Here is a 128,768-nt window from a genome sequence, read left to right on the forward strand (position 1 = left end):
GCGGGGGCGGAGCCTTGCTCAGGAACACATTTGTCACATACTTCAAAGACTCCTTTTGCGTTGTTTTGGGCACCTCTGTGCCTGAATTTTCAAAAGTGCCCCTGAACTCAACTGTCCAGAGTTTGAGGTAGAACTTTTCTACACATGGACGGCTCTAGGCAAGAACAGCCCCGTAACTTGGTTTACCTCTTCTTCTAATCCCATCACTCACCAAATTTACTGAGGGCGGCCCACGCCTAGTTTTCCGTCCACACACACCTGTCCTGGGCATTGGCCCACTGCAGTCAGCGCCCGAGTCCACCTGCCGGTGCGCACCTTTCTTGAGCACAGACGGGGACAGCACAGACCCGCCTTGGCTTGGGGCGCCGGAAGTCAGGCTACGCGCGGACTACTTTTCGCGGACCCTCGGAAGGCGGGCGGAGGGATCCCGCGCACTCTCACGCGGAAGGGGTACGTGCGGCGAGGCCCAGGCAATGCGCCTGCGCGGCGGCCGCCGCTACCTCTGTTGCCGCTGACTCCCGTCAGTGGGTCGGCGCGTCTGCCTGTCCGCGGGAGTGTCCGCACGAGGGGAGCTGTCGCTTTCCACTCCTCTGCTCCGCGTCCGCCATGGCGCAGATCCTCCCCATCCGTTTCCAGGAGCACCTCCAGGTGAGGACCGAGCTCCCGCACCGAGGGAGCGGCGGGCGGGCTCCAGGGCGGGTCGCGCGCTCGGTCCTGTCAGCCGCGCCCCCGACCTTCCGCGGGACCCGGCGGCGCAGCTGACCGGCCGGCGGCCCCCGACCGACTCCAGTGGCCCGGGCGGGTGGGTGTCGGGCGCGGTGGCCGCGTGTGCGGACCTCCAGCCGTGCTGGTCCGGGAAACCGTTATCCCGCAGCGACGGTCGGCTCTGGGGGTGCGGTCTGGGTGGCCCTTCTCGGGCGACTCAGACCTCGGGAAAGCTCAGAGTGCCGAGTGATGGAAACCATAAACTGCCGAAACCTGTCGTAGTGCCTTTGAAAAGCTTTCACTGACTAGCGGTGCGCATGCATTCAAACCCCAAGCTTTGTAACTCCAAAATCTGTGTCCAGTCCTAAAATTTCCCTTTTTGCATCTCGTGATCCTTACGCCGGAGTTCGCGTCTGTTGACTTGCAGAGTCACTAGTGTGGCCTCGTGGGAGAGGATCTTCAAATTGTGGGACCAAAGAAGAAAATTAATCATAGTGTTTTTTCAGAAGATCCTTTCAATACGATAATAATACCCTCGAAGTTTAGCTTTTTAACGAGGTCCCACTTTCTTCCATCTATAACTCTCCTGATATAGTTGTGCCTGAGGAAAAGAAAGATTGGCTGCCTGTGTTTGAACGAGGTTCGGTACAGGCACGGGGCACAGTGCTCCGCTCACACACACTCAGGTGTCATACCTGTGAAGGGTAATACGATTCTCACTTTACAGGTGAGGAGATGGGGCTAGATGAATAGTAGCTACCAGCTCTTTCTTAAGTGCTCTATGTTAAATCATTACACTTCATAAAATACGCATTATTTCCCCTGTTTTCTAAAGAAGGAAACTGAGCTGTTAAATAAGTAACTTGTGTTCAGTCATACATTGAACAAGAGCAGGATTCAGACTCGGGTCTTTTTGACTACACAGCTAGACAGCAAGGAATTTGGTGGATTGAAAGGTCATGTTTTCACCACACAGTGCACTTTTAACACTATATCCAAATGAGAAAGGCCCTGGGAGTCTATAGTGACTGTTCAAGTCCACCCCATCCCGCAGATTGAAACCTTGATACCTGAGTATCCTGCCAGGGTTACTTGGTTAGTGATATAGCTGTGGTTGTGTGGAGGTGGAAGTCTCCCAAACACCCATCTCCTTTCTGGGCTCCATTCTACCACTAAGCTGAGCCTGTTGCCAGTTATGTAGAACAGCAAAATACTACTGCTGCTGTTATAATAATAATAGTGATCATTTATTGAGCTGTTTCTCTTGCCAGTCACTATACTGTATACTTTAGAACTCTCATTTAATTTAACTCACGATAACTGAGGCACAAAGAACTTAAGTAATTCAGGTAAAATTACACAGCTGGTAAGTGACAGCGCTTGGATTCTAACCAGGTCTCTGACTCCAAAGCCTGTGCTTTAGCCACTGTCAAAATATGTTCTTTTCAAAGGGTAGGGAAGCACTAAGGCATTTTAAATACCCATCAAAGTTCATAATGTCTTGCAGGGATATATTCTATTATCTGGAAAATATGTGTGGCTTGTAGCATACAGGCCATGTGAATAGAAATCTGTGGTTTGTGGTTTCTGGCACTAACCAGCGTGAAGGCTGCTTTGCACTCCTTGTTTATTATCTAGCCTGCACACTCTCCCTTCACGGCAGACATTTCAGAACTTCCACCTTTTCCTTAAATCCCTGATCCTGCCACTCCCTCTCACTGCCAGCAGGTAATTAGAGAAACACAAGGCATAAGCTGGTATGTTCCTCACCTTCATGCGTGCAGCCTTACAAGCTTGTATGCGATCTCCCTTTCCTGCCTTCCTGTTACCTCCAAAGTGGGGTTCTTTTTCTTGTCTATGTAATGGGGCCTTGCTCAGTAGCATCTTGTCTTTCCCATATTTTCATCCATTTCCTCTTGGTGGGTTCTTCCTGTTTGTGCTCAACCAGGCCCATATTGCTTCCATCTTTACAGCAAACTTCTCCCTCCCATGTCCTCCTGAAGCTCATATTTCACAGCCAGACATCATGAAAGAATGGCCCTATCCCTTCTTCACTTCCCTTACGTTCCTCAATAACCTGCAGTCTGGTTTTTGTCCCCCTTGCCAAAGTCACATGTCATTATGCAGACTTTTTTGGTAAAGGACCAGAGAGTATATATATTCAGCTTTGAGGGCCACATATTGTCTCTTGTCACAAATTCTTCCTTTTTTCTTTAACCTTCTAAAAAATGTAAAACCCATTTTAAGTTGGGCCATACCAAAACAGGTTATGGTTTGCCAGTCCCTGCTGTAAAACATAAACTCTGTCACGGGGATGTAAAGTACATCACAGGAGATATAGTCAATAATATTGAAGTAACTATGTGTGATATCAGATGGATACTAGACTTATCGGGGTGATCACTTCATAAGTTATATGATGTCTAATCACTATTTTGTACACCTGAAACTAATATAATATTGTATGTCAACTGTAATTGAAAAATAAAACATTATTTAAAAAAATGAAAACAAACTCTTAGCATCACAAACATCTTCCATGACTTTCCAGCTGCATTTGACACTGCACTTTATTGCCTCCCCTGGACCTTTCTCGGCTGCTTTTGATGGTACCACAGTCTCCCAGGATTTCTCCTACCTCTTTGCTCATACCCCAGTTTCCTTTATAGGTGTCTCTTATGCATGAGCCTGGGGTTTGTCTTAAGCCCCTTTGTCTTTGTAGTATGCTCTACTCTGTGATTTGTGTGTATGCTCCTGTACTCATTATTCCCAGGGAGGTTGCATATTTTTGCTGAGCCTCGGAGCTGCATGTAGGAGAGGCAATTGCAGGCTCTGGTTAGAGTAGAGACTGAGGCCAAGTGGAAGGGTTTGAATCTGGACTCAGGCATTTACTGATCATGTGAATTTGGGCAACTTGTGTAACCTTTTTGTGCCTCCATCTCTACATCTGTCAAATAGAGATAAAAGGTATAATTCTTACCTCGTAGAGTTATTGAGGTTTTGCAGTAATAAATGTGGTAAATGTAAAGTGTCAGTGACTGGTCTGTAATAAAACACTACGTTCTTGTCAGCTGTTATTGCCATTACGACAGCTATCTGTTGAACAAAGCCATTGGATGACCCATAGTTTCCTCAGATACATCATGTTCAGAAATAGGGTTCTTCTTCCTCCCCAAACATGTATCTTCTCCAGTTGCCTGTCAGGAATCTAAGAGACAGCCATGAGTGCTCCCTAGCCTGTTGGTTCTTCCTCCAATTTATTTTTGGCATTGTTCTGCCACTGTCATCATGACCACACTGCCCTCGAGTATGCCATATTCGTCACCTAGATGGTCGTACTGTGTCTCTGGTCATTTGCCTCCCGTCTTGCCCTCCCCCGTCCATTCTCTAGCACATAGGCAAAGAGACCTTCTCAAAGGATGAACAGCTGCTTAGTCTGTCAGTGAATGGTTCTCTGTTGCCTCCAAGATGAAAATGCCAGACTCCCACGTGCTCTGTAAAGCCCTGCCTAATCCAGCACCTGCTTAGTCTCGCTGCTCCCCTTCTTGTCCTCCAGGACCTTCTCTGGAGCCTGACACCTTTGCTCATGGGCTTTTGCACATATTGTTGCCTCTTTCCAGAACCCATTCTTCCCTTCACCACTCTCATTACCCAACCAAGTCCTACTTAGCCATCTGGTATCTGCTTAAATGACACTGTCTGGAAGCTGTCCCTGACTTGTCAGAGCCCTTCCTTTGTGCCCCTGTGGCCTTTGGGACTTCTCTTATGATGGCCCTCATCCCACAGTGTTATAGTTGTTCATTTGCCCTGCTGGCCTGCCAGCTCAGAGAGGTCAGGGTTTCCTCTTATTTGCAATTGTATTTCTGCGGCTTGGTACATAATAGGCTCTCAGACCTCTGAAACCAATTTCATAATAAAATGTTTGTGTAATTAGTGACTGATCAGTTATAATGTAAATTGTCTAGTGACGAGGTTTGCTCACCTGTGACTGTTTACTGTAAGTCTGCTTTATTAAAAGTGCTTGTTTGTCTCACTGACTTTGCTTTGTTTCTGCCTCACCCCTGTCCACCTGATCACTCCCCCAAACCAAAAATTCCTTGAGAAAAGAAGGTTCTCCAGTTTTACAATATTAGGAAGGGGGAAATGTAGACTAGTGACTGATAAAACTTAGTTCATTTAAACTTAGTTTTTTCTCTGAATCTTAGTTTTCATGTCATGCATAGAGAAATAATTCTAGACGCTTTACGTTTGTGAATCTTACTATAAGAATATTAATTTTTTTGTGTTTTTAATTTTGGTTTGTTTCATGTGAAAATTCTCAGACCAGATTTTTCCCAGAGGAAAAACAGTAGCTTTATAATGGTCAGTAGGAAAATAGAAATCAGTATTTGGAAACTTTTATTCTACAATCAACTTTTCAGGGATGCACCCAGAGCAGAAGGTGCACTTTTATATGTCGTGCATTGTAATACAGCATTCCTTCTACTTCACCGTAAGATCATAGAGATTTACTTAGTTTTACTTATCCTGTCGCATTGGTTTTGAGAGGACTGGTCCTGCAGAAATATTTTTCTTTTTTTATATGTACTATTTGAACTTTTAAAATGCAGATATCTGGGTTGTAAGGTTGTTGCTGTTTGTGATATCTGAGAATGGAGAAAAGCTAAAGGGCTAAGAACTGATGACACCTTAATTCATAAGAGGAATGGCTGAACCATTCTGTGGCCTAGAAATTTATCATGAGCCCTAGGTAATTTTCTCCCAGCTGGATCAAAAAGCAGCTGCTCGTTTGTAAGAGTTTTGAAATGTGGCACAGCTCAATACACTGAGAACTTACAAACATGTTCTCTCAAGTATTTGATTATGTAGGCTATCTCTTAGGTTATGGTCTTAATAGATGCAGAGTCTGCAAAGGCGATTTGTGTAAATTATAGGAGCAAGGTGGTCACTAGTCTTAATCAGTGCTTCTCAGCCCAGGCTGGACTTTCAAAACACCTAGCCAGTGCCCATAAATCAGAATCTCGAAGAGGTGAGGGTGGGACTTTGGCATTTCTTCCCAAATGAGTTACACGCAGCAGGGTTGAATCAATCTTTTAGATGTTGGTCATAATTCATAATTAAAGAAAAAGGTTGGTCTTTGAAGCCTTTTGTATGTGAGTAAGGAAGGCAGAACTCTAAGGAGTATACTGAGCTTGAGAGAACTATGAGCATGTGTCTTCTGGAGAGGCCCCTGGGAAGTCACTGAAAGGAGACATGTACCCACAGCCTAGTACATGTTTGGTTTATATTACTATTACGTAGCCATCTCGTTTTGTGAAGTGGTTTTTGATATACTAAGACAAACAATAGTAGGCTCATTATGTGCTAAAATTGTTGTACACCTATGTAAAACTTTTTTTTTAAGGTCTTTTGTAAGCTGTTAAATTTTGCCTTTTGGCAGACTTATGATCCTTGTGCTAGAAATAGATACTGGGCCAGTCATTTACCTTCTGACTTTTCTTATTTACAAAGTGAGGAAAGTAACCACCTGCTCACCCAGGGTGTGTGGGAAGGTGAGCCTTTGTGAGCGTGCCCACAACAGTGGGTGGTGAGGGACCAAATGTTAAATGAATCTGAATAGGGCTTCTTTGGAAAAACTGATCATCACTGTCTAACACATTCAAATGCTCAAAATCCCTAAACTGCACAAGCTTTCCAGTACTTTTTGAGTTTATTGGGTTGAAAGAGTTATCAAGTCCTAGGAGGATCTTAGTCAATGTTCCTCCCCACCAGGTTCTTGGGCGTTTGGAACTAGGGCAAAAGTCTATGTGGAACAAGCTTTACAAACAAAGTAATACATATCCATGGGAGAGGAGCCCCATACAAAAACTATAAATTAAAATTAAAGCCTTTCTGTTCAACCACTGGGTTTCTCTCCCCAGAAGAAACCACTGTTTTACAAGAAATGGTTAAAAGAACATTCTCTATAAATATTCTCCAGCCCTTTGCATTTGTAACTTACTACAGTTTGAAGATCTTTCTTTTAAGATCACATACAGATCACAGCATCTGTTTGACAGTTTTGTTCACTAATATCTCCCTGGGTGGTAGTAGTTGGCACCCTGTCACCCCATCCTGTACGTATTTCTTTGCTTTCCCTTGATCTTCCTGATTTTTTTCCCCTTGCTGCTTCGCCGAATCTGCTGCTTTTATTCTCTTCTCCAACGTTTTCTTCTCTTGTTTGAGACCTGCTGGTGGCCTCCATGCCAGAGAGAGGTTACCATGACTCTTGGCTGGCTACAGAAGGATGCCACAGAGCTGGGACAGCAAAGTTCAGTGACAAAATTAGAATCCAAACAGATCTCGACAGGCAGGAATCCAACTAGTTGACATTTAACAGGGATAAATATAGGGTCTCATGCATTGGTTTTAAAATACAGAAAACCTGCAGTGGTGTAATTCGAGACAGGTTCTACAAAGCACTATGCAACTGTACTTTTTAAACTAACCTAGTCCTAGAATTTTAGGTAAGTTCTAGAAAAGACCTTAGTATCATCATAGGCCCTCATTTACAACTGTCCCTCTTTGAGCTAGGAAAAGCTTGCTCATAAGTTTAAAATATAAAATATGTTTTCTTAAATGTATTTGCAGATGAACTAAATCTGACTGCCTAAAACAAGTAACTTCTTTACTAGTTAGTTATTTAACATACACATACTGGGCACTGGATAAAGCTGTGAATGAGCCTGGGAAAGAGGCAGATACAGAAGGAAAAAGGACTAGCCATCTTCAAAGGCACAGAGGCGTGAACACATGGGGGATGTTCAGTGCAACTAGAATGTTCTGGCTCTGATACAGGTAATTGGTGTTTTCACCGACAGTCTGTATAAACACAGCTGTAACCCTCGCAGTCAGACTGCTGCTCCTATGCCCCTTAAATATAGCGACCACAGGACTGTCAAATGAGCGGTTTATTTTTACGTTTTCCCGCGTGTCAGATTTGAATTTGGATTTGTTTAATTACAAGTCTTGAGAACTGAAAAAAAAATCATTTGGTAGTATTTTGTCTACTTTTGATTAACTCTTATAAAGGCTATTTTAAATGTGTAGCTAGGTTAATTATACAGAATAATTATATCAGAATAATTATACAAGGAATAATATTATACAAGGAATAATTATATCAGAATAATACAAGGAATATTGTATTATTCCTTATTATTACAAGGAATAATATTATACAAGGAATAATTATATCAGAATAATTATACAAGGAATAATATTAACTAAACAGTCCTTAGTTTTTTCTACTAACTAATGAAAAATACTGGTTGGGGGCACATTATTTCTCTGGGACTCTGTAAAACACAATGGTATTTGGTATTTTAGATGTAAAAGTTCTTTTTGTGGGATTGTCCTGTGTTTAGCATACCTGGCTCCAGCCCAGTAAATGCTAGTAGTGGTCTCTAGTTGTTGTGCAAATAAAATAAACCAGCATATTTGTGGGCAAATAATTTTCGACAAAGGAGCCAAGGAGAAAAGAAAGCCTCTTCAATAAATGATGCTGAGCAAATTGGAGAACCACATGCAAAAGAATGAAACTGGATTTCTGTTTGTCCCCATACACAAAAATTAGCTCAAGGGTGGACTGGTGGCTCAGTTGGTCAGAGCATGAGCTCTGGGCAACAAGGCTGCCGGTTCAGTTCCCACATGGGCCAGCGGGCTGCGCCCTCCGCAACTAGAATGAAGACAATGAGCTGCAGTTTAGCTGCCGCTGAGCTCCCAGATGGCTCAGTTGGTTGGAGTGCGTGCTCTCAACGAGGTTGCTGGTTCAACTCCCCCAAGGGATGGTGGGCTGCGCCTCCGGCAACTAAGATTGAACAACAGCGACTGGACTTGGAGCTGAACGGTACCCTCCACAACTAAGATTGAAAGGACAACAACTTGACTTGGAGCTGATGGGTCCTTGGTAAAACACTGTTCCCCAATAAAGTCCTAAAAAAAAAAAAAAGTTAACTCAAAATGGATCAAAGATCTAAATATACGACCTGAAACAATAAATTGCATAGAAGAAAAAATAAGCACTAAACTTACGGACCTTGGTCTTAAAGAGGATTTTATTAATTTAACCTGAAAGGCAAGGGAAGTAAAAGCAAAAATAAATGAATGGGACTATATCAAACTATAAAGCTCTGCACAACAAAATAAACTATCAACAAAGAGGTCACCAACCAAACGGGAGAAGATACTTGCAAACAACACCTCTGATAAGGGGCTAATATCCAAAATATATGAAGAACTCATACAATTCAACAACAACACAAAAATAAACAATCAAATTTAAAAATGGGTGGAGGACCCGAACAGACACTTCTTCCAAGAAGACAAACGGCCAACAGGTATATGAAAAGATGCTTAATTTCACTATTATGGAAATGCAAACCAAAACCACAGTGAGATACCACCTCACACCTATTAGAATGGCTATTATCAGCAAGACAAGAGCAAGTATTGGAGCCGTTGTGGAGAAAAAGGAACCCTGGGAAACTGCGGGTGAATGTAAGTTGGTACAACCACTATGGAAAAGAGTATGGAGTTTCCTCAGAAAACTAATAAAATTACCATATGACCCAGCAATCCCTCTTCTATTTATCTACTTGAAAAATCTGAAAACATTCATTCATAAAGATATACACGTATGTGCCTTTATGTTTATTGCAGTATTATTCACGGTGGCCAAGACATGAAACAACCAAAGTGTCCTTCAATAGATGAATGGATAAAGAAGATGTGGTACATATATGCAATGGAGTATTACTCTGCCATAAGGAAAGATGAAATACTGCCATTTGTGACAAAATGAATGGATACTGAGATTATCATGTTAAATGAAATAAGTCAGGCAGGAAAAGTCAAGACCCATATGATTTCATTCATATATGGGATATAAAACTGAAAGCAACAAACAAGACAAACAAAAACTCAGACAACAGTTTAGTGGGTTCCAGAGGGAAAGGCAGGGGGAGGGTGGTAGAAAAGGGTAAAGGAGGTCAAATATGTGCTGATGGAAGGAGATTTGACTTTGGGCGGTGAATACACAATGCAATATACAGATGATGTAATTACAGAATTGTACACTTGAAACCTATATAATTTTATTAACCACTGTCACCCCAGTAAATTAAAAAGAATTTCCTGTCTGTTTCCAAAGACTGCAGGATTCCACCCCTGGCTGAGAAACCAGTCTTCATTTCTTCTGCTTCTAATAAGCTCTGACTTATTTATGGATCCACTGTTCTCAGATGTTAGAACTCTGTCTTATGTTTGTGAGATACTTCTGCCGTTTTCAAATGCCATAAATGTGTATATATGCTCTTATGTGAGGAACTGTATTCATTTAAGAACCTACTGTACTCAGGAGATTGGGTACCAGTTCTGCAGGGGTACGTATTCTTGATGAAATTTGGAGTTGAAATCGCAATGTCTCCGTATTAACCCAACATTGATCTCCAAATTAAGAATAAAGTGACAGTTTAGAAAACCTAGGCCCACTTAAGTGTGTGACTCTGTCTAAAGATCTTCTAGTCCTATTCTACTAAAGCCTGAAAAATCTGGATCGGTTAAGGAGAACAAGAATGGTTGCTTAAGACTGGTACAGCCGTTATGGAAGGCGGTGTGGAGGTTCCTCAAAAAATTACGAATAGAATTGCCGTATGACCCAGCAATCCCTCTCCTGGGTATCTACCCAAAAAATCTGAAAACATTTAGAGATAAAGACACGTGTGCTTCAATGTTCATTGCAGCTTTGTTTACGGTGGCCAAGACATGGAAACAACCAAAATGTCCTTCGATAGATGAATGGATGAAGAAGTTGTGGTATGTCGGAGCCTGCCGATGAGACGAACGGTTCCTGAAGTGGGGAGTGAGGATTGAGAAAAAAAATAGACAAGAGACAAAGATGGGATTGGGAGGGCGAGCAGTTCTGACTAGACTGCTGCGCCTGTTTTATTTTCCAGCTTTCTTTTATACACACAGAAACAAGAAGTTACATAGAGCGGCTGAGGCAGCAAGTACAGATTAGTTACGTTTTTTCAAAGTTTGACCCTGACTGTTCTTAGACCTTTTGATATTTTCCCATTCCCAGGGCAGCAGGTGTCTGTTTGTTCTTTATGCTTATCAGAGTTCCCCTTAGCGATCCTCCCAAACTCTGCTTGAAGTTACATTTTCTTAACCCTTAATGCTCCAGCTCCCTACAGTGGTATATATACACAATGGAATACTATTCGGCAGGAAGAAAAGATGATATAGGAACATTTGTGACAACATGGATGGATCTTGAGAGTGTAATGCTGAGCGAAATAAGTCAGACAGAAAAAGCAGAGAACCATGTGATTTCACTGATATGTGGTGTATAAACCAAAAGCAACAAAAGAACAAGACAAACAAATGAGAAACAGAAACTCAGAGACACAGACAATGGTTTGGTGGTTGCCAGAGGGTAAGGGGGGTTGGGGGTGGGGGGTGGGAGATGAGGGTAAGGGGGATCGAATATATGGTGATGGAAGGAGAACTGACTCTGGGTGGTGAACACACAATGGGATTTATAGATGATGTAATACAGAATTGTACACCTGAAATCTATGTAATTTTACTAACAATTGTCACCTCAATAAATTTAATTAAAAAAAAAAAAAAAAGAATGGTTGCTTACCAACATGTGGCCAATTTTATTTTATGTCCCCATTCACTGCAAAATTATTTTGACGCTAATTCCAGAATTTTTATTCTTAAATGCTTTCTCCAGAAGAGCTCTGTTTTTTTCCAATTCTATTATTGTGGGAAAATATGCATAACATGAAATTTACCGTCTTAACCATTTTTAAGGGTACAGTTCAGTGGTTTCAAGTACATTCATATTGTTGTGCAGCTATTACCACCATCCATCTCCAGAACTCTCTTCATCTTGTAAAATTGAAATTCTATACCCATTAAACAATGACTCCCCATTTCCCTCCCCCCAGCTCCTGACAACCACCATTTTCCTTTCTGTCTCTATGAATATGACTACTCTAAGTACTTCATATAAGTAGAATAAGACAGTATTTGTCTTTTTTTGTGGTTGTATTATATCATTAAGCATAATGTCCTCAAGGTTCATTCATGGTGTAGCTTGTATCAGAATGTCCTTCCTTTTTAAGGCTGAATAATCTGTTTTGTGTATACGCCACCTTTTGCTTTTCCTTTCATCTGTTGATAAACACCAAGAGCTCTTTATTTTTAAAAATACTCTAATAACATCACACTTAAAAATCAATATTTCCTCAATATCAAATACCTTGTCAATGTTAAATTTCTTTATATGTACCAAGTGTTTTATACATTTGGTTTGTTTGAATCAGCATCCAAAGAATGCCCACACGTTGCATTTGATCAGTATTTTATATCTTAGAGCTTTTTGAGCAAATCTTTGATCCCATTTTTTTATATTTAACACAAATATAGTATTTTGTTTTGTTTACATCTGTTTAATTTTATAGTCCTTTCAAATCTACTAAGATTATATTCTGATTATTACCCAAGTACACTGACAAATTAAAAAAGCAGACCCTTAGCAGATAATAGAAACATCCTTGTCTGTGGCTTCAACTGGAGTAATTGCTCAAAATATTGACTAGCAGGTGTTTAAGGTCAGAGCTCTGCGTCTAGCACTGGGGGACAGTGGCCCATACGGCCAGTATCCGTGCAGTATGGTTCAGCTGTGCACCTGCTTATATACAGGCTCATGGCAGGCTTTTCCATCTCATTCCAAAAATCTTTTGTTTCATGTGTTGTTTGGGCTTTTATGTGCTGGATGTTTTGATGGATTCAAAATGAGGAGACACTGAATTTGACTCCAATAATAAACAAGAAATAAGGTACATGTTAATAACAAATACAAAGCAAAGTTCTATATGCCATAAAAATGCCATAGAGAAAAGTCTGGGGATTGGAGGGTGGGGGGTTACTGGATGTGGAAGTGACATCCAGCTCCCTTAGCAGAGCTAAGCCAGATGCTTTGCTGAGATGAGTTACTCTACCACATTTGCTTGGCTTCAAAAAAATGAGGTTGGCTTGGCATGACTTCTTAGTGAGCCCATGTTGACTCCAGGTATTCGTGATTTTCTTTTCAAAGGGCTCTCAAATCATCTGATGGATAATGTAGAATCTCAAATGCAGCAGTCTTATCTTCTAGAATCCCACTGCCCTCTGTTTTAAATATTGTACTACTTAAGACATTGAGATCATTCCATTTTCTGGGATTTTCCTGCAGACAGTAAATAAAACTAATGTGTTCCACATTCTCCGGGGATTTGTGATCTTAGACATTGTCCTGTAAGCCAGCAGGGACTAAGGGAGAAGAGAACGTCGGGGTTTGAGTGTGGCTCCTACATGAGAAAGTGGGTAAAACTGGGAGGTTTTCTGGTGATACTGTGGAATAGTTTCACGGGTTACTAAGCATTGGTGGAGGTTGCCTTGTGGGACTTCCGTTATTTATCATTCTTGGCTTATTTAAATATGCTATCTTAAATTATGTTCATCCCTGTGGGCTGCTGTTCCGCCTCCCTTCCAAGTCTTGGTTGCTCCCTAGGGTTTGTGCCGTGGGGTCCATGCCCATCATTCTCACACCTCACATCTCCTTTGGTGATTTCATCCAGTCTCATGGCTTCACCTACCACCTATACATAGATGACCCCATATTTTTTTATATTCCAATAAATTCATTATTCAGTTTATTTTCACTAATATAAACATCATTTCTCTAGAGAAATTTAAAATATGCATTAAATGTAGCCAAGTTCTATTCTTTTTATAATTTTTGTTTTTCAATTACAGTTGATACTCAATTTTATATTAGTTTCAGGTGTATAGCATAGTGATTAGACATTCAGATAAGTCACAGAGTGATTCCCCCAATAGGTCTAGTACCAAACTGGCACCACACATAGTTATTACAGTATTATTGACTGTATTCCTTATGGTGTACTTAACATCCCCATGACTATTTTGTAACTGCCAATTTGTACTTCTTAACCCTTTCACCTTTTTCACCCAGCCCCGCAACCCCCCTCTCATCTGGCAACTCAGTTTTTTTCTCTGTATCTATGAGTCTCTTTCTGTTTTGTTTGTTCATTTATTTATTTATTTAGATTCCATATATAAGTGAGATCAGATTTTTTTGTTCATCTCTGTATGACTTATTTCACTGAACATAATATCCCTCTAGGCCCATTCATGTTGTCATAAATTCAAAATTACGAATTTCAAAAAAAAAATTTCATTCTTTTTATGGTCGAGTAATACTCCATTGTATAAATGTACCACATCTTCTTTATCCAGTCATCTACCAATGGACACTTAGGTTGCTTCCATATGTTCACTGTTGTAAATAATGTTTCAGTGAACACACAAACAAAAGATGCATACATCTTTTCGAATTAGTGTTCTGGATTTCTTCAGGTAAATACCCAGAAGTGGAATTGCTGTGACCCCCATATTTTTATTTTGGGGCCTGAAATTTTCCTTTAGATTTAAACAAAAAGTTAAGTAATATAATATCTAAGAAAATTCTGAATGTAAACAGTGCTAAGGAGGGCAAACCTTACCAGATGTTTAAAAACTATGTAAAGGTTTAATAAATAAAACAGTGTGATGCTTATACATAGATAGATAAAAGGAACTGACCAGAGAGTCAAAAATAGATACACACAAGTAGACACAAATACATTTGGGAATTTAGTGTGAGATGAGGATAGCATTTCAAATTAGCAGTGAAAAGATTATTAACAGATGGTACTAAGAAAACTGAATAGCCACTTAGAAAAAGGTAGAAGCTGGAACCTTAATGCCAAAATAAATTCCCAGTAGATCTGGAACTCAAACATAAAAAAGAAAGCATAGTTTTAGAAGAAAATGTGGGAAAGATCTTTCTAAGTGTGACACAAAATCCAGAACATACACGTGTACTTGCACAAGATTAATGAATTAGACTACATAAAATCTTTGCATAAACATACTCAAAAGTTTGCAGCTCATTTCAGAGAGCTAACTTTATTAATACGAGTATATAGAAAGCTCCTTCCAAGTTTCAGAGACTTTAATATTTAATAGTCAAGCAGAAAAATGGGCAAGAATATTTAGAGACATTTTTTGGCAAAAGATATACAAATGGCTTTTGAACATGAAAAGGTGTTCCGACTTTACTGGTGAGAAATGTAAATTAAAGTTTTTTATCTGTTGACGCATCACATACCAAGCTGTTTGATAACGTGGCTGGCAAGGATATAGAAAATGGTATACCCTTTTGGTGCTAGTTTTGAAATATATGCCTTGTCCCATACAATTCTACTTCCAGAAATTTATTCTGTGGATATTTTAGTTTATGTGCCAATTTCAGTATATATTGCAGAGTTCAGTGATAATAGCAAAACATTGGAATAAGCCAACTAGCACTGGAAAGTGGGTTAAATTATGCTACATCAATACAACGAAATATTGAGTGAGAACAGCCAGGTGCAAAGTAGTGTATATAGTAGGCTATCAGTTAGGGCAGTGTATATAGTAATACTAGAGAAATCTAAGCAAATCCAGATAAGAGATGTTTTAGGCTTTATGGGCTGTAGGGATCCTGTAGACTCTGCATCTTTTTTTTTTTTAATCTACGGTGTAGTAGACCTCTTTCCAAGTCACTACATATTCATCAGATTCACTGTTTTAATTAGTTACAAAGTATTCCAATTATTGGTGAAGCTGCAGAGAATATCTTAGTCATAAGCCATATTCTGCTAAAGTGGGTGAAATCTTTATGCACTCATGCTAGTGTGTATTTTTGTAGGGTATAAGTTAAATGTCTGGGTTCTAGGCTATTTATTTAAAGTTGATACTGTATGGCTTACGAAATACTCTCTTCAACTCCGTATGGATACCCATTGCCCACACTGTGCCATCATTAGCTATTAATCCATTAAAAACATTTTCCCCAAGTTGATGAGAGAAAAATGATTGTGTGTGCTTATTTTAATTGGCATTTCTTTATTAATGAGAATGATTTTTTGTTGTCTTTTCATTATCTGTAATGTTTTATTTATAATAAAGTTCAAGTAAGTTAGCAAAATGTAAAGATTTGGCAAAGTTGGGTGTTCGATGCTCAAGTGTGAGGACGCTCTTCAAGTGTTACTACATGCCTGTAATATTCCATAATAAACAGGAAGACTGTAGGTCTCCTGAACACTTTCTTCTACCTGTTCCCCCTGCCCCCCGACAATGTAACTTGTCCTTGTCCCCTAGTCACATGTCTCTTCTGTCAGCAACTTCATATGCTCTGGGTGCGCTGGAAGGTGTGACTACGTATATATCTTACTATTCTGATGGTTCGAGCTCAGTGGATAGTGGGTAGGATGTGTCCAGTACTTATTTATGAAATGAATGGATAAAAATTACTCGCTTTGAAAAAGTCTGAGCTTTCATTTACTACATTACTGCATTTATTTAACCTGTTACTTCAGATGACTTTCTGATAATTCTGAAACACTGGCATAAATACAAGCAGAGCAAACTTTGTGGAGAAAAAAAAGGATACTATCAGGAAGGTTATAATCAATATGTTAAATGTATTATAAGTTATCACCCTGAATATGAGAAATGGTTTAGACTCCTTCACGTCCTTTTATTATATCTACAATAGCTTTGTTCCCCTGGGACTCTTACTTCACTATATTTGTTTTGTCGTAGCAATGATCTCAGTTTATAATAAGCTTGTTGGTTTCCTTTCTTAGAAGGTGAGCTGGGCAGAACCTTGTCTGCCTTATTGTCCATTAGGCCAAAAACCTAGCACATAGTGGGCACTTGATATTTATTTGTTGAAAGAAAATCAGTTTGTGCTTTTTCTAGCTAGATTCTTCACTTAATTTGTTATTTTAATTTTAAAAATTCATATTGAGTCATTTCTGCCCAATTAACAATAATATACAAGTATGTGGATGTTCTTTGTGATGGAGAAAGGGATGTTGGGGTGACAAACAGGCAGGGTGTTTATAGAAAATGAAGACTTGTTATAAAAAGCTCAGTGTGTTTAAAATGCCCGGTGGTTGAATGTATTTTCCCTGATTGTGTGTGATTGATTTTAGTCTTTAGCCCAACCTCATCACAGCCAGTGTATATATAATTAACTTTTTAAATCTTCCCTTAATTTATTTATTTTTTGGTGTGGTAAAATACACCAAATATAAAAGTTGCCATTTTAGCCATTTCTAAGTGTACAGCAGTTCAATGGCCTTAAGTACATTTCCATTGCTGTGCAACCATCACCATCTACAGAACTCTTTCATCTTCCCAAACTGGAACTCTGTCCCCATTAAATACTAACTCTCTATCCTCCCTTAATCTTGACTAAAAGGTTCAACTTTTTCATTGATAAGTAGCTAAATCCACTAGAAAGAATATTATTTTTTGTGTGTCTTCTTACATATTACAAGAGAATTACAAATAATCATGTATTTATTCAGACAACATAGATGGTCTCACATAAGCAGTGAAAAGTGGAGGTGTTCCCATGCCCTAGAAAGAACCAATGGTAAGTCTGGTATGTAGTCTTCCAAACTTGGAAAAGTATAAAAATTATAAAATTGTGTTTTTCAGAATTGCGAATAAAGATGACCTCTTCAGAGTAACTGAAAAGAACAGTAGAACTCGGGGGATGCACCCAAAGAACTGGGTGGGAGATGCCACGTTCTTGAGCAGAAACGTCCTTTCTGTCATATCAGCATCTGGCCTACTGCTTTTGACTTCTTTGTGGAAGAAGTCTCTAAAGCTCATTGTTTGTGTCTCTGGGGTACAATTAATATAAATTGAAGGTTGAAGGCCTAATGGTTGGATATTCCTTTAGAAGGGAGAAGACTTCTTTTTGACCTAATTTCAGCCGAAATTACTTTTTTATGCAGAAGTTCTTATCTCCTACAGGAGGTACCTTCCTTTACTTAATACTCTAGGGTCAGAGTTTCCCTCTGGCAAGTCCCTGGAGTAGTACTCCAGCGCGGGAGAGCCTGGCCTGCCCTGGCCATGGCCGGAGACACTGGCACGTGTGCCCCTCTGAGCACTGCCCGCTGTTAGCGTTATTTTCTGTCCTGTAACCCGAGGCTGGAATGAGAAGGGACTTTTCTTGTGTTAATGGCATTATTCATGGGTAGGTTTTTGTTTTCGTTTTTTAATGCTTTCACTACAATTATGAAGTAGTGTTTTGCTTTGTTGCTGTTATGTATGTTTTGGTCTGTTTTGGTGGACTTACTTGGGAAGGTAATTACCACTTAGTTCATCCCTTCTGTGTTAAAATGAAATACGAATTTCAAACAACTCAGTATCATAGTTCAGTGCTCAGGCTCATTCACATTAGCTCCATCATTAATGAGCTTTGTGGCTTTGGAAAGATTTCTTTCTTTTTTATTTTTTTAAAGATTTTATTGGGGAAGGGGAACAGGATTTTATTGGGGAACAGTGTGCGCTTTCAGGACTTTTCTCCAAGTCAAGTTGTTGTCCTTTCAATCTTAGTTGTGGAGAGTGCTGTTCAGCTTCAAGTTGTTGTTCTTTCAGTCTTAGTTGTGGAGGGCGCAGCTCAGCTCCAGGTCCAGTTGCCGTTGCTAGTTGCAGGGGGCACAGCCCACCATCCCTTGCGGGAGTCGAACCGGCAACCTTGTGGTTGAGAGGACGCGCTCCAACCAACAACTGAGCCATCCGGGAGGCAGCTCAGCTCAAGGTGCCGTGTTCAATCTTAGTTGCAGGGGGCAGAGCCCACCATCCCTTGCGGGACTCAAGGAATTGAACTGGCAACCTTGTGGTTGAGAGCCCACTGGCCCATGTGGGAATCGAACCGGCAGCCTTCGGAGTTAGGAGCACGGAGCTCTAACCGCCTGAGCCACCGGGCCGGCCCTGGAAAAGATTTCTTAACCTAAAAGCCTTGTTTTGTACAAGTGTAAATTGTGCCTAGCATAATCAGATAGGTGATCTATTTATTATCCTGCAGCCTGTTCCACTCAGCCACTGGAATATCCAATATGTGCCAGACTCTGTACTACAAAAGACAAATAAGATACAATCCCCACTTTTGAAGAGTTCATGTCTAGAATGAGGGGAAAACAATAGAATAAAGAATTATACTAGCAGAATGAATTATACTAACGGCCTCATTTACGCTCCTTCCAAAGAGAATTGGTTATTTTTAACAAGTGGTCTCTGATCTCTGTTGCAAGTGTAAACCTATACAAGGTAACAGATGTTAAAGGTTCAACTCAATGCAGTTGGTTTTGGACTGAGCAAAATAATGTTTAGAAATAAAGGTACCTTGTAGGTAGGCTGGTGTAGGGGAATTTTGTAGAAATAAACATGGTTCCTCATAGAGGTGATATAAATTTCTTGAGTGTGTGTTTTCCCAGAGTTTTTCATTGAAGCTTACCTCATTAATAGGTCTTTATTGAAGCCAGGTACTATGTACAAAATGGGCTTTGGAGAAAGGCGCCTGATTTCAGATTACACAAGCAGAAGCAATCCATACAAAGATATATCAGACCTGTTGACTTTTTATTAACCTTGGACTTGCCAAAAAGTATTCAAACTGACTTAGAAATTCATTTATATCATATTTAGACAGACTTTATGATGTGTAAGGAAATACTTTAAGCAAAAACTCTTGTCTAGTTCTTTGTTATTGCCTGTTTTTGGAGAAGCCAGTTTTGTGTTTCCTTGTTTCCCCATTTTGTCCCCACCTTCACCCTCCAAGACCTCCTTCTTGCTGAGGCGCTTCTCAGCTGTGGGCTTATCTGTGAGGTGTTCTTTTGTAGGATCTGCCACCCCCTCCCAGCTGGTCTCTTCCTGCCTGTGTCACTCATGGCATCCTTACTTCTCTCTGGTATTATCTTTATTTTTGTGATAAGAGTTGATCAGCCCTGAGGGATTGTAAACTCCTTGGGAACTGACTCACAGCCCACTGTGGATGCATTGTCTGTACCTGTTAAAAATACAGAAAGGCAAGTCAGCAACTGCCTTGAATATTCACTTAATGTTAACTTCTTTTCTAAACTTGTTTAAATTTTTCTCCTTCTTCTGCTAGACTTAGCTAAATAATGTGTTAGATCTAATCTATTTCTGAGAGGAAAAACTTACTGTAATCAAATGTTTCTTTTCTGTTTAGCTCCAAAACCTGGGAATTAATCCAGCCAACATTGGATTCAGCACACTGACCATGGAATCTGACAAGTTTATCTGTGTCCGAGAGAAAGTTGGCGAGCAGGTGCAGGTCGTGATTATTGACCTGAGCAATCCAATGGCGCCGATCAGACGGCCCATCTCCGCAGAAAGCGCGATCATGAACCCAGCCTCTAAAGTGATAGCTCTGAAAGGTAATTTTAGAAAGGAATTTCAAATCACTTTACATGCTTTTTACTTTAAATATTGGACAAGTGTCAGTAAACTTACAGAAAAGTATCAATATTATTAAACTTAATTCCAAACATTTTAGCAAAAGCTAAAATTAATACTCTGAGGGACCAGCAAACTGCCTGTTTTTATATAACTCTAGCATATAAGGATGGTTTTTATATTTTTAAAGAGTCATAAAAACAGAACAGGCAAATAATGTGACAGAGATCTTATATGTGCTTTTACAGAAAAAGTTTGCTGACTGCTTGCATTACTGGCCCAAGTATGATATTCCTATTTTTATTGTGAAACATTGCCCTTTGAGTAGTCATGTGTGTTTCTTTTACAAACATTATCTTTTCCCCTTTATTTTTAGAGATAGATTGAGTGTAGGCTAATGCAGTGCCAGCCTAGCTGTTCTTGGCTTAGGTGGGGAAGGGAGAGGTGGTGGGATGGCGCCCCCTTGTGGTGACATACTGTTCACCTTGCAGATTTGAATCTGACCTGAGGTTGATTGCCTCAGGAGATTGGACCTTTTTTTCAGTTTTTTATTTTTGTGAGGCTAAGTATTTTGTGCATCATGTAAAACAAGTTATTTTTAACCAATCTAAGGACAACTTGACAATTTTCAAGCTAGAGGAAATTTCCTCTGTGACCCCAGGCTATAGTTCAACTTCTGGTTCAGTCTTTTTTTCTTTCTTTACTACTTTATTCAGGAAAATTTACATGCCATAAAATCCACCATTCTAAGTGTACAGTTCAATGATTTTTAGTAAATTTATCGAGTTGTGAAACCATCACCATGCTCTCTGGTTTTAGAATATTTCTACTACCCCAAAAAGTTCCTTTATTCCTGTTTGCAGTCATGCCCCCATTCCCACCACTAGCCCTAGGCATCTACTAATATTCTTTTGACCTCTATAGATTTGCTTTTTCTGGACATTTCAAATAAACGGAATCATACAATATATAGTCCTTTACTATTGAATTCTTTCACGTAGCGTAGTGTTTGAGGTTCATCCACATTGTAGCTTGTATCAGTAGTTAGTTCCTTTTTATTGTTTTTTTGTTTGTTTTTTAATTCCTTTTTATTGTTGAGTAATATTCCATTGTATGGCTCTATGACTATCACATTTTGTTTCTCCATTCACCAGTTGATGGACATTTGGATTGGTTCCAGTTTTTGGCTATTATAAGTAATGCTGCTATGAACACTTGCCTATATAAGCATTTGTGTGGATATGTATTTTCATTTTGGGGGAGTAAATACCTAGGAGTAAAATTGCTGGATCATATGGTAAATCTGTTTAACTTTTTAGGACACTACCAAACTGTTTTTCAAAGTGGCTGTACCATTTTACATTCCCACCAGTGATGTTTAAGGATTCTGGTTTTTCCACCTCCGCTTAATGTTGTCAACACTTGATATTATTATAGCAATTCCAGTGGTTATATACTAGTATCTCATTGTGATTTTAATTGTATTTCTCTAATGCCTAATGATCTAGATCTGGGTTAGGTATCTTTGCATTTACTTGTTAGCCATTCATATATCTTTTTGGAGACGTGTCTATTTAAATTTGTTGTTCATTTCTTAATTGGCTTATTTGCCTTATTATGGAATTTTAAGAGTTCTTTATATATTTTGGATATAAATCATTTATCAGTTATGTGATTTACATATATTTTCTCCCAGTTAGTAGCTTGTCTTTTTATTTTCGTAATGGTATCTTTTGAAGGGCAAAAAAAATTTAATTTTGATTAAGTCCAATTTGTCAATTTTGTTCTTTAATGGATCATACTTCTGGAGTCCTATATAAGAGCACTTAGCCTAACCCAAGGTCATGCTAATTTTCTATATTTTCTTCCAGTGGTTTTATAGTTTTAATTCTCACATTTAGGTCTGTGGTCCATTTTGAATTAATTTTTGTGTATGATGTGAGGAAAGGGCAGAAGGTTTTTTCTCACTTTCTCTCTTTATCGTTTTCTTGCTTTATTTCTCTCTTTGTCTCTCTCTTTTTATTCCTCCCTCTCTCCTCTCTCTTTCTTTTGAAACTATTTTAAACTACGTCATTTAAATTTCCACATACATTTTAGGATCAATTTGTCAATTTCTACAAAAAGACTTTTGGAATTTTGGTAGGGATTGTATTGAATTTATCAATCAATTTGGTAAGAATTTCCATCTTGCCATTATTGAGTCTTCTAGTTATTCAACATGGAATGTCTTTCCATTTGTGAAATTCTTTAATTTGTTTCTGTGATGTTTTATACTTTCAATGTACAAGTCCTGAACTTCTTTTGTTAAATTTATTCCCAAGTCTTTTATTATATTTTGATACTATTATGTACAGAATTGTTTTACTGATTTCATTTTTGGATTGTTTGTTGCCAGTATATAGAAATATAATTGGTTTTTATATATTTGTATCCTATACACTTGCTAAACTTATTAGTTCTTAGACTTTTTCGTGGATTTTTTATATACTGTATGTCATGGATATCTGCATATACACAGTTTTACATTTTTTCTAATCTGTATTCTGTTTGCTTCAACATTGCATTGGATAGAATATCCAGTAAGTTGTTGAGTAGAAGTGGCCAGAATGGACATCTTGACTTGTTTCTGATCTTAAGGGAAAGAATTTCATCCTTCACCATTGAATGGGATGTTAGCTGTGGGTTTGGGGTAGATGAATTATTAAGTTGAGTAAGTTCCCTTATATTTCTATTTTGTTTAGAATTTTTATCATGAAAAGGTGTTGGATTTTGTCAAATGCTTTTTCTGCATTTATTGAGACTACCACATGGTTTTTGTCTTTTTAAACATAATACATTGCATGAACGGATTTTTGGGTATGAAACTAAGCTTACATTTCTGGGATGAATCCTTCTTGGACATGAGTATAATTGTTTTTCTATGTTGTTGGATTTAGTTCACTAATATTTAAAGAAGTTGTCTAATTTTTATGATATGGTTTCTTTCTCGTGATGTGTTTGTCTGACTTTGTAAGTAGATTAATAGAATATTAATAGAATGAGGTGGGAAGTGGTCTTCTATTTTCTGAAAGAGTCTGTGAAATATTTTTTATTTCTATCTTCTTTATGTATTTCATAGAATTCAACAGTGAAAGCCTCCTGGGCTTGGACTTTTCTTTGTGGGAAGATTTTGAATTAACGAATTCAACATCTTTACATGCTACGAATCTTCATAATTTCTGTTTCTTGTTGTGTCAGTTTCGGTAATTTACCTTTCTAGGACTTTATCCCAGTCATATAAGTCTTCTAACATGTTTGTATAAAATTGTTCATAATATTCACCCATAAGCCTTTTAACTTCTTTAAGGTCACCAATGATTTCCTCGTTTCCATTCCCGATTTTGGTAATTTGTATCTTCTCTTATTTGTGATCAGTCTAATTAAGGTTTGTAAATTTCCTTGATTGTTTCAAAAAGCCAACTTTTTGTTTCATTTATTTTTCTCTATTATTTTTCTGTTATTTTCCTTGGTTTTTGCTCGACTCGATTGATATGTTTTTGTTGCTTTGGGTTTGGTATGCTCTTATTTTTCTAGTTTCTTAAGGCAGAAATGGACAAGTTCTTAGAAATATATAACCTTCATAGACTGAATCACGAAGAACTGGCAAATCTAAATGGACCAATCAATAGTAAGGAAATTGAAATAATCATCAAAAACCTCCCAAAAAATAAAAGTCCAGGACCAGATGGCTTCACTAGGGAATTATACCAAACATTCAAAGATGACTTAATACCTGTCCTCTCAAACCCTTCCAAAAAATTGAAGTAGAGGCAGTACTTCCCAACTCATTTTATGATGCCACATTACCCTAATACCAAAATCTGGTAAGGATAACAAAAAAGAAAACTACACACCACTATCTCTGATAAATACAGATGCAGAAACCCTAAACAAACTACTAGCAAATTGAATACATTAAAAAGATTATACATCACGATCAAGTGGGGTTCATTCCAGGAGCACAAGGATGGTTCAACATACACAAAGCAATCAATGTGATATACCACATAAACAAAGTAAAGGGTAAAATTCATATGATCATATAAATAGATGCAGAAAAAGCAATTGACAAGATACAGCATTCATTTATGATTAAAACACTTATTAAAATGGGTATAGAAGGAAAGTACCTCAACATAATAAAGGCCATATGTGACAAACCCCCAGCCTCAGCTAAAAAGCTTTTCTTCTAAGATCAGAAACACGACAAGGATGCCCCTCTCACCACTGTTATTCAACATAGTGTTGGAAGTCCTTGCCAGAGCAATCAGTCAATAGAAAGAAGTAAAAGTCATCCAAATTGGAAATGAAGAAGTCAAATTGTCACTTTTTGCAGATGACATGATTCTTTATATAGAAAACCCTAAAGGCTCCACCAAAGAACTATTAGAAAAATAAACAAATACAGTAAAGTTGCAGGGTACAAAATCAATGTACAAAAATCCATTGCGTTCCTATATATTAATAATGACATTTCAGAAAAAGAACTGAAAAAAATTCCTTTTGCAACAAAAAGAGTAAAATACCTAGGAATAAACTTACCAAAGGATGTTAAGGACATATACACTGAAAACTACAAGACATTATTAAAAGAAATTGAAAACACAAAGAAATGGAAAGATATTCTGTGTTCAGGGATTGGAAGAATCAACAGAGTTAAAAAGGCCATATTACCCAAAGCAATATACAGATTTAATGCAATCCCCTGGAATCAAAATCCCATAGGCATTTTTTAAAGAAGTAGAACAAAAAAATCATCAGATTTTTTGTATGGAATCACAAAAGACCCCACATAGTCAAAGCAATCCAGAGAAAAAAAGAACAAAACCAGAGGTATCACACTCCCTGACTTCAAATTATTCTACAAAGTGACAATAATTAAAACAGCGTGGTATTGGCAGAAAAAAACAGACACACAGGCCAATGGACAGAATTGAGAAGCCTAGAAATAAGCCCACATATATGTGGGCAAACAGTTTTCGACAATGGAGCCAAAAGCATACAATGAAAAAAAGACAGCCTCTTCAGTAAATGGTGCTGAGAAAATTGGAAAGCCATGTGCAAAAGAATGAAACTAGACTGCTGTTTGTCACCATACACACTAACTCAAAATAGATCAAAGACGTACATATAAGACCTGAAACAATAAATTGCATAGAAGAAAACATAGGTACTTAAACTTATGGAACTTGATCTTAGAGAGGTTTTTATGAATTTGATCTCAAAGGCAAGGGAAATAAAAGCAAAAATAAATGAATGGGATTATATCAAACCAAAAATTTTATGCAAGGGGTGGCCGGTTAGCTCAGTTGGTTCGAGCGTGGTGCTGATAAAAATCTTCTGCAAAGCAAAAGAAACTTTTGGCAAAACAAAGAGGCAACCAACCAAATGGGAGAAGGTATTTGCAAACAACACCACTGATAAAGGGCTAATACTCAAAATATGTAAAGAACTCATACAACTCAACAACAACAAAAATAAACAGCCCAATTGAAAAATGGGCAGAGAACCTTCACAGGTACTTCTCCCAAGAAGACATACAAACAGCCAACGGATATATGAAAAGAAGCTTAACTTCATTAGCTATTAGGGAAATGCAAATCAAAACAACAGTGAGATACCACCTCACACCTGTTAGAATGGCTATTATCAACAAGGCAATAGCAAATGTTGGAGAGGTTGTGGAGAAAAAGGAACCCTTATACACTGTTGGTGGGAATGTAAATTGTACAGCCACTATGGAAAACAGTATGGAAGTGCCTCAAAAAATTAAGAATAGAATTACCATATGACCCAGCAATCCCTCTTCTGGTTATCTACCAAAAAAAATTATCTGAAAACATTTATTCATAAAGATATGTATACCCCTATGTTCATTGCAGCATTATTCACGGTGACCAAGACATGGAAACAACCAAAGTGTCCTTCAGTAGATCATTGGATAAAGAAGATGTGGTACATATATGCTATGGACTGTTACTCGGCCATAAGAAAAGATTAAATACTGCCATTTGTGACAAAATAATCTTGAGATTATCATGCTAAGCGAAATAAGTCAGACAGGGAAAGTCAAGAACCATATTATTTCACTCATGTAGGATATAAAATTGAAAGCAACAAACAAACAAGACGTACAAGCAAAAACTCATAGACACAGATAACAATTTAGTGGTTACCAGAGGGAGAGAGGGGAGGGGGGAGGTAGAGAAGAGTAAAAAGGGGGTCAAATATATTATTACAGAAGGTGATTTGACTTTGCCTGGTAAACACAGTGCAGTGTACAGATGATGTATTATCAAATCGAAACTTGAAACCTATATAATTAATTTAACCAATATCACCCCATTAAATTTAATTTAAAAATAATAATGAAAATAATTTAAAAAGAAAAATGTCTGGAACTATTTCCACAGAAATTCTCTGATCTCACATCATCTTCTCTCCTTTCCCACCGCCTACTCTATGCCACAGGACCCCACTAGATGCACATGGCAATATACCAAGACTGTATTATTTTTAAAAAGAAAAACAAGATTAACTTCTGTTGTTAAAGAAAGAGAAAAGATTTGGAAGCTCCTTTTATATTTTTTAAATTTTATGTGTGCCTGGAATCTACTCCACCACTACCTCCAAGATTCTGATGAATCTTTACTTTTCTTGCCTTGTTGCAGCAATAGGGAGGATGTTAGAGACATTCTGGCAGTGGGGAAGGTTGGCTTCGGACAATTCTGACATAACTCTCAGGTGGGCAAAGGCATATACAGGGATTACAGGTGAGGGTAAAAGGTAGCACATGTCCTTTGAAAAATCAACGCAGGTTAGTTTGCCTGTGGGACTTAGATATTTCCTTTTTAATACCCTCACATCACTTTGAAATAACTCTATTTTAGTGTTTATCATAATGTATCATTGTCTCTCCCTCTCTAGATTAAAATCCTTAAAGATACAACTGTATCTTACACATTGTTCTCTCCACAATTCCTGGCATACTGCCTTTCACATAGTGTGTGTTTTCATAGATATGTATAGGATGAATGTTTGTAATAAAACTTTAGAAAGGCTATTATAGAAGTTTTTATAAATAAAAGAAATTGTGAGGTGAAATGAATTTATTGGAACAGTCACATTGGTTAACAACACATTTTTTTAAAAAATTTTATTGGGGACTGTTGAGGAACAGTGTGTTTTCCCAGGATCCATTAGTTCCATGTCAAGTCGTTGTTTTCAGTCTAGTTGTAGGGGGGCGAAGCTCAGCTCCAATCAAGTCGTTTTTCAATCTAGTTGTGGGAGGCGAAGCTCAGCTCCAAGTCAAGTCGTTGTTTTTCAATCTAGTTGTGGAGGGCACAGCTCACAGTGGCCCATGTGGGGATCGAATCGGCAACCTTGTTGTTAAGAACACTGCTCTCTAACCAACTGAGCTATCTGGCCAACCAATAAAGACAGTTTTACTTCTCTTTTTGGTCTTTATGCCTTTTACTTTTCTTGCCTTATTGCATTGGCTAGGATATCCAGTACAATGCCAAATAGAAGTGGTCAGAGGAATAATCCTTGCCTTGGTCCTGACCTTAGGGGGAAGCTGTATTTCACTTTAGCTCTAAGGTTTGTATAGATGCCAAGATCAGAACTCAGCTTTTTATCAAAGGTGAAAACAATATGAGTTTCTTCCTAGATGATTAATGTCAAAGCCTTTTGTCTACTAGGCACTAGCCACATGAGGCTGTTTAAATAAAGTTAAATAAAAGTACAAATTCAATTCCTGAAATGTATCTTAATGGATACATTTCAAATGCTTAAAAGCCACATGTAGCTAGTGTCTACTGTAACGAACAGTGCAAATACAGACCATATCCAGCGTTGTAGAAAATTCTATTTGACAGCATTGATCTAGAACTTTAGACAAAATAACCCTGTTATGTGAAGAAGTTAGTTTAATTTGGAGGGATGGTTGTATTCTTTTCTGAAAGTTGGAGACACCAAACAGTGGAAGAATGTCTTATGTTTTTGCTGACTTATCCAGAAAATTTTTTTTATTTCTTTTATTCGTTTCAGGTGTACAAGACAGTGTAATAGTTAGACATTTACACCCCTCACAAAGCAGAAAAGTATTTTAAAACTGGAAGAAATCAATCTAAAACTGATTATCTTGATAATTGCTTCAATAGAACTAATTTCTGATTTTATTCATATAGCCTATAAACACTCACTTTTACGTTCTTCTAAAGAAGGACCTAATGCATAGGAAGCTCTTCTCTATATTCAGACATCAAAGTGTGGTTAATTACTTGATCAGATTAGCTATAAGTAGTAAAATTCAAAGTAATATTAAAAGGATTCAGAATTAAGAGGGTAAGAATTTGTCTAGCAGATTTTTAATTTATCTTTCTCTAATCTTCATCACATCAAATACTAGCTGGGAAGACGCTTCAAATCTTTAATATTGAGATGAAGAGTAAAATGAAATCTCATACGATGGCAGAAGAGGTGATTTTCTGGAAATGGGTCTCTGTGAATACTGTTGCTCTGGTAACTGAGACCACCGTCTACCACTGGAGCATGGAAGGTGACTCCCAACCCGTGAAGATGTTTGAGCGACATGCCAGTCTGGCAGGGTGCCAGATGATCCAGTACCGAACTGATGAGAACCAGAAGTGGCTGCTCCTCATTGGCATCTCAGCTCAGGTAAGCTTTTGGCTGCCTTCAGGGGCTGGTCTGATGGAGCATAGAGGCCTAATGTTAGAGTTGGTGTAGGTTGTAAGGCAGAAGGCATAGGCCCAGGACTGAAAGAAACAGCGGTTACAAAGAAATCCAAACTTTTAATCATAGAAGAATTTTAATTCAACTTCTGCCCATTAACTGCTATATTCCATCAGGTTACTGATACCCATTTTTGAAACTATTTCTGACACAGTTTTGAGAAGTGAGGAATTTTGTAGAGCCACTTAGAACCCACAGGACTAAGGAAGGTGTTTTGGAGCCGTATTCTGAGGGCTTTAATGGAATGTTACTGACTCATGTCCTTTTATAACGAAAGCAGTAATTTTCTGCCACGCTTCCTTTTTTCATTCCTGGTGGCTAATCCAGTCACCAGGTACTTGAGGACTACAGGATGTTTGGCTTTAGATCTTTGTTAACTTATCCTGGCTGTTGAATGGTTTTTCCATAGCCTGTTGGGGAAGGTGTGACTGCCGGATTCTAGTACTTAGAGAATTGTCAAATGTTTGAAAACAATACCTTAAGTCGGGGAAGGCCCACAATAGAGGGGGCCTCTAAATTGCATTATGCCAGCTATAAAAGTAAACTTTGGAAGGAAATTGTGCAAAGCAGTGGAAATGGAAGAGAATGGCTCTTTCTGGGTGTCTGGTACCTGTAGAAGGCATAAGAGGCAGGTAGGGGCAAGACTGAGCCGCAGGCTCTGTTCTGCAGGCAATGGGAGTTCTGCAGCAGATTTTAAAGTGAGAATGATACAATTCATTTGCTTCTCAGCAGTGTGGTGGGGTAGAAATAATGCTATCAGTGATGTTGAGGATGGACCACCACAAAGACTGCAGGCTGGGAGGCTGGTTGACAGACAGATACAGGAATAAAGCCATATAGTGTGTTCTGGAGTAAAGACATGTATGAGAAAGGTGAAGCATGAGCAAATATGGAAGGAGGACTTCTTTCTACTTTGGGAGTCTCTCACACTCTGCAACACCCAGGAGAAGTGAACCGTATGTGATTTAGATGGAGGCAGTGGCATTGGAGAGGAAGAGAAGAGGCAAGACTTCAGATTTTAGAGGTGAAATAGCTAGAACTTGGTGATGGACTGCATCTGTCTGGGAGAGGAGAGTTAGATGATAATGGCATTTGTCTCAGGATGGGACGTAGATGAGGGAGAGTTGAAGTAGCGTCAGCTTCTGTAATGTACCAACAAGTTTGTCTTCCCAGGTGACCTGGGAATTCTTTAATGTAATTGAAGGGACTTGTTAAGAGTCACAGAGCCTTTCAATGACAGGCCCAAAGCTTCCATTTAGCCCTAGTTATTTCTTATTTGTCAGGGCTGAGGGTTAAGTTTGAGTGACAGTGTATTTGCAGGAAACCTCACATCAAATTGGGATAATGGACATTCCTATTGTTTCTACACATGAAAGAACATTATAATGCTATCACCCATAACAGAGCTTGTTTGGGCCTGATTGCCAAGGCTTACATGAAAGGAATCATTTTATACCCAGGACATTTTCTGTGCTATATCATCTCTTATCACCTCTTTCCTTCTACCTTTGGCTTCCTTCTGAAAGGATGAATGCTGCTGGCCTTTGTGGTAGGCAGAGGTTGCAGAGAGTTCAGGTGTTGCTAATGGAAACGAGGATGGGAATGTTTGCGATGTGAGGGGGAGGAGTCTTAAGTATGCTGAGAAAACCTGTGAGGGTCACCAACACAGGTCAAATCTCCGTGCCAGATGTTATAATGGTAAGTTTTCAAGGTAGTGTGAGCATGAAAAGAAGGAATTGATTCACTCTATCTTTGTGAAGCCCGCAGGGAAACTGGAAGAGCACTCTCTCACAGCCTGTCAAGATTCAGTGGGAAAGCTAAGCTTGTTTGAGCCTTTATGTTGCCTTCGGAAAGAGATCTCTAAAGTTACAGGACCCTCAATCAAAAAAGGAAATTACTCACAGTATAGTCTTTATCACTCTTCCCTTTATTGCCCAGAAAACTTTTTGCTTTTGAGGGCCCTATTTATTCTGTGAAGCTGGATCTTTGTTCTGAATCTGCTCTGGAAGTGTGTTTGTTCCCCCAGAAATGAAGATGTCTGAGAGGTTGGACAGAAATAAAGCTTTAAGCTGAGACTCATAAAACTAGACTGGAGTTAATTCAGTCCACATTTATTGCCTGCCTCTAATACTTTTCTTGAAAACCTTTTGCTCCAGTTTTACTAGAGTACTTACAACCCATGATCAAAAAGTACGGTGAATGTTTAAATATTAAAAAAAATTATTACAGGGGCGGGCCCGGTGGCTCAGGCGGTTAGAGCTCCATGCTCCTAACTCCGAAGGCTGCCGGTTCGATTCCCACATGGGCCAGTGGGCTCTCAACCACAAGGTTGCTGGTTCAACTCCTCAAGTCCCGCAAGGGATGGTGGGCTCCACCCCCTGCAACTAAGATTTGAACACAGCACCTTGAGCTGAGCTGCCTCCCTGATGGCTCAGTTTGTTGGAGAGCGTCCTCTCAACCACAAGGTTGCCGGTTCAACTCCCACAAGAGATAGTGGGCTGCACCCCCTGCAACTAGCAACAGCAACGACCTGGAGCTGAGCTGCGCCCTCCACAACTAAGACTGAAATTTATAAATAGCAAAAATGTATTTAATAAAAACCAATGAGGGGCTGGCCAAATTTTTTCAAATTTAAAAAAAATTTAAAATTCTGAAGACATCTAAATCTAATGTATTCTTCATTTCAGCTATTATATTTTTTATTTCTTGCTGTTTCCTTTTTGTTTCTTTTTATTGAAGATCTCCCTGAGATCATTGAGAATTTTTATAACCAGTGTTTTGAACTCTCTGTCTGGTAGATTACCTGTCGCCATTTTGTTTAGTTCTTTTTCTGGAGCTTTGTTCTATTTTATTTGGGATATGTTTCTTTGTCCCCATTTTTGCGGCCTCCCTGTGTTTGTTTCTATATATTAGGTAGGGCTGCCATGCTTCCCAGTCTTAGGAAAGTGGCCTTATGTAGTAGGTGTCCTCTGGGGCCTTATGTCACATAGTTTCCCTGGTCACTTGAGCTGTGTGCTACAGGTATGTCCCATGTGTGGGTTGTGTGTGCTCTCCTGTTGTAGTTGAGTCTTGGTTGCTGTTTGCACATCAATGGAAGGGATTGTCCCTTCGGTTGATTGGTTGTGAAGACTGGCCGTAAGTACAGTGGAGGAGTTGTGGTGCAGGGGCTGACCCTACAGAACAGGATTTGCTTTAGCAGGGCTCTGGTGCATGCCCAGTCTGCCCTTTGGGTGTAATGTCCTTGAAGGCGACTAGGTGATGCTCCGGCCTGGTTTAAAGCTGACCACTGGACATGCCAGCCCTGGGGTCAGCTTTGAACCAGGGCTGACATGTCCAGTGGTCAGCTTTGAACCAGGGAGGGGCCCTGCTGCAGGCCAAGTTCAACTGTAGCCAGTGCCCTGCCTGGGGCCACTTGGTAGGAGCCACAAAGCGATCCTCAGATGGCCGCCACTTGTGCTGCATTTAGAGGTGACTTGAAAAGCCAAGCCATAAACTGAGTCCCGCTGCCACTAGTGTGAGCAGCTTCAGGCTGCTCAGCCAGAGGTACAGGACACACCGAAGCCAGATGCTGCTTGTTTGAGTTTTGTGAACCTTTGAAAAATTTTAGAAAAGTCTGCAACATGAGCCAAGACAGGCCATATGTACAGAAATGCCACTGGAAGCGACTTGGGCATGCCCGAAATTTCGGTGGGGCGGAGTCTCTGGGAATCACTGGGTGGGGTGAATGAATGGTGCTAGCCAAGTTGATAGACACTCGTATCGTGGCCATGTGCATCTGCGTGCTGGGGGATGGGAGAGTTCAACGAAGAAACAGTGACTTCCACCAACTCCTTTGTTTGGGAGAGAGCTGCCCCTCCAGCCCTCATTCTGCAGCCAGACAATTGAGTTCCTCCCCGTATGTCCCTGGTGCCTTTTGAGCTGCTGCCCTAGTGCTGGAGTTCAGAGTGAGTGAGTCCATCAGCGAGTAAGTCTGTGCCCGGGCCCTTTAAGAGGAACACCTGGGACAACAGCTGTCCTTGTCTCACTCAGCTACAATCTCTGCTGCTTTGCACAACTGGAATTTATGGGGACTTCTTTCTCGGGCACTAGAACCCTGGACTGGGGAGCCTGACATGGGGCTGGGACCCTTCACTCCTCTGGGAGGACATCCACAGCCTAGATATCCTTCCTGATTTTTAATGGTCATATGCGAGTATGTGTGAGACCAGCCTGTTCTGCATCTCTGCCCCTCCTACCAGTTTCAAGGTGGCTTCTTCTATATGTCCTTAGTAGTAGGGCTTTGGTTCAGCTAGACTTCAGGCAATCTTCAATGATGCATGTTCTGTAGTTTAGTTGTAATTTTGATGTAGTTGTGAAAGGAGGTAAGCCCAGCATTTACCTACTCTGCCATCTTGACCGGGAAATTATAGGCTTATTTTTCATTAGCAGAACCGTATCAATATATATGAGACTTTCATTTCAGAAACATTTATTTTAACAATTGTTTATGTCTGTCTCTTTTCTCTCCCTTTTATTGCACAATATCTTTTCTTAGCAAAACCGTGTGGCTGGGGCAATGCAGCTCTACTCCGTGGATAGGAAGGTCTCACAGCCCATAGAAGGCCATGCCGCTGCCTTTGCAGAGTTCAAGAGTGAGGGGAATGCCAAGCCTGCCACCCTTTTCTGCTTTGCTGTACGCAGCCCCTCAGGGGGCAAGGTAACATCTACTGCACTTTGTATTTTCCCCCAGAAAAGCATCCTGAGTCTATGTTAGTGTCTATGTGAGTGTAATTGGTAACCACTTAGCCAGCATCTCAAAACCAGTTTATAATTGAGTATGGGGAATGGCCTGCAGGTACTTCATATGAATGAAGGCTCTTGCTGTATTTAGAACCACTCACCTATTGTACATGTTGGTGGTTTTGCAGCTACCATTTGTATAAAGTTAGTCACCTGAAGTCAGCTACTGATTAATTGGTACCTTTCCATTAAAAGTCCTCTGACAGAATCTGAGCTAAGCATTGGGGCCAAAGGTAAGTGAGGCACGGTTTCTGTTCTCATACCTCAGTCTCATGGAAGCCAGAGCTGTGAGAGGGCCAGTGCATGCCATCCTCACCTAAGGCACGTGAGTCCTACGTGCCTGAGGTGTGGGTCTCCCTAACAGAGCTATGGAAAGGAGAGGCCGTGTCCTGGGAGAGAGCTGAGTTATGTTAGGCTCAGGGGCATGTCCAGCACCTGTTTGGCAGGGCTGCTGTGGCAGAGGTGTCAGATGTTGGGGTGCATGATGTCGGGACACCTGGGATTCCACCAGTGGTCACTGCCTGAATGCTGCCTGAAAGCAGAGTCCACATCCCAGTACGCTCTTACTAGGACACTTCCTGAAATCATCGTTTTGGGTTAGTCACTAGCCCTGAAGTCTTCCCCCAGGAAGAGGCATTCTGAATCTATACAGGGCTGCCATACTCCCCCATCTTAAATATTCTTACTGCATACTTGGGTCTCTTTTATAACATTTTTCATGCCCTCCTCAGTCGAGAACCAGTAGGAAAACAGGAGTCAGGTAAAAACGTCAGTGTGTACAAAGAGCTTGCTACCATATCACCTCAGAGGCTGAGAGGCTTTTCACCTCCTCACAGACAGCTGAGCAGCCATAGGCTCCCTTGTAGGAACAGACTTACCCTGCCAAGCTCCCTATGAAGAGAGCACACCAGAAATGCCCTCTGCAGATGGACGGCAGCCCCGAGAAGAGAAGGGCTCAGAAGGCAGGCATGCTCACTTCCTCCTAGACTCGGCTGACAGGTGGGCTCTCCCCTCGTGGTGGAGCTTCAGCCAGAGGCAGTCTGCCATAACAGGCCCTTCCACACACACAGACCCCCACAGCAGCTGTCCCAAGAGCCACCTCGTATTTTGTGGTTGAATGTAACTTCCCCTACCATAGTGGAAGATATGGAGTCCCTTTAGTGGTTTTCTGGGCCTGTGCGCCTTGCACATGCTAATTCAGCCCAGGTTTACTTAGGGGAATGGCTTTGTGGTCTCCGTGTGTGGATCTGAGTTGTGCCTGGACACCAGTTCCTTGTTGTTAACTGTTTCACAGGTGGGTGCCACTTGTCCCTAGTCACGCCCTTCTCCCACTACCTCCCAAAGAAGCCTGGCTTCCCTTCTCAGCCCCCGCCTCTTTTGGCAGTGCCACTGTCCTTCCCAACTCCCAAGCAGAAGCCATGGCCTCAAGCTCTGGTCTGTCCTTGTTGCCACTGTCCAGCCGTTAGCAAGTCTCACATCTGTGGTAAAGTAGGCCCTTATCATCTATGTTTGGGTTAGGGAATAGCCACTTATTAGGTCCTCAGATCCACGCCACCCCTTAAAGAGTCTTCCCGAACTACCATTTATCTTAAAGTGCCCCTATTCAAGGAGTTTCATTCTCCCCTATTTAACCTGCAGGAGCCCCTGCCCACTGGCTGCATCAGTCTTCTCCTTTCAGCCGATCTCGCAGTGTTTGTCCTCTGCTCGCCTCAAGCCTTTTTGGTATTAGGTTGGTGCAAAAGTAATTGCAGTTTTTGCAATTATTTTTAACCTCTTAAACCGCAATTACTTTTGCACCAACCTAATATTTTCCCCCCTTCTCTCTGCCAAGCCAGATCCAGACTGTCCTCTAAGTGAACACATGTCCTTTCTTCTGCTGAGCCTCCCCACCGGCCCTTGTTGTTTTTGTGTCTCTGATCACTTCTACGCGTCATTTTTTTTCCAGACTTGCTTTAGCTTTGGTACCTTTTCATTAGATAAAAGGAATTTGAAGCTGTTCTGATAAAAGCAGGAATGGGCCCCCTTGTTCACTCACCTTCTCCAGATTCTCCAAAAATTCTTACATTCCCAGCATAACCTTGAAAAACTCAGGCCCTTGCCGCGATCAACTATCTTATGAGTTTGGCCTGCAGTTATGAGATCTTGTCTACTAACTGATTTGTGTTAGCCTGAGCTGTGTCCAGGAGAGCTGAGAGGTGGAGCTAGCAGGGACAGCAGATCCTAGTTGGAGCCCGTTGTCTCTTGAGTGTTGGCACTGAGGCCCAGAGAGGGGAGGAATGACTTAGCCAACATGCTGCAATGAAATGTTTCTCAGGCCTCCTGGCTTTGGTTCTTTTATTGTACTTGGTTGTGGGAGCAGGTTGGTGAATAACATAAGCACCCCCCACCAGGTCGTCTTGTTTTGTTTGAATGTCAGTTTATTAGTCTTACTGAGCATCGACCTAAGGCTCTGCTCGCTTCCGGGCTCAGCATCAGTCTGCCCCCAAGAGTGTTTACTTGGATTAACATACAGTCTCTTTTCTAGTTGCACATAATCGAAGTCGGACAGCCTGCAGCAGGAAACCAACCTTTTGGAAAGAAAGCTGTGGATGTGTTTTTCCCTCCAGAGGCTCAGACCGATTTTCCAGTAGCTATGCAGGTATGCACATGCTGTTCTCTAAGTGAGACAGAATGAATCACCGATCTCAGGTGGAGGGGAACAGCAGATCGCGGCCTCTTATGCCTCAGAAGTTGCCAGAGTAGATCTATTAGAACATGGAGAAGATGATGTTGAGGCTTGTCTTCTAGCTCCTTGTTGCCTTAACACTCTGATGAGGAGCACACTTTTCTACAAACAGGACTTTCTCCAACTCACATACCAGAACTCCAGGCCTTCTTTTTATTATAAAAGATTAGGTGTTCACTGTAGTACAAAAATATATAAAACAATTCTCTGTAGCTGAACCAATTGGCTGTAAAGTATATCAAAGATCTTACTACTTGTTATATAAAAAAATTTAGATGTAAACCTTTTCTGAGCAAAATGGGAATCACACTATATATGTAAGATTATGTAATTTATCCTTTGTACTCCTTTGCTCCGTCAGTACATTGTAGTCGTTTCCATAAGTTATTCATTCTTTGTGAATATTGTGGGAAGTAAACAATTATTTTTAGGGATGTACCATAACTGGGATGTTTGAGCTATTTCCTTTTTTTCTGCTCTCAAATACTTATGATAATTTCTTGAAGCTAGATTTCTAGAAATAGTTACATGATCAAAGAAGGTAAATTTTTTTCCCAAGTGAAATTGGCTTTTTCCCTGTCTCACAAAAATATATGTTGTTGATAAATCTCCAATAATATCAATACATGTAACAGCGGAATTAAATATCAATGAAAATCCTACCACTGCTGGTAATTGTGACCACCTCTTTGGAAGTATCTTTACATGCATGCAAATACATACAAATAGACTCATGTGAAATGGCTTTGTACTGGCCTTGCACTTTACAACCTTCTCTTGCTTTATTGTAGACCATTCTATGCTAATAAAATGCACGTATGTATTTTAATATCTGCATCATCTATTCTGTAGATGTGCCATAATTCATTTAGACAATCCCCTGTTGATGGGTATTTATGGTTACAGTACACACTTCTAGGAACATTGTTGTCCATACATCTCTATGTGTTAATCCAAAAGTCCGAGGATAAACTCCTAGAAATGAAACCGCTGGGTCAAGATGCAGGGCATGTGCATGTTACTGACCCTCATGACATTCTGTCCACTCGCACTTCTGCCGACACCGCCCGATAGCTGGACGGTGTCCGATGGTGTTCACATCCTTCCTGTGATTACTGTCAGAGTAAAATGGGTTTACCAGTCACTCATATGCATCTTATTGAGCATCTGTTCCTGACTTGGGCATTTTTCCTATCAGGGTCTTACTTGTACGAATTCTTTGGAGTTTTAGAATACCAAGTGCCTGATGTGTTTCAAATATTTTTTCCCCGTCGTAACAAAAGTTTATTTGTGGCGTGTTCCACCTTGTGGAAGTTTTGTATTTTCATGTGGGTTTGGTATCATGTTTTGAAAAGATTCTATACCCCAAAATGATCAACATATTCACCTATATTTTATTCTATTACTTAGTTTTATTTTTTATTTAAAACTCTTTGACCCATCTGGGATTTACTTTGATCTAAAGAATAAGATAGGGATCCAGGTTGTTGCCCTCATGCCCCAGCCCCAGAGAGCCAGCTGGTTATATCAGTATTGTATACTGGTTAAGGTCTCTTTCCCACTGATACGAAGTACGTACTCATTCATACTAAGTTCTTACATATATGCTTGATTCTATTTCAGGGTTCTCAGTTAAGTTCCATTTGTCGCTGTCTCTTCCTATGCTAATGCCACATTTTATTTCGTAGTACCACACATTTTTAATTACTATAAGTTTTATAATAATCTAATTGGGCAAAGTCATCTATCTGTCTTTCTCCCACCCCATCAGGATTTCCTGTGTGTTACATATTTTTCTGTAAGTGCATGGCACTTGGCAAAGGTCTGGTTAATAAGTGGTGATGGAGGGCAGGCTGGAATATAAACACAATGTTCAAGGTCTTTACCCAGAGCTTTCCCCTAATTTTATAAACTCACAGCTTGCTTAAAGGGATTTGGTGAGAAAGTGGGGAAAGGATAGCTCTACCTGAAAGGTATATGGAGTAACCTGATTTATTGGACCTTTACTGAGAATGGCTGGGCAAAGTATTGGCTTTAAAACTAGTTCTCAATGAGACAGGACTCACCTTGGGCTCCATGTGTCAGGAACTCATTACTCGTCATTTGTGAGCTCTTTTGTCCTATTTGGCTTCTCCTTAATTTTCCACCTCTTCTCTATCTTCTTGTAGATTGGAGCTAAACATGGTGTTATTTATTTGATCACAAAGTATGGCTATCTTCATATGTATGACCTGGAGTCTGGTGTGTGCATTTACATGAACCGTATTAGTGCTGACACAATCTTTGTAACTGCTCCATACGAACCTACCTCTGGAATTATTGGTGTCAACAAGAAGGGACAGGTATGTAACTCTGAAGTTTTATCTCCCACCTTCCCCATTCACTGGGGACTGGAGCTTAACTTTTCCTCCTTGGTCAGGAAGACAGTCAGTATTGTTACTCTTACACCTGTGTCTCCCTTCTTCCTGTCATCACCTCGCCTCTCAGACAGCACGATTCCTGACACAGGATCGAGTCTGAGAAGAGAGCAGCTCCCTTCCTGAATGAAGCTTCTACGGGTGGAGCAGCAGTTCTAATACACACCACTGACAGCTTCAGGCCATGTACACATTGACTGGAGAGGATTGAAAAAGCAGATGCTGTGCTACCTCAGTTACCTTTCTCAACTAAAGTTAAACAGTTAAAACAAGAAAATCAGTACTTTAAAGTTTGAGAAGAAACATTGTCAGTTCCACCCAAGTGGGTTATTTTGGTATAGTTAGTATCCTGAATGCATCACTGGTCAATGTCCATACAACTTGGTATTTTTCTCGCTTGATACTTTCATAATCTTTTAAACAACTATGTAGAGTCCCATGCTGTAGCAGTACTGCTGTGTTACCATTAGGCATTTGTCCCCTGTGTGTCCTGTCACGATTAGGGACAACATGATAGGCAACTCAATAGGAGCCTTAGAACTTTGCTGATATTCAGTGTCTGTGAGCAGAATGTCACAGTGCATGTATATGGAACACTTTTCTAGACTGAACCAGTCTCACTTGTTGGGTCCTTATAGGTGCTGTCAGTTTGTGTTGAGGAAGATAACATTGTGAATTATGTAACCAACGTGCTTCAGAATCCAGAACTTGGTCTGCGTTTGGCCATTCGTAGTAACCTGGCTGGGGCAGAGGAGTTATTTGTGAGAAAATTCAACACGCTGTTTGCACAGGGGAGCTATGCTGAAGCCGCCAAAATAGCGGTGTCTGCACCGAAGGTAATAATACGAACACTGTGCACTGTTCTGAGTGGATGAAATCGTGAAAGCATTCCACTGCTGATGTTGGAGTACCTAAGTGTTCTGTTACTGGTTTTTAGCTTTACATTTTTGTACCAGAGGCATAACAATAATGGAACAAACAAAAAGCAGTCTTGCTGCAATGACATACTCCCTTTCATTCTCTTCCAGTTCTTGTCTATGTGTATACATGTCTCACCCAACTTTTTATTTTATTATTAAAAATATAGCTAACATACAGTATTATATTAGTGTCAGGTATACCCCGAAGTTATTCAACATATATATATACCTAAAGAAGTGATCACCATGATAAATCCAGCAACCATCTGACACCACACTATGCTATCGCAATATTATTGGCTATATTCCCTATGCTACATATTACACCCCCATGACTTGTGTTTTTTTTTTTTAATTGTTATTTATTTATTTATTTATTTATTTATTTATTTATTTATTTTTTAAGTGTGTTTTTCCAGAACCCATTAGTTCCAAGTCAAGTAGTTGTTTCAGTCTAGTTGTGGAGGGCACAGCTCACAGTGGCCAATGCGGGGATTGAACTGGCAACCTTGTTATTAAGAGCACCGTGCTTTAACCAACTGAGTTAACCAGCCTCCCCAATTTATTTGTTTTATACCTGGAAATTTGGACTACTTATTCCCCTTCGCCTTTTCCCCCCTTTTTAAATTTTTCAATTACAATTGACATTCAATATTAGTTTATATTAACTTCAGGTGTATAGCATAGTGGTTAGACATTTGTGTAATTGAAGAAGTGATCCCCCTGACTAGTCTAGTACTCAGCTGGCACTATACAGAGTTTTTACCGTATCATTGGCTATATTCTCTGTGCTTTACTTTACATCCCCATGACTGTTTTGTAACTACCAATTTGTACTTCCTAATCCCTTCACCTTTTTCACCCTGCCCCCCAACTCCCTCCCATTTATCACCCCAACAAATCCAGTACCCCTCTGATACCATGCATAGTTATTACAATATTGTTGACTATATTCCTTATGCTATGCTCTATATCCCCAGAGCAAATTTTTTTTTAATTATATTGGGGAACAGTGTGTCTCTCCAGGGCCTATCAGCTCCAGGTCATTGTCCTTCAGTCTAGTTGTGGAGGGTGCAGTTCAGCTCTAAGTCCAGTCACCACTTTCAATCTTTAGCTGCAGGGGGCACAGCCCACCATCTCATGTGGAAATTGAACCAGCAACCTTGTTGAGAGCTCGCGCTCTAACCAACTGAGCCATCCGGCCGCCCCTCTGGAAGCTCAGCGGCAGCTTGTCTTCAATCTAGTTGTGGAGGGCGCAGCTCACTGGCCCATGTGGGAATCAAACCAGCAACCCAGAGCTCGTGCTCTAACCAACTGAGCCAGCTGAGCCATCCGGCCAACCCCCATAACTACTTTTTAACAACTAATTTGTATTTCTTAATCCCTTCACCTTTTTCATCCATACCCCCACTCCCCCTCCCATTACCCAACTTCTTAACTTAGCAAATGTGTAATACATCAAGTGGTTGTACCCTATTTTATTTAGTCATATTCCTACTCTGGACTTTCTTCACTTTTCTAGAGTATAACAACAAACAATACTACTGCTTAGGGCATTTTCTTTGATTTATTTCAATAGGACGAATTTTCCTGGGACTGGATCTGCTCCTGGGTAGATAAAGGTTTTCAAGTTGCTTCTCCTAGAAAGGCTTTTTCCTGTCTTTCAAGTGATGCTTATGAATAAACCATTTCTAGCCTTCATCTGAGACTTTGAGTATTTTGGATAAGAAAGTAATGATATGGTAGAACTTCATTATTGCAGGACGGATTCAGAAACCTACTTCTCACTGCAGCAAACTAGGAAGAAGGAAGACCCTAAGTAGAAATGACCTGTGGGACCAAGAACCACTGTGCTTGTGGTTATTGCTGAAGGCAGAAGCCATTGCCTTGGTAGAAGACTTTATGTGGCTGACAATTCAGTATAGAATTTCCATTGGCAGATTTCTTTTTTATACTGGCAAGTTAAGTGAAGTGATGACTTGTGATTACAACACAACAACCTGCATTTCCATTTATCGTTAGGGAATCCTGCGTACCAGCGACACCGTTCGGAAGTTCCAGAGTATTCCCGCCCAGCCTGGGCAGGCTTCTCCTTTGCTCCAGTACTTTGGAATCCTGCTTGATCAGGGTCAGCTCAATAAACTTGAGTCCTTAGAACTTTGCCATCCAGTTCTTCAGCAAGGGCGCAAGCACCTCTTAGAAAAGTGGCTGAAAGAAGATAAGGTACAAACACCTGTGAAATCACAACCCCCAGCACAATTTGGAACTAGGTCACAGGCTCACTGTTCCTGTGGTCCTAATCTTGTCTTGTCCTTTTGGCACACCACAGCTGGAGTGTTCAGAAGAACTTGGAGATTTGGTCAAAACTGCTGACCCTACACTTGCTCTGAGTGTGTACCTTCGGGCAAATGTGCCAAGCAAAGTTATCCAGTGTTTTGCAGAAACAGGCCAGTTCCAGAAAATTGTGCTCTATGCCCAAAAGGTAATGCATGTTTATCCATTAGCATTTCACAGATAATTTGTGATTGGGTGCTTGGTGATTCTGAAGCTTATAAAATACCCTTTTGTGTAAGTGCTCTGGTATGAGAGAGTTGTCAGTGTTGCTGTTGGTATTTCTCATTCATTGATAATGGTCATATTTTATTCTCTTCAGTTTTTTATTTTTTCATGTTATATTTATAGTCCTTCCATCTCTTTTCCAATCAGGGACGTTCCTGTAATTTTATCTTGTTTTTTTCTCCCTTCTTCTCCATTCCCCCTCAGCACCCTCTGTATGTTAATTTGCTGGTTTTGATGGGCCTCCAGGCCTCACTGGTCACTGTGCTGGGTTTCAGTCAGAGCTTGCACACTGGTTGGGGTGACTTCTTTGTGGTCCAGGCTGTTGGTACAGTTGATTGTGCCTCTGTGTACATGGGTCAGCATATTGAATTGAATGTTGTGTTTGGCAGAGGGCCGGCACATACACATGCTAATATCGCTCATTTCTTTGTAAACTCAGGTTCGGAGCAAAGGGAAACCTTTTTTTTTTCCTTAAACACTGAAGGGTTTGTTTCTTTTCCTGATGGGTGTTCCCTTACTTCTAGGTTGGCTATTCCCCAGACTGGATCTTTTTGCTGAGGAGTGTAATGAGGATCAGTCCAGACCAGGGCCTGCAGTTTTCTCAAATGCTAGTGCAGGACGAGGAGCCGTTGGCCAGCATTGACCAGGTGAGCGTGGGTGTCTGGGACAGCTTTTTGTGGCTCATATAGCCATCAACTAGATTCCCTTTCATTTGTTTTCCTGTTATCAGTGTCTCAGTTGTTTTCTTTGTATTAACTGTATTAATCTTCCAGTTAAAAAAAATCTGATGTACTAGGGGAATCTTGTGTTGTAGTCTTTTATTATTTGAATCCTTGTATACCTTTGTTTTGAAGTATTTTAGAGGATTTGTGTGTCAAGTTGTGAGGGTCTTGTTTCTTTGTGTGGTGATTAATGGTTGGGTGTGAGGATGTCATTTTAGGATGGTAGCCCCACCCCCACTCCCCTCCTCATTATCCCTTTCTGTCTCGTCACGATGAATGCCCTCGAGTCTGTAGACTTCACCTTGTGGGTGTCTTAGACTAGCCTGGTGTTAGGTGAACATGAAGCTATTACTTTAATGTAATGTACTTAGTATTTAGATGTAAACACATGATAACTCACTGGTAAACTGTGCGCAAGGGGCTCTGGGTAATACAGAGGAATGTAACAAAGCCTGAAGCTAGGCAAGAAAACCAACAACCTGTGTAGAAATAGTAAGTACAGTTATATTACGTTTATACATTTTGGAACTTGCAGATATTTCAAAGATCATGATTGAAGGGTTTGAGCCAAATTTACATAGATCTCAATGGGGAAAGAGGCTCCAGTTTACATCTGTGCTATATTTCTTTTTTTTTTTTTTTTAAGATTTTATTGGGGAAAAGGAATAGGACTTTATTGGGGAACAGTGTGTACTTCCAGGACTTTTTTCCAAGTCAAGTTGTTGTCCTTTCAATCTTAGTTGTGGAGGGTGCCGTTCAGCTTCAAGTTGTTGTTCTTTCAATCTTAGTTGTGGAAGGCGCAGCTCAGCTCCAGGTCCAGTTGCCGTTGCTAGTTGCAGGGGGCACAGCCCACCATCCCTTGCAGGAGTCGAAACCGGCAACCTTGTGGTTGAGAGGACACGCTCCAACCAACTGAGCCATCTGGGAGCTCAATGGCAGCTCAGATCAAGGTGCCATGTTCAATTTTAGTTGCAGGGGGCGCTGCCCACCATCCCTTGTGGGAGTCAAGGAATTGAACTGGCAACCTTGTGGTTGAGAGCCCATGCTCCAACCAACAACTGAGCCATCTGGGAGGCAGCTCAGCTCAAGGTGCCATGTTCAATCTTAGTTGCAGGGGGCAGAGCCCACCATCCCTTGTGGGAGTCGAGGAATCGAACTGGCAACCTTGTGGTTGAGAGGATGCGCTCCAACCAACTGAGCCATCCGGGAGCTCAGCAGCAGCTCAGCTCAAGGTGCCGTGTTCAATCTTAGTTGCAGGGGGCGCTGCCCACCATCCCTTGTGGGAGTCGAGGAATTGAACTGGCAACCTTGTGGTTGAGAGCCCACTGTTCCATGTGGGAATCGAACCGTCAGCCTTCGGAGTTAGGAGCATGGAGCTCTAATCGCCTGAGCCACCGGGCCGGCCCCCCTAAAGTATTTTTAATATAAACATTCCTCATGCACTTTAAGTATGGAAACAGTTACACAACTAGTAAATTCATTACCTTTATTTCATCTCTTATTAAGGCTTATTACTTTTTTACATTAACATCTATTTAACCTTAATGATTAATGTCTAAATCAATGTTTGTGTTTTCCCAGTTGTGCCTGAATAATACAACGACTAGACACCAGATAATGATGGCCTCTAGGGTTTAATTAAGTAATAGATTGTTAAAATTGCTTGAGTCACTTCAGAGGATTTGGACATTCAAATGTTATAAAAGTACTTCCTTTAATCTACTCAAGTAAAATGCCCTGTTGGTGATATAGGTAAGGTAATTTTACAGAATTACCTACTAACAAATAATGGCCATGAGTTACATGACTTTTGATGATGTAAGAAAATGCAAATAAGGTACTAACTGTTCGGTTTCTAGATGAGATTCAATTTCAGGAACTATTTCAACAGGAAAATAAAACAATTTCCTTTGCGTAAAAATGTGGCTTGTGATCTGTTTCAGATTGTAGATGTTTTCATGGAAAACAGTTTAATTCAGCAGTGTACCTCCTTCTTGTTGGATGCCTTGAAGAATAATCGCCCAGCTGAAGGGCACCTCCAGACTCGCCTGTTGGAAATGAACCTGATTCATGCACCCCAGGCAAGTGACATTTTTAGGCTGAAACCAAGGGACAGAGTAAGTGTTTGTGTGGGACTTACAGCTTTAAAAGCAGCGGCTTTGGGCCGGGTTGTGCCTGCACCAGAAGTTTATCTTTGCCTCAGTGGACATTCTCCAGAACTTTCCTGCCAGGGATTTACAGAATCCGTGGTGCAAGACTTTCATAGAAACAGTTATAATTGGGACATCATTTCTATTCCTTTTTTTTTCCTTCAATTGTGGTAAAATTATACATAACACATTTTACCATTTTAACCATTTTTAAGTGTGCGATTCAGTGGCATTAAGTACATTCACAATATTGTGCAACCATCACCACTCTGTACTTCCAGAACTTTTTATCATCCCAAACAAAAACTCTGCACCCACTAAGCAATCACTCCCCATCCCCTCCCCCGCCCTTGGTAACTTATAATCAACTTTCTGTCTCTATGAATTTGCCTGTTCTAGACACTTAATATAAGTGGAATCATAAAATATTTGTGCTTTTATGTCTGGCTTTTTTCTCTTAGCATATTATTTTCAAGGTTCATGCTGTAGTATGTATCAGAATCTCATTCCTTTTTATGGCTGAATAATACTCCATTGTATGTTTATGCCACATTTTGTTCATTCATCTGTTGATGGACTTGAGTTATTTCCACATTTTGGCTATTTTGAGTAGTGCTTGTATGACCATTGGTGTACAAGTGTCAGTTTGAATTCCTGTTTTCAATTCTTTTGAACATACACCCAGAAGTGGAATTGCTGGATCATTATGGTATTTCTATAACTTGTTGAGATGCCACAATATGTATTCCAAGCAGCCTGTACCATTTTTCTTTTCCACTAGTAGTGTCTGAGGTTTCCAGTTTCTCCAGGAGGGACTGAGCAGGATGGCACAAGATTTCATCACACTAACCAGAACAGCACCCAATTTAAAAGTTATGAATTGTTTATTTCTGGAATCTTTCATTTAACACTTTTGGACTGTGGTTGACCACAGGTAACTGCAGTATGAAACCACAGAAAGAGAAACTGCAGATGGGGTGGGGGGGCTACTGTACTTGATTGGTGTTGCATATCCTGGAAGAAATGGGAAGGAGTGTGAAGGCACCAGGAGACATGCACCTCATCAAGACTAGCTACTAGTTAGGTATCAGGGGTCAGACCACTCAGCAAGTCAGCAAGGTTGTTGTGTTGACTCACCCATTCTCAGCCCATTATTTAAACACAATGTTAAGTCTCATCAGAATTCTCTCTAGGAGTGTTTGTTGTTTTTCAAATGGAATCCCCGACTCCTGATTCTGCCTTTAACCGAGAAGTCTAGTCGACATGAATAGGATGTGTACTTTCAGGTCTGATTCTGACTGTTAAGAGTCAGAGGATTGAACTGATTAAAGAAGGAGGCCTTGGCAGGCTTGAGTCCTCATATTGACCCTACCATAGAAACCTTGATGAATGTGAGGGCTGAAAAGCCAGAGTGACAGCCTGGACTGATCCCAGTGATAGCACTTTAGGGCAGAGCCTCAGCCTTTCGCTCACACCTGACTGCACCCTGGGAAGACAGAGCCTTGTGCAAAAGGCCTCAGTGACTTGGAAGGATGGCCAGAGCTCTGCTTGGGACTGAAAGTAGCTGCTGCTGCTCTGGAAGCCGTGATGTGGGCAGGGACCCAGACATGGGGAAGCACCGGTTCCAGAGCTGTGCCCTGGGTGTCATGGTTGAGCAGCTGCTCTTAAAAAGTTATTACTCTGTCTCAGGCTTTCTTACTGAACTCACTGTTTCACAGGTTGCAGATGCCATCCTTGGAAATCAGATGTTTACTCATTATGACCAGGCCCACATTGCCCAGCTCTGTGAAAAGGCGGGCCTCCTACAGCGAGCACTAGAGCATTACACCGACCTCTACGACATCAAGAGGACTGTGGTCCACACTCACCTCCTCAATCCCGAGGTATGTTGTGCCCCTGCAGGCACTCCCCTGGTTGGTGGCATCCACCTAGACAATAGGGTCGCATGTTCCCAAATTTCCAATGTTGCCAGTTGTGGGAATGTGTCTTCCGTATGTGGAGCCTCATCACTGCCATGAGCAGTTCTCATTCATCCCACACACAGACCCCCCACTTGCTCAGCCACATGGCTGGGCCTATATCACCTTTCTTTCTGTTGTTTGCTTTGACTTAGTCTAATAGAGAACCTTACTGACAGCCCTAGCAGGTTTGTCTGAAACTGTTAGCGAAAGCTAAATAGCCTTTGCATTTCAGTTCATAGAATAGATTTAGCATCAACTGTGGAGCATCACAGGGTTTGTGACAGCTCATTGAACTGTCACAGTTGAGGTCAGTTTCTTACCCCAATATTACTCCCAGCTCCCCCTGTTACCCTGAGGGATGGTTGCTTTTCTTATATTTTTGAGACTCAGAGGGAAAAATTAATCCAGTTATTTTGCCAGTGTTGGCAGCATCTAAGATGGTGCAAAGTTGTGGACAAACTCTTCCTTGCTTCCCAGTGGCTTGTCAGCTTCTTTGGATCCCTGTCAGTGGAGGATTCTATGGCATGTCTGCATGCACTGCTGTCTGCCAACATCAGACAAAACCTGCAGCTGTGTGTGCAGGTGGCCTCCAAGTACCATGAGCAGCTGGGCACACAGTCCCTGGTGGAACTCTTTGAATCCTTCAAGAGTTATGAAGGTAACGTGTAGCCTCTGGCTGACCACACCTCCTGCTTCTGTCACTCTCTGCCTGCCCAACCTAACAGTCTTCCTGAAAAGCCAGGCAGGAAGCAGCACTCACTGCCTGGGGTATTGGTCAGTGGCAGAAGATTCCCGCTGTATCATGTGTGTTCTCCAGCCTTTCTGGTGTTTGCAAAAGAAAAAATTGGTTGGTATTGGTGTGGGGAGACTTAGAATCCCCCTGCGTCCCAGGACCCTCTGTGGATCCGAGCATCTCTTTGTTGCACAATCAACCACAGAGTTCACCTGAAACCCTGGAGTCCACGGCCCTGAGAGGATGAGGCTGCCCTTGAGTGAGAGCCCTGTGGAGGCTCCAGTGCGTGTGGTTGCTGGGGGCTGCCAGGCCTGCCCTTATTGGCTTCCTTTGTCCACTTGTGGACATCACACTGAGAGGGTGTGCTAATGGGGCATGGCTTTCCCAGGTGAGGGTCTGTTGGGGACAGGACAGGGCCGTCTGGCCTGCCCAGGACAGAGACTGGGCATTTGTCCAGTGCATCATCAAACCACTGCCGTGGGCCTAGTGAACCTGGGACATTGGAGGAGTGAAGGCAAAACCTGCCCTCAATTGATCTGGCCTTCTCGTCAGAAGATGCCATCGCAGGAAAGGCCGCAGCAGCAGTTGGGGGACACTGGGCTGGGACAGGCTGTAGGATAACATTAGTGGAAACCATCACCTTCATGCTGGAGGGCGCAAAATGGAACTGTCTCTCTTCGTAGGCCTCTTCTACTTCCTGGGCTCAGTTGTGAATTTCAGCCAAGATCCAGATGTGCACTTGAAATACATTCAGGCTGCCTGTAAGACAGGTCAGATCAAGGAGGTGGAGAGGATATGCCGAGAGAGTAACTGCTACAACCCGGAGAGGGTGAAGAACTTCCTGAAGGTGAGTGTGTCCAGGCAGCCTCTCCCTCCTTGAGCGAACCAGCGGCCCAACTGTCCGAGTTGGAAAGCTGGGTTCTTGCCAGTGTTCCCTGGGTCCCCAGTGGTAGAGCTCTACTTTATAGTCTAAAGTTCTAGAAGAGTCTACTTGTTATTTTATGACCGCTTTGTGCAGAGATGCTAGAGGCTGTACTCTTAATTATCTGATATATGAGTAGAGGAAATTAGTTTATTGCTGCATTATGTTTCATCAACACCCCAACTGTGTCCCTGTTGATTACGCCAGGCAAGGCTGCAGAAACAAACCACTGAGTGCTAAAAACAGAAACAAACAAACCACTCACTGCTAGTGGCATAACAGCAAGCTTATTTCTTTCTCCTGTGCAGTCCTGTATGGGTCTAGAGGTCAGGAGGATGGCTTTCTTTCCACCATCTTTCAAGGACTAGGCTGATGGCTGCTTTGCCATCTTCAGCTCGTCACCCTGAATATTGCCTTCTGTGTCCACTGCAAGAAGGAAAGAGTACAGAGGAACTGGCCCAGGTGGTTTCTATGAGTGAGACTGGAAGTGGCACGTGACACTTCAATTCACATTGCGTTAGAGGCAAGTTGGTCACGTGGCCACACCCCAAACTGCAAGGGTACAGAGAACCGGAGAAATGTCCCCTAGCTATGGCCAAACAAGGGAGACGACTGTGGTGGACTCCAGGCCATGGAAAGCAAGCGTGTGGGGGGCCACCCCTGTACCAATAGATGATGTTGCATGGGGTACAGGTGCTTGTCGGGAAGGCAGCACTTACTGGCAGGTGTTCTTGAGAGCAGCCCACACTCTGCTGCCTGGTCTGGGTCAGATTCATGCATAAACGAGCTGCTTTTCTTAACCTAAAAGATGTTTGGTTTTGGACCAGTTTGGAACGTGGTTGCCAAATTTAGCAGAGTTCTTTTGTTCTGTAAACATACAGTACCACCTTTTCCCACTTGTTTCCCAAAGCAAACACTACATCCTCAAAGGCAAATACGTTAACACGACAGCATATCCAGGATAAAGTCTTGTCCTGAGTCTCCTGTGGGCTTTTCGGCAGCAGTGCCATCCCTGAGCCGAGGCCCTCACTGCCTGGCTTCTGTGCTTTCCAACACACAGGAGGCCAAGCTCACAGACCAGCTTCCCCTCATCATCGTGTGTGACCGGTTTGACTTTGTCCACGACCTTGTTCTGTACTTGTACCGCAACAACCTGCAGAAGTACATCGAGATTTATGTTCAGAAGGTACTGCTGGGACCGTCGCTGCTGGCTCCCGGTTGACAGCTGGCTGCCTTTGTGCCTCGGTCCGTGGTAATAGTCTACACCCGAGAGGCTGCCTCTGACCCCTGAACATGTCTGAGACCGTCAGTTTGAAGGGTGGGGGTCTTAGCTTGGGCATCCATGGCAGGATACCACAGTCGGGCAGCTTAAACAACAGACATTTATTTCTCACAGTTCTGGAGGCTGGAAGTCCAGGTTCAAAGTGCCATCCCCCACCTTGGGTTGGTTTTTCCTGAGGCCTCTCGCGGACGGTACCTCCTCACTGGATCCTCGCCTGGCCTCTCCTCTGCGCCCGTGCCCATGCCCGTGGGGTCTCTTCCTCTTCTCATAAGGACACCAGTCCTGTTGGATTAGGGCCCCATCCTCATGCCCTCGTTTAACTTGAATTATCTCCTTTGAGGCCCTATCTTCAAATAGAGTCACAGTGGGGGTTAGAGCTTCAACTTGAATTTGCGGGGGGACGCAATTTAGTGCCTCGTAAGAGCTCTTTCAGGTTTTTGCCCATCCTGTCCAAGTCTTGGGTGGCGTGTAGCAATGACCTCTGTCTGCAGCACTGAAGTTGCTACCTTGACCATTCTAGGTCAACCCTAGTCGGATCCCAGCTGTGGTTGGAGGGCTGCTCGACGTGGATTGTTCTGAGGAAGTAATTAAAAACTTAATCATGGTGGTGAGAGGACAGTTCTCTACTGATGAGCTGGTGGCTGAAGTAGAAAAAAGAAACAGGTAAGGTAGCTTGGTGTCTTCTCTTGCCCCTGGGGCCTAGTGTCTGTTGTTAATTCTCTGATTCTGAAAGATCCCTTTTTTGGCCCCAGGACTGACTGTCTCCATGGCTGGTCTTTCGGGTGACAAATCTTAGATCTAGTAGTGAGTTATTTGCTCTTGGTACTGAAGACCTTAGGGAGAACTTAACAATTGTAATCAATTTGGAACTCAAGTCTCTTCTGGTCCCTAGAGTGACCTGAAGTTAATGGTAGGAGAGTTTTTTTGTTTCCAGAAGCAACCTTCGCAGTCCAAGGACAGCCCTGGGGGTTTTGGACATCAGCTTTGAGACTTCCACAGTGCTCTCCTTCTTTTAAAGGCTAAAGCTGCTGCTTCCCTGGCTCGAATCCCGGAGTCACGAAGGCTGTAAGGAGCCTGCCACTCACAACGCACTAGCCAAGATCTACATCGACAGCAGCAACAGCGCTGAGCGCTTCTTGAGGGAGAACGCCTACTACGACAGCCGTGTGGTGGGCCGCTACTGTGAGAAGCGGGACCCGCATCTGGCCTGTGTAGCCTATGAGCGGGGGCAATGTGACCTTGAACTCATCAAGGTGGGCATCAGATCCGCTTAGCTGCCAGGTGTTGCTCTGGCCTCCTGTGGCAGAGCTTCAGATGTGTTTCCTGGGAGGGCTGATGAGGGCTTCCTCTGAACAATGGGTCTGCAAACTCGGTTTCCTTGTAATTCTGATACCTTGTTTCCGACCTGTTCATACTGTTTGTATGTATTGTACCTGTAGGCCTGGCAAGGCCTGGCCAGCCCTGAATCTGACCTGTCAGCCCTCCGCTTACTGCTCTCTGTGTAACCTCGTGTCCTGAGGGCAAAACTGAACCCCTTTGCCTGACCTGGGAGCTCCTTTGTGGACCACCACACTACATGCACCAGCCTGACTGCCTCCCTCTTTCTTCTCCTCGCTGAGTGCCTCGGTCTCACATGCCCTTCCACTTCCTGACTCCCTTCTTAGGACAACCCCCCCATATATGCCCTCTGCTATCTCTTCTTAACCACGGAGCTCTTGCTGGCCTTTTTTGAAACATTCCTCCAGACCTCCTGCCGACCTCTGCCCTGGCTTACATCTACATGTACTTAATTACTTTCTTAGATTGAGCTGTTGACCCTTAGTCATGTGACCTAAAACTCCAGAAATTCATGTAGGTGGCACCTGATGTTTGATTGTAAGCTCCTTGTAGGCAGTTGGTCTGTTTGCCTCCAGCACCTCAGAGTATTTGACAATGTGGTGGAAACTCAGCACCTGGGGAAGGAATCTAGAAGGGTGTGAAGTGTGCAGAGCTGGAGATCAAGAGCAAGTCACCAGTGTCTCATCCTTCTCTAGCTTTGGGCCCTGAGCATGGACGTGACAGGCCAAGGGGAACATAGCCCCTCGCCCAACAGTCTCTGGGAAGCCAGTTTCTGGGAAGCTGGGACTTGAGTTAGTTTGATACCATAAGCCACTTTTGGCTGAATTGACCACCTTTTTATTAAAGCACAGTTCAGGGACGTCTTGGAGATCTATGTACTCATCTGTCCTACGAGGTGATATAAGTTAGACATCACCTCTTAATAAGACAGAGTTCAGATAGGCAAGACACACTCACTAAGAAAGGCCTGCTCTGTCAGAGGAGAGCTGTGATGAGATTTCAGGGCAGGGTGCGGTGTGCTTGGTGCCAGGACAGCCTGCTCCTGCAACGCACATGTGAGCCACCTGCATTCGCAGACACACACGCATCACTTAGCCTCGTGCCTGGCATCAGACTCAACAAATCTGATTCCCACCAGGCCTTAGCAAGTGCCTCACAAATTGGAATGTTCTTTGTGGACAGTTGGTTTTTTGGAGATGTATTATAGCATTCAGAAAAGGATCTCAAGTTCAGTGAAAGCATATTTTAAAGTTTATAGGCCTTGAAATGTTGCAGCATATATGCTATTTTTATACCAGTTCTAGGCTATTCTAATGACACTTTAGAGATGGTTTAGAGCTAGCTACATGTGAGAATTTACATTTAAATTAAAATTAAAAACTTAGTTCCTCCTTCATACACTGTATTTCGAATGCTCAGTAGCCTCCTGTGGCTAGTGGTGGGCGTATCAGACAGCACAGATGTAGAACATTTCATCGTCTCAGAAAGTTCTGGGGACAGTGCTGCTTTAAAGTGACAGTTAAGTTGATGTGGAAAGGCGCTACGGCACATCCACTGTAAGTTGCTGCAAACTGAAAAATGGGCATTTTGAGGTAATTTGGTGCTGTGAGGAGTACATTGTCAACGCTTTGGGGTGCTGCTTGTCCCACTCAAAGCACTGTGTCTCACTTGGGCTCTGGCTCACACCAGACAAGTGTCAGGGACAGAGGGAACTGACGGGGGTGGGTCCCCCAAGTAGCTTCCGTTGGTTGGCTGCTTGTATTACACAAGTTGCTCATTTCAGGTTTGCGATGAGAATTCTCTGTTCAAAAGCGAGGCTCGCTACCTGGTGCACAGGAAGGACCCAGAGCTCTGGGCTCACGTCCTTGAAGAGACCAACCCGTCCAGGAGACAGCTGATTGACCAGGTGAGGCACAGGAACGTGCGCACTGGCACACACCTGCATTTTGCCCTCTACTCAGCTCCAGTGACGGGTTTAATGATTACGTCAAGAACCTCTTCAGATGCCTGAACAGATGATCTTGTGACCCTTCACTACTCTTCCCCCTCCAGAAGCACTTTGCCTAAAAATGGTTTTGACACTCAAGGGTGAGCGCACTTGGAGTCATTTATTGGTTGAGGGCACAGAGTTGGCCCTGATATCTAAAGTCAGGATGTTCAGCCCCAGTAAGAGGAATATTTGATGGCATGCTACATGCTGGATCCCTAATTTTTCTTCCAGCTCAGTCCCCACTGATGGAAGTTAAGTGGCTCTCAAGGTTATCTTGGCTGGACTTCCCTTTGTCGAGAACCCCATGCCCTGTTGTGACTATCCAGTGCCTCCTTGGAGCTGGGGCACAGTGCTAGGACCAGGGGTCCTTCCTAGGTACAGCCTTGGCCACTCAGCAGGCTCCCTGCAGCCTTTCAGACAGTAACAGATGGTGCCTTCGTCATCCTCTGCACCATGCCCTAGGCTGCTGGACACACAGCTTAGGAGTGGGCTGAGACCAGTGTGGGAACAAGACCCTGGTCCGGCCAGTGGGCTTCAGCACCCGCCTCCTTTGTGTGCATTGCCACCCCGCTGGGGGCATTTGTTTCAACTCGAGGGTTGTGTTTCACCTTCCTGTTTTCTCCACTCTTCCTCATGCCTGTACCATTATTTTTTCATAGTCATCTTTATTTTGGGATGTTTAGATGTATAGAATCCCATGTTATTTTGAATCTTTATCATATATTCATCTCTCAGACTTACCTAAGGATTTAATACCTTTCATCCAAACCAGGGCCTGGGACAGAGTCTTTCAAATTTCACTAGGGATTAGTCCAAGTTCACAGACAACAGACATTTCTCCAGGTGTGGTCCAGCCTCCTGGTATGTTTTGTAAATCACATCTCATTATCACTGAGAAGAGCAGATTTAACACTGTGCTTAACTAAAGCCAGCAGGTGCCTCCTGGTCTCCCTGTGTCTGTGTGGAGCCACTGGTCCTGTCATTATGTCTGCTGTGTCTGAATATTCATAGCCACCTCCTGCAGTGCCCCTCTGATTAGAGGGAGTGCATGATGGCCTTGGCAGACTGCTTTAGGTCTGGACTAGAAACTCATTATGGAAAATTTACTTAGAGGAACCAGTTTCCTGAGGTAACCTTAGGTTGGGCATCCTGTGTCAACTCAAATAGATGGTGGAAGTTTATTTTTGCCCTTAAAACAACCAGTGTGTATTTAAAGTGCTCTAAGGTTTTCAAGAACTGACAATTAGATAGATGTCATAACGCTTACTCATCTCCTACTGTGGATGGACTTGGTGTGCTGTGCCAGTTCTCCCTTCCCTCAAGTATGCCCTTTTTGGTTACTTATCTACCGTGGTAGCCTCTTTTCTCAAACTCCTCTGCATGCCTGTTGGGATTGTTTTGAACAACTCAGAGGTATCGTATGGTACCCAGTACACAGTTGCCACTTACAAGGTGGACTGGGCTGACATTGATTCGGTTCCATTGAAGCCCCTCAGGATTGCAAGGTGGAAGTTCATGGCCAAAGGTGCATATCACCTATATCAGGCCTCCTCAGACTGGCTGTTCTTTCTTATTAAGGCACTGCTATTGCCACCCTTTGATAAGCACCAGTAACTTGGCAAAGATGAAAGAGTCTGAAGTCACCAAAGGCCCCTCGTACAAGGTGCAAAGAGAGCGGTGCTGGTTTAGCCTACTGTTATTTGGGAAGTGTACTCTGGAAAAATGTCTTTATGCCCAATTTATAAGTTTCCCTGTAGCTGAGATACCATGTCATAACTGGATGAAGAGCAGTGTGGCTAGTCTTTTGTTGGTCTTTCCCTCAGAGCATTGTTCGGAGGGCTCCAGAGTTTGAGTGCACTCAACTGGATCCCTGGAAGTGGGCTGGGCCACAGCAGCTAGCAGGGGGGCTGCCAGAGGCCCCTGTGGTGTCTTCATCAGAGAAACAGAAGCCATATTTGCTATGAACCGTGCCTTAAAAAAAAAAAAAAAAAAGATGAAAGCATGTATGCATTTCAACTACCTGTTTAGTGTGCTGTGTTATTGGCTTTGGAGTAAATTTACAGTGTGTCATTGCGGCAGAAATAAGAGTCTGTAGCCCTTTTGATGTGAGAGAAAAAATTATTGTCAAGATAGAGCAAACAGGGAAATCCCTGCAATTGACCTCTTTAGATGCCCTTCCCTTTCTGCCTTGAGGAATCTCCCTTTTTTTTCCATGTCTAATCCAGGCTATCTTGGAAGAGCCCTTCCTTTATTTTTAGTTTCAGTGATACAGACTTGAATTAACTTTATCTAACCAAGTTCTTTCAAATGCTTTTTAAAACCAGGTGGTACAAACAGCATTGTCAGAAACACAGGATCCTGAAGAGGTCTCAGTCACTGTCAAGGCCTTCATGACAGCTGACCTGCCAAATGAACTGATTGAGCTGCTGGAGAAGATTGTTCTGGATAACTCTGTCTTCAGTGAGCACAGGTGAGGGGATGGTGGGGATGGGGTGGGGGTGGGAGGCAGCTGCTGACTTGGTCAGATTCAAACATCTGCCAGACACTCACTTTCCGTTGCAATCTTGTCTCACCTCATCCCCCCAACCTCACCATCAGCTGCTCCCCGGACACATGGCCAGTCTTCTTACTGCCTTCTATATCTCACTTATTTACGTCCTACTTGTCTCTTATAGCCCAGCTTAAATTCTACTTTTTCCTTCCTCTTACTTCTCTGGCCCACACTGGTCTTCTTTAACCACAACGCTCAGGAGAGGGAGCTAACATTTATTAAGGCCAAACTTGTCCCAAGTATGTTAAACTATTGAAATCATGGTGAACAAAGCTTGGAAACAAATGGCAAGAGAACTAAACCTGGGCATGTATCAGAGAAGACTTGTTGGAGGTGTAATGTAGAAGCATGATGAATATGATCTGGGGTAGGAAGAACAGTCTGGGCAAAAGCAACAGCATAGACAGCCATCTTGGAGGTTACAGAGCATGCTTTAATGTGGTCTCACCTACTATTTATCACCACTTTAAAATTCATTGTCGAAGAATCTGTGTCAAACAGATTATAGTGTATTCACATTGTAAATCCTGCTCTAAAGATTTAATTATAAGATTTATTTTGTAGGCCAGAAAGTCTTTTGAGGTCTGTGGTATTGTGTTAAGGAGTGTGTGTAAATTTTTTTTGTTTTGAAACTTGGAAATGCTATATGGTAAATGATGGAATGTGAAATTACATTTTCATGGAATCATAAACTCTGATGATGGGATGCCAGAGTTAAGTTACCTGAAGTGGCTAGGATATTCTATCTGGCTAACTCCTTTGATAGATATTAGCTTGTTAGTACTTCCCACAGAGACACTTAAAGGTGGTTCTGGCTTTGTGCGCTGCCTCCTTGGACACTGTTGCTTCTCAGACGTGTGGGGGAACCTTCAAGTTCAGATCCTATCACTAGAAAATCTTAAAATGTAGGATTAAATATACAAGTGATCTTTAATTTTCCCCCGTCTTCCACCTCCCCCCCCACCCCTACCCCCACCCCCCGCCGCACTCAGGTTCAAGCCGTTGTTTCTCAGTCTAGTTGTGTAGGACACAGCTCCCTGGCCCATGCTGGTGTTATGAGCCTTGCGCTCCCCCCGGCTGAGGCAGTCGGGTCACTGGTCATCAGTCGGCCACTCACGGCAGATCTCGCCGACTGCTGGCCACTCACAATGACTACAAATGATCTTTTAAAATGAATCAGTGAGCTAGTGAGTAAATAAAGAAGTCTGAGATTAAAAAAGAAAAACAACAACAGAGAAGTAGCAAGGACACAATCTGACTTATGCCAAACCCTGTTGAACCCAGGCTGTGTTTCTAACACCCTACAAGACACAGAGGGCAGAAGACAAGACCTAAGGGCCTACGACAGGTGTGAAGTTTAAAAGAAACCCCTCCTCAGTGCAAGGATAAACTAAGAATGTGACAGTACTTTGTAGCCCTCTGCTGAGAGAGCAGCCAAAACGAACTTAAAAAGCGCTTTTTTGAACCAGGTGCTAGATTATGATGACAAAATTGGCCCTGACAAGCTGACCTTCTTATGAGTTTTAGCACAAATTCATGTGAACTGGCATAGCATTAAAAAATCCTCAAGTGAGTAATTTAATTTTAAAGTTATTGCCATCAAGTATTACCTTCAGACCTCTGTCAGAGACAAACACACATCCTGTTGAGAAGAACCTACCTTCTAGCAAGAATTCAAATAATTCTGACAGATTGCATTCCAAGAAATAATAAGTTTCTAGTAAAAATATTAACAAAATGTGTAAGGAAACAAAACACTATTACTAGTAAGAGCTAGCAGTAAAAGTCTAGTCAGACCTGCCTAGAGAAACTAGAATTATCAGAGGTATTGGAATTATCAGGCACAGAATATAAAATTACATATAATGTAAATACCAAAAAAAAAAAGTCAAGCTGATTTTTAAAGTACCAAATTAACTTTGATAAATATATATTACACACACACACACACACACACACACACAATTGAAATAAACCCCAAATAGGTTTAGCAGCATTAGTGAATAAGTGAATTAAAAAACAGATGTGAAAAAATTGCAGAAACATAACCAAGACAGGTGGAAATGTAAAAAGATTTAAGAGATGTACAGGTTGAAGGGGCGATGTAATCAGAGCCTCAGAGAGAGTGGAGAATAAGAAACACTGTTTGGAGGAAGAATGATAGAGATTTTCACAGAAGTGATTAAATTCTAGTTGTCAAATTCAGGAAGCCCAACAAATCCCAAGGAGGATTAATTTTTTAAAAAATACCTTTGCACACATTATAGCAAAACTGCAGAACATCAAACAAAATTTTTAAGCAGCCAGCCAGAGAGAAGAAAGCTTACCTACAAAGGAATATGAATTAGATTGACAGCAGATTTCTAACAGCTTCAGTTGAAGCCAAAGGATAATGGGATGGTATAAGTACTTTAGAATGCTCATAATAAGTAACTGTCAGGTTGGGATTATATATATATTGTAAAATTAAGAATAAGATGAAATAAAGATGCTTTCATACAGATTAAATGAGGGAGTTTGTCAATAACAGGCCTTCACTAAAGGGAACTTGAACAGGCTTATTTTAGGTAGAAGGAAAGCAATTCCATGTGGGGACAACAAGGAGTAAAGAACAAAAAAGTAACAGCTATATAAAACAAAAAATATCTTGTGTTAGAAAGACAAAGAACTAAAATTATTAATGGCTGAGTGAAAGTTGGGAGGTAGTAGTATTGTAAGGTCCTTTTTTTGTTTAGGAAGAAGGTAAAGATAATGATTAATATTAGTCTTTGATAGATTAAGTATTTGTGTTAAAATTTCAAGTGGAACCACTAAAAGAACAGACTATAAAACGTCTAAACTAGTAGAGGATAAAGATGGAATGAGAGAATTACCAACCCAAAAGAAGGCCAAGAAAGATACATAAAAAAAGGTAGGAACAAATGGCAAGTATAAAATAAGATGGTAGAAGTAAATCTAAATATAGCAATAATTACATTAAATGTAAATGGATCATATATTCCAGTTAAAAGACAAAGATATTCAGATGGTAGAGAAACAAAACCAAGAGTATGCTGTTTATAAAACACATCTAAAACATAAGAATAATAAGAACTTAAAAGAATGAAAAAATATTACACAAATACCAAACCTAAAAACACTTGTATTATATTGATATATTTTATATATTTTTATATGGTATATATTAGTATCACAAATTAGACATTAAGGTAAAATCATTATTGAAGAAAAGAGGGCCGGTATATAATGATAAAAGGTTCAGTTCACCAGGAAGATAATTCTGAATTTGTATACACCTATTAATATCGCCTCAAAATAAATAAAGCAAAAATTGACAAAATTGCAAGGAGACATAGGCAAATTCACTGTATTGGGAGACTTTAACATACTTCTTCAAGTAATTAATAGAACAATTAGATTTTAAAAACCTAATAAGTATATTAAAAAAATATATAAAAATGATAACAGTAGACATAATTTTAAGTATATAAAACAGTAAGTATAACTAACTGTTGACAGTTAATGTGCATTGTAAGCTTGCTGGAATGAATTTACATATATTCAATAAGTACACATGATTGTTAAAGAAAAAGCAAACTGGAAGACAGATAAATAAAAGCGTGAACTTCTACATTCCTACTCACTCAGCCATGGTAAACAGTTGGATATAAATTCATGAATGGTCAGAAGATCACACTGAAAGACATTGGTTTTACTCACATCACTCAAATTCAATACAATACCAATAAAAATCCCTATTTGTTTTCTTATGGAACTTGACAAGGAAATTTTAAATCAAAAGGATAAAAGACCAAGAATAGTCAAGATGCTCCTAATACAAATAATAAATTACCCAAGAAGTGAGAATGGGTGTTGAGATGGCAAGGTGCTTACTCCAATCTAGAATTATTGTAAAACTAAATTAAGACTTGATGGTTTGGGGAAGAAATAGAGAAATGGACCGTTTATAATAAAGAGCCCTAAAATACACACACATATGTAAAACATGTATTTATGACAGCTAGCTATATAAATGGAAACAATAGATTTTTCAATGAGTAATGTTAGGACAAATGGTTATCCATATGGGAAAAATTTGAAATTGGACACCTATCCCATACTATGTAAAGATGTGAGTGTAAGAGGCAAAACTATAATATTTTTAGAGTTTATCTTCAGAAGAGTATATTTATGGCCTAATGAACTCTTAAGCCAATCATAAGAAAAAATAAAACTTTTGTGAAAAGCGGATAAATAGGATTATGTTAAACTTAAGAACTTTATCATAAGGTGAGAAAAGCTACAAATGGGGCAATGACATTTGCAATTTATATAACCAACAAAAACTAGCACGGAGACCACAATGAAAGAAAAACTGAAACAACCTGAGAGAAAGCTCAGCAAAGCACTTGAGCAGTCCTTCAGCGAGAGGAGAGGCAGCCAGTGGATCTAAGGCAGGAATTCAGCCTCCTCAGCCCTCAAGGAAACACTGTGGCTGCTGTGCACCCTCCCCTTCCTCCTACAGAGCAGCAGGGATCTAGCTCCCCTGTCAGCATTGATGAAAATGTCGAGCAACTGGGCCTCTTACCTGCCCTGCTGGGAATGCCCATTACACTTGGAAGGTGGTATGTGCCCAAAGATGCAGTTTCCACTCTTGGTTATGAACCCTAAAGAAACACGGCTTGTATGTGTCAGGAGACATGTGCAAGAATGCTCAAAGCAGCATGGTTTCCAATAGCAAAGATCTGAGCGCAGTCCAGCTACCATCAGTAAATAGGCTGTGGTACCATCATGCAGTGGAAAGGAATACTATACAACAGCATAGATGAATCTGAGGGCCTAACTTTTTAATGTATTTTCTTTCTTCTTTTTAATATTATACAGTAAAATTAACCTTTTGGGGGAGGATGTACACTGCTAGGAATTTTAACATATGTCCAGATCATACACCCACCACTATCAGGATAGAGCACAGTTCCCTCAGCCTATGAAATTCCCCTGTGCCAGCTATCTTTTATAGTCACATCCCCCCATCCCTGCACCCCTGGCAACCACCCATCTAGTCACCATCGCTCTGGTTTTGCCTTTTCAAGAATGTCACGTAAAGGCAATCACATAGTAATCTTTTGAGGCTGGCGTCTTTCACTCAGCATGATGCCTTTGAGATTCATCCAAGTTGTTGTGTGTGTCAATAGTTCGTTCTTTTTTTATTGCTGAATAGTGTTCCATTGTATGAATGTACCACAGTTTGTTCATTCGCTCATGGAAGGACATTTGGGTTATTTTCAGTTTGGGTGATTATGAATACAGCTGCTGTAAACATTTGTGTCCAGATTTTTGTTTGAACATACCCAACTGATTCATAGGATATATGTATGTTTAACTATTTAAGAAACTGCCAAACTGTTGTTTTCCAGAGTGGCTGTATCATTTTGCATTCCCACCTGCAATGTGTGAGAATTCCAGTTGCTCCGCATCTTCACCAGCACTTGGTAGTACCAGTATTTATTTTTTATTTTAGCCTTTCTAATAAGTATATAGTGGTATGTCATTGTGGCTTTCATTTGTATTTCCCTAATGGCTAATATTGTTAAACAACTTTTCTCTTGCTTATTTGCCATCCGTATATCCTTTTTGGTGAAATGTCTCTTCAAATCTTTTGCCTATTTTTCAAATGGATTATTTGGTTTTTTTACTGTTGAGTTTTGAGAGTTTTTTTATACTTTCTGGATAACAAGCCCTACTTTCTGGATACAAGCCCTTTGTTGGATATGTGATTTGCAAATATTTTTTTCCCAATGTGTAGCTTCTCTTTCTGTTCTACCAATATCATTTACATAGCAAAACTTTTCATTTTGATCAAGTCCAATTTATAAACTTTTGTGGATTGTGTGTTTTTTTTTGTTAAGTCTAAGAACTCTTTGCCTAATCCAAGTTCACAAAGATTATCTGCTATGTTTCCTTCTAGAAGTTTTATAGTTGTACATTTTACATTTAGATCTGTGATCCAATATCCAATAAGGTTGAAGTTAAGGTTGGAGTTCATTTTTTTGCATATGTATGTACACTCATTCCAACAGTATTTTTGGATCCTTTTCCCATTGAATTTGCTTTTGCATCTTTGCCAAAAATCAGTTGGCCAGGTTGTGTGATTCCTCCAACTTTATTCTTGTTCAAAATTTAGAATGAGCTTGTCTATACCTACAGGAAAATGTCCTGGGATTTTTATTGGAATTGCATGAAATCTGTAGACCAATTTAGGGAGAATTGGTATCTTTACTATGTTGAGTCCTTGAATGCAATACATCTCTCTATGTATTTAGATCTCTGATTTTTCTCACCAGCATTTTATAGGTTTAAGCATACAGATTGTTTACATGTTTATTAAATTTATACCTAAGCGTTTCATATTTTGGAGCTATTGTAAAATTTGGGGGGGTTACAATTATACATCGCTAGTATATAGAAATACAGTTGATTTTTATTGTTGACCTTATATCCTGAAACCTTGCTAAACTTATTAGTTCTAGGATTTTGATTTTGATTTTTAGATTCCGTGGAATTTTCTATCAATCATGTTGCCTGCAAATAGGAACAGTTTTATTTCTGATCAAGATGCTTTTTATTTATTTTTCTTGCCTATATGCCCCAACTAGAACCTTCAGTACAGTATTGAATAGAAGTGGTGAAAGTGGACATCCTTGTATTGTTCCTGATCCTGAGAAGAATCAGCCGGTCTCTCACCATCAAGTATAATATTAGCTGTGGGGTTTTTGTAGATGTCCTTTGTCGGATTGAAGAAGTTCCCTTCTGTTTCTAGCTTGCTGAGAGTTTTATCCTTAATGAGTGTTGGATTTTGTCAGATGCTTTTTCTGTCAATTCATGATGATCATGTTGTTTTTCTTTTTTAGATTTATAATATGGTGTATTACATTGATTATTTCTCACATTTTTGAATAGAGCAAAAGAAAACTAATTTTGTACGAATGCATCTAGTATGATTAAAAAACAGGAAAGTTATTTGTGATTATTTGGAATTTACCTTCCCAATAAATGCACTTCACTTATTTAAAAAAAAAAAAAAGAACGTTCAAAAACGTGCAAAACTATTTATATTACTTAGAGATACAATATATGTGGTAACACTATAAAGAACCACAAAGAAATGATACAGGCACAGTTCAGGAGAATAGGCATTTCTGAAGTGGGAGCAGAAGGCAGCTACTGGAGAAGCCACAGCAGCCCCCCGGTTCTCTTAGCTGGCGCCTTCCCAAGACTTCAGATCCCATATACTTCATAAATATTCTATTGTATCTACTTATCAGTCGTGTGTGTGTGTGTGTGTGTGTGTGTGTGTGTGTGTGTGTGTGTGTGTGTATTAAATTCTTTTTAAAACCGGGGGTCTGCGGCTGGCCATCCTGCCAAAGAGTGTTGTGTGCATTCTTTCTGTGACACCTGCTGACTGCCACCTCTCCTCAGGAATCTCCAGAATCTGCTGATCCTGACGGCCATCAAAGCGGACCGCACTCGGGTCATGGAATACATCAGCCGCCTGGACAACTATGACGCCCCCGACATCGCAAGCATTGCCGTCAGCAGTGGTCTATATGAGGAGGCCTTTGCCATCTTCCGCAAGTTTGATGTGAATGCCTCAGCAATCCAGGTGAGCTGCTGAGTGCGGTCACGCTGGACCCTCGCTCCCTCTGCCACACTGCGTCCTTGTCATCGCCGAGGGTTGTTGGTGCATCGCTCAGATTTTTGCACTTTTCTGCTCCTCACCAGTGACCCCTCTTCTGAACCTGTTGGCTCCTTCTCTGTTGGTGCTCCTTTTGTCTAGCTATAACCCCCCACTTCTCAGTCATTCCCCAGTACCCTCCTGGACTTGAGTACCTGACACAAGGTGCGCTCTCAGACCTCAAGTGTTTGATTCTCAGAAGCTCTCACACATGACGATTGTTCTAACCCTTCACCACTCCCCCCCATGCGGTTTCAATTCCTCAGCAACCCTGCCAGCCCTCCTGCCTGCCTTCAACCTCACCAAGAACACTTCCCTTCATCCTCATCCCTTTCCTCCCAGTCTGCCCGTCTTTTCTGGTTTTACTTCCAAACCAATTGTAAACCACAAGACATATCATGTTAACTGCTTTCTTACCAATATTTCTTACTTCCTTGCCTCTTCCTTTATCATTTTTCTTTACCTGCCTGTGAGTCCTCAATCTAGAAGCCCCTCTTTTTGGTTCACACGTGGGCTGTGGCCTTGCTCAGACTATATGGGGGCCCTCCAGGCTGCCCTGCAAGCTTGTGTCTGCCTGATGAGCTGTCTCATTTCCACAGCAGCTCCTTTGGACCTTTATAGCCTGTATGTCCCATTGCAATATCTTGCCCCCCAAGATCAGGAGGCAACTCCTGTGTCCTACCAATGGCCCAGAAAGCTTAGCCTGGCCTTTTCCTTCCTTTATGCCTCATTGTTGGAGTGTCTCTTCTGTCATCCTTCTCCCTGTTGTACTACAGCTCTCATCCTTTCTCTCCATTCACTCATCTGAGAAATACTTAGTGCCCAGTTGTTTTGGACTGAATCATGTAACTTTAGGCAGAATTTGGAACTGAACAAAAATCCGTCTGCTCCCTGGAGCTGTGTGTTGCAGAAATGAGAACCCTCTTGTAACGCATAGGTCCTGATCGAGCACATCGGAAACCTAGACCGTGCTTACGAGTTTGCAGAGCGATGCAATGAGCCTGCTGTGTGGAGTCAGCTGGCTCGTGCCCAGCTCCAGAAAAACCTGGTGAAGGAAGCCATCGATTCCTACATCAGAGCTGATGACCCTTCCTCTTACCTGGATGTTGTCCAGGCAGCCAGCAAGAGCAGTAAGTGAACCTTCTCTCCACAGGGCTCTGTTTCTCATTGGGCGAAGCCTAGTGAAGCCTAGTGTGGCCCTCCTTGGAATCCGCATGTGTTATGCATCCAGAGATAAGAAGACACAGCTGAATGGAAGTTTTCTGAAAGAGTATGAGATAAATGTCATTCTGTTAATGAGACTAGCTCTTCAGTTGACTCTTCCCTCTTTTACAAGACAATACAATTTAAGCACAATGGATACCACTGTCATAATAACTTTAAGATCAGAGATTTAGACCCAGTTTCTTCGGGCCATTCTAATTGATTGTGGCTGCAGCCTCTTCAGTGGCTGGAATAAGTATCACATCCCCTGGTGGAGTTCCCATCCCCTAGATGGCTCCTATGGGTTCTGCTCCTGCCCCATTCTCCCACCTAGGATAAGACTCTGCTCAGTGGGCAAAGTCCAAGACCTTCTAGACCTTAGCTGGAGCCCGAATCCTCCTGCAGCAGAGCTGGTGGGTCAACATCCTGATTAAGGACAGACTGGAAGGAATTGAGCCCCTGGTTAAACTGAGGAGCTCTGAGTTAACCTGTTTCTGTTTTCTGTCTTTAGACAATTGGGAGGATCTGGTTAAATTTCTACAGATGGCCAGGAAAAAGGGCCGCGAATCCTACACAGAGACAGAACTTATTTTTGCCCTGGCTAAAACTAGCCGTCTCTCTGAGCTAGAAGATTATATTAATGGACCCAACAATGCCCACATCCAGCAGGTAGGCTGTGCCCTCAGGGACTGTGAATTGTTATAGGGGGGTTCAGGGATAGCTCCCTAGAGTGGTACAAATCTGATGGTGAGAAACAAGCCATACACTGGATTAAGTCCCCTGTTAACATCCCTGGCTGTACATGTCAGAGTGATTCTTCTTGAGGTGTCAGGACTATGCGCAGGTGCCCTAGCTGTTACCGCCAAAGAACAAAGTGAACTGAATAACTTGCCAGATGAAAAAGATATGTTGAAAATTATTAGCTTTCCCGTGTGTCAGCAATTATCAGATAACATAATTGGGAAAGAATCCTTTTTAAGTAGGAATACAACCAAAATGTTTTTTAAAAACCTTAAAAAAAAACTTAGATAAAACATCTAAATAATTGTAAAGTCTGCGATTTCCAGGGGTAAAATGTTATCCCTGGAAAAAGTGATAAAGAAAGATGAAGGGGTAGTGGAATATATTTTAACTGCAGTAATTGCAAGTTTGCTTTTCTTAAAAAAAAAATACACACATGCTTCATTGAAATAAATAACACAAAAGTGGACTTCAGGTTTTTTATTTCAAAGTAAGTTCCAATTAATTGTCAGACGTTAGGTTAGAGTTTTTGTTTTTTTGTTTTTTTGTTTGTTTGTTTTTTTATTAGTTTCAGTTGCACAAGACAAAGCAAAACTTAGACGTTTATCATTTATATCCCTCACACTGTGTGAACCCCCCTCCCCCCATCCACTATCCCTCTGTACGATCCCCAAATTAATTTTCAAACCCCCATGACCATCTTGTGGTTTTGAAAGGGGTTAAGAGTTCATCACATAATTCTGTAACCAAAATTAAATTCCAGGTGAAAGAATTATAATCAAAAGTTGAGGGTTTTTTCTTAATATAAATATTTATTTGAATCTTTGTATGAGGAGGGAGTTTTTAAGCATATCAGAAGTGGAAGAAAGCACAAAGGAAAGTAATCTAGCTCATTCATCTAATGCATAAAAGTGTTAAAAAATATGTATGCAGTAGACCCCCTTATCTGTGATTTCACTTTCTGCGGTTTCAGTTGCCCACTATGGTCAACTGTGGTCCAAAAATAATAAATAGAAAATTCCAGAAGTAAACAATTCATAAGTTTTAAATTGCATGCCATTCTGAGTACTTCACCTAATCACATAGGCATTGTATCATCTCGCATCATCACAAGAAGGGTGAGTACAGTAAAATAAGATAATTTGAGAGAAAAAGATACCACGTTCATCTAATATTTATTACAGTATGTTATAATAGTTCCATTTTATTATTAGTTATTGTGCTCAATCTCTTACTGTGCCTAATTTACAAATTAAACTTCATCATAGATCTGTATGTATGGGAAAAAACATAGAATATATAGTTTTCAGTACTATCTGCAGTTCCAAGCATCCACTGGGGGTCTTGCAACATATCCCCTGCAGATAAGGGGGAACTGCTGTATTCCTTATCATGGGCCTTATTTATCTAATGCAAAAATACATCCCAGGAAAGTACAAAAGGTCCAGACAGCTTGACTTATACTAATAAAAATTGAAAGCCAGTGAATGTACAGCAAAAAGAAAGAAACAACAACTATTGATGGAATATAATACAGCCATTACAAGTATTTGTTTGTGATAGAAAAGCCTCTCAAAATAAATTCCAGCAGAGTGAAAACCTTGCATGTACAATATAATAAACATATAAGCCTAGAAAAACACCCAAGATGGGGACAGTGAACAACTCTGAGATAATGAAATTGGACAACATCATATTACTTTCCTCTACTTGCCTGTGTTTGCCAAGTTCATTTTTGAATCAGTGACCACACTTTTAAGATTATCTTTATAATCAGAAAATTAATAACAGTATTAGAAAATGAAACCTTGTCCAAAATCTCCATCTGAATTCATAACAGGATTCTCCTGGAATGGCTGGAGAGTCTGTTAAATACGGTCGTCAGAGCTGCCCTGGGTCATGCAGAAGTGAAAGCCTGAGACTGGCCAGACTAGGGAGCATAGAGAGCTTGTTTGTTCTTTGCCTGGGCACACTGAGGCTGGGCGTCTTCCCCGCCTTCCTCAGCCCTCCAAGATGGGGTCAGTACACGTCAGCCAGACCCAGCCCACTGCCTGTTTTTTATGTTTCCCACAGTCTGGCTTCTGCCAGCTGCATCTCCACGATGTCATTTAACTCATTTTCCCTATATTTCCTGTAAATTGGCAGTAACCACAGTCTTCAAGGATCATATGCTTTGATACAATACTTAGTTTATTCATCTAGTCAACAAACTTTTGTCGAGCATCTGCCTTGTACCAGGGTGGGGGCTGCAGATGCAGCAGTGAAAATAGTCAAATTTCTGCCCTCATGGATCTTCAGATCCATTCAGAAGTCTATGGTATGTTCAATGGCAAGTATAAAGGAGGAAAGTGCAGTGGTGAGGGGTGGGCAGAGTTAGCGCAGGCAATGGGTGTGAAGGTGGGGGGTGCCATTCTAGACAGGCTGGTGGGGAAGGTATCCTGGAGGGGACTACTTGTGTCTGCATCCCTCTGAGAGCAGAGCAGGCCGCCGTGCTTGGGCCTGCGAGGAGGCAGTGTTTGCGTGGTTACAGGAGCAGTGCAGAGGCGGCCCTGGCAGCTGAAGCAGAGCGATCGAATACCAGAGGGCTCAGAGTTCAAGGCAAAGAGGGAACAGCGGGGAGAGGCGGTTTTTGGCACCATGTGTTGGGACTTGTGGGCTGTAAGCAGGACACTGGCCTCCACTCTGGGTGAGACTAGAGGATTCTGGGCAGAGGAGGGATGTAATCTGATCTAGGTGTTAACAGAACCCCTCTGGCTGCTGTGTTGAGAACAGACTGAAGGAGAGGCTGAAGCAGTGAGAGCAGACTGTTCAGTAACCTAGGCAAGAGTTGATAACAATTCAGATAAGGTAGTCAGGTGAGCGGCACCGAGCTCCTGCTGAGTCTGAAGGTGGAGCTACCAGGGTTGCTGCGGAGTGCTTATGAAGACGGAGGAAGGCAGCTTCATACTTTGGGGTGTAGGCCAGCCCTTCTGGACAGATGGACTTGTGCTCACTGTTGTGGGGGGTAGTGTGTGCAGCATCCTGGAAGGGAGTCAGGACTCACATTAGGACAAGTTGACCTCTATTCGACACCCACAAGGGGTCTGTCCAGCTGGATATGGGAGTCAAGTTTCCAAGAAGAATTCTAGACTAGAGCTGTAAATGTGGCAGCCTTCTGTGTACAGGTGGGAGTTGGGGAGGGTGCTGAAGCCTGAGACCAGGGCACTCCAAAGCTCTGGGGCAGGGAGAAGTCGGGGTGGGAAAGAGCAAGGAGTGTTGTCCAGGGAACCCGGTAGGCGTCTGCGAGGGAGAGCGATGGGTCAGCCAAACACTGCACGTCACAAACTAGAGACTTGGCCATGATGACCTGCTAGGAAATCTGCAAGAGCCTAATTGTAGCAGCTGCCAAAGAGGACACGAGAGGGTGGGGACAGCTCTAAGGCACACAACGCCTCTTCTGGAAAATGTTGCTCTAAAGCAGTGGTGTCCAAACTGCGGCCCGCGGGCCAACTGCGGCCCATGATCCATTGTTAATTGGCCCGCAGCAAATTCCAAAATATATTTAGTTTACTTAAATAAACCAGGTGAGGCAATACGTACTTCACCTCGAGTGAGTGGCCCGGCTGTTTGTGTATTTTACCACATAATGGCCCTTGGTGAAAAACGTTGAAAAAAGTTTGGACACCCCTGCTCTAAAGGAAAGGGTGGAAACAGAATGATGGCTGATGCTGAGCTGAGGTCAGCATGAGGGCTATCTGTTCAGTTGGGTTTTGAGCTAAAGAATAGTGGTTCCTTGAGCTTATCAGAGTGGTTTAGTACAGAGGGTGAAATCACTACGGGGGCGGCTGGGATGCTGACGTGGAGCCGGGGAATGGGCTGCGGTCACGTGCTACAGTAGAGTTGGCCTTGGTGGCTGGGTGAGGGGGCAGGCACGGTCCTGGTGCTTATAGAGGGCTCTTCTGGTTGTTTCCTCAGAGATGGGGAGCCAGGTCCTCAACTTGAAGAGCTATTGGAGATTTGAGGAGAGAAGTTAGGAAATGGTTGACAAGGAGAGAGTATCTGGACTAAAGGAGTGGGATTGCCAGTGTTGTGAGCTCCTCTGAGGTTTTATCATGAAGTTTAAAAGAGACCAGTCAGCACTTGGGGTTCAGCTATCAGTGGTTAGCTCTGCAGTCCCAGCTGTGAGTCGGCAGAAGAGTGCTCTAAGCAAGACTGGGTTTGTCCAAGTGAGTACAAGCAAGTACAACTGAGGGAGTGAGGGTGGAGCGACACAGCTTGCCCATGGACAGCGGGCTGCAAGGAGCGGAGGCCAGGCACAGATAGGGGTGGTGGGGCAGGAGTGGGGTGCTCGAGGCAGGAAGCTGCAAAGAAGGGGAGGCCGCAAGCCAAGAGTAGATTCTTGTGCCAGGGTTCCCAGAGGTGGCAGCTCTCTGACAGTGACTGGCTGTTGTCTTGCGGAACACTAGGCCCCCAGAGCAGAGGAAGTTAAAGAAAGCTAAAGATGTCCAGGAATGAGGAAGATCTGCTGAAGGCAGCAAGGAGGGCTGGTGTGTGACCCCGGCATGAGATTCTTGGTCTGCAGTTGTTAGTAGGAAGAAAGGGACTGGGGTGCAGGTGTGGGAGATGACAGCCAGCACACGTAGGAGTAGGCTGGTGGAGAGCGGGTCTGGTGGCTGGAGGTACATTTCATCTTCCAGGAGTTGTGCGATGGCCCTGGCTGCTGTGTGATCAGAAAGACACTCACCTCCTTTGGAAACAAAATAGCTCTGACACCTAGGAACTTCAGACCAACTCTGGGGAATCTTCCTGTTTAAGGTCTCAGCAGAACTCCCCAATTGTTTGTAGGTTGGAGACCGCTGTTATGAGGAGGGAATGTTCGAGGCAGCCAAGCTGCTGTACACCAGTGTTTCTAACTTTGCCCGCCTGGCTTCCACCCTGGTCCACCTTGGGGAGTATCAGGCAGCGGTGGACAGCAGCCGCAAGGCCAACAGCACACGGACGTGGAAGGAGGTAAGTGTGGGAAGTCGCCGGAGAGCGAGTCTACCGAGCCTTCCCTCCTGTCCTTCCTTGTACCCCACACCCTTGGACCTGCCACATGGGACAGGTTTGGACACCTGCCTTGTCCTGGGATGGTGCAGAGAACCTTGTAAGCTCACATTTGTGGTTGAAGCAAAGGCCCCAGGGAACCCCATGTTGAACCATTCAATTCCCAGAAGCTGTCTTAAAAGCAGGGAATTGTCAGTATTATAAGTAATATCGTAACTTAAAATATTGTTTAAAGTTACATCATTTTATCAGCATAATCAGTGTCAACTGACATTATTAGTCTCTTGTGGTAAAGCTCTCTGAAAATGACAGAATAATCTGTGAGTGGGAAAAAAGTTTGTAAAGATTTAGCTTCAATGAATCTTAGGCATTGTTTAATAAAAGATTAAAATGAGATATCTAATACCAAGAGCTTAGTTAAATAGTGTATATATATTGCAACTACCCTCTGTTCAAAATGATTAGGCAGAGTCATAGGAAAGGACGTTTCCAGTATTCTGTGGGAAATACTGTAAGTAGAATGTCCGGTGCAATTCCATTGTGTGTGTGAATGTGTGAGAGAGATCTGGTGGGTGCTAGCGTATATATCACACAGAAAATAGTGGGCAAAGGTCGTGTCTCGAAGTAACGACTACTTATCTCTAAGTTGTGTGATTATTTTTGTTTATGAGCATTTTCTGCCTTACCTACCATGAAAACACGTGGCGTATGTAGAAGACAGGGAGGTAGGGAAACTTAGCAAGAAGCCAGTTCTGCTTGGGGTGGGGGTCTTTCTGGTCAGCCTTCAAAAGCAGTGCAGCTCTAGGGCCCCTCCTGCATCCTTTTGAGCAGAAGCATCTTTCTTCATAGGTGGGGGTGGGGGGGGCCTTCACTTCTTAATACTTGTTATTAAGTGTACATATTGTGTACAGTGCCTAAAACAAAAGCACAGTTTAAAAAGTGCTTATTAAAGCAAGCTCCTGTGTGAACATCACTCAGATGAATGTGCTCTGATGACAGTTATTCTTGAGCTTTGTTAAACTCTTTTCACACCCCAAACCTGAAAATCCAGCATCACTTTCCTGTCACCTAAACAGACTCCACCTCTCAGGGCTTAGAAGTAATGCAGGAACCCTCTTCTCTCCATGGTATCAAACACCCCGGTGGCCTGCAGATTAGAAGTGTTAATGTTTTTTTCTCCCAGTCTCACGCAGCTCACTTTACAGTTATCTACCTGTTCAGAATCCAACTTAAAAAGCCCTGGTTGCTGGTATTTCTGTATTTGCATCCCTGGGGGCAGCTGCTTTGGTGCGGTGCCCTGTCTCAGGATGCTCACGCTGCCTGGCGTCCCCTCTCCTAGGTGTGCTTTGCCTGCGTGGATGGGCAGGAGTTCCGCCTGGCACAGCTGTGTGGTCTTCACATCGTCGTTCACGCTGATGAGCTGGAGGAGCTGATCCGCTATTACCAGGTAACTAGTCCCTGGCCAGAGATGATCTCTGCTGGCAATGGAGGTGACAAGTGACACCTAAATGCTGCAAATAAAAGGGAGGTCCTTCCCTTAGTATGTATTACATGCACAGTGAGCATAGATGAAGCATCGTCTCTATGGGAAGGTTCTTTCAGGGGCTAGACAACCTGTCTATAAACTAACTCAGCTTGGCGTGTTAGATATCCTGGACCTCAGTACAGGCTGGTATTTGTGTTTGTAAAAGGACTCTCCCTCCTCTTGTGTCCTTGGACCTTAAGAAGCCCAGTCAGTGCTTTGCAGGTGGAGACAACCCTTGGGTAACTTGCTGAGAACATTGGGCCAGTCATGTAGCAGAGCTATAGCCTGAATCCCAGGTCCCCAGAGTGTGTGACCCACAGAGGATATGATTATCGAGTGCTGGGGAGACAAGCACATGCAATTGTCCAGAAGAGGGAACCTCAGGAGCTCTCTGGAAGGGTGGGATCTCCCCATGCTGTTGTAGTTACGCTTCGCTGTGGAGTGATTGACAGGCATGAATGTGTTCAGGGCCGGGGCCTCCCCCCTGGGAGTCTGGCGCTGTGTGGTCAGACCAGGTGGGGTCAGTCAGGACAGACTGACGGTTTGATGTGGCTCAGCAGTGTTACTGTTCCCTGGAACTTGAGCCCCTACCCCCCTCACTGAGGGAACAGTAGCCTAGAGGGGACTTACTGAGTCACAGAGGTCAGGGGGCCTGTGAGCCTGTGAAAGTGGGTGGCACCAAGGTCCAAAATATCACTTAGGCTTGATGACTTTTCAGGGATACATTCTTTCCTGTTCAACAGGAGTTTGAATTATAAAGCAAACAGGGAAAGTAGTAAAGCAGTCGAAAGACTGCCAAATAGAATACTTCATTTGTTCAGCAAATGTTTGGGTACCTACTATGTGCTGGGCGTTATTCTAGATAATGGTATCAGCAAACAAAACAGAAAGCCCCTATTCAGTTGAATTTACATTTCGGGAGATTGACAGGCAGGCAACAAACATAATGTTTGAAGGTGATGAGTCACGGGGGAAATGGAGCAGGTGTGGCGACCAGGAATGCTTGGCTGGAGTTTCATAAGGGGCTGTCAAGGTGGCACTAACTGACAGGGTGACGTAGAGCAGACCCTGGAGAAATCTCAGGGCCTGGTCGTGGGGATGTTTGAGGGAAGGATCAGTGACCAGGGCAGAGTCCTGAGGCAGGAACATGCCAAGTAATCAAGGAAGAGCCCTTGGGGTTGGGCAGCGGCCATGATGAAAGACAGCTGTACTCGAGGGAGGATTCAGGGCCTGCAGCGTGAGGAGGCCTCTCGGGCCTGTGTGCTGAGAAGACTTTTCACGGCTGGGCAGACGGGGCAGGTGGGAGGTGGGCGGACAGTTAGGGTGGTGCTGGTGGGGGCAGAGCAGTGATCGGGTGACCAGGTGGGGGGGCATGCTTTGAATGCACAGCCAACTTGATGTGCTAGTGGATTGTGTGTGGGGTGAGAGAGAAAAGTCAAGGACAACTCCATTTCTTTTTAGTTTGAACCGGAAATGGAGTTATCAGTGGGCATGGGGAAGACTGAAGGTGGGGGCTTTGTAGAGGGAAGGACAGGAATTCCGTTTTGAACATACAACTAAGTTTGAGTTGCCAGTTGTATGTTCACGTAGAACTGTCAAGTGGGCAGTGGGAAATAGGGTCTGGTGTTCACTGAAGAAACCCAGCTAAAGAAATAAAATGGGAGCAATTGCATATAGAGGGCACATAAAGACTGACTGCAGTCCCCTGGCGTGAGTGTAGATAAAGAACAGGCCACAGACGAGCCTCGCCTCCCACATGAGTTGGAGTAAAGGAGAAGCAACTCCAGGGACGAGATTTCTGAGCAGCCAGATTACAGGTGCGCCCAGAAAGGGGCTTGGCCGAGGGCAGGGGCCTGCTCCCCGGCAGGTGCCAGGAGAAGGGGGACACTGGTGACTGAGTCCTGAGGTGAGACAGCCTGGATGGGTGGGTTCTTGAGAGCAGGAAGAGGAATGGGAACAGCTCTTCTGAGGAGTTTTTGCTGCAAGGAGGAGTAGAAAAATGGGACATAGGGTCAAGAACAGGCATTTTGGGATTAGAGAAGTAGCAGGAGATTTGCTGACGATGAGCTATAGAGAGGGATGTTGATGCCAAGAGCAAGTGAGGCTTGCCGGTGCCGAGGCCTTGGTAGGTGGGAGGTGATGGGGCCTAGAGCTCCAGTCTGCTGGGTCCTAGCGCAGAAGGCGTGTAAACAGAACGTGGGGACAGGGGTTGGAAGGGGCGTAGGCGTGGCATTTGTAATGGTTTCCGTTTTCTCAGTGAAGCAGCGAGGTTATCTGCAGAGTGAAGATGGGACTGAGGAGGGTGTGAAATAGTCCTCTGGGGGTGACCCTCCAAGTTTGTGGTCATTAAAGGGAAGGAAGACTCAGAGTTCAGGCATGCCGGGCAGGTTGTAACCAGGGTGGATGACCAAGAGGGAGTTGGGGCTAGACACAGAGAGCTGCAGCCATTGCACGTCTTCCTTCCTTGGGAGTGGGCTCTGCAGAGGGAGCTGCAGTCAGGTGCATTTACCTCAGCCTCAAGCGTTGCTATTGGTCTGTCAGGATCGAGGCTACTTCGAGGAGGTGATTTCCCTGCTGGAGGCAGCCCTGGGCCTAGAGCAGGCCCACATGGGCATGTTCACAGAGCTGGCCATCCTCTACTCCAAGTTCAAGCCACAGAAGATGCCAGAGCACCTGCAGCTCTTCTGGTCCCGTGTCAACATCCCAAAGGTAATCCAGCCTTCCTGGAGGTTCTGGCTACCATGTGCACAGGTGGCACCAGCCTGACCCTGGGCCACGGCCATCCCACCAGGTGCTGAGAGCCGCAGAGCAGGCACACCTCTGGGCGGAGCTGGAGTTCCTCTACGACAAGTACGAGGAGTATGACAACGCTGTCCTCACCATGATCAATCACCCTACTGATGCCTGGAGAGAAGGGCAGTTCAAGGATGTCATTGCCAAGGTAAGCGGGCACCTGGGTGCCAGTTCTTGCCTGCTGCTGCCAGGGCTGTCCTGGGGCCCTGGAATGAACACCAGTGTGCCGCCTCCGGGCGTGTTTGCACCTCTGTGCAGGCGGTGGTGATTTCGTCTGCTCAAAGGGAACTCCTGAGGAAGGGTAATGACTGGCGTAGGGCCGCACAGCTAGGCTGAGGGCAGGGGAAGCCAGTGTGGCCTGCAGCCCCACCTGCCGCTCCTGTCTCCCAGGACCACACTTTCCCTGCCATGCACCCAAGCTGGGCCCTTTGCAGCCGGACCTCGCTGTTTGCTCTTCCTTCTTCCCCCCTTCAGCTCAGGATTCCCAGCCCCAGACCCTGTCTACCACTATTTCCTGTTGTATTTTTTTTTATATTTTTCACCACCTGGCATTTTTTTCCTTCATGTCTCTCCCCACAAAACTGCCAGCCCCAGAGAAATGCAGGCACCTGACAGAGGGGCAGTAAAAACCTTCCAGGTGGAGGCCTGAGCCCAGGTCTGCCCCTGGGTGTCCACCCTTCCCAGCCGTGGCCACCCTCCTATAGTCTAGTTTGACTAACACCAGCTGCCAAAACCTGTTGGAAAGTGTCAGGTCTGGGTTCAAGCATCATGAGGTCCTCTGCTATTTTGTGTTTCTGGTCTCCGGACTGCTCCTTACTCAGAGTGCTACACGCATATTAGGTGGCAAGAGGGTAAAGCTTTCAGTCTTCAGTCCCTGGGCTTTTTGCTTTGAGGGCCCTTGTTTTGTCCCACTGGACTTAGGTGAATAATTTGCCCTCAGATCTCTCCCATTTGCCTTGTGCCAGTAAAGGGAGCGTTCTGACTGCATGTCCATCCCACCGCTCCCAGGTGGGGCGTGTTCTCCTCTTCTCTGGGTCAGGGACGCATTTGCCTTCTGTTCCACATCTGGCTGCTGAGGGCAGGCCTGGGTGTTGGATGGAGACACCCAGCCAGGTCTCGGCGCCCACTCTCACTAAGAGCTGTTAGAAGGAACAGTCGGCTCCAAGGTCACACATGTCCACACTAATCGGTGTGGTGGTGTGAAGTCTGGCTGTCTGATGGGATGTCCGGTCCTGAGTGAGGTTTTCCGGTTGCTGGTGAAAGGGCAGGCAGATCACACATTCTTGTGCTCTGGCACACGTGAAAAACATGCTAGAAAATTCATACCTGATCAAGTCTAGGTGCCTTTTTTCTCCTTTAACTCCTCTGATACCAGGATGCATTGTAAAGTTGAGGGCATGCCATGGTTGAGGTGGGAGTGCTTTTTGTTTCTCAGTTGGATCCGGACACTGTGCTCGTCCAGGTGACTGACGGACACGTGACCTGCATGAGGCCCCCCCCCTTGGTGGTGGTCAGGATCAGCAGATGCCTGAGGAGAGATGGAGGTCCGCACGGAGCCTGAGGTCTGAGGACACGTTCACAGATGACACCGTGTTGTGTGGCAGCGCAATGTTCGTGCAGCTCGGGTCTGAGTCCTCTTTCTCAGTGTGACGCACTGCTGCCTTCCTGCCATGTGAGACACAGACCCCTGTGCCCTCCTGTGTGGAGGAGAGGCAGAGTAAAGGACAGTAGCTGGTGTGGTGGCCTGGCAGAGTTGACACTGTCCACATTGAGCATAGAAGAGTAGGTTGGAATCACCCAGCTACCGGGCTGTGTGGTGGAGGGCCGGCCAGGGGCCTGACTGACACAGATCAGTGTGGCATCCTGGCTCAGCCATTTGCTGTTTCTGTCACTTTGGGCTGGTGTCATCGCTGTGAACCTGTTACCCCATCCATGAAGTGGACATAATGTTACAAGTGATTGGTGACAGGTGCCCTGCATACAGTAGGTGATTCTCACAGGTAGTGCAATACATGTCAGGAGACAGAGCACACTGGCTGGTCACCCTTGAGCTTGTGACAGAATCTCTGAGCCTCGGTTTTCTCTTCTGCAAAACAGAGTTGATGCCTTGTCCCAGGCCCAGGGCTTCCTGGAGACAAGGTGTGCAACATGCGCACCCAGGCACGGCGGCGACTGTGGCCTTGCCGGTGCTCCCGTCCTGGTGCAGTGCTCCAGAGGAGGGCACCTCATGGGCGCCTGTGCCCCAACAGGAGCAGCTGTCACCCCAGAGGGTCATGAAACCACTGCATCCTGAGGGCACCAGCTGCCTCCACATCAGCAGCTCAGCCCAACAGGACACGTGTCCTGGATCCCCCACCCAGAGTGGCTGGGCCAGCTCTTGCCCAGCCGCATGATGACCGCAGCAAAGGGAAGAGAGCTATCCACACAGATGGACCCGGGGCACTCTGGCCATGCTTTAGTGAAGGCTGCATGGACTTGTTTAAAAGGCAGGGAAAGCAAGTTGTCCTGTGTGCTCTGAGGAGGAAACCCCTTTAACCACCACCACCTCTGCCTGTTCTCCTGCCTGCAGAGGGGCAGGGCCTCTCCAGGGGCACAGGATGCACCCAGGGAGAGCTTCAGCGACATGGGCTTATCCTTCTGCATGACCCTCTCTTGTCCCACAGTCATCCTAAAGAGTCGCTGGCAGGGGCCTGCCAGTGGGGCTTGGAGGAGGCAATTCACCACTGCAGGTGAACTGGAGCCCCTCGACCCCGCCTTACATCCTGACAGCCCCTTCTGCTTGGTCTAGTCTGACGCTGAGTAAAAGGGCCAGCCTGGAAGACGACAGGTTCCAGAGCTCTGATACAAACGTGCCCGGCAGGGAAGGTCACCAGTCTCCTCTGCGCCCATGGGGCAGGCACTAAGGCCCCCCAACCCATCTAGGTTAGAACCTGTGGTGGCAGTGAGTGCTCTGGACCCAGAGGGACACGTCCAAATCAGGGAGTGAAGAGGGAGCAGTCAGGGACCAGCGAGAGTGTCAGTGACAACGGGCTGTGCACAGTCCTCTTCCTCCACCGTTTCGGTCTGCAGACGTCCCTGGACTCCACATTGCTGCCAGCTCACCTGAACCCAGGGTGGCTGGAGGGCTCCTGTCATGCCACCCCTCCCAGCACAGCTCTAGCATCCCGTGCCCAGTGTGCAGCCCTGGGCCTCCGTACGTGTCCTACTGGAGGGCAGGAACCACCTTGATCTCCCCTGAATGCCAGTCAGCAAACCTAGAGGACATCCCTCCCGGGACCATGGGATCAGGCCAGGCTGCCCAGTCTGAGCCCTGCAGTGTCTAGCTGGAGAGTATCTGGGACCCCATAGGACGCGTTGCTTGTAGCTCAGGCTGAGCCTCCTGAGGAGGGCTGGGGAATCTTGCTTGGATAAGACCACGTTTTGGTGCTTGGGTATATTCTGCTTCTTACCCTCATTCACTCCACGGGTACTGGCTGAGCATCAGTTACAGGGTGGGTGCCGGGTGAGGCAGGAAACAAATGCCTGCCTCTCAGGGCATCGGGTAGCAAGTGCTGAGGAGAAAAGTGTCACAGATGAGGGGAAAGGAGTCATGTTGGGAGGCTGCCCAGTCTTCTAAGAGGCGGTGACGACCAGAAGGAGTGTGCAGTATCTGAGGCAGCGGTGGGGTTGAGGACGCACAGCTGACCCCTGCTCTGCCAACCCACCTGCAGGTTGCCAATGTGGAGCTCTACTACAAAGCCCTGCAGTTCTATCTGGATTACAAACCCCTGCTCATCAACGACCTGCTGCTCGTGCTGGCGCCCCGGCTGGATCACACGCGGACTGTTGACTTCTTTGCAAAGGTGAGTCAGCCAGAACCCCAGCTCCAGAGAAGGGCACATTGGGCCACGGTCATCTGAACGGTATCACCATAACAAACTGATTCTGAAATGGATCCCCAGACTATTTAAAGATTAAGTGTATCAGACTGGTCTGAGTTTCAGATCCAGCTTTGCACACCAGCTCTGATGTCCATAGGTGAAATGGCATCTGCCGAGCATCCCAGGCAGCCCTTTTTGCGTGAGCGCGCACAGAGCGTGGTTGGTTCTAGGTGCCCGGGAGGAGAGCTGGAGCTGGGCTGTCCCCACCGGCCCATCAGTGTGTCCAGGGGCCCCCAGCCCAGGGGATTCCTGGAGACTTGTCTCAGTGGCCTGCCCCTTCCCCCGATGGCAGGCAGGCCAGTTGCCCCTGGTGAAGCCTTACCTGCGGTCAGTCCAGAGCCACAACAACAAGAGTGTGAATGAGGCGCTCAACCACCTGCTGACAGAAGAGGAGGATTATCAGGTGGGTGTGGGAAGAGCCCCGGCAGGGAGCGGCAGCAGCTCCTCCTGGGCTCCCGGGACCCGGACGCTGGCCTTGGGTGCTCAGGAGCTGGAGAGGCCCTGTCTGTACTGGCCCGTGTGTCCCCAGCAGGCTGCCCTTGCACAGGAGGGGGTGTGAGCCCCAAGGAGCACCATGGGTACATGGCAGCAGCCTTTCTGAGGCTAAGGTGGCAAGAACTGCCACTGAGTAATGCCTGGTGCTTGCTCCACCGTATCCCTCACCCAAGGCAAGGCCATGTCCTCCTAGGGTCTGAGAGCATCTATCGACGCCTATGACAACTTTGACAAGATCGCCCTGGCGCAGCGGTTGGAGAAGCACCAGCTGATCGAGTTCAGGCGCATCGCCGCTTATCTGTACAAGGGCAACAAGCGGTGGGCCCAGAGCGTGGAGCTCTGCAAGAAGGACCATCTCTACAAGGTCGGTCCCAGTGCCCTGGCCGCCCCCGTATGCTTCCCGAGGCTTGGGCTTAGGGTTGGAGGAGGTCACAACGCTACCAGGAGACCTTGTGGTGGGGACAGGGAGGATGAAATTAGGGGGCAGCGTTTTCAGAACACCGGCTGAGAGGTGGGAGCAGTCTGGAGGATCATTACCTATCGTCAACTCACAGCCCTAAAAAGTTATTCGCTTTGAAAAACTTACTTTCATGCAGTCTTCTTTTCGCAGCAGTTACATGTGGGTTTCATTCTCCGTAAGCACAGTATGGCACCATTTACTTGGCACCTATTTTGCTTCCTATCAAGATTTGGGGAATTAAAAACACCTAAGTTAAAAATCATGTTCAAAATATCCAGTCCCGGTCCAGGCATCTGTTAGTCAGGATGGGCTGCTGGAGAGATCCCAGGCCTGGAAGCCTTTGCCATCACTTTGCCTGGTGTCTCCCCAGTGGAGCAAAGCACAGTTGCACAAGAGGGTCCTTGTGCATGGCTGAGCTGATTTCCAAGGGTTCCATGTGCCAGGAGCCCCCAGGAGCCACTCTGCAGGCCCTGAGCTGGACCTGAGGGTGTTACTCCCAGAGCTGTCCTCAGCACTCCTGAATGCCTTCCCAGGACACTTGACAGCTGCCACCCTTTGCCCAGCACAGGCACCTCCCTCTCATTGCAGGCACATTGAGCTAAGACCAGGGCACATTGAGCTGCTCCCCAAGTTGTCACCTCCAGTTTGGGATTCTTAGGTGACATCTCGCCTTTAGTGACAGTGCTTGTGGTCCTTCCTATGGGGTGGTGACAGGCCCCTGTAGAGGAACTAAAAGAAAATGCCACAGAAGATCTGGGACGGCATGTCAAGGTGTTGAGGTGCTGGCCCTAGAAGGTGGCAGTGGGGCTGTGACACTGGAAGGAAGCTGTCCGTGGCTTTTGGCCGGGGGGTAGTCACAGCTTCCCTGTCCTGCCAGGTACACACCAAGGTCTTGAATGCATAGGCTCCTCACAAACTGGGGCAGGAAGAGAGTGAGTGGGCAGAGCCGTGAGCACTGCCAGAGGGGCAGTCCGTTCTCCTCCAACCAGCGATGCCATTCAAAGTGGTGTGCGCCAGGGAGAACCCACGACAAAGCCACAGGCAGAAAGTTGGTTGGCATGCTTTCCAGCACAGTGGTTCTCAGCTGGGGGTGACTTTGACCCCCGCGAGGACATCTGGTTGTCACATCTGAGGGTTCAATGCTACATCTATTAATAGTAGGTGGAGGCAAGTGTGGCGCTAAAGAGCCCACGGTGCTCATGCACGCAGTGCCCCGGCAGGAAGGCCCCAAGAGAGTGGGAGGCACAGCATGCCACCCCAGGGATGATGAGTGGTCACCACTGGCTCCAGGGACAGTCATGGAGCAGCAAGAAGTGTGCTTTCCAGGTTGCAGAGGTGGATGTGACAGCACAGTGGGCTGTCAGCTGTCGGGTGAGCACCTTGAGGTGTGCTGTCTACCTGGGGAGCCGGCTGAGCAAAGGAGGCAGTAACTGGGCCTCCTGAGGAAGAGCAGAGCAGGAAGGTGTTAGGACACAGGAAGGGGAGGGCCAGGGGGCCTACACACAGGTGCGCAGACAGGCAAAAGCTGCATGGGCCCCTCAGGCCAAAGTGAAGTTCAGGAGCCTGCAGAGGTGAAGTCATAGGCCAGAAACGGTAGGGCAGGGGGCTGGAGTGGCTCCCTGTTGGGAGCTAGCAATGGTTTGGGAGGTGGAGAGACGCCCTGCTGGTGACACAGCCGGAGTGGTAATGAGAAATGGGAAGGTGTGGGAGAATCCCAGACTTGAGCTTTGTTCCAGGCTCCAGTAGGAGAAGGGCACAGACTGAGAGATCTCCTGTGGGGCTCATTGCATCTGAGTCCTCTAGGAAGCTGCCAGCTTCTGGAAACATCCACTTTCTGGTGATGGCAGTTAAGGCTGTGAGAGTTCGTGAGATAGTCCTCAAGGCCTGTGGAGGGAGGGAAGGGGTTTTAGGTGCGGGTCGAGGACAAAGCAGCTGGCCCAGCTGGACAGAGAGTGGCTCACTGGCCTCAGAACTGAGGAGACGGGGCCTGAAGGGGTACTGGCGCTTTCACCTGAGTGTCCACTGACGTTGATGGGGGGAAAAAAGGGGAGAGAAAGAGACCTGGTGCCTTTGTGTGAACGGTGTGGGAACAAGGCAAGACTTGAAAACAGAGCAGCAAGCAGGAGAGGATCCTTCCTGGAGGGGGTCAAGGGGCGGGGTGCCAGGTGCTGGCCTACAGGGCTTTGGGTCTCATTTCAGTCTCCAGAGAGACCTCAGAGCTTCATGTCGGAGGTGACCGAGTGGGCTCGAGGAGCAGTGACCGCAATGGCAGCCAACAGTTGTCTCTGGGTAGCAGCAGTCACACTGTTAGTGGCAACCAGATTGTGTTTGCCACCAGCTGTGCCTCTCATCAGCTGAGTGTACAGAGGGTTGTGGTGGAGGCTGAGGGAGTTGACACAAAAATCGCTAATTTACTGATGACACTCACTGGGTGGGTATGATTTTTTTTAATTATGTTTTAGACAAAGAAATTCACAAGTATGAAAGTAGTGATTAAGGGTTTTTGAGGGGCTTTGTTATGTCAGGAAGAAGGGGCAAATCGCTATTTCTTGAGCACTAGCTGTGTCCCTCATAGCTGCTCCATGTTGATTCTGGAAGGATGGAGCTGGCTGTTGGCCCGAGCGTAGTGACGATGGCCTTCACAGCAGGCCCTGCGGGCACTGTCACCATCTCTTTAGTGTCCTCCATGCACTCCCTCTGCATGCCATCAGGCTCTGAGGCTGCAGCCTGTCTCCCAGGGCATCTGCTCCGTGTGTGCTACCTCCCTCTGGGCAGTTCAGCTCTGCAAGGGCCAGCTGCCAGGATCATGCTCGGTGCCCTCCTTAGCCCTCCTGGAGGTGGTACTTCGTCTACCACAGGGCAGTCGAGGCACAGGGAACCCTCTTTCAGTGAGGTAAGGGCCTTCATGGAGTTTGGTACTTGCTCTTTTGCCCTTTCGGCCAGAAAGTGCTTCAGGTGGTAGATGGCAGGGTAGCCAAGCTGAGCATCTGCCTTGGTTGCAGGATGCCATGCAGCACACTGCAGAGTCCAGGGACGCTGAGCTGGCTGAGAAGTTGCTGCAGTGGTTCCTAGAGGAGGGCAAGCGGGAGTGCTTCGCAGCCTCTCTGTTCACCTGCTATGACCTGCTTCCGCCAGACGTGGTGCTAGAGCTGGCCTGGAGGCACAACCTGCTGGACCTGGCCATGCCCTACTTCATCCAGGTGATGCGGGAGTACCTTAGCAAAGTAAGTACCTGCCCTGCTGTGGCTCCCTGGCCCCTGGCTGTGACTGGCCCTGTGGGGGCCCACTGGGGCCAGCCCAGTTTGCCTAACCAGCCCAAGCTGCTGGTGGGAGAGGCCTCTTGCCTTCAGGCTTGAATGGTTTTCTGCCCAACATTAATGTCTTCTAGAAAATCACCATGGGGGGAGCTGCACCCCCACAGCAGTTCTACCACACACTGCAGGCCACGTACCTCTCAGCACCAGCTATTGGCCAGCAGAGGAGCACTTACTAGGAATGTTAACACTTGTTTAAGCCTTTAACGCCTTGACAAGGGAGACAGTCCCCTCTACCTGCAGACACTGGGGTTCGTGTCCAAAGCTGACATGTAAAGGGGGGGCCTCAGACCCACATCTCCCTGGCCCAGGGACCATACTCGTGTCTTAGCACATCGCTCTGCCACTCCAGATGTTACTTGGTGTCCCTAGTGTCTCACTCTGGCTTTCTCTGCAGGTTGATGAGCTGTTAAATGAGGTGGCAGTGTCTGATTTTAACTCCCTTATGTCAAAGCCCTAGTGACTGTCTGGGGCCTAGCTGTCACCACTGTCCAGGAACGCATGTCGTCTGGTCTGATTTCTTTCTGACCAAAAATCAGAAAGAAAGCCATCTTTCTTTTCTGCAGAAAGCCATCACTCAGCAGTGCCTACCTGCCCATCTAGCCATACCCCTAACCTTCTTCCAGCTAGATGGAGACCCCCCCCCCCAATGCCAAGAAGCCACCAGCTGAGGCTTCTTTCAGTGTGCAGGGAAGTGAGAGGCCTCCCAGGAGCTTCGGGAAGAAATAGGAAGTATAGTGGGGGTAGGGGTGTCTGGGGCTGCCAGCTTTGGCCTGCACGGGCTTGCTCTGCCTGCTGCCCGCAGAGCCTCCTGGGAGTTGCCCAGGCCCTGGCAAGGGCTGTCCTAGGGCTATTCCAGGCCATCACCCTGCTGCAGGAGGAGGGACCACTAGGGTGCATCCTGGTCCCATCCACACAGCACATGTGAGTGGGAGGGAACTGCCCTTCCAGGGGACTAGGGAGGGCCAGCCCTGGCCACGTGGCCTGAGCTGCATGCTGCTGGAGGACATGGGCTGACTGAATTTGCAAGGGTCCGTGATTCCTCAGCCATGTGGACTGCAGCTCCCTACAGAAGGTATCTCTGATATGTGGAGCTTGTCCATGGAAACTGCTTTATCCACAATGGCCTGCTTTTCCCATCCTGAAGTTGTCTTAACCTGGAACCAGTCTGTTCTGAGCCCCTGCATAAAGAAGGAAGAATGTGGCTTGAATCTTTCCTGTTGTTGAGGTCCACAGGTTAACGTAAGAGGAACTTTGACCACTTAGACCTTCATTGCTGCAGGGGTTGGGTCCCCAGCGACTTGAGGGAGCATGCTCCTTCTCTGGCAAATGACAGAGGTCATCTTGGCAGCCATGTCACCTTGGTCATCACTGTGGCCACACAGCTAAGCCAGGGAGGTACAGTGTGCTTGGGCCACATTGGAAGGACCCTGCCCCCTGGCCTGGGGTCCCCAGATACCTTCCCTAGTCCTGGAAGGCAGGAGCTCCCTCGGTGCCTCCCTCAATCCTGCCCCATGTATCTCCACCAGCACCCAACTAGGTGCCCACCATGGTAGGGAAGGAGGGTTCTCACGAGGGGTTTCTCAGTAGTGGTGGGGTGTGGGTTGTTGGGTTGGGCTGGGGCCCACAAACTAGACACTGCTATGAGGTGGACGGGCCCAGACAAGAAGGCCACAGCCTCTTCCTGACTGGAGATCCTGGTCCTGGGCCTCTTGACTTACCTGCAAAGCTCAAAGGCCATCCCTCTGAGAACCCTCCGGCTTCCAAGGTTCTCCCAGTAGAGCCAGCTGAAGGCAGACAGGACAGGCTGTGAGAGAATGGCTGTCCTGCTCCTTCCTCACCTCAGTGCGGGTCCCATGGAAGGGAGAGGCGTGCACAGGACTGGTGTCAGAGCCGTCTCGGCTAGGTTTCTGGCACCTGGCTGGTCTCTGCTAGACCGATTGCACATGGGGCATGTAATTATTTCTTCTTTCTTACGCAAGTGTTTGTTTGGGAGTCCCAGACACCTCCGCTGCTAGCACAGTGCTGTCCACCTTATGTCCCCCATGGCACCACCGCACTGTTCTCTCCAACTGTCTGTGCCAGCCTGTGGGCACTGCACAGGGCAGCACATGGTGAAGCCTTGAGGAAGGGCCATGTGCAGCTTGTCCTCAGATGGCTGCAGCCCCTGCCTCTCAAATGGTACATCCTCCATCCCAGGTGTCAGGTGACTAGTCTCCTTAAGAGGGGTGGGCAGCCTGGACTGGCTGGAAGCAGGAACCACTGTATTGTCTTGGCGGGGTCCCTGTGTCCAGAGGATGTAGCCCTGTGAGCCATGCCGCGCTCGCAGCCTAGTCACAGTCCCCTGCTCCCATGCACCTGGTGGCCAAATGCCCACTCAGAAAGGAGTGGGCTGGAACAGCAGCTGGGGTCGTCAGGGCCCGACCGAGCACTCCCATCTCCTGGTCACAGAGGCTTCGCCTTGTGGCGTGAGGCAGTGGTCACTGCTGCTGCAGGCCCCCGTGTGCCTGGCCTCAGCTCTAACCCTCCTGGAGTCTGTGGGCTTACCTACCAAGTTCACCTCCAGGCCCAGACTGCGGATAGCCTGCCAGGCGGGCACTCACGTGCTCTTGCCTCTTTGCAGGTGGACAGACTGGACGCCTCAGAGAATCTACGCAAGCAAGAGGAGCATGTGGTAGAGCCCACCCCTCTCCTGTTTGGTAGGTGGCATCCTATAGCCTGTCCCTTGTCCCCTAGGGAGGGGAGGCAATTCATACCGCCCTGCCCTGGCTGGGCTTCAGATTGGGGCGGGGATGGACAGGGGAGGGGATGAAGGCCCATGATGACTGCCAGGTATAGAGAGGGTCAGTGGTTGGTCCAAGAACGTTGTAAAAGTCACTGCCACTGTCCTCCCTGCTCTTGAGGGCAATTGCCTTCTGGTGGGAGTGCCCCTGCCTGCTCCGTGTGCCTGGCAACTGTCCCACTGTGAGCTGCTGCTGTGTGCCGCCCTGCTTGGCCCCTGACAGTAAGGCTGTTGTTGGCTTTGTACTTGAGAGCCTGCCTGAATGGCCTGGCCATTGAGCAGATGGATCGTTTGGTGTCCACTGCACAGAGAGGTTGTTGGGTCCTGGAGTGTGTTTACGGGACTAATACAGGCCTGAGGATGTAATGTGAGCACGCAGCACGTGAGTCTCCCAACTGTGTGCTCCTCTGGGGTTTCTGTGCCCACCCACCATTAATGTCAATCTGGTTTTTTTAGATTTTGATGGGCATGAGTGAGACCCAGCCAGTTGAGCTAAGTAAGTGTCCCACTTGGGGACGAGCTTACCCTCTAGCTTGGGCAGCTTCTGGGCCTGGCCCCACAACAGCAGCTCCCACACTCCTTGCCTCCAGGCACCTGCTCTCTGTGCCTCAGTCTCTGGGTGGTCTGGGCTGGCTACAGCCCTGCTCCTTGGGCCCCTGGCCACTCGGGGGCAGCAGGAGCCCTGCTCACCCTCAGCTTCTCCCTCTGCAGGCCAGCAACTGATGCTGACAGCAGGCCCTGTTACAAGCCCAGCCCCTGCCGGCTTCCCCTATGGCTATGCCACTGCTCCCGCCTTCACCCAGCCTCCCATGTACAGCTTCAGCGTGTAGTTGGGTGTTCAGTGGAAACACTCCTTCTACTGAGTTGTTAACTTCTCCAAGGAGCATGTCATCCCAGAAGCACAGAGGACCCTGATGAAAGGCGGAGACACCTGGATGTTATTTATTTTTACTGGGGGCCAATAATGGCAGCCACCGAGCCATCCCAGAACATGGAGAGGTCAAGGTAGCCCCTGACTACCCAAGAAGACCAGCCAGCTCCAGTCACCAGACAGGGCTGTCAATTTGAGTCTCCAGACCCTCTGGTTGGAGTGAGGCATCCTGGGAGTTCTTGTCTACAAGGGGTCTCCCGCACTTGGGGGAATGGGCCCCCTCTCTTTATTCGGCACTGGCAGAGCTGCCCCCTCCAGCTCATTTTGCAGACACAATTGAACAGACCATCTAACCTGGCTCTGAGCCTCCTGCCGATCATAAATATTAAAGTCAGTTTATCAAGGCAATGCTTCCCTGCTTGGTGCTGGTGTGGGTAGGAGGGGACAGGAGATTTGCTGGGACCGGGACCTCTGGGGGCGGGAGTCCTGCGTCCGCCCAGAAAAGCTGCCCAGGGGATACAGCCAGGGTGTATTTGGGGTTTTTCCCCCGTCGTGTGCATGGCAAGGAGCTGTAAATTCTCTAAGGGGAGTGGTAACCGCTCTGACCGTCGGTGTGGGAAGGCCAAACCCTCAAACAGAGAGGCTGGGGCTAGTGCACGTGTCTCTCCACCCCCATCTCCGGGTACCCTGCCGCTCAAGGCAGACGCGTGGACCCCGAGCCCGCTCCTTCCCGCTCCCGGCTCGCTCGAGGCCCGGGCGGACTTACTAGGAGACAGCACTTTGACCCACAGGTCCGGGCCGGGCGCAGGGCTGCCTTCCAAGGACCCCGCCCCCGGCCCCGCCGCAGGCGGTTGTCAGGAGATAGGGCTCGGCCATTGGCTAGGCTGCCGTCCCCGCCCTGGCCTCAGTTTCCCGGCCGACGAGGGGCGGGGCGGGGGCGGGGCCCTACTCGGACCACGCGGGGCGGAGCCCGGGAGCTGACGCGACCGCCCCGCCCCCGGACATAACCGGCCGCCGCCACCGCCTCCGCGGACAGCGCCGAGCGCAGGAGGCTCGGACCCGTGGCCGATGCCGGGTGCCCCGCCTCCCGCTTCCCGCCTCCCCGCCATGGCCGCGCCCCGCAATCTGGCGGCCGCTGCGCCCGCACCCGGAAAGGCCAAGCTGACGCACCCTGGGAAGGCCATCCTGGCAGGTGAGCCCCTCGGGGACGCGGACCCCTAGCCCACCCGCCCCACCGTCTCCGCCGCGCTTCCGGGCGGGCCCGGGACGCCAAGGCCCCGCCCCACTTCCGGGTCGGGCCGGGGGCGCGGCCCTGGTCCCCAGCTGGCTCGCAGGAGCTGGTCCTGCGTGTCGCCCCTCCGTGCCTCGCCGGGACAACGGGGGTGGGGTGTGGGGACCTGGCAGGACAAAGTCCGGGGCGGGGGAGGGACCCGGGAGGCGGTGAGCGGGGCGGACGGCAGGGGTCTCAGGGCCCGGGTCCCTGGTCTCCGTAGGCGGCCTGGCGGGCGGCATCGAAATTTGCATCACCTTCCCCACCGAGTACGTTAAGACCCAGCTGCAGCTGGACGAACGCTCGCACCCGCCGCGCTACCGGGGCATTGGTGAGCAAAGGGCGACGGCGGGGAGCTCCGGGGGGCGGGCTCCGGGGTCCTCAGGGGTCGCTGACCGCCTCCTCCCCCAGCGGACTGCGTGCGGCAGACGGTCCGCAGCCATGGCGTCCTGGGCCTTTACCGAGGCCTCAGCTCCCTCCTCTACGGCTCCATCCCCAAGGCGGCTGTCAGGTGAGGTGGACTCGGGGCGGAGGCGACCTTGGGGGCGGGGCACGGGCGGCGGCAGCCCCTCTCACCCCACTGCCTCCGGCCCCAAGGTTCGGGATGTTCGAGTTCCTCAGCAATCACATGCGGGATGCCCAGGGACGGCTGGACAGCTCGCGTGGGCTGCTGTGCGGCCTGGGCGCCGGAGTGGCTGAGGCAGTGGTGGTCGTGTGCCCTATGGAGACCGTCAAGGTTCGGAAGTTCCCTGCAGGGGACAAAGCATGCAAAGGGGAGCTGGTGTGGTGGGGGCTGGGGTGGTCCTGTGCCCCAAGGAGACACCCACGTGGGGAGTCAGCAGGAGAGGGGCAGGGTGTGCGTGGGGATCTGCCTGGGGAGGCTGGACTCTGTCCCCAAGGCAGTGGAAAGATGGTAAGTTTTCTAAACACTTTTGTGTGTGAAAACATAATGCATATTTGCTGCCCAAGCTGTGGGCAGCACCAGTAAACATAATTGCAGAGGCTCCTTAGTGAGGCAGGCACTCCTATTTCCTGGGCTTCAGGTCCCATAGTGGCCTTGGGTGGCCCTGTTTGCAGGTGAAGAGCTGCACCTCCAACCCTGGCCTGACCTTGGTGGGCTCTGGGCCTGCAAGCCAGGGGCCAAATGTGCCTTGCCGTGGCACCCTGGGAGCCAGCTCCTTTGTTTCCGTCTCTCTCAGGTGAAGTTCATTCATGACCAGACCTCCCCCAACCCCAAATACAGAGGATTCTTCCACGGGGTCAGGGAGATTGTGCGGGAGCAAGGTGAGCCACTTGGCCTTCCTCATGTGGTCTGAGACCTCAGCCAAGATGGAAAGAACCTGCACTTCCCCTTCCTGCCTTGGTGCTCCTGCATGAAGTTTCCCCCAAGCCCCCAGCTGGAGCCTGTGTGCAAGTGTAACCTCATGCCTACTGTCCCTAGGGCTGAAGGGGACGTACCAGGGCCTCACAGCCACCGTGTTAAAGCAGGGATCCAACCAGGCCATTCGCTTCTTCGTCATGACCTCCCTACGCAACTGGTATCGAGGTGCGTGCATCTCTGCCCAAAGAACCCATCTCCAAACACTTTGGAGCCTCCCTGCCAAAGTGCCCCCCCATCCCCCTCCCTCATAGGCCCTGGTCCATGCTCCTCCCCAATGCTCAGAGCTGGCCCCTTTACCTTCCTCTCACCCTGCCCACATCCAGGGGATGACCCCAACAAGCCCATGAACCCGCTGGTCACTGGCGTGTTTGGAGTTATCGCAGGTGCAGCCAGTGTCTTCGGGAACACTCCTTTGGACGTGATCAAGACCCGAATGCAGGTGGGATGGGGCCAGGAAGGGGGAGGGGTACTTGGGACAAGGGCTGGCTGCTGAGTCCTGTGGCATGCTGGTATTTTGCAGGGTCTGGAGGCACACAAATACCGAAACACTTGGGACTGCGGCTTGCAGATCCTAAGGAACGAGGGGCTCAAAGCGTGAGTGTGGAAGGGGTAGAGCTGTTGTCTCCACGCCAGGCCCTCCCTGGATTTCTCCCTGGGCCTCACACCAAACCCCCTGCCAGCCCCAGGCCATCCCTTAGGGAGTCCTTACCTTTAGGCCCCATTTTTTGCCCCTCTGACATCTGGACACCCTCCCCCCCCCCCCATCCAGGGCCACTGTCCTTCCTCTGCCTCCTCACCTACCTCTTTCTCCCACCCCACCCCAGATTCTACAAGGGCACTGTGCCTCGCCTGGGCCGGGTCTGCCTGGACGTGGCCATCGTGTTCATCATCTATGATGAGGTGGTGAAGCTGCTCAACAAAGTGTGGAAGACAGACTGAGCCACTAGGGTCTGCATGGGGGCTGTGCCCAGGCGCCTCCAGGCCAGTTCCCTCCACCCTCTTCTCTCAATTCCAATGCAGTTGTGCCAAAAGGTCCCTTTGCTCTCTGTGGCCTGGGCCTGTCCCCTGTGGCCATTGAGTGCATTTGTCCCATAATACTGTGTGTCCCTTGTGGTCCATGTGACACCCCCACTGTGTCCATGTGTCCAGCCGAGGCTGGGTGTCCCTCTGGCCTGTGAATCTGTGCCCACTTGTCCATGTGCTTACTCATGAGCCACGTGCCTGTGTTTCATGTTCTGTGTCATGTGACCCTGTACCCTGCATTCCGGGGTGCCCATGTGGCCTGGGTCCACAGCCCTGTAGTCCTGGCTCGGTCCCAGCCCGGTGCCTTCCACTCTGGGCAGCAGGGGCACCCGCCCCAGCCTACCACAGCTGCCTCCGGGCTTCAGCCTGGCCTCACCGCATTCCAGGGGCTGCATGCCCCCTGCTTCTCCCGCCACTGGCCTTAACTGGCCCTTGGGCCCTCCCTCCGCCTGGGATAGGGTAGCACCCGCCACTCTCAGGACCACCCTCCCAAGGCAGAATAAACCGGATCCTGTCACAGCCTCCTGTCCCTGTGTGGGCCCATCTGTGGGTGGGCGATGATGGCCACTCCTCTGTCAAGATCAGGACCACCTCTCATCTGAGGATACCGGACAGCAGGCCGGCTGGTGGGTAGGCCAGATGTAGCCAGTGTCAGCCCCTCCAAGAGGCCTGGCACCAGGCAAGGAACATCTGGGCCCCATCCAGACCTGGCCTGTGGCCTATGGCCAAGATCCTGGAGGGGATGTCCTCAGGGTCACCCGGAAGGCAGCACTGAGTAGGCAGAGTAGGGAGCTGCCCCATACTGCTGGTTGGGCCTGCGAGACGATTCTCCTGAGCTCTTGTCTGTGCCTCAACCTGTGGCTAGACCCATCTTCCTCCCTCCTGGTTTTCTGTGAAATGGTCTGCTTTGTGGGACGTCCAATTTCTGGTCCCCTGAGGCTCTGAGCAGGGGCCCCTTCCTCACTACCCAGGCAGGGAGGCAGCTGCCCTGGGGCAAGAGCAGGTGGAGCTGCCTGACCAGAGCCTAGGGCCATCTGATCCCACAGCCTTGAACCTCAGAGGAAGGTGTCCCACTTGCTGGAATTCCAGGATCCAGACATAGGTGGGAGCCCTGCAAAGTATGGAGTCCACAGAGTCCTGAACTGGCAGGTCTCCAGGTTCCCTTCCCCCACCACAGATCAGAAGCTGGGAATCACAACCCATGAGGCAAGTAGAGGTGATATGAGAGCAGGACAGACAGGATGAACTGGAACCCCTGGCTGTGGAGGCAGAAGGCACCTTCCTGTCCAAGTGACTCCATGGGTAAAAGTCATGTAAGGGTTTGGCTCAGACTGGAAAATAACTTGCTAATAGGAGGCCTTCCAGTAGGAAGGTCCCATTCCTGGAGCTGCTCCCTTTGGGGGAGTACCCCACCCAGCAACTTCACAGCACTGGGGTCCCTGGAGTCTCGGGGTGCAAAGGGTTTGGGGCAGATCTGAGGGTCAAGTGTGGGCGTGGGGAGCAAGGGGAACACAGGGTTTTGAAGGAATGGATGTGCTCTTGGTGTTTACAGGACATCTGCCAATCTTTGTCATGATGGAGGAGAAAGCCCAGCAGCAAAGCTGATCTGCCCGCAGGGGCCAAGGGCTGTCTGCACACATACATACCAGGGCGTGTAGGAAACCTGGAGGGCCACCAGCTCAGCCTCAGAAGCTTTGCTGTGGGGATGAAAGCAGGTAATGCACAGTGCAGGCCCACAGCACAGACCACTGAGGCTAGAGGGGTGCATAGCCCCCCTGGCCCTGCCCTCCAGACTGAAGCATCTGGGCAGTAGAGGTGACAGAGCCCTGGCTTCCCATTTGTTCACTGTGTGAACTTCGGCAAGTCACCTAACCTCAGTTTCCTTATCTATGATGTGGGGTGACAGAAACCCATCCCAGTGGGTTATGAGGATGAAATGATATTCCCTGTCAGGTGCTTAGAACAATGCTAAACACAGAGTAAGCCCGCATATGTGGTAGGTTTTTCTTTGGGTAATTTGCAGTCTCCCAGGGTTCCAGGTATTTCCTAGAGCAGGCAAAGCCCGGCAGCTGGGCCGTGAGGGAACTCATTTCTTCCCCTACACTGACCTCCAGGGATGACATCCCTCACTGCACACCAGCACCCCAGAGGAAGGAACGCAGGCTGCCCTTGGTGAGAGCAAGGCATGGGGACCTGGACCCAGGAGCAATCTTTTCCCCCATTTCACTCTCCCTAGAAAGGGCAGGGACTCTGCCATAGCTCCAGGGTCCCCTCGTGCTGCACGGCACAATGTGGGCAGTGGTTAAATAGCCCAACCAGGAAAGTTGGTTGAGCTGGGTCTGAGTCCCCTGGGGCTATGAGCACAGAGGTGCCACCTGCCCTGTTGGGACACCCCCTATTCACATGTTGCCTGAAATAGGTAGCCACAGTTCTCAGAACTGAGACCTGAGGGAAGGGTGGCAGGTAGGGAGGGATGGCCTGCATGCAGGAAAGAGCTTGCAGTGTCTGGGCTGAAGGCCAACCAGGCTGGAGGGAAGTGAGCAGATGGAGAACAGCTAGAGAGGCAGGTAGGGGCCTGGAGGGAACCCAACTGCATTTAACCAAGACCTCGAAGGCTGCAGACAGGAGGCCAATGGCAGGGAGCGGTGGAGGCACAGCCACTGAAAGTAGAACCATTGCCTGCCCTTGTGACAACGGGCAAAAGGGCAGAGAGATGTGCACAGACCAGGTAGTCGGAAGCAGAACAGACTCGACTTTCAGCTTGGTGGTAAGCCCATGTGAGGGAGGCGGTAGCTGTGTCTATCAGGAGAGAGGAGCTGAGGACTGTGAAGACCCCAGGGCACCATATTCTGCCCACAGAGCCTCTGCCAGGCTCGGCCACAGCCAGCCTCCAGCCTCAGGCAGCCTTCACTATTGGCACAGCCTCCAGCCTGGGATCACGGAATGTGCCCTGCAGGGTCAATGACCTCAGAAGCGGCAAAGGAACAGAGGGTGGGGTGGTGGCCGCTTCTGGGGCAGGGCTTGGACAACCTCCAGCCCTGTCCTCACTGCTGTGTGGCTGAGGATGCCCTCATCCCTCTAGGCAAAGGCCTCAGTCTCCCACCCCAACTTCTTGAACCTTTCCTTCACTGGGTGACAGTACTACACGGGTGTCCCTTGGGTTTTCCCATGTCCTTGTGTAGGTGATGAATGCCAATCAGAGCTTAGTACACACACACACAGTCATAGTCATTCCTGACAAATGGTCTGCCTCCTTTTAGCCAACAAAATATTGTTTTTTTGGGTCGTGCACTCAGCCTTCATAGCAAACACAGTCTCAGTTGAGGATGCCAGTGTATTTTCCTCTCAGACTCCGCTTCCTGTGTATTTTCACACATTCACTGGTTGGGGTCTTTGGTAAGGGACAGAAAATCAGGGGGTCTAAGGAGCTCCTGCCTCCTCAAGATCTGGGAACAGGGAGGGGGCGCACCAGGACCAGGATGGAGATACAGGCGCAATGGAGAACTGGCTTCAGAGGACCCTGGGAAGACCACAGGGAACACTCAGGATCCATAGCCTAGGCTAACAACATGGGTGACCCATGGAAAACATGGTGGCCCCTGGTGTGGCCTTGTAGTTCCCCTCCTCCCACACCCACCTGGCAAATATCCCTGAGAACAACCTCCCCTCTGGTCGGGTCCAGCCAGGCCCTGACCCCTGGCCTTTCCCAACTGTTGTCACTTTTGTTTCCCCTCCCTGGCCAGCCACAGCCACCTCCCACTTAATTCTCCGTTGGCCACAGGGGTGTCATCTCCTGAAGTGACCTCAAGGGATAAATCATGCCACCCCCTGTGCTCTTAAGCATTGCTCGGATGCCTACAGTGGCCTGTTGCCCAAACTCTGGCCTTTGGCAGAGTTTTCTCACCCTGACCGGGTCGGGGCCACTGACGCTCTCTGACCAGCCTGCCTGGCAGCCCTACACAAGCTGACTGCACCCCGAGTCCCCTCCTCCACCCCGCTGCCAAAGACGTGGCAAGGCACCCCTGCTCTCAGTGCCTAGGAGGCTCCCCCAGGGCTGTGATGTGATGGGGAGAAGGTAAATCAACTGCCCGGGATTGTGACCCGGGGGGTTTATCCTGCGGGTTGAATCAGGTCACGGGAGAGGGGCTGTGTCTGCCAGAGTCGCGAGGAGGGTCGCCCCTCGGTCACTTATCTGTGCCCCGGGCCAGCTGCTAAAGACCATAGACCATCAGGGCCTCTCAGCACCCGGCCTTGGAGGTCCGGAGGCCGGGGTCTGTGGGCGACGGAGGAACCCAGGAAGCTTTCGGGGCCCATTTCTGAAGAAGGAGGCGGGTTTCCCCGGGGACTCGGGACGCGTTCAATGAGCCAGGTTGTGTGCGGGGAACAGAAGGCGCCCCGCTCGCTCCCGGAAGTCGGGAGGAGCGCACTCTGATGACGTCACCTGCGCGCGCTCGGTCCTGGCATGAGTAGGCTAGATTGTCGAGCTCCTCGCTGTCACTGCCTCCAGCCCCTGGTCCTCCGATTTCACCGCCAGTGCCTTGATCTAGTCTGCAGCGCCCCAACAGCCGGCCGCTCCCCAAGTCACTGATGTCACCTGCCCCGACGACCGACTGCCCACGCTGGGCGCTGCCGAGGGCCCCGATCCCCGCCCCCACCTGAAGATGCCTGTTTCCAAGGCCGACTCCTCCTCTGCCTGCTCCTTACCCCCAGACCGCTGCGCACCGCCATTCCTTCTCCTTGAACACTTTTCCTCACCTTTACCCTGTAATTCGCAATGCCTTTCAGGGTCTGCCTGAGCTATGTGCAGGTAGGAAACGTTCCCCTTTCGGCACACGGCCCCCTTCCTGTGTTCTCGGATCTAACCTCCCAGAGGGCAGAGCCCGGTCCAGCAGCTCATACCCGTGTCCACAGGGATTGAGCTGGAGAGATGCTGGTCATTGCCAAGTGAAGGAAGGAAGAACGTTCGACTGTCTTTTCCTCCCCTTGCAGCTTTTGCTCCAATGTCCCCAGTCTCAGCCATGGGAAAGGAGACAGGGTCAGGGGATAAGGCCAAGAGGTTTCCATCAGCCTCTTCACTGCTACCCCCTCCCCATTTTGCCTGTCTGGCCAGCTCCAGTTCAGCCACCTGTTGCCACCCATGGACTCATGTAAGGTACGGGGCCTTTCCTCATCCCGGTGGAGGAGGAGACCAGGGAAACCCTGTGGTTCAAGATCACGGCTTTGAGTCCCCCCGACTCTGGGAGCCTATCATTTGCAACCCAGGAAGAGAAGTGGGGGCTGGGTGGATGTCCCTACAGAAGGGGACAGTGAGCACAGGCTGCACAACTGCACAGTGGCACCTTCTGCAGAGACATTTCCTCCTCTCAGCCAGCCCCATTTCTTTTTTTTTTTTTTTTTAGAAGAAAATCAGGAATCAGTATTCATGACCCTGAGTTAGGCAATGGTTTCTTTTTTTTTTTTTTTTTTTTTTTTTTTAATATTGGGGAAGGGGAACAGGACTTTATTGGGGAACAGTGTGTACTTCCAGGCCTTTTTTTTTTTTCCAAGTCAAGGTGTTCTTTCAATCTTAGTTGTGGAGGGTGCCATTCAGCTTCAAGTTGTTGTCCTTTCAGTCTTGGTTGTGGAGGGTGCAGCTCAGCTCCAGGTCCAGTTGCCGTTGCTAGTTGCAGGGGGCACAGTCCACCATCCCTTGCGGGAGTCGAACCGGCAACCTTGTGGTTAAGAGCCTGCACTCCAGCCAACTGAGCCATCCGGGAGCTCAGCGGCAGCTCAGCTCAAGGTGCCTGTTCAATCTTAGTTGCAGGGGGCGGAGCCCACCATCCCTTGCAGGAGTCGAGGAGTTGAACTGGCAACCTTGTGGTTGAGAGCCCACTGGCCCATGTGGGAATCGAACCGGCAGCCTTCGGAGTTAGGAGCATGGAGCTCTAACCGCCTGAGCCACCAGGCCGGCCCTCAGCCAGCCCCATTTCTCAGATGGGAAAGTCCAGACAGAAACAAAGGACCTATCTGGGAGATATAGAGGCCCAGGCCAGCACTACTCCACCCTGCCCCACCTAATGAATGCTAGCTGGAGATAAGTGGTAGGGGAGGCAGCTCTGTCAGCTAGTGGATCAATGAACATGCCCCTTAGGGGTACACACCCTGGGAAGGGACCCCAAGGGAAAGACAGAGAGTCTGTAAGAGGTGGTTCCTTGCAGATCATTGTAATCTCTCTCTCTCTCTCTCTCTCTGTCACACACACACACACACACACACACACACACACACACACGAGTCCGTGACCTAGTTACTGGCCATGTGTGTTGGGGAGGGGTGTGTGCCTTGCTGAAGAACCCAAACTCAGTGAGGAGGGTGACCCCCAGGGCCACAAAGGTGGAGTGGGGAGAGGGAGGTGTCCTTCATTCTGCTGGCCAAGAGAAGGGAAGGGTGACCCAGAGGAGGGCCAGAGCCATCTCTGATCTCCATGGAAGGCCAGCAAGGTTTGCAAAGGCTGGAGCCAAGAATTGGACTCCATTCACACCTGGTGGGCCAGGTACATGCATCAGCGTCTGCCGACCAACTATGGTGTCCATTCCTCTCTCTGGTCCTCAGGACCCAGCTTGGCCTGGTGACAGCCAGAGAAACAGAGACCAGCCCCAGGGCCTAGACTGCAGAGGTCCCATGTTTGCCCGCCCTGCTGAGATGTCCACTGCCCGCGTTCCCTGCTGACAATTGAGCGGCCAAAGCAGATTAACCCGGGTGCTAATCCCCTCTAATGGCTTCAGAATCCCCAGCGCCGAGCAGCTAAGCCGGCCTTTCTCCGCGGCCGTGGCCGGCCTCCCCGGCGGCTTCAGCCCCGCATCGGCGCGATGTTATCTCAGCCCCGCCAGGCCGCGGGTCCACGCTAATCCCCGGCTCTCGCTTTCTTCCCGGTCCCGCTGGAGATCGGGCCGATTGGGGTTTGATTACGGCCGCTATCGAGGGCCTCTTTGTGCGATCGGCCCTAAATCCCCTAATTCCGTGATAAAGGAGGTATTAGCGGGCGTTCGCTGCAGAGAAAGGCACCGCGATGAAAGAAAGCAATCAGGGGAATCCTGATGGCCTCGCCTGCTGCTGGCTGGGGAGGAAGTCGGGGAAAGGGGCTGGAGTGGGGGGTGGGAAAAGAGGGAGCAAACGGTCCTCCACCGAGCTGAGGGCATCCCAAGCACCCCTCCTTTCTGCTCCCCACTTCTATCCTGAGTCTGCCTTTCCCAGTCCAGAGCTGCACCCAGGAACCCTCCCCACCTCCACCTTGGCTGCCATCTTAGCTGGATGTTGAGGGACCACACACACTCCACTTCTCTCTAGCCCAAGTGACCCAACCCCCAAACCTGCCCTGGACTTCGCTAGGCCTGCCTTTCAGTCCTGGCATCTGACTGTCCAAAGCCAGTCTTCGGACTCTTCCACGTGCCCCTGTTTTTCCATGGCCCCTAATACTCTCCCAGCCCCTCCCGTGCCACCCCTACCCCTCCATTTTGGCACTGACCTGCTTTGACCAGTCCTGGAAGCAGCCAGGCCTGCTCTTCAGTCTGGGAAACAAGTGATAGCAGCCAGGAGCGACTGGGATTGTCAGGAAGCCTGTACAGGTGAAGGAAGCCTGAGACTTCCAGTGAAGGCAGGTGGGATGAGCTACGAGGGCCCCTCTGCCAACGCCACACTGAGCCCCAGGGTGGCTGAGAAGGGCCAGGCTGGCTGTGAGCTGCGCTCCTTGGAAGAGCTGACCTGGAGCCTGGGCAGCTGGAGAGAGGAGGCAGAGATCCAATGGGGCAGATGGATGGAGGTGGCAGAATCCAGGGGCTGGAGAACCACGGAGATGGCCAGTTGATCTTCTTATCCTAAGAGTTGAAGCAGAGGAATGATTGGACGTGTGTTTGTGGAGATCACTGCCTCTGTGCCAGACTCACTTTAGCGAGGGGGGTCAGGTGGGGAAAGTGGCTGGGAATGGGTTGGAAGGCCAGGATGGGGGCCCAGGTGGCAGGCATCTTCAGCTGGCACTGAGAAGGGGACAGTGCAGAAGGCCAGACACGGGCAATAGAACTGATGAGATTTAGGGGTGCGGAGTAAGGAGAGTGTCAAGCACGACTTGTGGGTTTGAGGCTTGGGCAGCTCTGGGGCAGGTGAGCATTTACAAAGGTGTACGGGTGGGTGGGTGGGTCAGTTACCTGGGTGGACAGGTGTGTATTTACCCAGTCAGCTAGGTGGAAAGGTGGGCCTTTTACCATGATGGAGGAGTGGACATGGGTGGGTGGCACTTTGGAGGCCACTGAGGCTCTGTCCAAAGCACTTCAGTGGTCAGTGTACCACCCTGCTTCTCTGAATGTTGCTGGCTAATAGCACACAGCTGCTTCCACCTTGGAGAATCACCCTGGGTGAAAAATCGTTATTTTTCTCTCTATTGTTCAGTTTGGATAATTTCTATTGATCTGTCTTGAGTTCACTGACTTTTCTGTTACCTCCTTTCTGCTATTAAGCCCATTCAGTAAATTTTTATTTCTGATATTGTATTTTTCAGTTCTCGAATTTCCATTTGGTTCTTTTGAAAGTTTATTTTCTTATGCTGCAATTTCCTATCTTTTCAAATATTTTGAGCACATTTCCTTTACCTCCTTGAATATAATATTTGCTTTAAAATCTTTGCTGCCACTATGAAAAACCTACATCTACCATCATACTTAATGCTTAAAGACTGAATTGTTTCTCTATAAGATTGGGGACTGGCAAAGATGTTTGATTTTACTATTTTTATTCAACATGGCAGTGGAGGTCTAGACATTTCAATAAGGCAAGAAAAAAGTCATAAAAGTGTAAAAACTACAGAGATAATATTTTTGGATGATATTATTTACAGAGAGAACCTCAAAGTAGCTACGAAAACAAATTATAGCAGTCTATAAGTCAATATATGAAATCAATTTACAAGGTTGAATTATGTCTCCTCCAAAACAGATATGTGAAAGTCCAAATCCCCAGTACCTCAGAATGTGACTTTATTTGGAAAGAGGGTCATTACAGATGTAATTTGTTAAGATGAGGTCTTACTGAAGTAAAATGGGCCCCTAATCCAACATGACAGGTGTCCTTATAAAAATATATCTATGTGAACACAGACACATGGGTATAATGGGATGTGACAACAAAAGCAGAGATTGGAGTTATGCATCTGCAAGCCAAGGACTGCCAAACATTGCTGGAAAACTCCCAGAAGTTTAGAAGAGGTAAGGAAAGATTTCCCTTCAGGCTGCAGAGAGCGCATGGCCCTGCCAACACCTTGATTTCAGACTTCTTGCTCCCAGAAGTGTGAGCCAATAAGTGTCTGTTGTTTTATACCACCCAGTTTGTGGTACTTTGTTACAGCAGCCCTAGCAAGCTAATATAGTCATGATATGAGGTTCATATATAACCATTAATTGCATTTCTATATAGTAGCAACAAAAAATGGAAAATTAAATTGAAAATAATTCCATTTACAATAGTATCAAAAAACAAAATACTTAGTAATAGACCTCTACAACAAAAGACTTCTACATTGAAACCTACAAATATTGCTGAGTGAAATTAAAAGAAGAGATAAAGAAATGGAGAACAAGATACCAAGTTCATGAGTTTAGAGAGTCAATTTTTAAAAATTTTTTATTGGGAAATATTGGGGAACAGTGTGTTTCTCCAGGGCCCATCAGCTCCAAGTTATTGTCCTTCAATCTAGTTGTGGAGGGCACAGCTCAGCTCTAAGTCCAGTTGCCGTTTTCAATCTTTAGTTGCAGGGAGCGCAGCCCACCATCCCCTATGGTAATTGACCCTGCAACCTTGTTATTGAGAGCTCACACTCTAACCAACTGAGCCATCCAGCCACCCTAGACAGTCAATATTTTTAAGATATCAATTCTCCCAAAATTGATCTATAGATTCAATCCAATCCTAAACACAATCCCAGTGGGCTTTCATTAAGTTAACAATATGAGTCTAATATTTTATATGAATACAAAGCAATATCCAAAGCAATCTTAAAAAGGAATAATAAAGTTGGAGAACTTATGCTTTTTTACTTCAAAACTTTATCTAAAAGTACAGGAATCAACAATGTGCTATAAACTTAAGGATCAATAAGTAGGTCAATGGAACAGCATAGAGAGCCTATAAATAGACCCATACTTACATGACCATTTGCTCTTAAACAAGGTGCCTATGAAGTTTAACAGGAAGGAAAAATTATTTCAATTAAGTTGTGCTGTAACAACTAGATATCTACATGGAAAATTTTTAACTTCAACTCCTGCCTCAGAGCATATACAAAATTTACAGATCTATCATAGATTTGACTCTAAAACCTAAAATTATAACATTTTAAGAAGAAAACAGGAAAATATCTTCACAACAAAGGAATGCTAGTCAATGAAAAAAGGGAAATTTTCTGATACAACAATATGGATGAATTTTTAAATATTAACCTGAACAAAAGAAGCCAAGGTGTGATCAAAATATATAGTGAATGTTTACATTTTTTTAAAAAGTATTACAGTAAAAGACACATTGCCATTAATCCCCCTCAAAATACTCCCCCTCGCTTCAAACACACTTATCCCATCATTACCACTTTCTAAAGCAGTTCTGGAAGTCCTCTTTCGTGAGAGTCTTTAGTTGTGCTGTTGTAGCTGCCTCAATGGTCATTTTGACTTTGGGGAAGAGCCAGAAGTCACATGGTGCCAGATCTGGTGCATAAAATGGATGAGGACACACCGTAATGTTTTTATTTGATGGAAATTGCTATACCAGAAGCGATGTGTGACATGGAGCATTATCATGATGGAGGATGAAACCATTTGCTCATTTCATGTTAATGCGTTGTTCGTGATCCATGATTTACGGCACACTTTAAAATACATCTTCTCTCAACCATAGTTCACACCCAACTGACTGCACTGAACAAACTGAAACTTGTCACACACTGTTACTGTGGTTCGACACGCTGCTTCCTCTAGCCGCTTCCTCTATTGAAGATCCCTTCCTTTGCATTGGATGGCACATGGCAGCAGCATTCACTGTATTTTTTTTAAATCACACCTCTATCATACTGTAGAAGTTCATTTTTACAAACTTGCTGAGCAGACAAAATTAATTTCTGTTGAAAAACACAGCAGTGGTTTCCTCTTGTGGAGGGAGTAGGGATGGTGATTATCTGAGAAGCATGAGGAAACTTTCTGGGGTAATAAAAATATTCTACACCTTGATAGGTGTTTGGATTGCATAGGTGTATACATCTGTCAAAACCCATGAAATGGTACATTCAAGATTTGTATAATTCTCTGTATGCAAATTTTACCTTAAAAATGCAAATATAAAGCTCTCGTTAATGATATTCATGCTGAAGTGTTTAGGGGTAAGGTGTACGGATGTCTACAACTTACTTTGGAACATAAAAACTCAGATGGACTGATGGATGAATGCATACATATGTGACAAAGCAAAATGTTAATCACAGAATCTAAGTGGTGAGGACATGGATGTTCACTGTACAATCCTTTCAGAGTTTCTGAATGTTTGAAATGTTTCATAATGAAATATTGGGGAAAATGTGAAAACCAAACAGCCCATTTAAAAATGAGCAAAGGATTTGAATACTCAGTTCTTCAAAGAAGATACACAAATGGCCAATATGCACAGGAAAAGATGCTCAACATCACTAATCATTAGAGAAATGCAATTCAAAACCATAAGATACCACTTCACATTCATTAGGATGACAATATATATTTAAAAAAGAAAATAAGAAATGTTGGCAAGGATGTAGGGAAATTGGAACCCTGGTGCTTTGCTGGTGAGAATGTAAGATGGTGCTGCCATTATGGAAAACAGTTTGGTGGTTTCTCAAATAGCTAAACATAGAATTAGTATGTGATCTAGCAATTCCACCTTTAGGTGTGTACCCAAAAGAATTGAAAGCAGAGACTCAAGCAGATATTAGACACCCACAATCACAGCAGCATTATTTACAATAGTCAGTGGAAACAACACAAATGTTCACTGATGGATGAATTACTTTTAAAATGTGGTAGATGCATTCAACTGAATTCAGACAACCCCTGACTGTCAGGCAGTTAGGGTAGGAGGAAATGGGTTGTTATTGTTTAATTAGTATAGAATTTCTGTTTGGGATAATGGAAAAGTTCTGAAAATGATAGTGATGATGGTTCCACACATTGTAATGCCACTGAATTGTGCACTTGAAAATGGTTAAAATAGTAATGTCTATGCTACGTATATTTCACCATATTAAAAATAAAAATAATAAAAGAGTAAAAGTCCAAAGTCACCAGACCCAATGGACAGTCACAATCCATTGCCCAATTTCCAGCCAGTTCTCAGGCCCAGATCTCATCTACTTAAGTCTCCTTCTCATGAAGAAGGATCCAGCAACACCATGGAAAACATTTATAGGAGTGATGCCCTAATCCTTCTGGAAAGGGACATATATCAATTTCCTCAGGTAACTGTATACTGGAGAAAGGGAAAACCCAGATCATTTTAGAGCTGTGTGATACAGGCTCCACATGAACACTGATGCCTGGGACCCAAATTGCCATCGTGGCCTCCCTAGTAGAGTAGAGACAGGTCTAGAGAGGCTGGGGAATAAATGGAGTGCTGGCCTAATTCCATCTCACAACGGGTCCACGGGGTTCATATCCTACCCACTGATTATTTCTCCAGTTTCTGAATATATAATTGGAATATACATATTTAGCATTCAGCAGAATTCCACAGTGGTTTCTGATCTTAACAGTAAGACCTATTTTGTGAGAGCTCCTGTACTGCCCCCTACCAAGATTTAAAAAAGAAATGCTGTCTCCTCGGAAGAATAGCAGAGGTGAATGTCATGGTTAAAGACTTAAAGGACGCAGGGTGGTAGTCTCTAGCAAATCTCGACTTAATCATTAATCTGGTTCCTGCAAAAACCAGATGGAGCACACAACACCCCTTCCTGCTAACACACTCAACAAACTTGAAATAGAAGGCAATTTCTTCAACCTAATAAAGGGTATCCATAAAAAGAAAAATCCACAGTTAACATCATACGTAATGATGAAGACTGAATCCTTTCCCTCCAAGGTCAGGAGCAATATGAGAATGCCCACTTTCACCACTTCTGTTCAACATTGTATTTGAGGTTCTAGCCAGGGCAATTAGGCAAGAAAATGAAGTAGAAGGCACTCAGATTGTAAAGAAGTAAAGATCTTTATTCATGACATGATCTGGTATATAGAAAATCCTATAGAATCCAAACACAAAACTATTAGAATTAATAAACAGGTCCAGCAGGTTGCAAGATACAAGATTGATGTACAAAAATCAATTGTATTTCTATACACTTGCAGTGAACAATCTGAAAATTAAGGTAAGATAACCGTGCTATTTACAATAACATCAAAAAGAAAAAAAAATAATTGCTAAGTTTAACCAAAGTGAAAAACCTATACTCTGAAAATTACAAAATATAAGTGAAATAAATTAAAGATCTAAATACATGGAAGACATCCCATGTTCATGGATTAGAAAAGTTAATGTTAAGATGACAGTAATCGCCAAATTGATTTACATATTCAGTGCAATCACTATGAAAATTCTAGCTTGTCTCTTTGCAGCAATTGATAAGTTGGTCCTAAAATTCATAGGGAAATTCAAGAAAACCAGAATAGCCAAACCAATGTTGGAAAAGAACAAAGTTGGAGAGCTCACACTTCCCAGTCTCAAAACTGACTGCAAGGCTACAGTAATCAAGAGTGTGCTACTGCCATAAGGATAGGCATGTATATCAACAGAGCAGAGTTCAGAATCCAGAAATGAGTCCTCTTATATATGGTCAATTGATTTTCAACAGGGGTGCAAAAATAATACAATAAGGGAAAGAATAATCTTTATAACAAATTATGCTGGGACAACTGGACAGCCATATGCAAAATAATAAAATTGGACCCTTACCTTACATCATATATGAAAATTAACTCAAAATGTATCAATGTAAGAGTTAAAAATATAAAACTTAGAGTTTCATAAAATTGAAACATTGGGGCAAATCTTCATGACCTTTGACTTGGCAACGGTTCCTTAGATATGACACCAAAAGCACAAGCAACCAAAGGAAAAAAATTAATTTGACTTATTTAAAAATTTTGTTTTAATAAACACAAGAAAGTGAAAAACAACCCATAGAATTGGAGAAAATATTTGTACGTTATATATCTGATAAGGACTTGTATCTTGACTCTATAAAGAACTCTCAGAACCCAATAATAAAAAAGATAAATAAACCAAGTTTCTAGCAGTCCAATGGTCCTATGCTGGATGTTCCATGCCGGAACATCTCCTCAAAGTAAAGGACAAGTACTTGCGCCCTGCGTCCCCTGCCACTACAAAAGAGCACATTGCAGGGAGGCTTCTCTGGTTTTTGGAGGCAGCATGTTCTGCACTTCAGAAGCTGTCATGAGCCATTTATTGAGTGAGACAGAGTATGCCAGCTTTGAGTAGAGCCCAGAGCAGAAAAAGGGTCTGCAGCAGGCCCAGGCTTTGGAACAAGCAGTTCTGTGTCTGGCCTGTGACCTGGAAGAGTCCGTGGCAAATGCTACAGCAGAGAAAGATTTCCTATGGCGCCTCAGGTAGTTCTGGCGGGAGAGCTACAGTGCAAACTCCTGGAGTTCTGGAGCAAGGCTATGCCACACACCACTCACAAAACAGCTCCTGGCGTGTTACTGGGTCCTGACAAGAACTGAGCATTTGATCTCGGGCTGTCAAGTGACCATGTAGCCGGAATGGCTCATCAGAGCTGCATACTGTCAGAGACACCAACTCTTCAGGTACCGTCACACAATGGAAGTGGCCTTGCCAGGATCAGCTCCCAGTAAACCCAGAGGACATGAGTAAGCTGCATGAGCAAGTGACCTCCACCCCCACAAGGCCTCACTCGCTGATACCTCGGGTGGCCCTAAATAGCAGCGGTGAAGGAAAAGTCCTGGGAGGGGAGGGCTTCTGTGAGCACGTCACCTTTGTTGTGTGGCGGGAGAACTGCTGAGGAAAAGGAGACATGGACCCAGGGCTGTAGCAAACAGCTGAGTGTCAAATTGGTTCTGGGGCCATGACAGCAAGAATGGAAGTTGGAAGAAGAGGCACCTAGAGATCTGGCGTGACCTGGTGCTGGATTTCCAATTGGTGGACTACATGGGTCTGGACCTGGGGTGGAGGTGGGGAGCCCAGCTCTCCAGCACTCCCAGTAACTCAACGGCAGAATCTATGTTCCCATCCTCACAACTGTAGGTTCTGAGTCTCAGAGCGGGTGCTTTCACCAGGAACACAGTAAGAGTGACACAAAACAAAAACTATGACAGCTGCCAGGTCTCTCAGTTCCACATGGCAGCAAGCAAAGGGTTCCCATGCTGGCAGGGGTTCCAGGCCCAGATACATCCTGGGAGCAGGGATGTCTGATCTTCCTGTCCACGGGATGTCCTGTGGTGCTCTGTTGCCCAACTGCCACCGTGAACGGGCCATTGCAGCCAGCACAGGCTGAGGAGTCTGTGGTGCCCAGGGGCTCAGACCCCCAAGGATGAGGACATGTATCAACGCATTAGGTGAGGCACCCAGACCTTCAGAAGGAATAGCCGCTCCTGGGAGAGACGGAGCAGATGGCGCCTGGTACAGCCTCACAACCAACTTAAGGATCAGAGCCTACAGCCCATTCCACCATCCGTCCTCTCTTACATGTGCCCAGCAATTGTGCCCAAGCAGAATCCTGGGGAATCTGAATGCAGTGAACTTAACGTGAGAAGCAGCAGGGCTGAGAGTGGCAGGGCTGGGGCAAGTGCCCTTGGCCCCACCCAGAGCCCCTTCACCCATGAGATGTGAGCTGGTGACACATAGCTGATCCCTACTCTGGAGCATCAGCCGGATGGGAGCCACCTTGGCAGGGGAGGCTGTACACCCTAGCCTCACTCAAGGTGGCTCCAGACCACTGAGCTAGAGTGGAACTGGCCTCCCTTCCTCCGCATCTTCCCCTCCCCTCCCCCATCTCCTTGGGTGCTCCCTCACCCCAAAAAAACTCCCTCCTGGTCCTCCCCGACCCAACCACTGATTTGTTCTTTATCACTCTGATGTTGCCTTTTCCAAAGTGTCATATAAGTGGAATCTCAATGTGGAGACTTGAGCCTGGCTTCTTTCACTCAGCACAATGTGTCTAAGATCCAGTGTGTTGGGCGTATCACTGTCACTCTGAGCTCCACCCTAGTGCGGTGGACCATGGCGTGTTCATCCACTCCCCAGCTGATGGGCTTCTGGGTTGTTTCCAAGCTTTGGTCATGGTGAATAGAGCTGCTCTCAACACTCGTGGGCAGTATTTTGTGTGAACAGACGTTTTCACTTCTCTAGGGTGAATCCCCAGGAATGGAACTGTTGTTTCATGTGGTCGCCATGTGTGTAACTCTGTAGACTGGCTTCTTTGTATTGAACATTTCCCTGTGCAGCTCAGTTCCCTCCTCTCTGTTCATTGTAGCCAGGCAGCTCCTTCAACATCCTCTCTGAGACTCTCCTTAGCTAGGTCATCAAGTGTCAAATAATTTCCTGGCATGTTTAAAAAGCACCGCAATGGGCCCCTTACAGTGCGCTGGTGAAGAGATGGGGTGTATGCAGAAGTGGACAGGTGGCAAGAGGGGGCTGTGAGCCAGATGACTAGGTGGGTAGGTGCGCCACTTATCAAGGTGGAGAATACCAGGCAAGGGATGGATTTTGAGATCTTGAGTCCATTCCAGGATTGGTGGCTGGGAGATGTTTATTGGTGAGAGGAATGGAGACATGGAGCATCCTCCAGGGAGATGGTGGCCTGGAGAAGGGAGAGATCAGCTATAGATGCCACTGTCACAGAAGTGGTGTCTGAAGCTTCAAGGTTGGAGGTCACCTAGGTGAGGGTGGGGAGGGATGAAGGAATGGCCAGGGCTGGGAGGAAGATGGCACAGCCTTCCTGACCGCTGACACTGTTGCCCCATCCTAGCAGAACGCTGACTTTGATGGGTAGTCAACCCCCAAGGGCCTTCTCTGATCTAATGGTGAGCATGCATTTCTGGGAAGAAGGTCGGCTGGGAGAGGTTATCATGGTCATCCAAAGGGACAGCTGGGACGAGATGGGAAATCTGGGCCATGGCAGTCTTCCTGTCACCATGAGGCAGGACCACTCACAGAAGGTGGCTCCTTCACTGAGCCTCCAGGTGAACAAGTGCTGGGCACTCTAAATTGGAACTCTTGTGACAGGAGTGGAGTCAGCAGGTTTGGCACTTGAAGTCCAAAATGTCCTCACTATACCAGAGTAGAGTCAGCGAAGTCTGAAGAAGGGCTGGTGAGGTGGGAGAAGGTGAGAATGTATGTTGCCCTGCAACTGGCCATTCATGGAACACCCGCATCCCCCCCCCCCAAAGGATCCTAACATCTCACACATAGTAACTGGTTGAGCCCTAAGAGCAGTTCTTGAGTTAGGTCACTATTTTTTATGCCAGTTTATAGATTGGGGAACCAAGGCACATAGGGGTAAAGGAACCTATGGAAGGTACCACAGGAAGTGGCCGGTGGGATATAAGCTGACAGTCTGTTGCTCTGTCCTGTGAGCCAACCATATCTTCTCAGAGGTCCAGAGATGAGGGTCTTAAGCAAACATGCCTGGCAGGTGGTCCAAGGCTGCTTAACTGAGATGAAACAGTCTTCACCAAATTTGGCAAAGTGCAAGTCACCAGCATGAGGCGGGTGGCTGTGTGTACCGTGGACAAAGTCAGACTGGCCTGAAGAGCAAGGAGGTGGAGAGCCCACCCGACTCAGCTCTTGAGAAGCATGGCTGCGACAAGACTGGGGCAGGGCTGTTTAATGTTTTTCTGGGGGGATTCTGGGACATACAGGGAAGCAGGAGGACGTGTGACTCCAGAGCACTGGGGCCTTGGATGGAGTCTGGAAGGCTCCCCTGCAAGAGAGGAGGCAGGGAATTAGAGAAAAGGGACAGTAGGGTTACGCGTTTGGTGATGAGCAAAAATGTAGCTTCCTGCCCGCGCCTCCATTTCCTCCAGGAGGCTGAGATCTCGGCTCCTCCGAAGCGGGTGCGAGGTTTGGGCAGAAGGGCAGTGGAATCGGGGGTTGCGGATGGTGTTGGGCCCCATTTAAGGTTGGAGCCCAGCAGTTTTGGGGCCAGGAGACCGCGCAGTTTGGTGGGTTTCTCCAGGCCTGTTCATGCGCCTTGGTAGGACCTTGAAGGAAACAAGGAGCAGCCCTGCCCGCTGTGGCTACAGGAGGAGGGGACCCAGGGTGCGCCCAGGGGTCTGCCAGGGTCGGGACATTCTCGAGACCGCTGCGCCAGCGGCAGGGGAAGGATGGCCAGGCCCCGTGGGGCGTGGGAGGCGCCCTCTGCGCCTTCTCGGCGGCGTCTCCCTGACCCGACAGGAGGACGCACGCGGGACACAGTACTTCTGAGGTCCTCCTCCCCATGGCCTGGCGGGCCCCCGCGCCGATGCGAAGCAGGATTTCCCGTCGCCGCGGTCGGGGATTAGCGCGCTCTTGGCCGCGCGGCAGGATTAGCCCGCGTGGACCCGGCGCCCGGCCCGGGGATTATGGCGCGCTCCCCCCGACGTATATATTCCCGCGGCGGCAGCGGCGGCGGTGGCGGGTGCGGGCGGGCATGGCGGCCGCCAGGGGTGCGGCGAGCCGCGGGGGCCCCGGGCGGCCCTGCCCCTTCTCCATCGAGCACATCCTCTCTAGCCTGCCGGAGCGGAGCTCCCCCGCCCTGGCCGCCCGCCCGCCGCAGCCTGCCGACCGCCAGAGCCCCGCGGAGCCGGGGAAACCTGTGGCACCCAAGGCACCCTGCACCTGCTGCTGCTGCTGTGGCCCCCGCGCGGCGCCCGGCGGGCCCCCGGAGTCCGCCGCGGGGTTGGGTGAGTGGGCGCGGGACGCGGGCGTGGGAGGCACCGGGGCGCGGCGCGGTCGGCGCGGAGCTCGGCCCCCCGCCCCATGCCTCACGGCACCCTTGCCCCGCAGGCGCACGGCTGCCATGGCCGCTTAGGCTGGGGCCCTCGGCGCCCTTGCCCTTGGCCGTGCCGCCTGGAGGCGCCGGGACGCTGCCTGGCGCCGGCGGCCCCGGCCCCCAGCGGCGCACGCGGCGCCACCGCACCATCTTCAGCGAAGAGCAGCTGCAGGCGCTGGAGGCGCTCTTCGTGCAGAACCAGTACCCCGACGTGGGCACGCGCGAGCGCCTGGCCGGCCGCATCCGCCTGCGCGAGGAGCGCGTGGAGGTGGGAGCCCGCCCGCTGGATGGCCAGAGGGCCCGAGAAGGTCCCGGCCGGCTGGCTTTCTTCTTCCTTCTTTGGAAAAGTCGGCGTTGGCGCGGGCGGGGGGGGGGGACTGCCGTGGGGGCGGGAGGAGGCGCGGGAGGCCCCGGGACGGCAATGGGACACAGGACCGGTTCTAGGGCGAGGATGGGCGAGACACGTGCGGGAAAGTGTCACTGGAACTGGAGGGGAGGTACAGCTAGTTTTCCTTTATTTTGTTTTAAACTTTTATTTTTCTTGGTGGTAAATTAAGCGCGTATTTATGTTCCAGAATTTGGGAAGCTCCTAAGAGCAGAGAGCGGCAGAAGGAACGCCCTGGGTGCGGCGTGGCAGAGGTGGGGGGTGGGAAGGGATGGCAAGCCGGGTGGGAAAGGGGTTCCCGTCCTGCAGCCCGAGCCACCGTCCTTATCTGCAGCAGAAAGGAATCGCCGCTACCGGGTGCCGGCTCCGCAGCCCTCATCCGCCCACACGTCCGGGTACCCCACCTCCCATAGGTCCACCTATGGAGCCCAGCGGGACTCGGGTCCTGCCTGAGCAGTACCTCCTCCCCAGGTCTGGTTCAAGAACCGCCGGGCTAAGTGGCGGCACCAGAAGCGCGCGTCAGCGTCCATGAGGCTCCTGCCGGGAGCCAAGAAACCCCCTAAGGAGAGCTGCTGATGACTCTGGGAGGTAGTCCTGTTGGGGCCGGCTCAGAGAGTGAACAGTCCTACGCGAAAAGGAGCTGATGCCACCTGCCCCTTCCCGTCTGCGCAGTTTCCTGTGTGCTGGAGCCCCTCTGAACCCCTCTGCAGAAGCATGTGTGTGTTCCTGCACCACCTGCCAGGTGAAGAAGGAGAACACCGAGTATCCAGGCTCTCTCCTCCCCAATGGCTAGCCGGCGGGAGGACCTCGGGAGATTCCCTAGGGGGTAGGAGGATGGGCAGAGCAGGTCAGCTTCCTCACCCCTCCTCCCTGGCACTAACCGCGTCCCTGTCAGCACCAGGACTTGTCAACACCAGGACCTAGAATTCTGTCTTTCCCGGCATGCTGGCCTCCCTCCTCTCCTCAGCCTGGACATGGCCCCCTGACCTGGCCTACAACCCTTCCAAGGCAGGGTGGGTGCTGTCTGTGCCTCCTGGGGCTGCTGCCAGCTCGCAGTTCCTGCCCTGGGTTTTGGGTCCAGACCTGTAGAATAAGGTTGGGTGAGGTCTCTCCAGAAGCCCCCTGCCCTGCTCCTTAATCCTGTGGGCCTTGCTCTCATATGGAAAAATAAACAAGCAACTACAAACACCTCAGAAGCAGTCTGCCCTGGCTCCACTACCACACCGAGCTGGACCTGCCCCTCCTCTCTCCTTCCTAGGGAGTGGGGGGCCCGCTTGTCTTGGGGGAGCACAGTCCAATGAGTACTCAGTCCCTGAACCAGGGTGCCTACCAGCAGAGCAAGCTGCCCCACAGAGAGTGGCCTGGCACCCTGGGGGCCTGCACTGGCCTCTAGGTGCTGCTTCATGGGTGGGTCCTTGGCTTCCTCCTTGGGGGAGATTTCCATGCTGTGGTGTCTGCCTTCTTCATAGCAGTCAATCTCTGCCACCCTGTGGGGCAAGAGGAAGCTCAACCCCCCCCACCCCCACACACAATGCCTTGGAAAATGTCTGCTCTACCCTCCATCATCCCAGGCCCAGGGTGAAGGATAGTGTGAAAATATAACTTCAATTCCCCCAAGTAGACCCAAACAGTGGGCTCAAGGAAACTAACACACCCCTCATCTTGGGGACCCTGTTCTGCACCCTCACACGTCCTGGTGGGAGTGGGGGGTGGTATCTGGCAGGAGACACAGACCATCCATAAAAGGTTCAGGGCTGCAGCTCCTGGAACTGTCCAAGGCTGGCCAGCTGAGACAACACCAAGTAGGCATGGTGTCCCCAGCCAGGGCTGCCCTAATGCTGCCAGGTACCTCCCGGGTAGCAGCCGATGCCTCACGTCCCAGGGTGTACACTTCTGGCTTCCACCAAGCTCTTCTCCCTGAATCCTGGTCTTATCCTTGGCCACTGTGTAGCCTGCCTGCGGAGCTGCCCCGCAGATTGGAACACCTTCATCTTTCTGGGTTCCAGGACCCTTGCCCTCCTAGACTGAGTGGCTATTTGTCATTGTGTGGGGCAGTCAGGATCAGAGCCTCAACTTCAAGGGACCAGTGGCCGTGTTGCCTTCCCAATTTTTCTCCTTGCTCTCTAGCTGCTCTTGGGCAGGCGCACCCCACAGCTGGGTGTTAACATAGGTGTCCTTGAGGCCAAGTCCCAGGCACTCCCTTCTCATCGCCATTCTCACCCTGGTTTATCTCTTTCATCCTCAGGCTCCAATTCCCATCTCTCTACCATGTTTACATCTCCAGCCCAGGCCTCTCTCCTGAGCTAGATATTTATGTCCAACTGTCCCTTTCACTAAACCTGGAAGCCCATAGCTCCTCTAAATCACCTTGTCTGGGAAGGTGAGCTCTTCCCCTGTGCATGCCAGGTGCACAAACCAGAAGGCAGGCAATTACCCTGCCCCCTCCTCTCCTTCACCGATCAGGCCCAGGCCAACATCAAGTCAATTTCACCTCCAAGACAATCCCATAATCCATCTTCTCCCCAGCTTCAATTGTATCAATCTGATGAAAACCGCCCTCCTCTCTCACCGTGACCTTTGCAGCCACCTCCAGTCTTGTCCACTGGCACCGACTATGGTTCCTCTTTAATTCATTTTCCGCAAAAGCCACAGTGCAATTACAAGCCTGCCTTTCCCCTGCTTACAGCACGCCCAGGGCTTCCCATTGTTTCTACAGGAAAGACAAAACTCCTCACCATGACCCACCAGGCCACATGCAGCCTGGCCTGCTACTCTGGCATCATCTCACACCTCAGTGCTCCTTGTACTCTGTGCTTATCCAAAAGTCTTCTCCCTGTTGTTGCTGGGCCTTTGCTCATGCTTTTCCCTCTCCAGCTGATGAATGCCTGTTCATCTTTTGGATCTGTAATCACATCCTGCCTAGGGAAGCTTCCCCCGACTGCCCCTAGGGAAAAGTCCTCAAGTACAAACTTTTCTTGCACCTGTCAGCTGCAGTTCTAACTTGTTTGTGGGATACCCTAACTAGAATCTATCTTCCTCATTAGACTGTCAGCTCTCATAGGGGAGGAACCATCATCACAGAGTCCCCGGTGAATGAAGGAATGACTGCCTATTGTACTAAATAATTCTGGGGCAGAACTTACTTGTTTGACATAATTGACAATCTCCTTTTGGGAAGAAATGATCAGTACTGAAAAATGCTTAGGCAATTTTATGCTCCACTTCAATGAGAATAAACCCTCTTCTGGGAAGCCCGTTCGAGACCTGATAATTTTTAACTAGACATTTCTTTATTGACCCATGATATTTTTCTTTGTTTTTTCTTTTGTTAGGAAGCTATCAGAAAAAAATGTCTTGGGGTTCTTTCTTGCATAAAGTTTGAATAAAAGCTTTGAAACGTGTATATAACCAAATTTTCTGAAGAGTGTGTTTTTGTTAATAATATAGAAGCATACGCTGCGATTTTTGCGAGAAATTAGAATTCCAAGGCCTTCCAATTCCTCAGTGCTGGAATTTTTCACGATCAGCGTCAATGACACGCCCCTTAGTCCCACCACCACAGCGCCCCCTGGTGCCCATATCCCAGATACACGTCACCTGCGCGGAGCGGGGGGGGGAAAAATACTACAACTCCCATAAGAGAGAGGGCTTGTAGTGACGTCAGTGCGGAGCGCGGGCCGGCCTTCGAAACGCACAGCTCCCCCATTGGCCGACTGTTGGAAGCGCCTGCGCAGTCCCAGCCCTTGACGCTGTGACGCGCCTTCCGAACTGTCCTGGGATAGCGATGGAGACTCCCGGCGCGTCTCCCGGGGGCCTGTTGCTTCCCACCGCGTCCAGGCCCCGGCGGAAGCGCGCAGCAGGGGAGACCAGGGCTGCGACAACCAAGCAACGGGTTTTGGACGAAGAAGAGTACATCGAGGTAAGACCTCAGTGCGGATTCCAGCGACTTCTGGGTCCCTCCCCCGCCTTGCTCTCCTCTTGGGTTCTCTTTTTGGGTAGTGGAGCAGCCCGAGTTCCTGCCCTTGCGGTGTCCGAGAGCCAAATAAGCACAACGTAGAAGGGGATGTCCTTGGTAGGGGAGGCACTAGCAGCTGTGTTGTCAGGGGAGGGAGGAGCGGTTCTCTTTGTATGCGGGGTTGGGGTGGGGGTGTCAGGGAAACAAGGTTTTCTATCAAAGCGTGAGTAAGAGTTTGGAAGGCAACTTCTTTGATGGCAAAGAAGATTTTCTAGAAAGTGGTGATAGCAAGTGCAAAGGCTGGGGTTCTGGAAACAGACTGCGATTGTGGCAGCATCATCGAGTGAGTGGGTCTCCGACGACTCTTGAAATAAGTCTTGAGCCTACCGCCAACACGGAGGAGGAGGAGCTGGCACCGAGATTGGAGGAAGTCAGTTTGGGACTGGTGAAGTCTGAGGTATACAGGCAGGTGGCATTAGTGGACAGATAGGTGCACTGATGTGCAGCTCAGGAGCGAGGTCTGGCTGGAAGTGCAGAGTTGGGAATCTCAACCAGTGCTGGTGATGACTGGCTGAAGTCATCCAGGTAAAAGGTTCAGATTGGAAATAGAGGCTCATGGGTGGAATAAACATGACAACACTCACATTGGTCCAGCTAGTGTGGAGGTGAGACCAGCAAAGGAGAATGAAAATAGCCAGTTAGTGAGTAGAGGGAGAAAGGCTTCATGGAAATCAGAGGAGTGTTTAGTAATGTTAGATGTTGTAGCAAGGCTGCATGGGGTGTTATTCTCATTAGAAAATGCCACTAAGATCAGAGATCATTGGACTGGATAGTGGTTGTAGGAGGTCGTCAGCAATGGCTTTAGTGTGTATATCAGTGGATTGAGAGGTGGGGTCCCCAGATGGCAGCTCTGACTTTTGTTCCCATCTCTCTTGACAGGGCCTCCAGACAGTCATCCAGAGGGACTTCTTTCCTGATGTGGAGAAGCTGCAGGCACAGAAGGAGTACCTGGAGGCTGAGGAGAATGGAGACCTGGAACGGATGCGCCAGATCGCCATCAAGTTTGGCTCTGCCCTGGGCAAGATGTCCCGAGAGCCCCCGGCACCATGTAATAGGATGCCTGTGGGTAGCAGAGAGGGGAACGCCCGCTGAACTATTGTCTCAGATTCGCTCTAATCTCCTTTCCCTCTCTTCCCCCAGATGTGACTCCAGCCACGTTTGAAACCCCTGAGGTGCACACAGGCACTGGAATGGTGGGCAACAAGCCTCAGGGCCGGAGCCAAGGCCTGGAGGATGGTGATGGTGAGTCAGCGACCTCTTTTGGTCACACGATCAGGATTGCCGGGGAATCTTACCCTATGAGAGTGGTCCAGAGGCAGGTCACATCTTGTACCTAAGGGGTCTCTTTGCCTAAAGAGCAGCCCATGGGACCAAAGAGCACTGGTCTAGGAGGCAGAAGATCTGGGTCTGGACCCCAAATGTCGGATAGTCCTCTGAGCCTCTGACCCTCTGTGGTATGAGAAGCTCACTTCCTCTCCCACCAGCCTGCTCACCCTGTGCCAGCCCTTGCCTGGTGGGCTTCCTGTGCTTCTGAGGGATCCTTTCCTTGCTGTCTCCTTGAGAGGCCTCAGGGCCTCTGCCCTTGTTCTTCCAAGTTGGCCACTTCCTTTAGGTAACTACTTGGCTCACTCCTCTTTCTCCAGATCTCTATTCAGACGTTACCTGTTCAGGGAACCCTTTCCTGACCTCTCAATATAAAGTCACATCACTCCTGATGCTCTGTGCTTTCCTGGTTTTGTTTTCTCATCATAGAACATGACACTTAAAAAGACGTTTCTGTTTGTTTATGGTCTCTCCCCTCCACAAGAGCAGATTCTTTATCTTGCTCCTGTCTGCATACTTTGCATCTAGAACTGTGTATGCTGTGGTGTGGGCCTTCCACAAATATGTGTAGAACAAACGAATGAGTTGTTTTCTTCAACACATTTACAAAGATGTGTATGATACATCCCAGCGTTACAAGGGTGTCTTCCTAGGACAGCATTCTGAGCCTTGTTGAACATAAGTGTACTGCAGGCTCCATTGTGGTCCGTCAGTGTTATCGTCAGGAGAATGTCAGTACCCATACAGACGGATGACGTGCTGTTCTCTACTGGGTTCTGGGTCTATGGTATGCCGTACTAACATGGGTGCCCTGTGTGCTCACACAAACATGATGTGTTCTGCTTTAAAACCTAGCTCCTTCAGCCATTAACACAGTTCATTGTGTTCTGCTCTCGGAGAGTGATTCTCCATGGCAATACGGCACATGAATCACAGCCAATTTGCAGTTCCCTTTTCTTTAACTATCTCTTATCAGTAAGCACAGCAATCCTTTCAGTAATCTAAGTGGTAGGTGCCGTCGTCATTCATGGTGACAGGTGAGGAAACTGAGGCTCAGGATGGCAGAAACTTCTGCGGGTCTCAAAGCTGATTGTGGCGGAATGGAGTTTGAGTCTTCATCTTTCTGACCCCGGCTCTTGAATTTGTAGCCACTGTGCTTTGTGCACAGTCTAGCAGGTAGTAGGTGGTCAAGACTGTCACTAGAGTGGAAGAAAAGGCTCTTCTCCTGACGGCCCTGCTAAAGTTTGTGCCGCTGAGCACACTGTAGTGACACTGCCTCACTGGGAGTGCCACTTGCAGTGGGGTGGTGGGACGGCTAGGGTTACAGCCCAGTGCCCATGAGGCCCCATTGGGAGCAGATCCTATGGGTCCCTGTCATCAGGCCCACTAGCAGGTCTGGAAGCTTAGGTGACAGCCAGCCACCAGTAGGACAGGTCCCAGGAAGCGAAGAGCAGTCAGGGTAAGGAAATTCCAGGGATGGAGGGAGAGCCCGGGCTTTGGAGGCAGGTCCTACAGGACTGCCCCCTGTGGGCAGGGGAAGCGCCTCTATGATCACCTGCTCTTTCTCTAACACCGAGAGGCCCCCCTGCCAGTCGGAGTCAGATCGCACACTTCACTTGGCACCCAGCAGATGAGGCGAGCCCCTGAGGGCTCCCTGGCCAGTAGGGTTGGTTGATGCTGCCCCTAGGTGGGGAGATGTCTGGCATGTGGGCTCTCACAGACAGACCCAGGACCAGGGTGAGGGTCTGCGCTGTTCTTGTAGGGCAGTTTGGTTCCCAGGAACAACTGACTGCAAAGTAATGTTTCTGCCATTTATGGTTCTGTGTCACCCCATCTGCACCCCGGAGCAGGAGAGGCTGCAGAGGAGGAGGAGAAGGAGCCCCTGCCCAGCCTGGACGTCTTCCTGAGCCAGTACACAAGCGAGGACAATGCCTCTTTCCAGGAGATCATGGAGGTGGCCAAGGAGAAGAACCGGGCACGCCATGCTTGGCTCTACCAGGCCGAGGAGGAGTTTGAGAAGGTGTCCCTGGGTGCAGGGGCAGAGTCACCTTCTGGTGGGGTCAGGGAGTCCCAGGGCCAGGGCTCAGGGCCTGGGGACCTCTCTGACCCTCACTTTTCCCCATGTGATGCAGAGGCAGAAGGATAATCTCACACTCCCACCAGCGGAGAAGCAAGCCATTGAGAGTAGCCAGGCTGGCGTGGAGACCTGGAAATACAAGGCCAAAAACTCTCTCATGTACTACCCAGAGGGTGAGCGGGCAGCGTGGGCGGCGTGGGTGGGCTGTGTGTCTGAATCTGCCCCTCAGGTGGGTGTGTCTGTGCTCCCTTGCATTTTTGGCTTCAGGGGGGTCCTGTCCTGGCTTGGGACGGATGGGTCTATGTGTGAAGTCAGTGAGGGGGTGAGACCCTCCCCAGCTTCATTCAGCTTCTGCAGTGTGGAGACTGAAGTCGGCTCCGTGCTTCTATTCAGCAGGGAGTGACTTGGCCTGTCCCTCAGGCCCTGAGCGTAGGGTGGAGGTGTGGCCTGCCTGCCCCTCTGACACCTGCTGCCATCTCTCCTTGGTCTGCCAGGCGTCCCTGACGAAGAGCAACTGTTTAAGAAGCCCCGGCAAGTGGTGCATAAGAATACTCGCTTCCTCAGGGACCCCTTCAGCCAGGCCCTGAGCAGGTCCCAGCTGCAACAGGCTGCTGCCCTCAATGCCCAGGTGGGTGGCGGGGGCTAGCAGGGGGCTGGATGTGGGCAGAAACATCCTCTGATCTTGCCTGCCCATCTTAAATTAGGACTGTTCTTGGGCTTGGCAGAGCTTAGCAGTGCAGGAGTACTTGGGGCCCCTGTGTGGCAGGATCCCGAGTCTTTCCTCAACCCGTGTGGGCTTCCAGTGGGGTGCTGTCTTGGTAGACGTAGTCTATGGGTTCAGATCTCTGCCACCTCCCTTGGGGGGGCAAGAACATGAGAGAAAGTGGCTGCTGGGAGCCAGGCCAGTCTGGCCAGACCTGTACTCCTGCACCCCTGCACCAGAGAGGGCTGGGTGGTGCGTGGGAGGATGAGCAGGGGGCGCAGGCGGGGGTGCCGGTCTTAGCATGGCAGACGGCAGAGAATTTCCGAGCCTGGGAGTTCCTGTGTGGTGGTGGCTCTAGTGTCCATGGGGTTGAAGGGTGGGAGACGGCTCGGGAGGCTCTTACAGGGGCCTTGTGAGGAGAGGTCAGTGCACAGGTGCCCATAATTAGTGCAGCTCCATGCAGGGGCCTAAAGTCGTGGGGTGTGGCTGATCCCCACCCTGCATGGAAGGGGGTATGGGGGGAGCATCCGTCTCACGGATGACTGCTCTGACAGGGCCTCAAAGTTCTTTTCAGGGCCCAGGGACCTTCCTCTCTTGCCCCCAAGTGGGCTGCCCGCCTCAGAGCCCTGAGGGGGGAAAGGTTTCCAGCATGTTCCTGTGCATCTGCCCATCTGTCAGCGGGGCAGAGTGGTCTCGGGCCCCCTGACACTAGCCTCTCTGATTGTTCCAGCACAAACAGGGCAAGGTGGGCCCTGACGGCAAGGAGCTGATCCCGCAGGAGTCCCCCCGCGTGGGCGGATTTGGATTTGTTGCCACCCCTTCTCCTGCCCCTGGTGAGAAACTCGCCTGCTGGCAAGCTGGCCACCTGTGGGATGGCGTGGTGGGAGGTGGGCTGCTCAGTGGGCCCTGGTCGTTCTGGTCATTCTTGGCACTCACGTACGGTCTGCCCCATACCTTGTGTGACTTGGACCTGGTGTCTGGCCTGCAAGGACAGGACTGGACTCACAGGCAGACTCGATCTGAGACATGTGGGGCCCGGCCCACTTAGCTGGGTGGTGTCCATCCCTCACACGAAGGCGGGCAGAACAGACTAGGTTTGCTAGAAGCAGGGGTGTTGGGACTCTGTTTGGCAGACTGGCGTGGTGGGTGTGCTGAGGGGGACGCAAGGGCAGGGGCCTGATTTTCAGTGAGGGCAGCATAGTCCAGTGGGCTGCCCGGCAGACATCTTCCTGTAGAAGATGTGCATGGAGGGCAGGCTGCTGTGGGCAGGGGGCTACGTTTACCCGGGGCCTCAAGGGACATGTGTGGCCTGTGCGGGGTGGGCAACACAGGCCTGAAAGGGAGCTGCAGGATGGTGTGCTTCTCCGTCAGGCTGCCCGCCTCCTGCCGTTGGCCTGGAGCCCGGTGTTCCCTCAGTCCTGGGCTAACATTTCCTAGTTCTGGGTCTCACGTCAGCAGGTGCATAAACCTACATCCAGAGAGTACTGTAGGGAGCGGTCCCTGGGCTGCAGCCCTGCGTCTCCTCACACAGGAAGCGTGTGAGCCTCGGGGACAGTCTTACAGCACACACCCTGTCCCTCTGCCCTCCCATGAACTGGCAGAGGTGAGAGCTCTGGAAGCCCCTGAGTGTCTCTTCCTTTGGTGTAGGGTGCCATCGGTGACCTCCAGGAGTCACCCCTGGCCCTGTGCTAGGAAGCGGGCCTCGCCAACCCAGCTCAGTTTCTCTAGGGAGCCCCACTCCTCCAAGCTAAGTCTCATGGCTGTGGGGTCCTAGGCCTGCCTTGGGCCCACAGGGGCCTTGGTGTTTCCTTCTCAGAGGGCAGAGGTGCTAAGGTTCCAGAGTCCTGGGGAAGGAGAGAGGGCCAGCTACCGACTTGTGTTTGTTAGCTGGAACGCATGGAGGGGAATGGCTGCAGCGGGAGGGAGGGCCCAGGCGGTGCCCAAACCTGGGTCCCTAGCCTGAGGTGGCTGTGGGCTCTTCATCTGCAGGTGTGAATGAGTCCCCACTGATGACCTGGGGGGAGGTCGAGAACACACCATTGAGAGTCGAAGGATCAGAAACCCCCTATATGGACAGGACGCCGGGGCCAGCCTTCAAGGTGAGTCATAGTGAGGGGTGCACAGGTGGGACCCTAAGTGGATGTGTGGTCTTCTGAGCAGCCGTAGCTCAATGCACAGAGGATGGTCCAGCTGCCACTGGTCAAAAAAGAGCTGAGCAGCGGGCTGAGCCGTGTTACACGGCACAGCCCTGCTCAGGTACAGCGCTTCTGAATGAGGCCAGGTGTGGGCAGCGAGGACAGGTGCGGGCAGTGAGGCCAGGTGCGGGCAGTGAGGACAGGTGTGGGCAGCGAGGACAGGTGCGGGCAGTGAGGACACGTGTGGGCAGATAAGTAGTTCTGTCAAGGAGGGACTGGCAGGGTAGGGCTGAGGCACCCAGATGGGGAATGACCATGGCCCCTCTGAGCCTGCAGGCCCAGAGGTTGGGCTGCTCAAAGACGAAGGGTGGTCTCAGAGGCAGACCTGGAGCTGCGACTGTGCTGCAGGCCTGAGTGCCAGGAAGGGTCCGTAAGCCCCAGCGTTCCGTGGAACGTGGTTTGTGTGCTCAGAAAGGCCGTGTGCTTGCAGAGAGAGGCCTCTTGCAGAGCTTGGGGTGTCCCAGGGTGGTGTGGGTAAATAGGCAGGGAGGTGGGGTCCTGGAGGTACATTGGGAAGATGAGGTGCTCCAGGTTGCACAGTTTGTTGGGGAAACAGTGACTGGCATAGTTTGGAAAGGGAAAGAAGACAGGTCCCCAAGAATTGGGAGCATGCAGTCCTGTTGTTGGAGTGGTGGGCCGCTGCCTGTACCAACTGTGGAGAGCTGGAAGACCAAGGGAAACAGAAGTCGGTGGTGTTATAGAGGCAAAGGGTGCAGGATTACAGCATCTGCTCTGAAACCCCAAAGAATTGGGCGTGGAGTCTGGGATTAATGCCGAAGACCTGCGTGGAGGGCTGGGTCAGAGTCATCTTGAACCAGTTCCTTAAATGCCAGCAGTAGTCAGTTTGAAATGCAGCAGAAAAGGAGATACTCACTCACCATAGCAACAGAAATTTGGACTAGTTGGGAATAACTTAGCTTTTGTGAAGAAACCACAGACGTACATAAGGAGAACGCCACTTGCTGGCACCACCTGAGCATGTATGCTGTGCCCTGTGGCCTCCCCAGCGCAGCACCATTTATCCTGCCTTGAGTAGTTCAGAGAGATAACACATGTCCAGACGGAACATACACAGAAGTGTTTGGTACCTTGGTTCTCAGGTTTGTCTGGGACACAAGGGTAACCAAGAAAAACTTGAGAGAGGAATGGCAGAGAGGAGCCTTGCTGTTAGATACTAAAGCTTACCATAAGGCTGTAGATGTGTCAGAAGTGTGCCACCGTTCTCAGAACCTACAGGTCAATAGAAAAGAAGAGAAATTATGAAACACACCTAAGTCCAAATCAGAATTTAGGGTGGTTAGAGATGGCAACTCAAATGGTGCTGAGTAGTAAATTGTGCTGACTAGTAAACTAGGTCCTTAATCTGTATAGCAAAATGTATTCCAGAAATTTGGGAAAGTTAATTATAAAAACAATAAGTATAAAATAATTAGAAGAAAATAATGGTTGACATTTAATCTGACCTTAATGTAGAAAGGACTTTGTAAACATAAAAGCAGGAAGAAATTACCAAGGAAGTGATGGCTAACTTACACTATATGGAAATGGCAAACTTAAATGCAGCAAAAAATGTCACACATAAAACTAAAAACAAATAACTGAAAAGAAATTTGTGTGGCTTGGCTTAATGTAATCAACATAGTAGTAAAGCTGCTATACGTGGAAAAGCAAAACAAAAAGCAAGGTAAACAACTTGTTAGAAAAATAGGCCAAGGACACATTTTGGGAAGTTCTCAAAAGAAATACAGAAGGTTAATAAAGACAGACAGACAGTCAGAAGGAAGCAGATTAAAACGAGACCCTCTTCTTTCCTAAAGATTGTGAGGTTCCTAGCTTCGCAGCATCGGCTTTGAGAGGACCGTGATGGCAGGTGGGGTGGGCTGGGCCCTTGGCAAGTGGGCAGCTCAGGAGGGCTGGTCAGGGGCTTTCAAGGGGCTTTTAGGGGAGGTGATGTTGGGTTGTTAGGATTATGGGGCCATGGGAAGGAGCAGGCCCCCCACCAGCAAGGCAGTGCCTGACTCAGTGGCAGGCTGGTTAAGCCACCCATGCCCCTACTTTGTAGATACTGGAGCCAGGTCGCAGGGAGCGCCTGGGGCTGAAGATGGCGAATGAGGCCGCTGCCAAAAACAGGGCCAAGAAGCAGGAGGCCTTGCGAAGAGTGACAGAGAACCTGGCCAGGTGAGGGGCACCGACCCATGTGGGGGTCTCTTCCTGCTCCCCCTCAGTCCCAGCACCTGCAGTATGGACACCTGGCATACAGGGCAGGCCCCAGGGTTCTGCGGTAGGTCCTCCTAAGGCAGCTCCTTTGGTTCAGAGTGAGGCCCTGCGTGAACCAGGGGCCCCTCCATCTTTTCTTCACCCTCCTCTTGGCCACGTCACTAAGAAGCGCCTTTAGGCCCGTTGTCCCCCTAAGAGCTCTGTCAGCCCTGTGGCGATGGATGTCTTCATTCCCCATAGAGTTGGGTTCCACACCAGCCCCACAGTCAAGGGCAGCACCAGCAGTGGACCTCAGGTTTGGCCACACTGACGTGTGCGAGGACGCGAGGACACTGGTGTCCTCAGCCCAGAATCACGACTTTCCCATGTGTCGTCCTGTAGAATAGGCTTTACTACTGGTGCTGTCCCATCCAGGCTAATCCTACCTCCTTGTGCCCCCTTCCACTCTAGCCTCACCCCCAAAGGCCTGAACCCGGCCATGTCCCCAGCCCTTCAGCGCCTTGTGAACAGGACAGCCAGCAAGTACACAGACCGGGCCCTGCGAGCCAGCTACACTCCGTCCCCAGCGCACTCGACCCACCTCAAGACCCCAGCCGGCGGGCCCCAGACCCCAACGAGCACACCGGCTCCTGGCTCTGCTGCACGCACTCCCCTCAGCCAGGACCCAGCCTCCATCACGGACAACCTGCTGCAGCTCCCTGCCCGGCGCAAAGCTTCGGACTTCTTCTAGGGCCAGGCCCGGGCTGGGCCCATGGGAGGTTCATGGAGCCTGCAGGGCAGCCATCTGCCCAGCAGAGGACTCGAGCCTTCCAGAGACCTAGGACCAGGCCGAAAGCGGTGACTGTCCCAGGAGCCACAAAGAAAGGTGCCATGTCGCGCCCAGGCTGGCACAGGACCTGCCCCACAGCCCTTGGGGTGCATCCCAGGGCCTTCCTGGTACTTTTTTTTTATGGAACCCCTTCCTGTTTCTATTTAACCGGCATTAAAGAACGCCTAGCACAGTCTGTAGGCCGCCTCTCCGTCCTGCTGCCCGCATGGCCCCAGAGTGGCCCTCACGGCTACATAGTGATCTCAGGACTGTGGACCTCCCAGGGAGGAGGCTGGTGTGTGGGGTGACCCTTGGAGGGCCAAGATGTCTGGCCTTTCCCGTCACCACCTGCATACTTTTCTGTGGCACCCCAGGCATAGAACCTGCCTCCTGAGCTGAGCTCACAGCACGTTGGTCCCCCTCGCCCTTTCTTCCACCCCAAGTTTTATAACTCTGACGGAGGGACAGAGCTCTTGGGAGTTGAGCCCTTTTGGGTCACCTAGGGCTCTGGGCTCAGGTCTATAGCCTGCCCAGCAGGCCTGGCCTGTGTGGTCTGCCAGTGACAGGGCTGTGTGGGTCCTAAATGGATGTCAGGCCATACTCTCTCATGAGGTACCTCCAGCAGCCTCACCATGACCTTCCCCCAGCACCTGGCTTCCACCTCACGTGGGCCAGGGCTGCTTCCATCTTCTTGCCCATCTTTCTCAGTGCTCTAGGCGGGCACTGCCTGCCATAGGCTGCCGAGTCACCAGCCTCACCTCATACTCCCACCAGCAAGAGCCCCAACCTGGGCCGCAGTGTCACAGTAATGGGGCCTGACTCCACGCAGACCTGACAGCGCCATGTGCACCGCCAGCCAGCACTTGCCTGCTGGCCTGAGGGTGTTGGTACCCGACCCCCAGGAGGCCCAGGGCCAGCTGCTTTATATAAAAGTGGGGGGCCCAAGATCATGGTTTCTTGCCAGATGGGTCTCGTCTGGCTTCAAGTAGGGTCAGGTCGTGCTCTTGGGAGTGCTTGGCGCTCAGGGAGGCAACCTGGAATTGTTCAGACCGGAGTCCTGCTTTGAGCACACTCGTGCCTGCGCTTGGCCCTCTTCCCAGGTGCTCCTGCATCAGTTCTCTTGTGCCCTCCGTGAGTGCCAGTGTCCTCTGCAGACTGGTGCAGAGCCTGCCACTTGCCAGGGCACTGCTAGCCTGCATTCCTCAACAGTTCCTGTAAGCATCTGGCTGTGCAATGTGACCCCCTAAGGGAGGGGGGGTGGGCTCAGCAGGTGAGCTTGGACAGAGGGCTGGGACTGCCCAGGGTCAGGAAAATGTGGGTTTTGCTGCTTTTCTCTCATAGGGAAGGGTGGCCTTGGTCCTGAGGGTGCCCCCAGGAAGTGGGGAGGCAGAGGTCTGAGTGAGCGTGAGTGAGATACAGAGGGGTACACTGTCCAGGCAAGGCGACCTAAGGCCAGGTACTGACCACCTGCAGCTCTTGGCTGGCCTGTGGGAAGTGTGCCCTGGGGAGTGACAGGTGACAAAATAGGGCTGCTGCATGGGGCAATCGGGAAGCAGTAGAGATGGTGCAGATCAGAGGTGTTGGATGGAGGGGGTGCTTCAGGGGGAGAGGAGGGGGGAGGGTGAGGAGGAGGATTCTGAGGAAGGGCTCTGAGGGAGTCAGGGTGGGCTCTGCTGCACCTGAGGTGGGAGATGTGCACCTGGCCAGCCCTGGAGGCACGGCGCGGGCAGGTCAGAGGGAGACTGGTGGGGCTTAGCGGGTGGGCCACGGCCACGGTGTTCTCCGTGCCCACAAGGCCTCCCCATGAGTACCTGTGCCTGAGCACTGGTCCCTGGACTCCTACGCTGGAGACCCCTGTGCCGCAGGGAGGGTGGTTGGCTGAGTCCTAGAGAAAAAGACTCCTCAGGGGGCGCTCTCAATGCTTGTTTACACTTTGTGGTTTATTTGCTGGTCAGTAATTAATGTCTTTGCTACTAAGTAGAAGAAAGCTAATAGAACGTAATCAAAATAGTGGTTTAATTGACGGATTTTACTTGTTCCTTGCACCTGTGCCTTCTTCAGCTCCTACCTGCTTACTTAGTTTATGGGGACGCCACCATGCACCACGTCCCCCGGCCCTCAGCACCCTAGGTGCCTGCCTTCCCCACCTCGGCTCCGGAGACGTGATGGTCTTTGGCCCTGGAGGTCTCGGCCAGCCTTTCCTCCATCCTGTCCTCGTTCTCGGGTACCACCAGCAGTCGGTGTGGGGTTTTGGCCCCCAGCTTGTGGTCGGGCCGCGAGCCTGGCCGTGTGTCCAGTTTGCACTCGGCCCGGTATTTGCCCTCCCCCTCCCTCTTGAAGGAGGCAGAAGACATGGCTTTGGGTTTGGGGGGCTGCAACCACGCGTGGCTGAGGATCTCATCAATGTGCATTCGCCGGTTGACGTCCGGCTGCAGGATGCGGTAGATGAGGTCCTTACACTCGCCCGTCAGGTTCTTGGAGCGTGGGAAGTCCACGCGGTGCTCCTTCTGGATGCGCAGCATCTTCTTGATGTCGGAGTCGTCGTAGGGCATGGAGCCGCAGACCATGATGTAGAGGATCACGCCCAGGCTCCAGATGTCGTAGACCTTGGGCTGGTAGGGAATGCCCTGCAGCACCTCGGGGGCCGCGTACGCCGCCGACCCACAGAAGGTCTTGCTGAGGATGATGCGCCCGCTGCCGTCCCGTAGGCAGCGCTTGGAGAATCCGAAGTCGGACAGCTTGATGTTGAAGTCCTTGTCGAGGAGAAGGTTCTCGCACTTGAGGTCTCGGTGGACGACATCCAGGTCGTGGCAGTACTTGACAGCCGAGGAGAGCTGGCGGAACATCCTGCGTGCCACGTCCTCGTGCAGGGCCCCGCGGCACTTGATGAACTCGAGGAGGTCGCCCTGGACACCCAGCTCCATGACAATGTAGATGCGCCCGTCTGATGTCTCAAAGATCTCGTAGGTCTTGATGATGGAGCGGTGGTTGACCGTTGCCAGGATGTCCATCTCCCGAGGAAGGAATCTCTCCACAAAGTCCGTAGGTGTTTTCTTGCGATCAATGATCTTAACCGCCACGTTGAACTTGAGGCGCTCGGAATAGGCAGATTTGACTTTTGCATAGGAGCCTTTGCCAAGATTGATGCCCACGACGTAACCCTTCTTCCTTAGGACCGCGGCATCGTCCATGGTGCCAGGAGCGGCCGGCGCCGCTACCCTCTACATCCCCTCCCAACATGGGCCAGCGGGCATTGTCCTCATTTACAGTGTGGGGAGTCGTCTGGCTGGGCTGGCCCGGCCTTGGAGGAGTGGAACGCTCAGCATTGTCTCCAAGTGACTTCAGCCTGTGAAGTCATAAAGCCAGGCTGCAGGGAGTGGGGACTGGGCTGGGGGGAATGGGGCCCCTGGAACCCTAGAAGCCAGGCTGGCCTGGCAGGAATGCCCACTCCCCTCCCACAGGAAGGAAGCTGGCACTCTGGACTATGGTAACCCTCCCTGCTCCTCCTTGCGGTGGCTTCCCTGTCACGAGGCCGGCATGAATGGGGGCTTCCCAGGTCTAGCCAGGGTACTAGCCCCATGTCAGTTTCCTTCTCCTGGCTGTGGGGACCCTGCATTGGTTCTTGTCCCACTGGGGCCAATTTCCTAAAGTTTCTTTGGGGTGTGAAGAAAACCCTGTCGAGGGCTTGTGTCCTCAGAACGGGTGGTGCTTGCGAGGGACCGCCCTGGTCTGGCCAGGCCGGCGGTGGTTCCAAGCTTGGTGGACAAGAGCAGCTCCTATTTGGGGAAGAGAGCTGGGTGGATGAGCGCTGCTGCTGCTGCTGCTGCCGCAGTCAGCGGGGCGTGTGTGGAGGGGGGGGCAGGCAGGGCTTGGGATGCTGTGAGCCCTGGACCGGCAGATGTGTGTTCCGAGGACTGGGGGTCAGCCTGGAGGATGGGCCAGGCTTCAGTCAGGTAGAGAAGATAGTGAATTATCCAGGTAGGGAAGAGCCTGGGAGAGGAGAGGGCTTGCTGGGTCTGAGAATGGCTGACTCCCAGTCAGGAGGGTGGTGGGGAGAAGATAAGTGAGGGCTTTTCACTGAGTGATGGGCAGGCATTGCAGGGCCCGGAGCAGGAAGATCTGTGACCCAAGTCACGTTTTAAGATGGCAACATAGAGAATGGGCTTTGGGGTGAGTGGAGGCCAATGCCTTTGACGCGGCAGGAGTAGGCTAGACCAGCGCGGGCCTATGGGGATTGGGCAGCAGAGGGAGACAGAGGAGGGTCGCGCTCTGCTCAGCACGTGGGTGGGGCCCCGGGTGTGGGGGTCCTGGCAGTCCCCAGAGCCTCAACTATTAAGAGCCAGTACCTGGGCACTTAGGAGTCCTCAATTATGTCCCTTCGGGCCTTTGTGAGGAGTGGCGTGTTGTGGCTGTTGGAACCCTGGGAAAGCACATCGTTTCATCTCAGACTATCTTTTGCGCCTGGAAACAATGTGAAAACCCTTTTTCAGGGCACATGTGTGGAGTTCTGCTTTGGAAAACATGGCCTGCTGTGTGCATCTCCTTAGGTCCTTTGGAAGCTCTGCTGTTCATTTATCCTCCATCACAGACATCCTGTGCTCACACACAGCAAGTGGCCAGGACAGGTGTGCCACGTGCTTGGTGTTCAGAGCAGAGAGGAAGGCCTTTTTCTGTGTGGTGGGTGGGAGCGGATGACAGCGCTGGCCACAGAGGATCAGCGGGGCTCCATGAGGTTGACGAGGGGCAGGAGGTGCCAGGCAGATGTGATGTGTGGCCAGAGCATGGCTACGTGGATGCACCTAGAGCATGCGGGGAGCTCCCTGTATCTGGAGGTGTGTGTGGAAGATGGCAGGCGCAGGGCAGCCAGAGTCCAGGTGCCAGGCAGGAGAGACTGGCCCCAGCAAGGCAGGCAATTGCCCTCCAGCCGCCAGGCCTCCCTGAGTCCCATCCCAGCTCCTTAGCACTTCCGTTGTTAATAGCTTTAGCTGGTGCCTACCTTTCTCCTGGGGGCTCTTTGTTGGCCTAAATGACCAGAACTTCACTCCTTTGTATCCCACAAGGGGCTGGTTGTGAGGATTTGCAGTGAGGACCCAGTAGGATGACCCCCCTTTCTCCTGTGCCCCCATGTTCTATCTGGGGTGCCCCTGCATGTCTGCCTCCTTGGCTGACTCCACTGACCCACTTTCTAGATTCTGCCCCCTCATATCCTGCCTTTGCCCAGACAGTGTGGGCAAAGTGTCTGGGAACACGGCAAAGTTCTTGGGAACACGGTGGTGGAGGCGGTTCCCAGCATCATGCAAGTGGAGCTGCCCGGATGTGGGGTGGGTGGCATCACTCAGCCTACGAATGCTGAGGCAGGGATTCCTTCTGTATTGGAAGGGGGGTGTTAGATTGGACCAGGGGACCTGCAGGAGATTCCCAACCTGTAGTCCTGTGGGCCAGAGATCTGCAGACTCTGGGAAGGCCACTCCTTCTGAGCTTTGGTTTCCTCCA

The 128,768-nt window shown here is 47.6% G+C and overlaps 5 protein-coding genes across 11 annotated transcripts; 4 read left to right on the plus strand and 1 right to left on the minus strand.

The window, feature by feature from the left end:
* Positions 1 to 467: 467 nt before the first annotated feature.
* Positions 468 to 87,241, plus strand: CLTCL1 (clathrin heavy chain like 1). 7 transcript variants are annotated; one of them, XM_019710157.2, is made up of 33 exons: positions 482 to 648; positions 19,901 to 20,108; positions 28,577 to 28,845; positions 33,455 to 33,616; positions 36,224 to 36,337; positions 38,593 to 38,766; positions 39,480 to 39,677; positions 41,784 to 41,984; positions 42,091 to 42,243; positions 42,845 to 42,967; positions 44,986 to 45,123; positions 46,911 to 47,075; positions 47,631 to 47,811; positions 48,570 to 48,733; positions 49,869 to 49,994; positions 50,611 to 50,753; positions 51,109 to 51,343; positions 53,212 to 53,334; positions 55,743 to 55,888; positions 63,449 to 63,632; positions 64,642 to 64,834; positions 65,419 to 65,576; positions 70,473 to 70,637; positions 72,013 to 72,120; positions 74,740 to 74,907; positions 74,990 to 75,139; positions 78,702 to 78,833; positions 79,204 to 79,314; positions 79,600 to 79,770; positions 82,869 to 83,090; positions 85,804 to 85,879; positions 86,419 to 86,458; positions 86,674 to 87,241. In XM_019710157.2, exons 1-32 carry the CDS (start codon positions 607 to 609, stop codon positions 86,436 to 86,438), a joined length of 4,923 nt encoding a protein of 1,640 aa, XP_019565716.2. In that variant the 5' UTR covers positions 482 to 606; the 3' UTR covers positions 86,439 to 86,458; positions 86,674 to 87,241. The 7 variants fall into 7 exon arrangements, with proteins under 7 accessions (XP_019565713.2, XP_019565716.2, XP_019565715.2 ...); XM_019710156.2 differs by having other exon boundaries at positions 86,844 to 87,241; XM_019710154.2 differs by lacking the exon at positions 86,419 to 86,458 and having other exon boundaries at positions 468 to 648; positions 86,844 to 87,241.
* Positions 87,242 to 87,654: 413 nt separating this feature from the next.
* Positions 87,655 to 91,026, plus strand: SLC25A1 (solute carrier family 25 member 1). The gene is made up of 9 exons (XM_019710161.2): positions 87,655 to 88,025; positions 88,327 to 88,434; positions 88,515 to 88,614; positions 88,701 to 88,839; positions 89,303 to 89,387; positions 89,545 to 89,649; positions 89,808 to 89,923; positions 90,005 to 90,078; positions 90,309 to 91,026. The coding sequence occupies exons 1-9, from the start codon at positions 87,902 to 87,904 to the stop codon at positions 90,421 to 90,423; spliced, it is 966 nt and encodes a 321-aa protein (XP_019565720.1). The 5' UTR covers positions 87,655 to 87,901; the 3' UTR covers positions 90,424 to 91,026.
* A 17,965-nt stretch (positions 91,027 to 108,991) lies between these two features.
* GSC2 (goosecoid homeobox 2) lies at positions 108,992 to 113,229 on the plus strand. The gene is made up of 3 exons (XM_074321488.1): positions 108,992 to 109,463; positions 109,567 to 109,820; positions 110,409 to 113,229. The coding sequence occupies exons 1-3, from the start codon at positions 109,019 to 109,021 to the stop codon at positions 110,511 to 110,513; spliced, it is 804 nt and encodes a 267-aa protein (XP_074177589.1). The 5' UTR covers positions 108,992 to 109,018; the 3' UTR covers positions 110,514 to 113,229.
* Positions 113,230 to 113,683: 454 nt separating this feature from the next.
* ESS2 (ess-2 splicing factor homolog) lies at positions 113,684 to 123,471 on the plus strand. Its single transcript, XM_019710187.2, has 10 exons — positions 113,684 to 113,856; positions 114,832 to 115,000; positions 115,093 to 115,194; positions 117,126 to 117,295; positions 117,408 to 117,525; positions 117,847 to 117,980; positions 118,786 to 118,888; positions 120,045 to 120,154; positions 122,313 to 122,428; positions 122,918 to 123,471. Exons 1-10 carry the CDS (start codon positions 113,722 to 113,724, stop codon positions 123,195 to 123,197), a joined length of 1,437 nt encoding a protein of 478 aa, XP_019565746.1. The 5' UTR covers positions 113,684 to 113,721; the 3' UTR covers positions 123,198 to 123,471.
* A 1,658-nt stretch (positions 123,472 to 125,129) lies between these two features.
* TSSK2 (testis specific serine kinase 2) lies at positions 125,130 to 126,466 on the minus strand. Its single transcript, XM_019710132.2, has one exon. The coding sequence runs from the start codon at positions 126,464 to 126,466 to the stop codon at positions 125,402 to 125,404; it is 1,065 nt and encodes a 354-aa protein (XP_019565691.1). The 3' UTR covers positions 125,130 to 125,401.
* Between the last annotated feature and the right edge of the window lie 2,302 nt (positions 126,467 to 128,768).

Source organism: Rhinolophus sinicus, linkage group LG16 (assembly GCF_036562045.2).
Source record: "Rhinolophus sinicus isolate RSC01 linkage group LG16, ASM3656204v1, whole genome shotgun sequence".
NCBI lineage: Eukaryota > Metazoa > Chordata > Mammalia > Chiroptera > Rhinolophidae > Rhinolophus > Rhinolophus sinicus.

Excerpts from the sequence above, each read along its gene's own strand:
- CLTCL1 (XM_019710154.2), top strand. The coding sequence starts at position 607 with ATGGCGCAGATCCTCCCCATCCGTTTCCAGGAGCACCTCCAG. Across the intron at positions 48,734-49,868 it reads GGGTGAAGAACTTCCTGAAG|GAGGCCAAGCTCACAGACCA; the intron begins GTGAGTGTGTCC and ends TCCAACACACAG. Across the intron at positions 75,140-78,701 it reads TCAAGGATGTCATTGCCAAG|GTTGCCAATGTGGAGCTCTA; the intron begins GTAAGCGGGCAC and ends ACCCACCTGCAG.
- SLC25A1 (XM_019710161.2), top strand. The coding sequence starts at position 87,902 with ATGCCGGGTGCCCCGCCTCCCGCTTCCCGCCTCCCCGCCATGGCCGCG. Across the intron at positions 88,435-88,514 it reads GCCGCGCTACCGGGGCATTG|CGGACTGCGTGCGGCAGACG; the intron begins GTGAGCAAAGGG and ends CTCCTCCCCCAG. Across the intron at positions 89,388-89,544 it reads GGAGATTGTGCGGGAGCAAG|GGCTGAAGGGGACGTACCAG; the intron begins GTGAGCCACTTG and ends TACTGTCCCTAG.
- GSC2 (XM_074321488.1), top strand. The coding sequence starts at position 109,019 with ATGGCCTGGCGGGCCCCCGCGCCGATGCGAAGCAGGATTTCCCGTCGC. Across the intron at positions 109,464-109,566 it reads GGAGTCCGCCGCGGGGTTGG|GCGCACGGCTGCCATGGCCG; the intron begins GTGAGTGGGCGC and ends CTTGCCCCGCAG. Across the intron at positions 109,821-110,408 it reads TGCGCGAGGAGCGCGTGGAG|GTCTGGTTCAAGAACCGCCG; the intron begins GTGGGAGCCCGC and ends CCTCCTCCCCAG.
- ESS2 (XM_019710187.2), top strand. The coding sequence starts at position 113,722 with ATGGAGACTCCCGGCGCGTCTCCCGGGGGCCTGTTGCTTCCCACCGCG. Across the intron at positions 115,001-115,092 it reads CCGAGAGCCCCCGGCACCAT|ATGTGACTCCAGCCACGTTT; the intron begins GTAATAGGATGC and ends CTCTTCCCCCAG. Across the intron at positions 115,195-117,125 it reads AGGCCTGGAGGATGGTGATG|GAGAGGCTGCAGAGGAGGAG; the intron begins GTGAGTCAGCGA and ends ACCCCGGAGCAG.
- TSSK2 (XM_019710132.2), bottom strand. The coding sequence starts at position 126,466 with ATGGACGATGCCGCGGTCCTAAGGAAGAAGGGTTACGTCGTGGGCATC.